General features: G+C 43.9%; 7 protein-coding genes across 13 annotated transcripts; 2 read left to right on the top strand and 5 right to left on the bottom strand.

Moving 5' to 3' along the window:
- Positions 1-231: 231 nt before the first annotated feature.
- On the bottom strand, positions 232-4,511 carry LOC139392070 (zona pellucida sperm-binding protein 3-like). Of its 2 annotated transcripts, none has more exons than XM_071139758.1 (11): positions 4,056-4,511; positions 3,862-3,977; positions 3,669-3,772; positions 2,742-2,919; positions 2,460-2,577; positions 2,230-2,315; positions 1,919-2,115; positions 1,594-1,770; positions 943-1,077; positions 740-868; positions 232-376 (listed from the first exon to the last, which is right to left on the bottom strand). In XM_071139758.1, the coding sequence occupies exons 1-10, from the start codon at positions 4,476-4,478 to the stop codon at positions 744-746; spliced, it is 1,659 nt and encodes a 552-aa protein (XP_070995859.1). In that variant the 5' UTR covers positions 4,479-4,511; the 3' UTR covers positions 232-376; positions 740-743. The 2 variants fall into 2 exon arrangements, with proteins under 2 accessions (XP_070995859.1, XP_070995860.1); XM_071139759.1 differs by having other exon boundaries at positions 371-393.
- Positions 4,512-9,298: 4,787 nt separating this feature from the next.
- LOC139392075 (zona pellucida sperm-binding protein 3-like) lies at positions 9,299-13,513 on the bottom strand. Of its 2 annotated transcripts, XM_071139767.1 has the most exons (11): positions 13,058-13,513; positions 12,864-12,979; positions 12,671-12,774; positions 11,744-11,921; positions 11,462-11,579; positions 11,232-11,317; positions 10,921-11,117; positions 10,596-10,772; positions 9,903-10,037; positions 9,700-9,828; positions 9,299-9,336 (listed from the first exon to the last, which is right to left on the bottom strand). In XM_071139767.1, the coding sequence occupies exons 1-10, from the start codon at positions 13,478-13,480 to the stop codon at positions 9,704-9,706; spliced, it is 1,659 nt and encodes a 552-aa protein (XP_070995868.1). In that variant the 5' UTR covers positions 13,481-13,513; the 3' UTR covers positions 9,299-9,336; positions 9,700-9,703. The 2 variants fall into 2 exon arrangements, with proteins under 2 accessions (XP_070995868.1, XP_070995867.1); XM_071139766.1 differs by lacking the exon at positions 9,299-9,336 and having other exon boundaries at positions 9,493-9,828.
- Positions 13,514-18,387: 4,874 nt separating this feature from the next.
- Positions 18,388-22,600, bottom strand: LOC139392074 (zona pellucida sperm-binding protein 3-like). Of its 2 annotated transcripts, XM_071139764.1 has the most exons (11): positions 22,145-22,600; positions 21,951-22,066; positions 21,758-21,861; positions 20,831-21,008; positions 20,549-20,666; positions 20,319-20,404; positions 20,008-20,204; positions 19,683-19,859; positions 18,992-19,126; positions 18,789-18,917; positions 18,388-18,425 (listed from the first exon to the last, which is right to left on the bottom strand). In XM_071139764.1, exons 1-10 carry the CDS (start codon positions 22,565-22,567, stop codon positions 18,793-18,795), a joined length of 1,659 nt encoding a protein of 552 aa, XP_070995865.1. In that variant the 5' UTR covers positions 22,568-22,600; the 3' UTR covers positions 18,388-18,425; positions 18,789-18,792. The 2 variants fall into 2 exon arrangements, with proteins under 2 accessions (XP_070995865.1, XP_070995864.1); XM_071139763.1 differs by lacking the exon at positions 18,388-18,425 and having other exon boundaries at positions 18,582-18,917.
- A 4,875-nt stretch (positions 22,601-27,475) lies between these two features.
- LOC139392072 (zona pellucida sperm-binding protein 3-like) lies at positions 27,476-31,690 on the bottom strand. Of its 2 annotated transcripts, XM_071139762.1 has the most exons (11): positions 31,235-31,690; positions 31,041-31,156; positions 30,848-30,951; positions 29,921-30,098; positions 29,639-29,756; positions 29,409-29,494; positions 29,098-29,294; positions 28,773-28,949; positions 28,080-28,214; positions 27,877-28,005; positions 27,476-27,513 (listed from the first exon to the last, which is right to left on the bottom strand). In XM_071139762.1, exons 1-10 carry the CDS (start codon positions 31,655-31,657, stop codon positions 27,881-27,883), a joined length of 1,659 nt encoding a protein of 552 aa, XP_070995863.1. In that variant the 5' UTR covers positions 31,658-31,690; the 3' UTR covers positions 27,476-27,513; positions 27,877-27,880. The 2 variants fall into 2 exon arrangements, with proteins under 2 accessions (XP_070995863.1, XP_070995862.1); XM_071139761.1 differs by lacking the exon at positions 27,476-27,513 and having other exon boundaries at positions 27,670-28,005.
- Positions 31,691-36,478: 4,788 nt separating this feature from the next.
- Positions 36,479-40,691, bottom strand: LOC139392037 (zona pellucida sperm-binding protein 3-like). 2 transcript variants are annotated; one of them, XM_071139687.1, is made up of 11 exons: positions 40,236-40,691; positions 40,042-40,157; positions 39,849-39,952; positions 38,924-39,101; positions 38,642-38,759; positions 38,412-38,497; positions 38,101-38,297; positions 37,776-37,952; positions 37,083-37,217; positions 36,880-37,008; positions 36,479-36,516 (listed from the first exon to the last, which is right to left on the bottom strand). In XM_071139687.1, exons 1-10 carry the CDS (start codon positions 40,656-40,658, stop codon positions 36,884-36,886), a joined length of 1,659 nt encoding a protein of 552 aa, XP_070995788.1. In that variant the 5' UTR covers positions 40,659-40,691; the 3' UTR covers positions 36,479-36,516; positions 36,880-36,883. The 2 variants fall into 2 exon arrangements, with proteins under 2 accessions (XP_070995788.1, XP_070995787.1); XM_071139686.1 differs by lacking the exon at positions 36,479-36,516 and having other exon boundaries at positions 36,673-37,008.
- Positions 40,692-45,360: 4,669 nt separating this feature from the next.
- LOC139392079 (cAMP-dependent protein kinase inhibitor alpha-like) lies at positions 45,361-65,510 on the top strand. 2 transcript variants are annotated; one of them, XM_071139773.1, is made up of 3 exons: positions 45,361-45,539; positions 64,279-64,450; positions 64,660-65,510. In XM_071139773.1, the coding sequence occupies exons 2-3, from the start codon at positions 64,306-64,308 to the stop codon at positions 64,740-64,742; spliced, it is 228 nt and encodes a 75-aa protein (XP_070995874.1). In that variant the 5' UTR covers positions 45,361-45,539; positions 64,279-64,305; the 3' UTR covers positions 64,743-65,510. The 2 variants fall into 2 exon arrangements, with proteins under 2 accessions (XP_070995874.1, XP_070995873.1); XM_071139772.1 differs by having other exon boundaries at positions 64,275-64,450.
- Positions 65,511-84,847: 19,337 nt separating this feature from the next.
- On the top strand, positions 84,848-92,446 carry LOC139391768 (stathmin-like). The gene is made up of 5 exons (XM_071139305.1): positions 84,848-84,943; positions 86,855-86,901; positions 87,457-87,629; positions 90,928-91,119; positions 91,448-92,446. The coding sequence occupies exons 2-5, from the start codon at positions 86,883-86,885 to the stop codon at positions 91,508-91,510; spliced, it is 447 nt and encodes a 148-aa protein (XP_070995406.1). The 5' UTR covers positions 84,848-84,943; positions 86,855-86,882; the 3' UTR covers positions 91,511-92,446.
- Positions 92,447-107,313: the final 14,867 nt, after the last annotated feature.

Genomic DNA, 107,313 nt, shown 5'->3' with positions numbered 1-107,313 from the left:
CTAAGCTAGGAAATGTCAGTTGGCAGCAACAGGCCCTCACTTTTTTAACAAATGAAGGCAATATTGCAGATTACTCTAGCATGTAGTGCATAATGGTGAAGACAGAAAGTCAGTCGAAGTAGCATTAAATCATTTATTTTTTCAGAGAGATTAACAGGCATTGTCTCAGTGTTGTGGTAGTCCCGTCCCTGGTTGACGTCGCCAGGAGCAGATGTGGTGCTTATGTCACTTTGTTGTAGGGTCATCCTCCTTGTGTGCTGGGACATCAGGACCGGCACCAACCTCAGTGAGTTGGAGTCTGCTGCTGCTTGGAGCAAGTCTATTATGGGCCACCCACAACAACAGCGCCTTCCAATTCTAGAAATTGGATAGTGGACTGGGAACATATCCCTTCTTTATGAAACCACATCAAAAGCAGATATTTAAGTGATACTGGCAATTGCCATGTGCAGGTTGACATTTATTGAGACAGTTCTGCCTCCAGGACAATACCGAGCAATTTCCACTAGATGTGCCAGATGGAAAGTCAAAATTGGCTACATTGTAACAATGTATGCTTTTAATGTAATGTTAGGCATTAGGGTTGGCAGTGAGGTTAATGTTTAAAAATCATATTTTATTACTTTGTGGCTGTGCCAGCTAGTGAACATTCTGCGGAGCCATCCCAATAAGTGCTAACCTGCTTGCCATGTGCAGGTTATTTCCCTCTAAAATAGCAGTACCATCATCCCATACATACCCTTTCAATAGGTTCCAATCTCATACTGATCCTCCTCTTCACCCAGACCCTCTTTCTCTGTGGTAACCTCAAGGTCTCCAATGGGCTCAGGTGCAGGAATCAACTCAGGGTCTGGAGTGGCCTCCAGCTCTGAGAACAGACGATTTAGCACAGAGCCTACATGCAATTATCATACATTCAAAACAGTAACGTACTGTCATTACCTCGTTGGGCGATTAGTTCTTTCTGCCTGATGAAGCCATCATATGTTGCAGAGCTAACGAGACCGTGCTTGTTGTTGGGTCCGACCCTTGGGCCCAAGGGACTAACCTCATTTTGGGATTGGGCGAAATAAGGTCCTGGAATTAAATGTAACAGATTAACACAGCCAGTGTTGGCAGAATTGCTAGCCTATAGGGATAGGAAAAGACAGGTGTCTGGTGCATCATGGTCTGGGCAATAGTCTAGACATCCTGGTTGCCTCCCACACATTTTAAAAACTGGCTTTACACTTCTGTATGTACTGAATGCGAGTTTGGCATAGATGCCTAAGTCACTACCTTAACCGCTTGAATACATACAAAATAGTAGCTAGCAAGATGGAGATCAGTTATTTTTAATGAGTGCATTATGCAAGTGGCTAGTTTGCCTCAACTACCTTCACTAAAACCACTGCAAAGGTATTCCCTGCAAAATTTGGTTTCAAATCATGACGTTCTGCCTCGTGATTTGTTGGGAGAAGTTGCCAAACGAGTCAGTCATTGAAACCAGACCCTAGTCACTGCTGTTGCCTAGGGTTGGGTTCTCAAGACTACCTGTTCAAAGGTAGTCCACTACATAAGGAATAAGATTATGCCATGTCAGAGTCAAATTACCTCTCTTGAAGTCCATGCCACGCCAAAGACTGCCAGGTGATACGGGCTTCCTGTCCCCTGTTGAGGCAGGGAAGCCAGGTATATCGATACCTCCACTCGTCCGTGGAGATAGAGGTGTACTCTTCTGTTTACTTGGGAGGACAATCATGGGGCCCAAAGTAGTATCCTGGTCCCATACTAAAAGGACAACACATTAAACACATACATTTGCAGTCAAGACACTCAATTAGTCTTCCCTCAATTTCCATATTGGAGAAGGTCCCGCCCCTGCAATGTGTTTTGAGAAGGTGGTGATGGAATAGAGGGATTAAGATGTCAAATACACCTTTCTTGGCCTTCATCCCAATACTCCAATTGTCGCCAGAGGCTGGGGGTTTGTTGCGGTAGACACGAGGTTCAAGTTGGCTACCACCTAGTCTTGGACTGAGGGGACGTTGTGCTGGAGCTTGATCAACCCCCTTCTGTCTACTCAGGCTTGGACAAGGCCCACATAGCAAATCATTCTCATCAGCAGACCTCCATCTGAAATGTATGAAAGATCTACTCATGGACCAAGAGCACACTTTTTTAAAACGCTATGGTTATTCCAGTGAATAGGTCACAGCCCAGTAGCTAAGGAAATGTGACTTATCCCACCTGCCATCAATGAAGGAGCATGCCTTGTTGCTCGGCTCTGCATGGTCCATGACAGGGACTGCCATAAGGTGGCAGGTGATGTACAGCTGTGAAAAACAGGATAAGCAAAACAAAGATGCAGAATCACAGTAGCCTACATAATGTCTGTAAATTATGTTACTGTAGAATAATTTAACTACAGTACCCATAATGGCCTCTACAACATTGTTTTTATTAAATACCGCCCTCACCTCTGCCCTGTCCTCCTGGTAGAACCTAAAGGCATCAATGTGGAACCCGAGCTTGTTGTCCTGGGTTCTACGCATGAAACCAGAGCGGGAACCAGGCAGCTGGGAATCCGTCAAGCATCTGGAGGGAGATAATATTAAAATACATATTGGGGCATCTTCCTTAGTAACCAATTAAGACGTCTCAAAGAAACCATAAAAATGGTGGAAGCCCTCAAATGGCATCTTCTATCGTTCTCTACGGGCCAGCCGGATAATAGTCTAAGTCATCCCCCCCCTGCTTACCCATCACTCTCAATGAAGACATATCTGGGGACAGAGTTGCTGTCAGGGTCCAGTGTGGCCACGCAGCTGCTAACAAAGACCCTGAGCCTGGTGTGGTGAGCATCCCTGACAGACGCCTCAATGTTGATGGGATCACCCAGGAAGTAGACTCCAGAACCCCGCTCATAGAGCCAGTCACCTGGAAAGGAAATGGCAGTAAAGAAAGACCGTACTGCAAGCGATGCGTTTCAAAGTTACGAACACGAGTCGCTATTAAAACTACCACGGCCAGAACATATTGTCAAGAGGCGCTCAACTAGTGAGCATCTAATAATGGATTAAAATGAGGGCCATGTTTAGGAGGCAAACTGTATAACGTTGCAGATAGAAGTGTCCCCAATAACAGTTGTCTGATGTGATTCTGTATTTTGCATGTCAGAGGGGCATTTGTGCTACATAGTACATTTATATCTGCCTGCGGCTATGGAACCCTGACCTGTTCACCGGACGTGCTACCTGTCCCAGACCGGCTGTTTTCAACTCGAGACAGCAGGAGCGGTAGAGATACTCTCAATGATCGGCTATGAAAAGCCAACTGACATTTACTCCTGAGGTGCTGACCTGTTGCACCATCGACAACAACTGTGATTATTATTTGACCATGCATGAACATTTGAACATCTCCACCCGGCACAGCCAGAAGAGGACTAGCCACCCCTCAGAGCCTTTCTAGGGAGTTTCCTAGCCACCGTGCTTCTACACCTACATTGCTTGCTGATGTAAGAAGGGCTTATGTATTTATATAGCCCTTACATTTGATATCTGAACATTCAATTCACGGGTTTTACCAAGCTTCTGGGAGAGCACCATTGTATCCTTTTGATTTATTATCTGAATGGTCAACAAAATTGTACCCTGCGAAATGCAGCCCAGGATTTATATACCCACTTGTCATAAACTTCAATGAGAACTGCAGGGTGTCTTCAGCAGACACTGTGGCGGTGAAAGGGATCCAGGTCGGCTGGAGAGAAGAGCTGTCCAAACTGTACTTCCTGAAACAGAAAGTACAGACCGGTAAATACACCAATAGGTCAGCGCAGGATTCCTATGACCGTCATACAACAGTATAGCCTAAACTCACCTTTCATAATGACACTCAATTGGGATTACAGCACCAGCCATTCGAATAACGCCATCTGGTGTGGTTCTGGGTGTATATCTGAGGAGGTTTGCGTAGATCAATGAGTCTTCGTTCAGCTGTGGAGTCACAAAGCAGCATTTAAGAGAAGGTTGTTTCAAGAAGTCAACTACTGAATTTAAAAAAATATATATTACCATGTACTTGGTTCCACAGTCCGAAAGTGCTGCAAATATTCTGTACTCATCTCCGGCTGCTGAAGCTGTAGCCCTACACGGCTCTTGGTCTTGGTACTGTTCAACTCCAAGTCGCAGGTCATCCACGTCGATTAGATTACCGAGTTTAAACAGATCAGCCTTCACGACTATCTCCATGTAGTCTGAATGGCACGTCACAGCGACAGTTTCTACTCGAACTGGCCTTGAAACTGTTTGTTGGAGTGGAGGCTGTTTAAAGCGTGGACGATTGTCAAATTGCGGTGTTCGCCTTGGAAGTTGTTGCCATGTGTCAGCGCTATAAGTATATGACAAAGCAGGAGAGATTAAGAAGTTTTCCACAAGTAAAAACCAAACCAGTTGCTTGAACAATAACCTGAGCGTGTTTGCCATCATGAGTCCCATGCCACCAACTAATGTGACTCTGTAGGTTAGAGGACAGCGTGCCTCTGCTATGCTACAATTGATAAAAACTGAGGTAGCTTTTAACAACCAACCAGGCTGCACACCTGGGCTGGATTACGCCCTAATTTGGCCTTGCATCTGATTAGTCAAGATATTTAATTGGCATGCATGTTCAAATCAAATCACATTTTATTTGTCACATACACATGGTTAGCAGATGTTAATGCGAGTGTAGCGAAATGCTTGTGCTTCTGGTTCCGACAGTGCAGTAATATCTAACAAGTAATCTAACAGTTCCCCAACAACCTCAACTAATACACACAAATCTAAAAGGGGTGAATGAGAAAATGTACATATAAATATAAGGATGAACAACGGCCAAGCGGCATAGGCAAGGTGCAATAGATGGTATAAAATACAGTACATAAATATGATATGAGTATTGTAAGATATGTAAACATCATTAAGTGGCATCGTTTAAAGTGACTAGTGATCCATTTGTTAAAGTGGCCAGTGATTGGGTCTCCATGTAGGCAGCAGCCTCTCTGAGTTAGTGACTGCTGTTTAGCAGTCTGATGGCCTTGAGATAGAAGCTGTTCTTCAGTCTCTCTGTCTCAGCTTCGATGCACCTGTACTGACCTCACCTTCTGGATGGTAGCGGTGTAAACAGGCAGTGGCTCGGGTGGCTGTTGTCTTTGATGATCTTTTTTTTGCCTACCTGTGACATCGGGTGATATAGATGTCATGGTGGGCAGGTAGTTTGCCCCCGGTGATGCGTTGTGCAGACCGCACCACCCTCTGGAGAGCCTTGCGGTTGAGGGCAAGCAGTTGCCGTACCAGGCTGTGATACATCCTGACAGGATACTCTCGAATGTGGATCTGTAAAAGTTAGTCAGGGTTTTGGGTGACAAGCCACTTTTCTTCAGCCTCCTGAGGTTGAAGAGGCGCTGTTGCGCCTTCTTCACCACACTGTCTGTGTGGGTGGACCATTTCAGTTTGTCATTGATGTGTATGCCGAGGAACTTTCCACTTTCTCAACTGGTGTCCCTTCAATGTAGGTGTTGGGGTGGGGGGGCTCCTTCAGCTGGTTCCTGAAGTCCACAATCATCTTGACGTTGACGTTGAGTGAGAAGTGAGAAGTTGTTTTCCTGACACCACATTCTGTGCCCTCACCTCCTCCCTGTAGGCTGTCTCGTCGTTGTTGGTAATCAAGCCCACTACTGTTGTGTCGTCTGCAAACTTGATGGTTGAGTTGGAGGCGTGCTATGGCCACACAGTCGTGGGTGAACAGGGAGTACACATGGGGGCTGTGCACGCACCCGTGTGGGGCCCCAGTGTTCAGGGTCAGCGAGGTAGGGGTGTTGTTTCTTACGTTCACCACCTGGAGGAAAGTCCAGTACTCAATTGCACAGGGCGGGGTTGAGGCCCAGGGCCCCCAGCTTGACGATGAGCTTGGAGGGTACTATGGTGTTGAATGCTGAGCTGTAGTCAATGAACAGCATTCTTAAATTCGTATCCCTCTTGTCCAGATGGGATAGGGCAGTGTGCAGTGTGATGGCGATTGCATCGTCTGTGGACCTGTTTGGGCGGTATGCAAACTGAAGTGGGTCTATGGTTGCCGGAAGGTGGAAATGATATGATCCTTGACTAGTCTCTTAAGTTAAAGCACTTCAGGATGACAGAAGTGAGTGCTACGGGGCGGTAGTCATTTAGTTCAGTTATCTTTGCCTTCCTGGGTACAGGAACCATGGAGGCCATCTTGAAGCATGTGGGGACAGCAGACTGGGATAGGGAATGATTGAAAGTGTCTGTAAACACACCAGCCAGCTGGTTTGCGCATGCATAAACTTATCCTCTGCAGCAAAGGTAACTCTGGGTCTTCCTTTCCTGTGACGGTACTCATGAGAGCCAGTTTCATCATAGCGCTTTATGGTTTTTGCGACCTGCACTTGAAGAAATGTTCAAAGTTCTTGAAATCTTCTAGATTGACTGACCTTCATGTCTTAAAGTAGTGATGGACTGTCCTTTCTCTTTGCTTATTTGAGCTGTTCTTGCCATAATATGGACTTGGTCTTTCACCAATTTGGGCTATCTTCTGTATACCACCCCTACCATGTCAAAACACAACTGATTGGCTCAAAGGCATTAAGAAGGAAAGAAATTCCACAAACAATGTTTCAACAAGGCAGCAAGTAGCCTAGTGGTTAGAGCGTTGGACTTGTAACCGAAAGGTTGCAAGATCGAATCCCCGAGCTGATAAGGTAAAAATCTGTCGTTCTGCCCCTGAACAAGGCAGTCAACCCAGTGTTCTTAGGCCGTCATTGAAAGTAAGATTTTGTTCTTAACTGACTTGCCTAGTTGAAAAAGGCGCAGCTGTTAATTCAAATGCATTCCAGATGACTACCTCATGAAGTTAAGTGAGAGAATGCCAGGAGTGTGCAACGCTGTCATCAAGGCAAAGGGTGGCTACTTTGAATAAATATAAATTGGATTTGTTTAACACCTTTTTGGTTACTACATGATTCCATATGTTATTTCATAGTTTGATGTCTTCACTATTATTGTACAATGTAGAAAATAGTAAAAAATTCAGAAAAACCCTTGAATCAAATCAAATCAAATTTTATTTGTCACATACACATGGTTAGCAGAGTAGGTGTGTCTGAACTTTTGGCTTGTACTGTATATGTGTATAAACCTTTTTGGGTCGGGGGCCCCCTAGTGTCCGGGGACCCTAAGCGACCGCTTTTGTCTGGTGCTGGACCTGACCTTCCAAGGTGGTTTGAAATCAGATACAAATTAGATTCCTGGCCATGCGACTTGTGTCTAACGGTCAAATTTGAATGTCTAACAGTCAAATTATTGAATGTGCTAGAAAGCTACCTAGCTAGCTAGTTGACTGCTGTGGCGAGCCAGACAATTGTTTCATTGTCCTTTGAGGGTTTAAGTGTTCTAACACGATAATTTTTAACATTCAAAGTAACTGGGAACATCCATGGTAGGTGTTTGTCACCTTAGCTTGGAGAGTCAGCATTCCAAAACAACAAAGCAGCACCCACCCGTAGCACGCGCTCCAGCAGGTATATTTCACTGGTCACCCCCAAAGCCAATTCCTCCTTTGGTCACCTTTCCTTCCAGTTCTGATGCCAATGACTGGAACATATTGCAAAAATCACTGAAGCTGGAGACTCATATCTCCCTCACTAACTTTAAGCACCAGCTGTCAGAGCAGCCCACAGATCACAGAACATAGCTCAGCTGTAAATACCTCATCCCCATACTGTTATATATTTTTTGCTCCCCAGTAGCTCTACTTGCACATTCATCTTCTGCACATCACTCCAGTGTTTAATTGCTAAATTGTAATTATTTTGCCACTATGGCCAATTTATTGCCTTACCTCATTTGCACACTGTATATACACTTTGTGTTGACTGTGTTTGATTATTCCATGTGTAACCCTGTTTGTGTCGCACTGCTTTGCTTTCTTGGCCAGGTCGCAGTTGTAAATGAGAACTTGTCAACTAGCCTACCTGGTTAAAAAGGTGAAATACATACTTTTTTTAAAAGACAGATGTGAGCATTAGGCCTTGCAGTGTGAACAAGGCTCTAGTGCACTGATCTAAAAGGCAAAACCGATCCATTGGTAAGCTGTTCTATAGTCCGAGATGCTTTGGGAATATGGGCCTAGAACCCTAAGGCCGTTGGCTGCGTTTAGACAGGCAGCCCAATTCTGCTCATTTTTTCACTAATTGGCCTCTTGACCAATCCGATTTGAAAAATCTGTTGCGATTGGTCTAAACCAATTAGTGGAGAAAGAGCAGAATTGTGCTGCCTGTCTAAAAGCAGCCATATAATTTGTGTGAATTGGCACCTGATAATTTCTCATCTCTGGCTTTTGGAAATCAGAACAGGTGCTGTGGCAATCCCGTAGCGCCTGCCCAACTAGATGCTTAAGCGTTGCAACCAGTGGTTGTGTGCCACGTCATCAAGTGCTGTATGTGGTTAGCTGATTTGTTATATACATAACCAGGCATTTTAAGATCTGGCAGGCATCTGCAATGTAGTCAGGGAGGAACTTTCCATTGATTTTGAGGCTAGGCCTACACCACACTAAACCCAAACACTTGGGTTTTAGCACTAAATTATCCTTCTGGACAATAGTCGAAGTCTCTCAAAAGAGGGGCGGATTATGGAAAAGGACCAGTTAGAAATGCCAGTGCCGATTTCTGGTTCCAGTCCGCCAGTGGAGGTTGAGGGAAGACTGGAAACCATGGGTTTGATACCATTCCACTGCAATTACAAGCCCGGTCTTCCCAATTAAGGGGCCACCAACCTCCTGTGCAGTCCACCCATTCCTCAGACCCTTCATAGCAAGCCCAATGTCTCAGAATGCCCTGTAGCTTACATGCTCAATCAGGAACCTTGGGACAGAGTCACATTAATCCAGGATGTGATGTCTGGCAAACACCAATAGACCAAAGACCAAGCTAGGAAATGTCAGTTGGCAGCAACAGGCCCTCACTTTTTTAACAAATGAAGGCAATATTGCAGATTACTCTAGCATGTAGTGCATAATGGTGAAGACAGAAAGTCAGTCGAAGTAGCATTAAATCATTTATTTTTCAGAGAGATTAACAGGCATCGTCTCAGTGTTGTGGTAGTCCCGTCCCTGGTTGACGTCGCCAGGAGCAGATGTGGTGCTTATGTCACTTTGTTGTAGGGTCATCCTCCTTGTGTGCTGGGACATCAGGACCGGCACCAACCTCAGTGAGTTGGAGTCTGCTGCTGCTTGGAGCAAGTCTTATGGGCCACCCACAACAACAGCGCCTTCCAATTCTAGAAATTGGATAGTGGACTGGGAACATATCCCTTCTTTATGAAACCACATCAAAAGCAGATATTTAAGTGATACTGGCAATTGCCATGTGCAGGTTGACATTTATTGAGACAGTTCTGCCTCCAGGACAATACCGAGCAATTTCCACTAGATGTGCCAGATGGAAAGTCAAAATTGGCTACATTGTAACAATGTATGCTTTTAATGTAATGTTAGGCATTAGGGTTGGCAGTGAGGTTAATGTTTAAAAATCATATTTTATTACTTTGTGGCTGTGCCAGCTAGTGAACATTCTGCGGAGCCATCCCAATAAGTGCTAACCTGCTTGCCATGTGCAGGTTATTTCCCTCTAAAATAGCAGTACCATCATCCCATACATACCCTTTCAATAGGTTCCAATCTCATACTGATCCTCCTCTTCACCCAGACCCTCTTTCTCTGTGGTAACCTCAAGGTCTCCAATGGGCTCAGGTGCAGGAATCAACTCAGGGTCTGGAGTGGCCTCCAGCTCTGAGAACAGACGATTTAGCACAGAGCCTACATGCAATTATCATACATTCAAAACAGTAACGTACTGTCATTACCTCGTTGGGCGATTAGTTCTTTCTGCCTGATGAAGCCATCATATGTTGCAGAGCTAACGAGACCGTGCTTGTTGTTGGGTCCGACCCTTGGGCCCAAGGGACTAACCTCATTTTGGGATTGGGCGAAATAAGGTCCTGGAATTAAATGTAACAGATTAACACAGCCAGTGTTGGCAGAATTGCTAGCCTATAGGGATAGGAAAAGACAGGTGTCTGAAGTGGCACCCGATGACCTATAGAGTGCACTACTTTTGACCAGTGCATCATGGTCTGGGCAATAGTCTAGACATCCTGGTTGCCTCCCACACATTTTAAAAACTGGCTTTACACTTCTGTATGTACTGAATGCGAGTTTGGCATAGATGCCTAAGTCACTACCTTAACCGCTTGAATACATACAAAATAGTAGCTAGCAAGATGGAGATCAGTTATTTTTAATGAGTGCATTATGCAAGTGGCTAGTTTGCCTCAACTACCTTCACTAAAACCACTGCAAAGGTATTCCCTGCAAAATTTGGTTTCAAATCATGACGTTCTGCCTCGTGATTTGTTGGGAGAAGTTGCCAAACGAGTCAGTCATTGAAACCAGACCCTAGTCACTGCTGTTGCCTAGGGTTGGGTTCTCAAGACTACCTGTTCAAAGGTAGTCCACTACATAAGGAATAAGATTATGCCATGTCAGAGTCAAATTACCTCTCTTGAAGTCCATGCCACGCCAAAGACTGCCAGGTGATACGGGCTTCCTGTCCCCTGTTGAGGCAGGGAAGCCAGGTATATCGATACCTCCACTCGTCCGTGGAGATAGAGGTGTACTCTTCTGTTTACTTGGGAGGACAATCATGGGGCCCAAAGTAGTATCCTGGTCCCATACTAAAAGGACAACACATTAAACACATACATTTGCAGTCAAGACACTCAATTAGTCTTCCCTCAATTTCCATATTGGAGAAGGTCCCGCCCCTGCAATGTGTTTTGAGAAGGTGGTGATGGAATAGAGGGATTAAGATGTCAAATACACCTTTCTTGGCCTTCATCCCAATACTCCAATTGTCGCCAGAGGCTGGGGGTTTGTTGCGGTAGACACGAGGTTCAAGTTGGCTACCACCTAGTCTTGGACTGAGGGGACGTTGTGCTGGAGCTTGATCAACCCCCTTCTGTCTACTCAGGCTTGGACAAGGCCCACATAGCAAATCATTCTCATCAGCAGACCTCCATCTGAAATGTATGAAAGATCTACTCATGGACCAAGAGCACACTTTTTTAAAACGCTATGGTTATTCCAGTGAATAGGTCACAGCCCAGTAGCTAAGGAAATGTGACTTATCCCACCTGCCATCAATGAAGGAGCATGCCTTGTTGCTCGGCTCTGCATGGTCCATGACAGGGACTGCCATAAGGTGGCAGGTGATGTACAGCTGTGAAAAACAGGATAAGCAAAACAAAGATGCAGAATCACAGTAGCCTACATAATGTCTGTAAATTATGTTACTGTAGAATAATTTAACTACAGTACCCATAATGGCCTCTACAACATTGTTTTTATTAAATACCGCCCTCACCTCTGCCCTGTCCTCCTGGTAGAACCTAAAGGCATCAATGTGGAACCCGAGCTTGTTGTCCTGGGTTCTACGCATGAAACCAGAGCGGGAACCAGGCAGCTGGGAATCCGTCAAGCATCTGGAGGGAGATAATATTAAAATACATATTGGGGCATCTTCCTTAGTAACCAATTAAGACGTCTCAAAGAAACCATAAAAATGGTGGAAGCCCTCAAATGGCATCTTCTATCGTTCTCTACGGGCCAGCCGGATAATAGTCTAAGTCATCCCCCCCCTGCTTACCCATCACTCTCAATGAAGACATATCTGGGGACAGAGTTGCTGTCAGGGTCCAGTGTGGCCACGCAGCTGCTAACAAAGACCCTGAGCCTGGTGTGGTGAGCATCCCTGACAGACGCCTCAATGTTGATGGGATCACCCAGGAAGTAGACTCCAGAACCCCGCTCATAGAGCCAGTCACCTGGAAAGGAAATGGCAGTAAAGAAAGACCGTACTGCAAGCGATGCGTTTCAAAGTTACGAACACGAGTCGCTATTAAAACTACCACGGCCAGAACATATTGTCAAGAGGCGCTCAACTAGTGAGCATCTAATAATGGATTAAAATGAGGGCCATGTTTAGGAGGCAAACTGTATAACGTTGCAGATAGAAGTGTCCCCAATAACAGTTGTCTGATGTGATTCTGTATTTTGCATGTCAGAGGGGCATTTGTGCTACATAGTACATTTATATCTGCCTGCGGCTATGGAACCCTGACCTGTTCACCGGACGTGCTACCTGTCCCAGACCGGCTGTTTTCAACTCGAGACAGCAGGAGCGGTAGAGATACTCTCAATGATCGGCTATGAAAAGCCAACTGACATTTACTCCTGAGGTGCTGACCTGTTGCACCATCGACAACAACTGTGATTATTATTTGACCATGCATGAACATTTGAACATCTCCACCCGGCACAGCCAGAAGAGGACTAGCCACCCCTCAGAGCCTTTCTAGGGAGTTTCCTAGCCACCGTGCTTCTACACCTACATTGCTTGCTGATGTAAGAAGGGCTTATGTATTTATATAGCCCTTACATTTGATATCTGAACATTCAATTCACGGGTTTTACCAAGCTTCTGGGAGAGCACCATTGTATCCTTTTGATTTATTATCTGAATGGTCAACAAAATTGTACCCTGCGAAATGCAGCCCAGGATTTATATACCCACTTGTCATAAACTTCAATGAGAACTGCAGGGTGTCTTCAGCAGACACTGTGGCGGTGAAAGGGATCCAGGTCGGCTGGAGAGAAGAGCTGTCCAAACTGTACTTCCTGAAACAGAAAGTACAGACCGGTAAATACACCAATAGGTCAGCGCAGGATTCCTATGACCGTCATACAACAGTATAGCCTAAACTCACCTTTCATAATGACACTCAATTGGGATTACAGCACCAGCCATTCGAATAACGCCATCTGGTGTGGTTCTGGGTGTATATCTGAGGAGGTTTGCGTAGATCAATGAGTCTTCGTTCAGCTGTGGAGTCACAAAGCAGCATTTAAGAGAAGGTTGTTTCAAGAAGTCAACTACTGAATTTAAAAAAATATATATTACCATGTACTTGGTTCCACAGTCCGAAAGTGCTGCAAATATTCTGTACTCATCTCCGGCTGCTGAAGCTGTAGCCCTACACGGCTCTTGGTCTTGGTACTGTTCAACTCCAAGTCGCAGGTCATCCACGTCGATTAGATTACCGAGTTTAAACAGATCAGCCTTCACGACTATCTCCATGTAGTCTGAATGGCACGTCACAGCGACAGTTTCTACTCGAACTGGCCTTGAAACTGTTTGTTGGAGTGGAGGCTGTTTAAAGCGTGGACGATTGTCAAATTGCGGTGTTCGCCTTGGAAGTTGTTGCCATGTGTCAGCGCTATAAGTATATGACAAAGCAGGAGAGATTAAGAAGTTTTCCACAAGTAAAAACCAAACCAGTTGCTTGAACAATAACCTGAGCGTGTTTGCCATCATGAGTCCCATGCCACCAACTAATGTGACTCTGTAGGTTAGAGGACAGCGTGCCTCTGCTATGCTACAATTGATAAAACTGAGGTAGCTTTTAACAACCAACCAGGCTGCACACCTGGGCTGGATTACGCCCTAATTTGGCCTTGCATCTGATTAGTCAAGATCTTTAATTGGCATGCATGTTCAAATCAAATCACATTTTATTTGTCACATACACATGGTTAGCAGATGTTAATGCGAGTGTAGCGAAATGCTTGTGCTTCTGGTTCCGACAGTGCAGTAATATCTAACAAGTAATCTAACAGTTCCCCAACAACCTCAACTAATACACACAAATCTAAAAGGGGTGAATGAGAAAATGTACATATAAATATAAGGATGAACAACGGCCAAGCGGCATAGGCAAGGTGCAATAGATGGTATAAAATACAGTACATAAATATGATATGAGTATTGTAAGATATGTAAACATCATTAAGTGGCATCGTTTAAAGTGACTAGTGATCCATTTGTTAAAGTGGCCAGTGATTGGGTCTCCATGTAGGCAGCAGCCTCTCTGAGTTAGTGACTGCTGTTTAGCAGTCTGATGGCCTTGAGATAGAAGCTGTTCTTCAGTCTCTCTGTCTCAGCTTCGATGCACCTGTACTGACCTCACCTTCTGGATGGTAGCGGTGTAAACAGGCAGTGGCTCGGGTGGCTGTTGTCTTTGATGATCTTTTTTTTGCCTACCTGTGACATCGGGTGATATAGATGTCATGGTGGGCAGGTAGTTTGCCCCCGGTGATGCGTTGTGCAGACCGCACCACCCTCTGGAGAGCCTTGCGGTTGAGGGCAAGCAGTTGCCGTACCAGGCTGTGATACATCCTGACAGGATACTCTCGAATGTGGATCTGTAAAAGTTAGTCAGGGTTTTGGGTGACAAGCCACTTTTCTTCAGCCTCCTGAGGTTGAAGAGGCGCTGTTGCGCCTTCTTCACCACACTGTCTGTGTGGGTGGACCATTTCAGTTTGTCATTGATGTGTATGCCGAGGAACTTTCCACTTTCTCAACTGGTGTCCCTTCAATGTAGGTGTTGGGGTGGGGGGGCTCCTTCAGCTGGTTCCTGAAGTCCACAATCATCTTGACGTTGACGTTGAGTGAGAAGTGAGAAGTTGTTTTCCTGACACCACATTCTGTGCCCTCACCTCCTCCCTGTAGGCTGTCTCGTCGTTGTTGGTAATCAAGCCCACTACTGTTGTGTCGTCTGCAAACTTGATGGTTGAGTTGGAGGCGTGCTATGGCCACACAGTCGTGGGTGAACAGGGAGTACACATGGGGGCTGTGCACGCACCCGTGTGGGGCCCCAGTGTTCAGGGTCAGCGAGGTAGGGGTGTTGTTTCTTACGTTCACCACCTGGGGGAGGCCCGTCAGGAAAGTCCAGTACTCAATTGCACAGGGCGGGGTTGAGGCCCAGGGCCCCCAGCTTGACGATGAGCTTGGAGGGTACTATGGTGTTGAATGCTGAGCTGTAGTCAATGAACAGCATTCTTAAATACGTATCCCTCTTGTCCAGATGGGATAGGGCAGTGTGCAGTGTGATGGCGATTGCATCGTCTGTGGACCTGTTTGGGCGGTATGCAAACTGAAGTGGGTCTATGGTTGCCTGAAGGTGGAAATGATATGATCCTTGACTAGTCTCTTAAGTTAAAGCACTTCAGGATGACAGAAGTGAGTGCTACGGGGCGGTAGTCATTTAGTTCAGTTATCTTTGCCTTCCTGGGTACAGGAACCATGGAGGCCATCTTGAAGCATGTGGGGACAGCAGACTGGGATAGGGAATGATTGAAAGTGTCTGTAAACACACCAGCCAGCTGGTTTGCGCATGCATAAACTTATCCTCTGCAGCAAAGGTAACTCTGGGTCTTCCTTTCCTGTGACGGTACTCATGAGAGCCAGTTTCATCATAGCGCTTTATGGTTTTTGCGACCTGCACTTGAAGAAATGTTCAAAGTTCTTGAAATCTTCTAGATTGACTGACCTTCATGTCTTAAAGTAGTGATGGACTGTCCTTTCTCTTTGCTTATTTGAGCTGTTCTTGCCATAATATGGACTTGGTCTTTCACCAATTTGGGCTATCTTCTGTATACCACCCCTACCATGTCAAAACACAACTGATTGGCTCAAAGGCATTAAGAAGGAAAGAAATTCCACGAACAATGTTTCAACAAGGCAGCAGGTAGCCTAGTGGTTAGAGCGTTGGACTTGTAACCGAAAGGTTGCAAGATCGAATCCCCGAGCTGATAAGGTAAAAATCTGTCGTTCTGCCCCTGAACAAGGCAGTCAACCCAGTGTTCCTAGGCCGTCGTTGAAAGTAATATTTTGTTCTTAACTGACTTGCCTAGTTGAAAAAGGCACAGCTGTTAATTCAAATGCATTCCAGATGACTACCTCATGAAGTTAAGTGAGAGAATGCCAAGAGTGTGCAACGCTGTCATCAAGGCAAAGGGTGGCTACTTTGAATAAATATAAATTGGATTTGTTCAACACCTTTTTGGTTACTACATGATTCCATGTGTTATTTCATAGTTTGATGTCTTCACTATTATTGTACAATGTAGAAAATAGTAAAAAATTAAGAAAAACCCTTGAATCAAATCAAATCAAATTTTATTTGTCACATACACATGGTTAGCAGAGTAGGTGTGTCTGAACTTTTGGCTTGTACTGTATATGTGTATAAACCTTTTTGGGTCGGGGGTCCCCTAGTGTCCGGGGACCCTAAGCGACCGCTTTTGTCTGGTGCTGGACCTGACCTTCCAAGGTGGTTTGAAATCAGATACAAATTTGATTCCTGGCCATGCGACTTGTGTCTAACGGTCAAATTTGATCTATTATCCCTCGTGGTTTTTAGACTGCTATTTTACATATCTTGTTGCTTGCTAGTTAGTCGGTTGACAAGAACATGTATTGCTTAGACAAATTATTGAATGTGCTAGAAAGCTACCTAGCTAGCTTGTTGACTGCTGTGGCGAGCCAGACAATTGTTTCATTGTCCTTTGAGGGTTTAAGTGTTCTAACACAATCATTTTTTACATTCAAAGTAACTGGGAACATCCATGGTAGGCTTTGTCACCTTAGCTTGGAGAGTCAGCATTCCAAAACAACAAAGCAGCACCCACCCGTAGCACGCGCTCCAGCAGGTATATTTCACTGGTCACCCCCAAAGCCAATTCCTCCTTTGGTCACCTTTCCTTCCAGTTCTGATGCCAATGACTGGAACATATTGCAAAAATCACTGAAGCTGGAGACTCATATCTCCCTCACTAACTTTAAGCACCAGCTGTCAGAGCAGCCCACAGATCACAGAACATAGCTCAGCTGTAAATACCTCATCCCCATACTGTTATATATTTTTTGCTCCCCAGTAGCTCTACTTGCACATTCATCTTCTGCACATCACTCCAGTGTTTAATTGCTAAATTGTAATTATTTTGCCACTATGGCCAATTTATTGCCTTACCTCATTTGCACACTGTATATACACTTTGTGTTGACTGTGTTTGATTATTCCATGTGTAACCCTGTTTGTGTCGCACTGCTTTGCTTTCTTGGCCAGGTCGCAGTTGTAAATGAGAACTTGTCAACTAGCCTACCTGGTTAAAAAGGTGAAATACATACTTTTTTTAAAAGACAGATGTGAGCATTAGGCCTTGCAGTGTGAACAAGGCTCTAGTGCACTGATCTAAAAGGCAAAACCGATCCATTGGTAAGCTGTTCTATAGTCCGAGATGCTTTGGGAATATGGGCCTAGAACCCTAAGGCCGTTGGCTGCGTTTAGACAGGCAGCCCAATTCTGCTCATTTTTTCACTAATTGGCCTCTTGACCAATCCGATTTGAAAAATCTGTTGCGATTGGTCTAAACCAATTAGTGGAGAAAGAGCAGAATTGTGCTGCCTGTCTAAAAGCAGCCATATAATTTGTGTGAATTGGCACCTGATAATTTCTCATCTCTGGCTTTTGGAAATCAGAACAGGTGCTGTGGCAATCCCGTAGCGCCTGCCCAACTAGATGCTTAAGCGTTGCAACCAGTGGTTGTGTGCCACGTCATCAAGTGCTGTATGTGGTTAGCTGATTTGTTATATACATAACCAGGCATTTTAAGATCTGGCAGGCATCTGCAATGTAGTCAGGGAGGAACTTTCCATTGATTTTGAGGCTAGGCCTACACCACACTAAACCCAAACACTTGGGTTTTAGCACTAAATTATCCTTCTGGACAATAGTCGAAGTCTCTCAAAAGAGGGGCGGATTATGGAAAAGGACCAGTTAGAAATGCCAGTGCCGATTTCTGGTTCCAGTCCGCCAGTGGAGGTTGAGGGAAGACTGGAAACCATGGGTTTGATACCATTCCACTGCAATTACAAGCCCGGTCTTCCCAATTAAGGGGCCACCAACCTCCTGTGCAGTCCACCCATTCCTCAGACCCTTCATAGCAAGCCCAATGTCTCAGAATGCCCTGTAGCTTACATGCTCAATCAGGAACCTTGGGACAGAGTCACATTAATCCAGGATGTGATGTCTGGCAAACACCAATAGACCAAAGACCAAGCTAGGAAATGTCAGTTGGCAGCAACAGGCCCTCACTTTTTTAACAAATGAAGGCAATATTGCAGATTACTCTAGCATGTAGTGCATAATGGTGAAGACAGAAAGTCAGTCGAAGTAGCATTAAATCATTTATTTTTCAGAGAGATTAACAGGCATCGTCTCAGTGTTGTGGTAGTCCCGTCCCTGGTTGACGTCGCCAGGAGCAGATGTGGTGCTTATGTCACTTTGTTGTAGGGTCATCCTCCTTGTGTGCTGGGACATCAGGACCGGCACCAACCTCAGTGAGTTGGAGTCTGCTGCTGCTTGGAGCAAGTCTTATGGGCCACCCACAACAACAGCGCCTTCCAATTCTAGAAATTGGATAGTGGACTGGGAACATATCCCTTCTTTATGAAACCACATCAAAAGCAGATATTTAAGTGATACTGGCAATTGCCATGTGCAGGTTGACATTTATTGAGACAGTTCTGCCTCCAGGACAATACCGAGCAATTTCCACTAGATGTGCCAGATGGAAAGTCAAAATTGGCTACATTGTAACAATGTATGCTTTTAATGTAATGTTAGGCATTAGGGTTGGCAGTGAGGTTAATGTTTAAAAATCATATTTTATTACTTTGTGGCTGTGCCAGCTAGTGAACATTCTGCGGAGCCATCCCAATAAGTGCTAACCTGCTTGCCATGTGCAGGTTATTTCCCTCTAAAATAGCAGTACCATCATCCCATACATACCCTTTCAATAGGTTCCAATCTCATACTGATCCTCCTCTTCACCCAGACCCTCTTTCTCTGTGGTAACCTCAAGGTCTCCAATGGGCTCAGGTGCAGGAATCAACTCAGGGTCTGGAGTGGCCTCCAGCTCTGAGAACAGACGATTTAGCACAGAGCCTACATGCAATTATCATACATTCAAAACAGTAACGTACTGTCATTACCTCGTTGGGCGATTAGTTCTTTCTGCCTGATGAAGCCATCATATGTTGCAGAGCTAACGAGACCGTGCTTGTTGTTGGGTCCGACCCTTGGGCCCAAGGGACTAACCTCATTTTGGGATTGGGCGAAATAAGGTCCTGGAATTAAATGTAACAGATTAACACAGCCAGTGTTGGCAGAATTGCTAGCCTATAGGGATAGGAAAAGACAGGTGTCTGAAGTGGCACCCGATGACCTATAGAGTGCACTACTTTTGACCAGTGCATCATGGTCTGGGCAATAGTCTAGACATCCTGGTTGCCTCCCACACATTTTAAAAACTGGCTTTACACTTCTGTATGTACTGAATGCGAGTTTGGCATAGATGCCTAAGTCACTACCTTAACCGCTTGAATATACAAAATAGTAGCTAGCAAGATGGAGATCAGTTATTTTTAATGAGTGCATTATGCAAGTGGCTAGTTTGCCTCAACTACCTTCACTAAAACCACTGCAAAGGTATTCCCTGCAAAATTTGGTTTCAAATCATGACGTTCTGCCTCGTGATTTGTTGGGAGAAGTTGCCAAACGAGTCAGTCATTGAAACCAGACCCTAGTCACTGCTGTTGCCTAGGGTTGGGTTCTCAAGACTACCTGTTCAAAGGTAGTCCACTACATAAGGAATAAGATTATGCCATGTCAGAGTCAAATTACCTCTCTTGAAGTCCATGCCACGCCAAAGACTGCCAGGTGATACGGGCTTCCTGTCCCCTGTTGAGGCAGGGAAGCCAGGTATATCGATACCTCCACTCGTCCGTGGAGATAGAGGTGTACTCTTCTGTTTACTTGGGAGGACAATCATGGGGCCCAAAGTAGTATCCTGGTCCCATACTAAAAGGACAACACATTAAACACATACATTTGCAGTCAAGACACTCAATTAGTCTTCCCTCAATTTCCATATTGGAGAAGGTCCCGCCCCTGCAATGTGTTTTGAGAAGGTGGTGATGGAATAGAGGGATTAAGATGTCAAATACACCTTTCTTGGCCTTCATCCCAATACTCCAATTGTCGCCAGAGGCTGGGGGTTTGTTGCGGTAGACACGAGGTTCAAGTTGGCTACCACCTAGTCTTGGACTGAGGGGACGTTGTGCTGGAGCTTGATCAACCCCCTTCTGTCTACTCAGGCTTGGACAAGGCCCACATAGCAAATCATTCTCATCAGCAGACCTCCATCTGAAATGTATGAAAGATCTACTCATGGACCAAGAGCACACTTTTTTAAAACGCTATGGTTATTCCAGTGAATAGGTCACAGCCCAGTAGCTAAGGAAATGTGACTTATCCCACCTGCCATCAATGAAGGAGCATGCCTTGTTGCTCGGCTCTGCATGGTCCATGACAGGGACTGCCATAAGGTGGCAGGTGATGTACAGCTGTGAAAAACAGGATAAGCAAAACAAAGATGCAGAATCACAGTAGCCTACATAATGTCTGTAAATTATGTTACTGTAGAATAATTTAACTACAGTACCCATAATGGCCTCTACAACATTGTTTTTATTAAATACCGCCCTCACCTCTGCCCTGTCCTCCTGGTAGAACCTAAAGGCATCAATGTGGAACCCGAGCTTGTTGTCCTGGGTTCTACGCATGAAACCAGAGCGGGAACCAGGCAGCTGGGAATCCGTCAAGCATCTGGAGGGAGATAATATTAAAATACATATTGGGGCATCTTCCTTAGTAACCAATTAAGACGTCTCAAAGAAACCATAAAAATGGTGGAAGCCCTCAAATGGCATCTTCTATCGTTCTCTACGGGCCAGCCGGATAATAGTCTAAGTCATCCCCCCCCTGCTTACCCATCACTCTCAATGAAGACATATCTGGGGACAGAGTTGCTGTCAGGGTCCAGTGTGGCCACGCAGCTGCTAACAAAGACCCTGAGCCTGGTGTGGTGAGCATCCCTGACAGACGCCTCAATGTTGATGGGATCACCCAGGAAGTAGACTCCAGAACCCCGCTCATAGAGCCAGTCACCTGGAAAGGAAATGGCAGTAAAGAAAGACCGTACTGCAAGCGATGCGTTTCAAAGTTACGAACACGAGTCGCTATTAAAACTACCACGGCCAGAACATATTGTCAAGAGGCGCTCAACTAGTGAGCATCTAATAATGGATTAAAATGAGGGCCATGTTTAGGAGGCAAACTGTATAACGTTGCAGATAGAAGTGTCCCCAATAACAGTTGTCTGATGTGATTCTGTATTTTGCATGTCAGAGGGGCATTTGTGCTACATAGTACATTTATATCTGCCTGCGGCTATGGAACCCTGACCTGTTCACCGGACGTGCTACCTGTCCCAGACCGGCTGTTTTCAACTCGAGACAGCAGGAGCGGTAGAGATACTCTCAATGATCGGCTATGAAAAGCCAACTGACATTTACTCCTGAGGTGCTGACCTGTTGCACCATCGACAACAACTGTGATTATTATTTGACCATGCATGAACATTTGAACATCTCCACCCGGCACAGCCAGAAGAGGACTAGCCACCCCTCAGAGCCTTTCTAGGGAGTTTCCTAGCCACCGTGCTTCTACACCTACATTGCTTGCTGATGTAAGAAGGGCTTATGTATTTATATAGCCCTTACATTTGATATCTGAACATTCAATTCACGGGTTTTACCAAGCTTCTGGGAGAGCACCATTGTATCCTTTTGATTTATTATCTGAATGGTCAACAAAATTGTACCCTGCGAAATGCAGCCCAGGATTTATATACCCACTTGTCATAAACTTCAATGAGAACTGCAGGGTGTCTTCAGCAGACACTGTGGCGGTGAAAGGGATCCAGGTCGGCTGGAGAGAAGAGCTGTCCAAACTGTACTTCCTGAAACAGAAAGTACAGACCGGTAAATACACCAATAGGTCAGCGCAGGATTCCTATGACCGTCATACAACAGTATAGCCTAAACTCACCTTTCATAATGACACTCAATTGGGATTACAGCACCAGCCATTCGAATAACGCCATCTGGTGTGGTTCTGGGTGTATATCTGAGGAGGTTTGCGTAGATCAATGAGTCTTCGTTCAGCTGTGGAGTCACAAAGCAGCATTTAAGAGAAGGTTGTTTCAAGAAGTCAACTACTGAATTTAAAAAAATATATATTACCATGTACTTGGTTCCACAGTCCGAAAGTGCTGCAAATATTCTGTACTCATCTCCGGCTGCTGAAGCTGTAGCCCTACACGGCTCTTGGTCTTGGTACTGTTCAACTCCAAGTCGCAGGTCATCCACGTCGATTAGATTACCGAGTTTAAACAGATCAGCCTTCACGACTATCTCCATGTAGTCTGAATGGCACGTCACAGCGACAGTTTCTACTCGAACTGGCCTTGAAACTGTTTGTTGGAGTGGAGGCTGTTTAAAGCGTGGACGATTGTCAAATTGCGGTGTTCGCCTTGGAAGTTGTTGCCATGTGTCAGCGCTATAAGTATATGACAAAGCAGGAGAGATTAAGAAGTTTTCCACAAGTAAAAACCAAACCAGTTGCTTGAACAATAACCTGAGCGTGTTTGCCATCATGAGTCCCATGCCACCAACTAATGTGACTCTGTAGGTTAGAGGACAGCGTGCCTCTGCTATGCTACAATTGATAAAAACTGAGGTAGCTTTTAACAACCAACCAGGCTGCACACCTGGGCTGGATTACGCCCTAATTTGGCCTTGCATCTGATTAGTCAAGATATTTAATTGGCATGCATGTTCAAATCAAATCACATTTTATTTGTCACATACACATGGTTAGCAGATGTTAATGCGAGTGTAGCGAAATGCTTGTGCTTCTGGTTCCGACAGTGCAGTAATATCTAACAAGTAATCTAACAGTTCCCCAACAACCTCAACTAATACACACAAATCTAAAAGGGGTGAATGAGAAAATGTACATATAAATATAAGGATGAACAACGGCCAAGCGGCATAGGCAAGGTGCAATAGATGGTATAAAATACAGTACATAAATATGATATGAGTATTGTAAGATATGTAAACATCATTAAGTGGCATCGTTTAAAGTGACTAGTGATCCATTTGTTAAAGTGGCCAGTGATTGGGTCTCCATGTAGGCAGCAGCCTCTCTGAGTTAGTGACTGCTGTTTAGCAGTCTGATGGCCTTGAGATAGAAGCTGTTCTTCAGTCTCTCTGTCTCAGCTTCGATGCACCTGTACTGACCTCACCTTCTGGATGGTAGCGGTGTAAACAGGCAGTGGCTCGGGTGGCTGTTGTCTTTGATGATCTTTTTTTTGCCTACCTGTGACATCGGGTGATATAGATGTCATGGTGGGCAGGTAGTTTGCCCCCGGTGATGCGTTGTGCAGACCGCACCACCCTCTGGAGAGCCTTGCGGTTGAGGGCAAGCAGTTGCCGTACCAGGCTGTGATACATCCTGACAGGATACTCTCGAATGTGGATCTGTAAAAGTTAGTCAGGGTTTTGGGTGACAAGCCACTTTTCTTCAGCCTCCTGAGGTTGAAGAGGCGCTGTTGCGCCTTCTTCACCACACTGTCTGTGTGGGTGGACCATTTCAGTTTGTCATTGATGTGTATGCCGAGGAACTTTCCACTTTCTCAACTGGTGTCCCTTCAATGTAGGTGTTGGGGTGGGGGGGCTCCTTCAGCTGGTTCCTGAAGTCCACAATCATCTTGACGTTGACGTTGAGTGAGAAGTGAGAAGTTGTTTTCCTGACACCACATTCTGTGCCCTCACCTCCTCCCTGTAGGCTGTCTCGTCGTTGTTGGTAATCAAGCCCACTACTGTTGTGTCGTCTGCAAACTTGATGGTTGAGTTGGAGGCGTGCTATGGCCACACAGTCGTGGGTGAACAGGGAGTACACATGGGGGCTGTGCACGCACCCGTGTGGGGCCCCAGTGTTCAGGGTCAGCGAGGTAGGGGTGTTGTTTCTTACGTTCACCACCTGGGGGAGGCCCGTCAGGAAAGTCCAGTACTCAATTGCACAGGGCGGGGTTGAGGCCCAGGGCCCCCAGCTTGACGATGAGCTTGGAGGGTACTATGGTGTTGAATGCTGAGCTGTAGTCAATGAACAGCATTCTTAAATACGTATCCCTCTTGTCCAGATGGGATAGGGCAGTGTGCAGTGTGATGGCGATTGCATCGTCTGTGGACCTGTTTGGGCGGTATGCAAACTGAAGTGGGTCTATGGTTGCCTGAAGGTGGAAATGATATGATCCTTGACTAGTCTCTTAAGTTAAAGCACTTCAGGATGACAGAAGTGAGTGCTACGGGGCGGTAGTCATTTAGTTCAGTTATCTTTGCCTTCCTGGGTACAGGAACCATGGAGGCCATCTTGAAGCATGTGGGGACAGCAGACTGGGATAGGGAATGATTGAAAGTGTCTGTAAACACACCAGCCAGCTGGTTTGCGCATGCATAAACTTATCCTCTGCAGCAAAGGTAACTCTGGGTCTTCCTTTCCTGTGACGGTACTCATGAGAGCCAGTTTCATCATAGCGCTTTATGGTTTTTGCGACCTGCACTTGAAGAAATGTTCAAAGTTCTTGAAATCTTCTAGATTGACTGACCTTCATGTCTTAAAGTAGTGATGGACTGTCCTTTCTCTTTGCTTATTTGAGCTGTTCTTGCCATAATATGGACTTGGTCTTTCACCAATTTGGGCTATCTTCTGTATACCACCCCTACCATGTCAAAACACAACTGATTGGCTCAAAGGCATTAAGAAGGAAAGAAATTCCACAAACAATGTTTCAACAAGGCAGCAAGTAGCCTAGTGGTTAGAGCGTTGGACTTGTAACCGAAAGGTTGCAAGATCGAATCCCCGAGCTGATAAGGTAAAAATCTGTCGTTCTGCCCCTGAACAAGGCAGTCAACCCAGTGTTCCTAGGCCGTCGTTGAAAGTAATATTTTGTTCTTAACTGACTTGCCTAGTTGAAAAAGGCACAGCTGTTAATTCAAATGCATTCCAGATGACTACCTCATGAAGTTAAGTGAGAGAATGCCAAGAGTGTGCAACGCTGTCATCAAGGCAAAGGGTGGCTACTTTGAATAAATATAAATTGGATTTGTTTAACACCTTTTTGGTTACTACATGATTCCATGTGTTATTTCATAGTTTGATGTCTTCACTATTATTGTACAATGTAGAAAATAGTAAAAAATTAAGAAAAACCCTTGAATCAAATCAAATCAAATTTTATTTGTCACATACACATGGTTAGCAGAGTAGGTGTGTCTGAACTTTTGGCTTGTACTGTATATGTGTATAAACCTTTTTGGGTCGGGGGTCCCCTAGTGTCCGGGGACCCTAAGCGACCGCTTTTGTCTGGTGCTGGACCTGACCTTCCAAGGTGGTTTGAAATCAGATACAAATTTGATTCCTGGCCATGCGACTTGTGTCTAACGGTCAAATTTGATCTATTATCCCTCGTGGTTTTTAGACTGCTATTTTACATATCTTGTTGCTTGCTAGTTAGTCGGTTGACAAGAACATGTATTGCTTAGACAAATTATTGAATGTGCTAGAAAGCTACCTAGCTAGCTTGTTGACTGCTGTGGCGAGCCAGACAATTGTTTCATTGTCCTTTGAGGGTTTAAGTGTTCTAACACAATCATTTTTTACATTCAAAGTAACTGGGAACATCCATGGTAGGCTTTGTCACCTTAGCTTGGAGAGTCAGCATTCCAAAACAACAAAGCAGCACCCACCCGTAGCACGCGCTCCAGCAGGTATATTTCACTGGTCACCCCCAAAGCCAATTCCTCCTTTGGTCACCTTTCCTTCCAGTTCTGATGCCAATGACTGGAACATATTGCAAAAATCACTGAAGCTGGAGACTCATATCTCCCTCACTAACTTTAAGCACCAGCTGTCAGAGCAGCCCACAGATCACAGAACATAGCTCAGCTGTAAATACCTCATCCCCATACTGTTATATATTTTTTGCTCCCCAGTAGCTCTACTTGCACATTCATCTTCTGCACATCACTCCAGTGTTTAATTGCTAAATTGTAATTATTTTGCCACTATGGCCAATTTATTGCCTTACCTCATTTGCACACTGTATATACACTTTGTGTTGACTGTGTTTGATTATTCCATGTGTAACCCTGTTTGTGTCGCACTGCTTTGCTTTCTTGGCCAGGTCGCAGTTGTAAATGAGAACTTGTCAACTAGCCTACCTGGTTAAAAAGGTGAAATACATACTTTTTTTAAAAGACAGATGTGAGCATTAGGCCTTGCAGTGTGAACAAGGCTCTAGTGCACTGATCTAAAAGGCAAAACCGATCCATTGGTAAGCTGTTCTATAGTCCGAGATGCTTTGGGAATATGGGCCTAGAACCCTAAGGCCGTTGGCTGCGTTTAGACAGGCAGCCCAATTCTGCTCATTTTTTCACTAATTGGCCTCTTGACCAATCCGATTTGAAAAATCTGTTGCGATTGGTCTAAACCAATTAGTGGAGAAAGAGCAGAATTGTGCTGCCTGTCTAAAAGCAGCCATATAATTTGTGTGAATTGGCACCTGATAATTTCTCATCTCTGGCTTTTGGAAATCAGAACAGGTGCTGTGGCAATCCCGTAGCGCCTGCCCAACTAGATGCTTAAGCGTTGCAACCAGTGGTTGTGTGCCACGTCATCAAGTGCTGTATGTGGTTAGCTGATTTGTTATATACATAACCAGGCATTTTAAGATCTGGCAGGCATCTGCAATGTAGTCAGGGAGGAACTTTCCATTGATTTTGAGGCTAGGCCTACACCACACTAAACCCAAACACTTGGGTTTTAGCACTAAATTATCCTTCTGGACAATAGTCAAAGTCTCTCAAAAGAGGGGCGGATTATGGAAAAGGACCAGTTAGAAATGCCAGTGCCGATTTCTGGTTCCAGTCCGCCAGTGGAGGTTGAGGGAAGACTGGAAACCATGGGTTTGATACCATTCCACTGCAATTACAAGCCCGGTCTTCCCAATTAAGGGGCCACCAACCTCCTGTGCAGTCCACCCATTCCTCAGACCCTTCATAGCAAGCCCAATGTCTCAGAATGCCCTGTAGCTTACATGCTCAATCAGGAACCTTGGGACAGAGTCACATTAATCCAGGATGTGATGTCTGGCAAACACCAATAGACCAAAGACCAAGCTAGGAAATGTCAGTTGGCAGCAACAGGCCCTCACTTTTTTAACAAATGAAGGCAATATTGCAGATTACTCTAGCATGTAGTGCATAATGGTGAAGACAGAAAGTCAGTCGAAGTAGCATTAAATCATTTATTTTTCAGAGAGATTAACAGGCATCGTCTCAGTGTTGTGGTAGTCCCGTCCCTGGTTGACGTCGCCAGGAGCAGATGTGGTGCTTATGTCACTTTGTTGTAGGGTCATCCTCCTTGTGTGCTGGGACATCAGGACCGGCACCAACCTCAGTGAGTTGGAGTCTGCTGCTGCTTGGAGCAAGTCTTATGGGCCACCCACAACAACAGCGCCTTCCAATTCTAGAAATTGGATAGTGGACTGGGAACATATCCCTTCTTTATGAAACCACATCAAAAGCAGATATTTAAGTGATACTGGCAATTGCCATGTGCAGGTTGACATTTATTGAGACAGTTCTGCCTCCAGGACAATACCGAGCAATTTCCACTAGATGTGCCAGATGGAAAGTCAAAATTGGCTACATTGTAACAATGTATGCTTTTAATGTAATGTTAGGCATTAGGGTTGGCAGTGAGGTTAATGTTTAAAAATCATATTTTATTACTTTGTGGCTGTGCCAGCTAGTGAACATTCTGCGGAGCCATCCCAATAAGTGCTAACCTGCTTGCCATGTGCAGGTTATTTCCCTCTAAAATAGCAGTACCATCATCCCATACATACCCTTTCAATAGGTTCCAATCTCATACTGATCCTCCTCTTCACCCAGACCCTCTTTCTCTGTGGTAACCTCAAGGTCTCCAATGGGCTCAGGTGCAGGAATCAACTCAGGGTCTGGAGTGGCCTCCAGCTCTGAGAACAGACGATTTAGCACAGAGCCTACATGCAATTATCATACATTCAAAACAGTAACGTACTGTCATTACCTCGTTGGGCGATTAGTTCTTTCTGCCTGATGAAGCCATCATATGTTGCAGAGCTAACGAGACCGTGCTTGTTGTTGGGTCCGACCCTTGGGCCCAAGGGACTAACCTCATTTTGGGATTGGGCGAAATAAGGTCCTGGAATTAAATGTAACAGATTAACACAGCCAGTGTTGGCAGAATTGCTAGCCTATAGGGATAGGAAAAGACAGGTGTCTGAAGTGGCACCCGATGACCTATAGAGTGCACTACTTTTGACCAGTGCATCATGGTCTGGGCAATAGTCTAGACATCCTGGTTGCCTCCCACACATTTTAAAAACTGGCTTTACACTTCTGTATGTACTGAATGCGAGTTTGGCATAGATGCCTAAGTCACTACCTTAACCGCTTGAATACATACAAAATAGTAGCTAGCAAGATGGAGATCAGTTATTTTTAATGAGTGCATTATGCAAGTGGCTAGTTTGCCTCAACTACCTTCACTAAAACCACTGCAAAGGTATTCCCTGCAAAATTTGGTTTCAAATCATGACGTTCTGCCTCGTGATTTGTTGGGAGAAGTTGCCAAACGAGTCAGTCATTGAAACCAGACCCTAGTCACTGCTGTTGCCTAGGGTTGGGTTCTCAAGACTACCTGTTCAAAGGTAGTCCACTACATAAGGAATAAGATTATGCCATGTCAGAGTCAAATTACCTCTCTTGAAGTCCATGCCACGCCAAAGACTGCCAGGTGATACGGGCTTCCTGTCCCCTGTTGAGGCAGGGAAGCCAGGTATATCGATACCTCCACTCGTCCGTGGAGATAGAGGTGTACTCTTCTGTTTACTTGGGAGGACAATCATGGGGCCCAAAGTAGTATCCTGGTCCCATACTAAAAGGACAACACATTAAACACATACATTTGCAGTCAAGACACTCAATTAGTCTTCCCTCAATTTCCATATTGGAGAAGGTCCCGCCCCTGCAATGTGTTTTGAGAAGGTGGTGATGGAATAGAGGGATTAAGATGTCAAATACACCTTTCTTGGCCTTCATCCCAATACTCCAATTGTCGCCAGAGGCTGGGGGTTTGTTGCGGTAGACACGAGGTTCAAGTTGGCTACCACCTAGTCTTGGACTGAGGGGACGTTGTGCTGGAGCTTGATCAACCCCCTTCTGTCTACTCAGGCTTGGACAAGGCCCACATAGCAAATCATTCTCATCAGCAGACCTCCATCTGAAATGTATGAAAGATCTACTCATGGACCAAGAGCACACTTTTTTAAAAAGCTATGGTTATTCCAGTGAATAGGTCACAGCCCAGTAGCTAAGGAAATGTGACTTATCCCACCTGCCATCAATGAAGGAGCATGCCTTGTTGCTCGGCTCTGCATGGTCCATGACAGGGACTGCCATAAGGTGGCAGGTGATGTACAGCTGTGAAAAACAGGATAAGCAAAACAAAGATGCAGAATCACAGTAGCCTACATAATGTCTGTAAATTATGTTACTGTAGAATAATTTAACTACAGTACCCATAATGGCCTCTACAACATTGTTTGTATTAAATACCGCCCTCACCTCTGCCCTGTCCTCCTGGTAGAACCTAAAGGCATCAATGTGGAACCCGAGCTTGTTGTCCTGGGTTCTACGCATGAAACCAGAGCGGGAACCAGGCAGCTGGGAATCCGTCAAGCATCTGGAGGGAGATAATATTAAAATACATATTGGGGCATCTTCCTTAGTAACCAATTAAGACGTCTCAAAGAAACCATAAAAATGGTGGAAGCCCTCAAATGGCATCTTCTATCGTTCTCTACGGGCCAGCCGGATAATAGTCTAAGTCATCCCCCCCCTGCTTACCCATCACTCTCAATGAAGACATATCTGGGGACAGAGTTGCTGTCAGGGTCCAGTGTGGCCACGCAGCTGCTAACAAAGACCCTGAGCCTGGTGTGGTGAGCATCCCTGACAGACGCCTCAATGTTGATGGGATCACCCAGGAAGTAGACTCCAGAACCCCGCTCATAGAGCCAGTCACCTGGAAAGGAAATGGCAGTAAAGAAAGACCGTACTGCAAGCGATGCGTTTCAAAGTTACGAACACGAGTCGCTATTAAAACTACCACGGCCAGAACATATTGTCAAGAGGCGCTCAACTAGTGAGCATCTAATAATGGATTAAAATGAGGGCCATGTTTAGGAGGCAAACTGTATAACGTTGCAGATAGAAGTGTCCCCAATAACAGTTGTCTGATGTGATTCTGTATTTTGCATGTCAGAGGGGCATTTGTGCTACATAGTACATTTATATCTGCCTGCGGCTATGGAACCCTGACCTGTTCACCGGACGTGCTACCTGTCCCAGACCGGCTGTTTTCAACTCGAGACAGCAGGAGCGGTAGAGATACTCTCAATGATCGGCTATGAAAAGCCAACTGACATTTACTCCTGAGGTGCTGACCTGTTGCACCATCGACAACAACTGTGATTATTATTTGACCATGCATGAACATTTGAACATCTCCACCCGGCACAGCCAGAAGAGGACTAGCCACCCCTCAGAGCCTTTCTAGGGAGTTTCCTAGCCACCGTGCTTCTACACCTACATTGCTTGCTGATGTAAGAAGGGCTTATGTATTTATATAGCCCTTACATTTGATATCTGAACATTCAATTCACGGGTTTTACCAAGCTTCTGGGAGAGCACCATTGTATCCTTTTGATTTATTATCTGAATGGTCAACAAAATTGTACCCTGCGAAATGCAGCCCAGGATTTATATACCCACTTGTCATAAACTTCAATGAGAACTGCAGGGTGTCTTCAGCAGACACTGTGGCGGTGAAAGGGATCCAGGTCGGCTGGAGAGAAGAGCTGTCCAAACTGTACTTCCTGAAACAGAAAGTACAGACCGGTAAATACACCAATAGGTCAGCGCAGGATTCCTATGACCGTCATACAACAGTATAGCCTAAACTCACCTTTCATAATGACACTCAATTGGGATTACAGCACCAGCCATTCGAATAACGCCATCTGGTGTGGTTCTGGGTGTATATCTGAGGAGGTTTGCGTAGATCAATGAGTCTTCGTTCAGCTGTGGAGTCACAAAGCAGCATTTAAGAGAAGGTTGTTTCAAGAAGTCAACTACTGAATTTAAAAAAATATATATTACCATGTACTTGGTTCCACAGTCCGAAAGTGCTGCAAATATTCTGTACTCATCTCCGGCTGCTGAAGCTGTAGCCCTACACGGCTCTTGGTCTTGGTACTGTTCAACTCCAAGTCGCAGGTCATCCACGTCGATTAGATTACCGAGTTTAAACAGATCAGCCTTCACGACTATCTCCATGTAGTCTGAATGGCACGTCACAGCGACAGTTTCTACTCGAACTGGCCTTGAAACTGTTTGTTGGAGTGGAGGCTGTTTAAAGCGTGGACGATTGTCAAATTGCGGTGTTCGCCTTGGAAGTTGTTGCCATGTGTCAGCGCTATAAGTATATGACAAAGCAGGAGAGATTAAGAAGTTTTCCACAAGTAAAAACCAAACCAGTTGCTTGAACAATAACCTGAGCGTGTTTGCCATCATGAGTCCCATGCCACCAACTAATGTGACTCTGTAGGTTAGAGGACAGCGTGCCTCTGCTATGCTACAATTGATAAAAACTGAGGTAGCTTTTAACAACCAACCAGGCTGCACACCTGGGCTGGATTACGCCCTAATTTGGCCTTGCATCTGATTAGTCAAGATATTTAATTGGCATGCATGTTCAAATCAAATCACATTTTATTTGTCACATACACATGGTTAGCAGATGTTAATGCGAGTGTAGCGAAATGCTTGTGCTTCTGGTTCCGACAGTGCAGTAATATCTAACAAGTAATCTAACAGTTCCCCAACAACCTCAACTAATACACACAAATCTAAAAGGGGTGAATGAGAAAATGTACATATAAATATAAGGATGAACAACGGCCAAGCGGCATAGGCAAGGTGCAATAGATGGTATAAAATACAGTACATAAATATGATATGAGTATTGTAAGATATGTAAACATCATTAAGTGGCATCGTTTAAAGTGACTAGTGATCCATTTGTTAAAGTGGCCAGTGATTGGGTCTCCATGTAGGCAGCAGCCTCTCTGAGTTAGTGACTGCTGTTTAGCAGTCTGATGGCCTTGAGATAGAAGCTGTTCTTCAGTCTCTCTGTCTCAGCTTCGATGCACCTGTACTGACCTCACCTTCTGGATGGTAGCGGTGTAAACAGGCAGTGGCTCGGGTGGCTGTTGTCTTTGATGATCTTTTTTTTGCCTACCTGTGACATCGGGTGATATAGATGTCATGGTGGGCAGGTAGTTTGCCCCCGGTGATGCGTTGTGCAGACCGCACCACCCTCTGGAGAGCCTTGCGGTTGAGGGCAAGCAGTTGCCGTACCAGGCTGTGATACATCCTGACAGGATACTCTCGAATGTGGATCTGTAAAAGTTAGTCAGGGTTTTGGGTGACAAGCCACTTTTCTTCAGCCTCCTGAGGTTGAAGAGGCGCTGTTGCGCCTTCTTCACCACACTGTCTGTGTGGGTGGACCATTTCAGTTTGTCATTGATGTGTATGCCGAGGAACTTTCCACTTTCTCAACTGGTGTCCCTTCAATGTAGGTGTTGGGGTGGGGGGGCTCCTTCAGCTGGTTCCTGAAGTCCACAATCATCTTGACGTTGACGTTGAGTGAGAAGTGAGAAGTTGTTTTCCTGACACCACATTCTGTGCCCTCACCTCCTCCCTGTAGGCTGTCTCGTCGTTGTTGGTAATCAAGCCCACTACTGTTGTGTCGTCTGCAAACTTGATGGTTGAGTTGGAGGCGTGCTATGGCCACACAGTCGTGGGTGAACAGGGAGTACACATGGGGGCTGTGCACGCACCCGTGTGGGGCCCCAGTGTTCAGGGTCAGCGAGGTAGGGGTGTTGTTTCTTACGTTCACCACCTGGAGGAAAGTCCAGTACTCAATTGCACAGGGCGGGGTTGAGGCCCAGGGCCCCCAGCTTGACGATGAGCTTGGAGGGTACTATGGTGTTGAATGCTGAGCTGTAGTCAATGAACAGCATTCTTAAATTCGTATCCCTCTTGTCCAGATGGGATAGGGCAGTGTGCAGTGTGATGGCGATTGCATCGTCTGTGGACCTGTTTGGGCGGTATGCAAACTGAAGTGGGTCTATGGTTGCCGGAAGGTGGAAATGATATGATCCTTGACTAGTCTCTTAAGTTAAAGCACTTCAGGATGACAGAAGTGAGTGCTACGGGGCGGTAGTCATTTAGTTCAGTTATCTTTGCCTTCCTGGGTACAGGAACCATGGAGGCCATCTTGAAGCATGTGGGGACAGCAGACTGGGATAGGGAATGATTGAAAGTGTCTGTAAACACACCAGCCAGCTGGTTTGCGCATGCATAAACTTATCCTCTGCAGCAAAGGTAACTCTGGGTCTTCCTTTCCTGTGACGGTACTCATGAGAGCCAGTTTCATCATAGCGCTTTATGGTTTTTGCGACCTGCACTTGAAGAAATGTTCAAAGTTCTTGAAATCTTCTAGATTGACTGACCTTCATGTCTTAAAGTAGTGATGGACTGTCCTTTCTCTTTGCTTATTTGAGCTGTTCTTGCCATAATATGGACTTGGTCTTTCACCAATTTGGGCTATCTTCTGTATACCACCCCTACCATGTCAAAACACAACTGATTGGCTCAAAGGCATTAAGAAGGAAAGAAATTCCACAAACAATGTTTCAACAAGGCAGCAAGTAGCCTAGTGGTTAGAGCGTTGGACTTGTAACCGAAAGGTTGCAAGATCGAATCCCCGAGCTGATAAGGTAAAAATCTGTCGTTCTGCCCCTGAACAAGGCAGTCAACCCAGTGTTCTTAGGCCGTCATTGAAAGTAAGATTTTGTTCTTAACTGACTTGCCTAGTTGAAAAAGGCGCAGCTGTTAATTCAAATGCATTCCAGATGACTACCTCATGAAGTTAAGTGAGAGAATGCCAGGAGTGTGCAACGCTGTCATCAAGGCAAAGGGTGGCTACTTTGAATAAATATAAATTGGATTTGTTTAACACCTTTTTGGTTACTACATGATTCCATGTGTTATTTCATAGTTTGATGTCTTCACTATTATTGTACAATGTAGAAAATAGTAAAAAATTAAGAAAAACCCTTGAATCAAATCAAATCAAATTTTATTTGTCACATACACATGGTTAGCAGAGTAGGTGTGTCTGAACTTTTGGCTTGTACTGTATATGTGTATAAACCTTTTTGGGTCGGGGGCCCCCTAGTGTCCGGGGACCCTAAGCGACCGCTTTTGTCTGGTGCTGGACCTGACCTTCCAAGGTGGTTTGAAATCAGATACAAATTTGATTCCTGGCCATGCGACTTGTGTCTAACGGTCAAATTTGAATGTCTAACAGTCAAATTATTGAATGTGCTAGAAAGCTACCTAGCTAGCTAGTTGACTGCTGTGGCGAGCCAGACAATTGTTTCATTGTCCTTTGAGGGTTTAAGTGTTCTAACACGATAATTTTTAACATTCAAAGTAACTGGGAACATCCATGGTAGGTGTTTGTCACCTTAGCTTGGAGAGTCAGCATTCCAAAACAACAAAGCAGCACCCACCCGTAGCACGCGCTCCAGCAGGTATGTTTCACTGGTCACCCCCAAAGCCAATTCCTCCTTTGGTCACCTTTCCTTCCAGTTCTGATGCCAATGACTGGAACATATTGCAAAAATCACTGAAGCTGGAGACTCATATCTCCCTCACTAACTTTAAGCACCAGCTGTCAGAGCAGCCCACAGATCACAGAACATAGCTCAGCTGTAAATACCTCATCCCCATACTGTTATATATTTTTTGCTCCCCAGTAGCTCTACTTGCACATTCATCTTCTGCACATCACTCCAGTGTTTAATTGCTAAATTGTAATTATTTTGCCACTATGGCCAATTTATTGCCTTACCTCATTTGCACACTGTATATACACTTTGTGTTGACTGTGTTTGATTATTCCATGTGTAACCCTGTTTGTGTCGCACTGCTTTGCTTTCTTGGCCAGGTCGCAGTTGTAAATGAGAACTTGTCAACTAGCCTACCTGGTTAAAAAGGTGAAATACATACTTTTTTTAAAAGACAGATGTGAGCATTAGGCCTTGCAGTGTGAACAAGGCTCTAGTGCACTGATCTAAAAGGCAAAACCGATCCATTGGTAAGCTGTTCTATAGTCCGAGATGCTTTGGGAATATGGGCCTAGAACCCTAAGGCCGTTGGCTGCGTTTAGACAGGCAGCCCAATTCTGCTCATTTTTTCACTAATTGGCCTCTTGACCAATCCGATTTGAAAAATCTGTTGCGATTGGTCTAAACCAATTAGTGGAGAAAGAGCAGAATTGTGCTGCCTGTCTAAAAGCAGCCATATAATTTGTGTGAATTGGCACCTGATAATTTCTCATCTCTGGCTTTTGGAAATCAGAACAGGTGCTGTGGCAATCCCGTAGCGCCTGCCCAACTAGATGCTTAAGCGTTGCAACCAGTGGCTGTGTGCCACGTCATCAAGTGCTGTATGTGGTTAGCTGATTTGTTATATACATAACCAGGCATTTTAAGATCTGGCAGGCATCTGCAATGTAGTCAGGGAGGAACTTTCCATTGATTTTGAGGCTAGGCCTACACCACACTAAACCCAAACACTTGGGTTTTAGCACTAAATTATCCTTCTGGACAATAGTCAAAGTCTCTCAAAAGAGGGGCGGATTATGGAAAAGGACCAGTTAGAAATGCCAGTGCCGATTTCTGGTTCCAGTCCGCCAGTGGAGGTTGAGGGAAGACTGGAAACCATGGGTTTGATACCATTCCACTGCAGTTACAAGCCCGGTCTTCCCAATTAAGGGGCCACCAACCTCCTGTGCAGTCCACCCATTCCTCAGACCCTTCATAGCAAGCCCAATGTCTCAGAATGCCCTGTAGCTTACATGCTCAATCAGGAACCTTGGGACAGAGTCACATTAATCCAGGATGTGATGTCTGGCAAACACCAATAGACCAAAGACTAAGCTAGGAAATGTCAGTTGGCAGCAACAGGCCCTCACTTTTTTAACAAATGAAGGCAATATTGCAGATTACTCTAGCATGTAGTGCATAATGGTGAAGACAGAAAGTCAGTCGAAGTAGCATTAAATCATTTATTTTTTCAGAGAGATTAACAGGCATTGTCTCAGTGTTGTGGTAGTCCCGTCCCTGGTTGACGTCGCCAGGAGCAGATGTGGTGCTTATGTCACTTTGTTGTAGGGTCATCCTCCTTGTGTGCTGGGACATCAGGACCGGCACCAACCTCAGTGAGTTGGAGTCTGCTGCTGCTTGGAGCAAGTCTTATGGGCCACCCACAACAACAGCGCCTTCCAATTCTAGAAATTGGATAGTGGACTGGGAACATATCCCTTCTTTATGAAACCACATCAAAAGCAGATATTTAAGTGATACTGGCAATTGCCATGTGCAGGTTGACATTTATTGAGACAGTTCTGCCTCCAGGACAATACCGAGCAATTTCCACTAGATGTGCCAGATGGAAAGTCAAAATTGGCTACATTGTAACAATGTATGCTTTTAATGTAATGTTAGGCATTAGGGTTGGCAGTGAGGTTAATGTTTAAAAATCATATTTTATTACTTTGTGGCTGTGCCAGCTAGTGAACATTCTGCGGAGCCATCCCAATAAGTGCTAACCTGCTTGCCATGTGCAGGTTATTTCCCTCTAAAATAGCAGTACCATCATCCCATACATACCCTTTCAATAGGTTCCAATCTCATACTGATCCTCCTCTTCACCCAGACCCTCTTTCTCTGTGGTAACCTCAAGGTCTCCAATGGGCTCAGGTGCAGGAATCAACTCAGGGTCTGGAGTGGCCTCCAGCTCTGAGAACAGACGATTTAGCACAGAGCCTACATGCAATTATCATACATTCAAAACAGTAACGTACTGTCATTACCTCGTTGGGCGATTAGTTCTTTCTGCCTGATGAAGCCATCATATGTTGCAGAGCTAACGAGACCGTGCTTGTTGTTGGGTCCGACCCTTGGGCCCAAGGGACTAACCTCATTTTGGGATTGGGCGAAATAAGGTCCTGGAATTAAATGTAACAGATTAACACAGCCAGTGTTGGCAGAATTGCTAGCCTATAGGGATAGGAAAAGACAGGTGTCTGAAGTGGCACCCGATGACCTATAGAGTGCACTACTTTTGACCAGTGCATCATGGTCTGGGCAATAGTCTAGACATCCTGGTTGCCTCCCACACATTTTAAAAACTGGCTTTACACTTCTGTATGTACTGAATGGGAGTTTGGCATAGATGCCCAAGTCACTACCTTAACCGCTTGAATACATACAAAATAGTAGCTAGCAAGATGGAGATCAGTTATTTTTAATGAGTGCATTATGCAAGTGGCTAGTTTGCCTCAACTACCTTCACTAAAACCACTGCAAAGGTATTCCCTGCAAAATTTGGTTTCAAATCATGACGTTCTGCCTCGTGATTTGTTGGGAGAAGTTGCCAAACGAGTCAGTCATTGAAACCAGACCCTAGTCACTGCTGTTGCCTAGGGTTGGGTTCTCAAGACTACCTGTTCAAAGGTAGTCCACTACATAAGGAATAAGATTATGCCATGTCAGAGTCAAATTACCTCTCTTGAAGTCCATGCCACGCCAAAGACTGCCAGGTGATACGGGCTTCCTGTCCCCTGTTGAGGCAGGGAAGCCAGGTATATCGATACCTCCACTCGTCCGTGGAGATAGAGGTGTACTCTTCTGTTTACTTGGGAGGACAATCATGGGGCCCAAAGTAGTATCCTGGTCCCATACTAAAAGGACAACACATTAAACACATACATTTGCAGTCAAGACACTCAATTAGTCTTCCCTCAATTTCCATATTGGAGAAGGTCCCGCCCCTGCAATGTGTTTTGAGAAGGTGGTGATGGAATAGAGGGATTAAGATGTCAAATACACCTTTCTTGGCCTTCATCCCAATACTCCAATTGTCGCCAGAGGCTGGGGGTTTGTTGCGGTAGACACGAGGTTCAAGTTGGCTACCACCTAGTCTTGGACTGAGGGGACGTTGTGCTGGAGCTTGATCAACCCCCTTCTGTCTACTCAGGCTTGGACAAGGCCCACATAGCAAATCATTCTCATCAGCAGACCTCCATCTGAAATGTATGAAAGATCTACTCATGGACCAAGAGCACACTTTTTTAAAAAGCTATGGTTATTCCAGTGAATAGGTCACAGCCCAGTAGCTAAGGAAATGTGACTTATCCCACCTGCCATCAATGAAGGAGCATGCCTTGTTGCTCGGCTCTGCATGGTCCATGACAGGGACTGCCATAAGGTGGCAGGTGATGTACAGCTGTGAAAAACAGGATAAGCAAAACAAAGATGCAGAATCACAGTAGCCTACATAATGTCTGTAAATTATGTTACTGTAGAATAATTTAACTACAGTACCCATAATGGCCTCTACAACATTGTTTGTATTAAATACCGCCCTCACCTCTGCCCTGTCCTCCTGGTAGAACCTAAAGGCATCAATGTGGAACCCGAGCTTGTTGTCCTGGGTTCTACGCATGAAACCAGAGCGGGAACCAGGCAGCTGGGAATCCGTCAAGCATCTGGAGGGAGATAATATTAAAATACATATTGGGGCATCTTCCTTAGTAACCAATTAAGACGTCTCAAAGAAACCATAAAAATGGTGGAAGCCCTCAAATGGCATCTTCTATCGTTCTCTACGGGCCAGCCGGATAATAGTCTAAGTCATCCCCCCCCTGCTTACCCATCACTCTCAATGAAGACATATCTGGGGACAGAGTTGCTGTCAGGGTCCAGTGTGGCCACGCAGCTGCTAACAAAGACCCTGAGCCTGGTGTGGTGAGCATCCCTGACAGACGCCTCAATGTTGATGGGATCACCCAGGAAGTAGACTCCAGAACCCCGCTCATAGAGCCAGTCACCTGGAAAGGAAATGGCAGTAAAGAAAGACCGTACTGCAAGCGATGCGTTTCAAAGTTACGAACACGAGTCGCTATTAAAACTACCACGGCCAGAACATATTGTCAAGAGGCGCTCAACTAGTGAGCATCTAATAATGGATTAAAATGAGGGCCATGTTTAGGAGGCAAACTGTATAACGTTGCAGATAGAAGTGTCCCCAATAACAGTTGTCTGATGTGATTCTGTATTTTGCATGTCAGAGGGGCATTTGTGCTACATAGTACATTTATATCTGCCTGCGGCTATGGAACCCTGACCTGTTCACCGGACGTGCTACCTGTCCCAGACCGGCTGTTTTCAACTCGAGACAGCAGGAGCGGTAGAGATACTCTCAATGATCGGCTATGAAAAGCCAACTGACATTTACTCCTGAGGTGCTGACCTGTTGCACCATCGACAACAACTGATTATTATTTGACCATGCATGAACATTTGAACATCTCCACCCGGCACAGCCAGAAGAGGACTAGCCACCCCTCAGAGCCTTTCTAGGGAGTTTCCTAGCCACCGTGCTTCTACACCTACATTGCTTGCTGATGTAAGAAGGGCTTATGTATTTATATAGCCCTTACATTTGATATCTGAACATTCAATTCACGGGTTTTACCAAGCTTCTGGGAGAGCACCATTGTATCCTTTTGATTTATTATCTGAATGGTCAACAAAATTGTACCCTGCGAAATGCAGCCCAGGATTTATATACCCACTTGTCATAAACTTCAATGAGAACTGCAGGGTGTCTTCAGCAGACACTGTGGCGGTGAAAGGGATCCAGGTCGGCTGGAGAGAAGAGCTGTCCAAACTGTACTTCCTGAAACAGAAAGTACAGACCGGTAAATACACCAATAGGTCAGCGCAGGATTCCTATGACCGTCATACAACAGTATAGCCTAAACTCACCTTTCATAATGACACTCAATTGGGATTACAGCACCAGCCATTCGAATAACGCCATCTGGTGTGGTTCTGGGTGTATATCTGAGGAGGTTTGCGTAGATCAATGAGTCTTCGTTCAGCTGTGGAGTCACAAAGCAGCATTTAAGAGAAGGTTGTTTCAAGAAGTCAACTACTGAATTTAAAAAAATATATATTACCATGTACTTGGTTCCACAGTCCGAAAGTGCTGCAAATATTCTGTACTCATCTCCGGCTGCTGAAGCTGTAGCCCTACACGGCTCTTGGTCTTGGTACTGTTCAACTCCAAGTCGCAGGTCATCCACGTCGATTAGATTACCGAGTTTAAACAGATCAGCCTTCACGACTATCTCCATGTAGTCTGAATGGCACGTCACAGCGACAGTTTCTACTCGAACTGGCCTTGAAACTGTTTGTTGGAGTGGAGGCTGTTTAAAGCGTGGACGATTGTCAAATTGCGGTGTTCGCCTTGGAAGTTGTTGCCATGTGTCAGCGCTATAAGTATATGACAAAGCAGGAGAGATTAAGAAGTTTTCCACAAGTAAAAACCAAACCAGTTGCTTGAACAATAACCTGAGCGTGTTTGCCATCATGAGTCCCATGCCACCAACTAATGTGACTCTGTAGGTTAGAGGACAGCGTGCCTCTGCTATGCTACAATTGATAAAACTGAGGTAGCTTTTAACAACCAACCAGGCTGCACACCTGGGCTGGATTACGCCCTAATTTGGCCTTGCATCTGATTAGTCAAGATCTTTAATTGGCATGCATGTTCAAATCAAATCACATTTTATTTGTCACATACACATGGTTAGCAGATGTTAATGCGAGTGTAGCGAAATGCTTGTGCTTCTGGTTCCGACAGTGCAGTAATATCTAACAAGTAATCTAACAGTTCCCCAACAACCTCAACTAATACACACAAATCTAAAAGGGGTGAATGAGAAAATGTACATATAAATATAAGAATGAACAACGGCCAAGCGGCATAGGCAAGGTGCAATAGATGGTATAAAATAGAGTACATAAATATGATATGAGTATTGTAAGATATGTAAACATTATTAAGTGGCATCGTTTAAAGTGACTAGTGATCCATTTGTTAAAGTGGCCAGTGATTGGGTCTCCATGTAGGCAGCAGCCTGATGGCCTTGAGATAGATGCTGTTCTTCAGTCTCTCTGTCTCAGCTTCGATGCACCTGTACTGACCTCACCTTCTGGATGATAGCGGGGTGAACAGGCAGTGGCTCAGGTGGCTGTTGTCTTTGATATTTTTTTTGCCTACCTGTGACATCGGGTGATATAGATGTCATGGTGGGCAGGTAGTTTGCCCCCGGTGATGCGTTGTGCAGACCGCACCACCCTCTGGAGAGCCTTGCGGTTGAGATCAAGCAGTTGCCGTACCAGTCTGTGATACATCCTGACAGGATGCTCTCGATTGTGGATCTGTAAAAGTTAGTCAGGTTTTGGGTGACAAGACACATTTCTTCAGCCTCCTGAGGTTGAAGAGGCGCTGTTGCGCCTTCTTCACCACACTGTCTGTGTGGGTGGACCATTTCAGTTTGGCGTTGATGTGTATGCCGAGGAACTTTCCACTTTCTCCACTGGTGTCCCTTCAATGTAGGTGTTGGGGTCGGGGGGTTCCTTCAGCTGTTTCCTGAAGTCCACGATCATCTCTTTTTTTGTTGACGCTGAGTGAGACGTTATTTGATTTGATTTGATTTGATATTTTCCTGACACCACACTCTGTGCCCTCACATCCTCCCCGTAGGCTGTCTCTTCGTTGTTGGTAATCAAGCCCACTACTGTTGTGTCGTCTGCAAACTTGATGGTTGAGTTGGAGGCGTGCTATGGCCACGCAGTCGTGGGTGAACAGGGAGTACAGGTGGGGGCTGTGCACGCTTCCATGTGGGGCCCCTGTGTTCAGGGTCAGCGAGGTAGAGATGTTGTTTCTTACGTTCACCACCTGGGGGCGGCCCGTCAGAAAAGTCCAGTACTCAATTGCACAGGGCGGGGTTGAGGCCCAGGGCCTCTAGTTTGACGATGAGCTTGGAGGGTACTATGGTGTTGAATGCTGAGCTGTAGTCAATGAACAGCATTCTTAAATAGGTATTCCTCTTGTCCAGATGGGATAGGGCAGTGTGCAGTGTGATGGTGATTGCATCGTCTGTGGACCTGTTTGGGCGGTATGCAAACTGAAGTGGGTCTAGGGTTGCCGGAAGGTGGAAATTATATGATCCTTGACTAGTCTCTTAAAGCACTTCAGGATGACAGAAGTGAGTGCTACAGGGCTGTAGTCATTTAGTTCAGTTATCTTTGCCTTCCTGGGTACAGGAACCATGGAGGCCATATTGAAGCATGTGGGGACAGCAGACTGGGATAGGGAATGATTGAATATGTCTGTAAACACACCAGCCAGCTGGTCTTTCATGCTCTGAGGACGCCGCTAGGTATTCCATCTGGGCCAACAGCCCTGCGAGGGTGAACACGTTTAAATGTTTTACTCACGTCGGCCACGGAGAAGAAGAGGGGCGCCTCAGTTCTTGTTAGCGGCTCTCGGCGGTGGCACTATATTTTCCTCAAAGCGGGCAAAGAAGGTTTTTAGTTTGTCTGGAAGCATGACGTCGTTGTCCGTGACGTGGCTGGTTTTCTTTTTGTAGTTCGTGATTTCCTGTAGACCCTGCCACATACGTGTCATGTCTGAGCCGTTGAATTGGGCCTCCACTTTGTCCCTGTACCGGCATTTCGCTTGTTTGATTGCCTTGCGGAGGGAATAACTACACTGTTTATATTCAGCAAATTCCCAGACCTTTTTCCATGGATAAATGCGATAGTTTGTGCTTTCAGTTTTGCGCGAATGCCCCCATCCATCCACGGTTTCTGTTTAGGGTAGGTTTTAATAGTCACAGTGGGTCCAACATCTCCAATGCACTTCCTTATAAATTCACTCACCGAGTCAACGTATAGGTCGATGTTATTCTCTGAGGCTGACCGGAACATATCCCAGTCCGCGTGATCAAAACCATCTTGAAGCGTGGATTTCAATTGGTCAGACCAGCGTTGAATAGTTCTCGTCACTGGTGCATCCTGTTTGAGTTTCTGCCTATATGATGGTAGGAGCATGATGGCATCGTGGTTGGATTTGCCTGAAGGGAGGGCTTTGTATGCATCGTGGAAGTTAGAGTAGCAGTGGTCGAGTGTATTACCCCCACGCAAAGCGCAATCAATATTCTGATAGAATTTAGGTAGCCTTGTTCTCAAATTTGCTTTGTTGAAATCCACAGCTACAATAAATCTAGCCTCAGGATATATGGTTTCCAGTTTACATAGTCCAGTGAAGTTCCTTTAGGGACATCTTGGTGTCTGCTTGAGGGGGAATGTACACAGCTGTGAAGATAACTGACGAGAAGTCTCTTGAAAGGTAATATGGCTGGCATTTGATTGTGAGGAATTCTATGTTGGGTGAGCAGAAGGACTTGAGTTGCTGTATGTTGTTATGATTATACCATGAGTCGTTAATTATGAAGCATACACCCCCACCCTTCCTCTTCCCAGAGAGGTGTTTAATCTCTGTTGGCGCGATTCATGGAGAGGCCCTTTGGCTGAACCGATTCCGACAACATATCCCGAGAGAGCCATGTTTCCGTGAAACAGAGAATGTTACAATCTCTGATCTCTCTCTGGAAGGCAACCCTTGCTCGAATTTCATCTACATTGTTGTCAAGACACTGGACATTGGAGAGTAGTATACTCGGGAGCGGTGGGCGATGTGCACGTTTACGTAGCCTGACCAGGAGGCCACTCCGTCTGCCCCTTTTGCGGCGCCGTTGTCTTGGATCAGCTTCTGGGATAAGATCCGTTGTTCTGGATGGTGGTCCAAACAGAGAATACGCTTCGGGAAAGTCGTATTCCTGGTCGTAATGTTGGTAAGTTGGTGTCGCTCTTATATCCAATAGTTCTTCCTGGCTGTATGTAATAAGACTTAAGATTTCCTGGGGTAAGAAATAATACATTAAAAAAAACTAAATACTGCATAGTTTCACAAGGACTCGAAGCGAGGCAACCATTTCTGTCGTCACCATCAGAGGAACAAGGCCATCATGTTGGTCGCGTTCCTCTGCCCAGGCGTCACTGATACATTTCAGATCTTAAAATGCCTGGATAGGTATTTTACATATCTGCTAACACAGCATATGTTATAGCAATCTCTATTGAAGGGAAACCAAATATTTTTGTATGCTTCTGCGCTTTCACCAATTTGGGCCGAAAACGGTTAATTACTAGGAGCGCCAAGTCTAGGTCCAAGAGGCTTCTAAATAGCTTCCACCCTTAAGCCATAAGACTCCTGAACATCTAATCAAAATGGCTACCCAGACTATTTGCATTGCACCCCCCCCCCCCCTTCTCCGCTGCTGCTACTTTCCATTATTATCTATGCATATCTCATTTTCAAATCATTACTGGGTAACAATTACTATAAGTACCCTACTGTGATTGTTTTCAATAAAAATGGTCAAAAGGAAACAAATAGATTCTCAGCAAAGAGCATTTTCTCAATCAATACTTTTGCTAGGACTATCTGGTAGTGGTCTGAGTAGTTAGGGGAAAACTGAAACCGAGCTGTTATTGGCAGAGGTTTATTAACTCATTTACCACAGGCTATTACTCCAACCCACCAAAACAGGCATTTTGAGGCAGTCTTTTCAAATATCTCTTATACTAAAAGGCCATTATCATGATTTTCACAATTTCACCGATGTATTCCAACCTCATAGTTTGAAAATATATATTAAACACATTAAAATATTTTTTTGTCTGCACTGGGCCTCTGAAGAAGGTGCTAATTAGGCCTAATTCATCCTTTAATAGTGATTATGATTATTAGCCCATTCATTACCCCCGTACATGTTGCAGGTCACAAATGCATTTTATCAACAGATCTTGGAGACCTGTGTAAAAGCACACAGCGATTAGGACACCGGATAAATCCCGAAACACAATCCACATTCTCTCAATTCCGCTATTGGACAAAACTGCGCCTGTTCCATTTTGGAGGGCTGGTTGTTATTTGCTCATCATTATGGCTTTTATTGGCCAGGACTTCATATAATCGTAATAAAACATTATTTTCAACTGAATATATTTTATGTAATGCAAAAAAGGTTAAAGATATCACATTTGTTAACGTTTAGAAAAACTGTAGGAATTGTGCGCCCCTTCTTTAAAAAAATATTGGTACGTTCTTTTCAATTGCGCTGCGAGCGTACATTGAGGCACAAGAAGAACGGGAAACCTGATCCGTATAACATGAAGTGGACCAATTTCGGTGGTAATTGATCGGATTATTCTACTTTAAGAAAAGGAAATACCACACTACGGCATAATTTCATTTTTCCCCCCGCGAAGAGGAGGATGGTGGCCGGGTAGTCACAACTTCGGACACGTTGCTGTTCCTTGGCACGCGCACTGATCCAGTTGGTGAGGTGAGTGCTACTAGTAGCCCACTGGAGATGGAGAATGATAGGCTACATTGTTGTTATATTGTTGCACATCATAACCACCTGTATGGGATGTGAGCGGGATAGTTGTAGTCTGCAATGTCACACGTTTTTGGTAAATTTAAATCCAATAAAGGCTATGGAATAGTGCGTCAACAGCAAGCTTTATGCTTTTTACCTAGGAATCTGACGTAGGCCATTTCAGAGCTACAATATATTCAAAATGTATTCTTTAGTTCATTGTCAAATATATGCGCAATAATATGACCGTTGTACACCTATAAGCAAGCCAGCTATGGTATCTAACGTGGGCTTTATATGGCAATTACAAACATTTAGAATGGAATGAATGTGAAGGTAGGGTTAGGCCTTTCTTTAATGCTTCTTTATTACTTGACGACAGTGGCCTACTGATCTGTCACTTCTAGATGAGCACGCCTAGTGTTGCCTTTAGGGCTGATGAAGCAAAGCTTTCAGCTCTGTTCCAATGTGTAATTGCCCCAACACGTGGGCGGCCAAAGGGTACTACGGTACTGTGGCTAACTGATCATCATAATGCTCTATAATAACGGCAATTGTTGATATTCTCCAACAGAATTAGACATATTTAGACCAAGTTGGTAGTTTTCATAAATGCTTGCTCCCCCTCAGCCCTCTAAACTGGTTTTCATCTGCTTCTCCACGGTTCTCTGAAAAAACAGAATGTATAACATTTTGACATCTGTCTCCATGGGGTGATGAGCAGTTATTTGTGCACTGGGGACCCATAATTATTACAATCTAGCCTGCCTCAGACCTGTCTTGTTTGTCTATCGTGTCAACCTTGCAGGCACAAATGTCAAGATAGAAAATGCAGGAAAAGTTAGCCTGGGGCAACATGATGGCTTATTTGAGCAGCTCTGCTGAATCTGACAAGGCAAGCCAGATCAAAACTGTGATCTTATGAGGCCTGTATACAAGCCTGCTCTGTCTGAAGCCATTGTCTTGAAATTAGATCAGATAGCAGTTTATTGAACTCTTCCTCTGCTGTGTGTGTCACAGGAGGCTGCTGAGGGGAGGATGACTTTTAATAATGACTGGAATGGAATGGTCAATACCATTCCATTTATTCCCTTCCAGCCTTTACAAAGAGCCCGTCCTCTCCAATTAAGGTACCACCAGCCGTGTGTGTGCTTCTGTCTATTTACATATCTGGTGTGCTTTCATCATCTCTTTTGTGATGGATAGAAGAAAGAACAGATCTAGGACTAGAAGGGACAATGACCCAGGAGACCAATATCACAGTGCCTGTGTAGTCTGCTGTCAGTTTGGTGTGTGGGTTAGTCGGACAATGACAGAGCTCCCATCTCCCCATGGTGCCACTGCTTTTCAGACACATCTTCTCTCTTGTAGTACAGGAAGTGAAATAACTAACAGTGACACTCCTTTTAGTTTTTTTAGGCGTAGTCCTTTCAACAACCACTATTTCACACCTGGCAAACAGTTTGACTACGTCCAGCTGGTCACCTGGAATAATATACATAGAATGAAAGATATGGACAGTAGGCTACATACTTTGTGAAATGACAGACTGGCTCTGGCTGGTTCTTTATCAGTGAAGTGGCTTATTGACCTCTGACCAGTTACAGCACCACTCACTCCTCTCAGGACTCGCTCCTCTCAGGACTCGCTCCTCTCAGGACTCGCTCCTCTCAGGACTCGCTCCTCTCAGGACTCGCTCCTCTCAGGACTCACTCCTCTCAGGACTCACTCCTCTCAGGACTCGCTCCAGGCTCAAGTGACATTTCAGATGCAAGAAAAAGCATATTCTGTGTATCCCAGGGAATGGAATGGAACAGAGGCTGTTATTGTAATCAGCGAAACCACTTAACCTCATCCTTCCTTTCTCTCTCCCTCTTCTTCCTCCTCCTCCATATCATCAGCCTTCTGCCCATCTGGCCCTCTTAAGACGTTTGGAGGTCCATTAAAGTCCCAATGCAGCCATTTCTGGGTAACAATTTAGTACCTTACTGTAATAGATTTCCATTTAAAATGGGCAAAAATAGCTTTTTGGCAACTTTCCCAAGCAATAATTTTGCTAGGAAGGTCTGGGGGTGGTCTGAATGGGGAGGGGAAAACTGAAATTGGTCTATTAACCAGTTTACCGCATGGTGATGTCACCATGGAAATCCAAAACTCCTGCTAATGCAAACCTCCTGATTTAAAATACAATCAGGAAATAACACTGATCAAATGTTTTGACACTTTTACAGTGTTAGTTTCATCAGCTGTTGTACAATATGACACAAAACAAAGGGGAAAAAGCTGAAATGACTGTACTAGATCTTTAACAGAGAGTGGTGAGTGTCCCTTATAAAAGAGACTGACTATGGGTTACTGCTGCTCCCTCTCACTCTGCCTAGGCCCTGGGTGGGTGGTCCTGTAGCGAGAGATGGAGAGAACCTTAGCTAACACTACCATTCTATACTCCATATTCTAACTGATCTCATTGCGGTGGTGGTCGGCTGGTTTTATAAAAACAAGCTGATGTTTCCATCACTACGTGAACTCCTGTGTAATGTGATGGAGGCCACATACTCAACCACCACTAAGTGAGCTGCTGTGTAATGTGATGGTGGCCAGCCGGGAAGGTGCTTCATTGCCTTTTACTCGTGCATGCGTGCGTGTGTGTGTGTGTGTGTGTGGAACGGGAAGGAGAAAGCTGTAGCTCTCAGTACCATTCCATCAACATGATCCCACTTCCTCATACTCCTCCTGTTGTCTGACATGAGGTGGTTATGAAGACCAATTTGTTTATTTATTTAACCAGGTAGGCCAGTTGACAAGGTCTCATTTACAACTGCGACCTGGCCAAGATAAAGCAAAGCAGTGTGACACAAACAACAACACATAGAGTTACACATAGACAAACGTACAGTGAATAACATAAAATAAATAGAATAATCTATGTACAGTGTGTGCAAATGTGGAAGAGTAGGGAGGTAGGCAATAAATAGGCCCTAGTGGTGAAAATAATTACAATTTAGCATTAATACCGGAGTGATAGATGATGTGCAAGTAGAGATACTGGGGTGCAAGACGGTAAGTAATACTATGGGGATGAGGTAGTCGAGTGTTCTATTTACAGATTGGCTGTGTACAGGTATAGTGATCGGTAAGCTGCTCTGACAGCTGATGCTTAAAGTTAGAGTGGGAGATAAGACTCCAGCTTCAGAGATTTTTGCAATTCGTTCCAGTCATTGGCAGCAGAGTGAATTCACTGCACTGTGGTGAACAGTTGCTGTAAGGAAGATGATCTGTAGGCCTATGAAGGGATGGAGGGGATAGACAGGCTTTGGGGTGTCCTTGTAACAAGATGACATGTTGTTTGTCAGTTGCCACAATGTAGTTCAAAACAGTGCAGTGAATTCACTTCATATTGATGTGAGGCTTCAGCCTTTGGTTTGGTTGCTAGACCACTGTGTGTGTGTGTGTGTGAGCAGCGAAATAATAAATGCTAGTATTTTATTACTCCTCTGTATTGTATTGTGCAGGCCAGTGACCTAAGAATGGCAACCCAGCCAGTGATTGACTGAAGCTGAAGGTTGTTGACCTTTGCTGTGACCTATGGCAGGGTGGCGTTTCAGAAGGGATGTTTTGGTAAACATTGGTAAATGTCAGTCAAGGTTCTCCAGGGGATCTGTGATTTCACTGAGAGTATAACACACACAAATATATATATAACTCACTCGCACGCACAAGCACAGCAGACAAATAATGATCCTCTATTTGATAGGTACACTGTAGAGGACAGAGTGATTATAGTAAGGGAGGAGTCCTCTGCCTCTCTGGAGAGAAGGATGAGTTGGCTGCTTTGCTCTTTGGGTTAGGCTGACCTTCACCCTCCAGTCCGTCCATCAGTCCGTCTGTTCGCTCCCCAGCACAAGCATGAGTGTGTGTGTTTTCATGAGTGTGTGTGGCACTCCCCAACAGCCTCTGATGGGCACAGACAGTGGCTGCACAGACAGTGGCTGCACAGACAGTGGCTGCACAGACAGTGGCTGCACAGACAGTGGCTGCACAGACAGTGGCTGCACAGACAGTGGCTGCACAGACAGTGGCTGCACAGACAGTGGCTGCACAGACAGTGGCTGCACAGACAGTGGCTGCACAGACAGTGGCTGCACAGACAGCGGCTGCACAGACAGCGGCTGCACAGACAGCTGTAACTCAATAGGCTTCCACTGACAGCAGGCAGCACAAACACACACACACACACATTACTCCCTACGTGGAATTTCAAATGAAGGGCCTCCAGTCTGACCTGTCTCTCTGAGGTTGCTCAATGTCAATCCCCCTGCTGCAGCCGTCTCGTGTGTGTGTGTGCGCGTGTTTACAGTGTAGTTATCAAATCAAACTTTATTTGCCACATGCGCCGAATACAGCAAGGGTACACTTTACCGTGAAATGCTTACTTACAAGCCCTTAACCAACAGAGCAGTTCAAGAAGAAGAAAATATTTACCAAGTAGGCTAAAATAAAAAGTAATAATAAAATGTAACACAATAACGAGGCTATATACAGGGGGCACCGGTACCGAGTCAGTGTGCAGCGGTACAGGCTAGTTGAGGTAATCTGAACATGTAGGTGGGGGTGAAGTGACTGCATAGGTAACAAACCACGAGTAGCAGTAGTGTACAAGACGGGCGGGGTCAATGTAAATTGTCCGGTGGCAATTTTTTAAATGTAAGCTGTTGAGGAGCCTTTTGGTCCTAGACTTGGTTCTCTGGTACCACTTGCCGTGTGGTAGCAGAGGAAACAGTCTAGAACTTGGGTGACAGGAGTCTCTGACAATATTATGGGCTATCCTTTGACACCGCCAATTATATAGGCCCTGGATGGCAGGAAGCTTGGCCCCAGTGATGTACTGGGCCGTTCACACTACCCTCTGTAGATCCTTACGGTCAGATGCCGAGCAGTTGCCATACCAGGCAGTGATGCAACCGGTCAGGAACCATTTGAGGATCTGGGGGCCCATGCCAAATCTTTTCAGTCTCCTGAGGGGAAAAAGGTGTTGTCGTGCCCTCTTCACGACTGTCTTGGTATGTTTGGAACCCTTGTTGGTGATGTGGACACCAAGGAACTTGAAACTCTCGACCCGCTCCACTACAGCTCCGTCGGTGTTAATGGGGGTCTGTTTGTTCCATCTTTTCCTGTAGTCCACGATCAGCTCCTTTATCTTGCTCACTTTGAGGGAGAGGTTGTTGTCCTTGCACCACACTGCCAGTTCTCTGACCTCCTTCCTATAGGCTGTCTCATCATTGTTGGTGATCAGGTCTATTGATCAAGCACTTATTGATGAAGCCGATGACTGCGGTTGTGTATTCCTCAATGCCATTGGATGAATCCCGGAACATCTGTGTTAGCAAAACAGTCCTGTAGTGTAGCATTCCTGCTTTAGTTTTTGCTTGTAAGCAGGAATCGGGAGGATATAATTATGGTCAGATTTTCCAAATGGAGGGCGAGGGAGAGCTTTGTACACATCTCTGTGTGTTTGTGGAGTAAAGATGGTCTAGGTTTTTTTTTTTTTTTACCTGGTTGGACATGTGACATGCTGGTAAAAATTTGGTAAAACTGATTTAAATTTGCCTGCATTAAAGTCCCCAGGCCACTAGGAGCGCCGCTTCTGGGTCAGCATTTTCTTCTTTGCTTATGGCCTTATAGAGTTGATTGAGAGCGGTCTTAGTGCCAGCTTCGCTTTGTGGTGGTAAATAGACGGCTATGAAATTCTCTTGGTAGGTAGCGTGGTCGACAGCTTTTCATAAGGTACTCTACCTCAGGCGCGCAATACCTCGAGACTTCTTTAATATTAAACATTGTGCACCAGCTGTTATTGACAAATAGACACACACCCCCACCCCTCGTCTTTCCAGAGGTAGCGTCTCTGTTCTACCGGTGCATGGAAAATCCTGCCAGCTCTATATTGTCTGTTTCTTCGTTCAGCCATGTCTCGGTGAAACATAAGCTGTTTCAGTTTTTAATGTCCCAATGGTAGGATAATCTTAATAGTTGGTCATTTTATTTTATTTTATAATGATTGCATGTTAGCAAGAAGAAGGGAAGGCATTGGGAGTTTACTCGCTCGCCTCCGGGTTACTCGCTCGCCTCCGGGTTACTCGCTCGCCTCCGGGTTACTCGCTCGCCTCCGGGTTACTCGCTCGCCTCTGGGTTACTCGCTCGCCTCCCCGATCTGCATCCCCTTTCCGCCGTCTTTTCTTCACGCAAAAAGTGTGGATCTGGGCCTGTTCCAGTAAAAGCAGGATATCTTTCTCGTCGAACTCATTAAAGGTAAACGTTTCTTCCAGTCCACGGTGAGTTATCGCTTTTCTGATGTCCAGAAGTTATTTTCGGTCATGAGACGGTAGCAGCAGCATTATGTTCCACAATAAGTAAGTAAATAAGTTACACAACACAAAAGAAAATGAAAATTGCACAATTCTTTGGGAGAATGTAAAACGTCAGCCATGTTCTTCAGCGCCATCTTGATTTCTGTCAGGATGTCTTTTTTTTCAGTAAGTACTAAGCCATCAGCCAAAGATCAATAGGACTAGTCCTTTTATAATTCTGAATCTTCAGACAAGACCATGCATATCAAATGGCACGCTATTCCTAATGTAGTCCACTACTTTTGACTAGGGCCCATATGGCTCTGATCAAAAGTGGTGCACTATATAGGGAGTAATATGCCATTTGGGACCTGGGATAATGTATAATGATGGAGAATCGAGTGTCGATCTCATTAGATCATTTGTAACCAGTTCTCTAACTCTCCTAAACAGTTCGTCCGACAGACATAGTTTATGTTTACTAGGCAGCAATAATATATTCTGAAGAGCTCATTTCATAGATTGCCTAAGGTAGAGTCTGTTAAGTTGGTCTCAGGCACAATGGTGGGTTCAATTTGATTTCAATTGGTACTATTAATTAGGCTTTTATTAATAAGGGCTTGCATTGAGTGACCTGAAGATCCCTCTTGAATCTCTGACAAAAACAGAACAACAATATAGTCAATGTAATAGTCTGTAAGAGGGTGAGTGGGGTGATATTGGTGTGTGTGTGTCTACAGTCTAGTTGTACCGTCAGGATGAGAGAATGTGTGTGTGTCAGTGTAGTTATACCATCAGGATGAGACGAGGTGTGTGTGTTCTGCTCTTTTGTCTCTGTACCACTGTCCCTCTTCCAGCCAAGCGCTGTTGTCAGACACTGCCTGCGGGCCATGTCTCTCTCTGTGCGTGTGTGTGGCCCTGTCCAGCAAGAGAGAGAAGCACGTGCAGGCCAGATAGAGAGAAGAGATGTGACCCACGGCACAGCGCTGTTTACATGTCTGTTTAGACGAGGGACGGGGGAATGTGGCGAGAGGGGACAGCCTTGTCTTGTACACACTCTTGCAAGAGGCTGTGGGCTAAAATATTGATGTGTGATGGTTGGTTGTTGCTATTGGCACAGGCTGTTGTCACATGTTGGGGACTCTGACTCTCCAAGTCTCCTCTTCTCTCTGTCATCTCTTCTCAAGTCTCAGATTCAGCTCGTTGTCGTTGTTGACCCCCTTTTTACTCCATAAAGTTCTCAGGGTGGCATTTTCCTCTCACAATCATACACGCTATGAGTAAATGCACCAGAATGTTTTCAATAAACGGCGAGTTGATACTGCAGCTCGCAATTGCATTAAGTGTAATATGAGTTTTGTCTCTGTCATCTCCACTAACCGTTAGTGCAATAGTTTAACTATCTCATTAGGCTTGAGCCATGTCAACCTTTGCCACATCGTTGATCAAATCGGTCAACGAAACGCAGCTAAAGTATTTGAAAGAAAACAAATAGTATAAGCCCCATGTTATGGAGCGGGGCCAGACTGGCTCTAAATCTCTCTGGAAATATGCTAATGAGTCTGAATGACCATGGATGCAGCGCTGTGATTGACCCTCTGGAAAGGAGCACAATGGATTGCTTGTTTGGTGATCACGAGGGCACTCTGCTCACACACACACACACACACTCTTTCTGCTTCATTTGTCATGTTTTTGGCCGTTTGTTTTTATGGGTTAGAACACACTTTGAACCCCAGAGTTAATCATTGTTAATCATTGTTAACTTCTGACGTCTCTCAGAAGAAAGACTTTATGGTTTCATGATAAGGGCCTCTTGAACCTGATCACCAGTGTTCACAAGGAAGGAAATATAATGCTACATGGGATGATTGACCGATAACAACCAAGATATGGCATCTGGTCTGTTCCAGGTGAAAAAAATACATCTTTATCTGATGTCTTTTCAACCAGGACTAGGTTACAACCTGACAATTAACTAGTTATGACATTTTATTACCAATTTTTCCTACTGGATATTGTGTGATAAAGAACAGGAGTAGCAGATTGATTCTCTCGCTCCAAACAACTTGTTCTTAAAGTGGACACTTCAGTGTAGCACCTTTTACTGAGGGCACACTTGTTAAACTTGTAGCTAGAGGTGGCTCATCTAGGTGGGTGGTAGCCTGAGGCACAACCAGGTAGCTAGACGAACAGTCACATTCAGCCTTTAAGATCTCCTGTGAGAGAGCCACCGAATGCAAGTCTCCTCTGATTAGTCTTCGTCTGAGAACTTAGCTTGTGAAATATGAGGCGAGATGCTGTGTAAACGTTCTGGGGATCAGTGGCGAGCGAGAGGTCTACTGGGACGTGTGAGTCTGGGGGCGTGTGATCGAGCTGTCTCACTGGATCGGTCTACCTCTCTTTTGCCATCTTCTCTTCCTCTACTCTCCTCCTCATGGCTTTCTCTCTTCCTTTCCTCTCTTTCTCTCTGTGAATGCACTGAAAGATGCAATATTGATTGGGCTTCACCCAACCGACTGTAAAAATAATGACCCATGAATCCCCTGAAACAAAGGACAACCAGTCAGTGTAAACAGAATGTAAAGAATATCTCTATCCCTCTCGCTCTCATTATCACTCTTTCATTGTCTCTCCCTCCACTTGCTCGCTCTCACCCCCCCCCCCCTCCCTTTCTGCAGGGTTTCACCTTCCATCCTATGGAGAGGCTGATTGCAATGCTGCTGTTACCATGGCAGCCAGTGGAACACATTAAGCTTTATAATAACACACAGAGTGGAGAAAGGGAAGAAAATAATCAAGAGCATGAGGAGGAAACTATAAATAGAGAGAGCAGTAATCCCTAGCATCATTTATTAAACCGTAACTTCAGATGGCTGTGTTGGCTTTGTAACACATAATTTCCCTTGCAGCTAGTACAGTATACACACTGTCCCTTCCCAGAGTCCCCTATCAAGTCAAGTCAGTTTTGACAACGAGGGCTGATTCCAGTAATGTAGGATAGCTGCTATGGTGTTTGTGACCTCATTCAGCTATCCTGAGCTCCACTCTCATATTTAAGGATGAATAATGACACACGCCCAGTCATCTAGGGACAGTCAGACTGAGATGTGGCCCACGGGTGACTTTGTATTTTTTTTATTGTTTATTACTGGATCAGAAATGTATGAAATCCAAAGCTCTGACAAAGCCGTTCATTTCAGATTCTATTTTGTGTCTCAAAATGACTTATGGCAGGCAGTGTTTCAATGAATGGTGTCAAGCTCAGGAGATCCAATGATAAATCATAAAAGATCGATCTCTGGGATATTAACCAGATATTTTTTTTTAAAGTATACTGAACAAAAATATAAATGGGACATGCAACAATTTAAAAAATGTTATGTGTTACAGTTCATATAAGGAAATCAGTCATTTGAAATAAATTAGGCCCGACTCTATGGATTTCACATGACTGGGCAGGGGTGCAGCCATGGGTGGGTTTTGTTTGTTTATATGTTCCTCCTTCTGTTGCAGTTGTAAAGGAGAACTAGTTCTCAACTGGCCTACCTGGTTAAATAAATAAAGGTGAAATAAAATAAATTGCGTTTTGTTAATTATTTTTGTACTTATTTTGTACATAATGTTGCCGCTACCGTCACTTATGACCGAAAATAACTTCTAGACATCAGGTCTCCGATTACTCACCAAAGACTAGCAGAATCCTTTTTTTCCTTTCACGACTCTGACGAGCCCGACGCGAAGGATATACTACCTCCTCGGAAACAAGCCCCTATCCCCGTGTTCTGCGCAGAGAAAGAGGAGCCGAAGGGCGGGCTGCCTTCTGAGAATAAGTGAGCGAGTGATGGAATAAACAGACTTCCCTCCATTCTGCTAGCAAACGTGCAATCTTTGGAGAATAAAATCGGAGAGTTAAGCGGAAGATTAAACTACCAACAGGCCATTCAAAACTGGAACATCTTATGCTTCACGAAGTCGTGGCTGAACGACGACAATATCAACATACATACAGGTGGCTGGTTATACAATGTACCGGCAGGATAGAACAGCGGCGTCTGGTAAGATAAGGGGCGGCGGACAATGTATTTTTGTAAACAAGAGCTAGTGCACAATATCTCAGGAAGTCTCGAGCTATTACTCATCTGAGGTAGAGTATCATGATAAGCTGTAGACCACACTAGCTGTTTACGTACCACCACAGTCAGTCTGGAATTAAGACAGCATTTGAATGAGCTGTATTCCGCCAAAAGAAAACGCCCACCCAGAGGCGGCGCTCCTAGTAGCTGGGACTTTAATACAGGGAAACTTACATCTGTTTTACTAAATTTCTCTCAGTATATCAAATGTGCAACCAGAGGGAAAACAACTCTGGACCACCTAGACTCCACACACAGAGATGCATACAAAGCTCTCCATCGCCCTCCATTTAGCAAATCTGACCATAATTCCATCCTCATGATTCCTGCTTACAAGCAAAAATTAAAGCAGGAAGCACCAGTGACTAGATCAATAAAGTGGTCAGATGAGGTAGATGATAAGCTGACTGTTTTGCTAGCACAGACTGGAATATGTTCCAGGATTCCTCCGATGGCATTGAGTACACCCCATCAGTCATTGGCTTCATCAATAAATGCACCGATGACGTCGTCCCCACAGTGACGTACATATATACCCCAACCAGAAGCCATGGATTACAGGCAGCATCCGCACTGAGCTAAAGGGTAGAGCTGCCGCTTTCAAGGAGCGGGACTAACCCAGAAGCTTAAGAAATCCTGCTATGCCCTCCGAACCATCAAACAGGCAAAGCGTCAATACAGGACTAAGATCGGATCGTACCTCACCGGCTCTGGCATTCGTCGGATGTGGCAGGGCTTGCAAACTATTACAGACTACAAAGCGAAGCACAGCCAAGAGCTGCCCAGTGACACAAGCCTAACAGACGATCTAAACTACTTCTATGCTCGTTTCTAGGCAAATAACACTGAAAAATGCATGAGAGCACCAGCTGGTCCAAAAGACTGATCATGCTCTCCGCAGCCGATGTGAGTAAGACCTTTTAAACGGGTCAACATTTACAGGGCAAGACGGATTACAAGGACGTGAACTGCAAGCATGCACTGACCAACTGGCAAGTGTCTTCACTGACATTTTCAACCTCTCCCTGTCTGAGTCTGTAATACCAACATGTTTTAAGCAGACCACCGTAGAGCCTGTGCCCAAGAACACTAAGGTAACCTGCCTAAATGACAACTGACACGTAGCACTCACGTCTATAGCCATGAAGTGCTTTGAAAGGCTGGTCATGGCTCACATCAACACCATCATCCCAGACCCACCCTAGACCCACTCCAATTTGCATATTTCACCAACATATCCACAGATGATGCAATCTATATTGCACTCCACACTGCCTTTTTCTACCTGGACAAAAGGGAGAATGCTATTCATTGACTACAGCTCAGCATTCAACAACATAGTGTCCTCAAAGCTCATCAATAAGTTAAGGACCCTGGGACTAAACACCTCCCTCTACTACTGGATCCTGGACTTCCTGACGGGCCACCCCCAGGTGGTAAGGGTAGGTGACAACACTTTTGCCATGCTGATCCTCAACACAGGGGCCCCTCAGGGGTGCGTGCTCAGTCCCCTCCTGTACTCCTTGTTCACTCATGAATGCACGGCCAGGCACAACACCAACACCATCATTACATTTGCCGATGACACAACAGTGGTAGGCCTGATCACCGACAACGACGAGACCGCCTATAGGGAGAAGGTCAGAGACCTGGCCGTGTGGTGCCAGGATGACAACCTCTCCCTCAATGTGATCAAGACAAAGGAGATGATTGTAGACTACAGGAAAAAGAGGATGAGCACACCCCCATTCTCATCGATGGGGCTGTAGTGGAGCAGGTTGAGAGCTTCAAGTTCCTTGGTGTCCACATCACCAACAAACTAACATGGTCCAAGCACACCAAGACCGTTGTGAAGCGGGAATGACAAAACCTATTCCCCCTCAGGAGACTGAAAAGATTTGGCATGGGTCCTCTTCCTCAAACGGTTCTACAGCTGCACCATCGGGAGCATCCTGACTGGTTGAATCACTGCCTGGTATGGCAAATGCTCGGCCTCCGACCGCAAGGCACTACAGAAGGTAGTGTGTACGGCCCAGTACATCACTGGGGCCAAGCTTTCTTCCATCCAGGACCTCTATACCAGGCGGTGTCAGAGGAAGCCCTAAAAATGGTCAGACTCAAGCCACCCTAGTCATAGACTGTTCTCTCTGCTACCGCACGACAAGCAGTACCGGAGTGCCAAGTCTAGGTCCAAGAGGCTTCTAAACAGCTTCTACCCCCAAGCTATAAGACTCCTGAACATCTAGTCAAATGGCTACCCAGACTATTTGCATTGCCCCCCTCTCCCCCTATTTACACCACTGCTAGTCTCTATTGTCATATGCATAGTCACTTTAACACTACCTGCATGTACAGTTGAAGTCGGAAGGTTACCTACCCCTTAGCCAACTACATTTAAACTCAGTTTTTAACAATTCCTTACGTTTAATCCTAGTAAAATGCCCTGTTTTAGGTCAGCTAGGATCACCACTTTTTATTTTAAGAATGTGAAATGTCAGAATAATAGTAGTGATTTATTTCAGCTTTTATTTCTTTCATCACATTCCCAGTGGGTCAGAAGTTTGCATACACTCACTTAGTATTTGGTAGCATTGCCTTTAAATTGTTTAACTTGGGTCAAATGTTTTGGGTAGCCTTCCACAAGCTTCCCACAATAAGTTGGGTGAATTTTGGCCCATTCCTCCTGACAGAGCTGGTGTAACTGAGTCAAGTTTGTAGGCCTCCTTGCTCGCACACGCTTTTTCAGTTCTGCCCACAAATTCTCTATGTGATTGAGGTCAGGGCCACTCCAATACCTTGACTTTGTTGTCGTTAAGCCATTTTTCCACAACTTTGGAAGTATGCTTGGGGTCATTGTCCATTTGGAAGACCCATTTGCGACCAAGCTTTAACTTCCTGACTGATGTCTTGATGTTGCTTCAATATATCCACATAATTTTATTTCCTCTTGATGCCATCTATTTTGTGAAGTGCACCAGTCCCTGCAGCAAAGTACCCCCACAGCATTATGCTGTGCTTCAACCGTGCTTCACGGTTGTTATTGTGTTCTTCGGATTGCAAGCCTCTGCCATTTTCCTCCAAACATAACGATGGTCATTATGGCCAAACGGTTCTATTTTTGTTTCATCAGACCAGAAAACATTTCTCCACGAGAGTACTATCTTTGTCCCCATGTGCAGTTGCAAACCGTAGTCTGGTTTTTTTATGTGGTTTTGGAGCAGTGCCTTCTTCCTTGCTGAGCAGCCTTTCAGGTTATGTCGATATAGGACTCGTTTTACTGTGGATATAGATACTTTTGTACCCGTTTCCTCCAGCATCTTCACAAGATCCTTTGCTGCTGTTCTGGGATTGATTTGCACTTTTCGCACCAAAGTACATTCATCTCTAGGAGACGGAACGCATCTCATTCCTGAGCGGTATGACAGCTTTGTGGTCCCATGGTGTTTATACTTGCGTAGTGTTGTTTGTACTGATTAATGTGGTACCTTCAGGCATTTGTAAATTGCTCCCAAGGATGAACCAGACTTGTGGAGGCCTACAATTAGTTTTCTGAGGTCTTGGCTGATTTCTTTTGATTTTCCCATGATGTCAAGCAAAGAGGCACTGAGTTTTTAAGGTAGGCCTTGAAATACATCCACAGGTACACCTCCAATAGGCTAATTGACATCATTTTCTGGAATTTCCCAAGCTGTTTAAAGGCACAGTCAACTTAGTGTATGTAAACTTCTGACCCACTGGAATTGTGATACAGCGAAATAATCTGTCTGGAAACATTTTGTTGGAAAGTTTACTTGTGTCATGCACAAAGTAGATGTCCTAATCGACTTGCCAAAACTATAGTTTGTTAACAAGAAATTTGTGGAGTGGTTGAAAAACGAGGTTTAATGACACCATCCTAAGTGTATGTAAACTTCTGACTTCAACTGTACTTACTACCTCAACTAACCGGTGCCCAGTTAGACATGCAGTTAGTTAAAGGCCCTGTGAGTAATTGGCACCATTTATTATCACTTACTTTTAAATGTAGTGTATCCAGGTTTTTGGATCTACGTTAAGGAAGGGAAGTGAGCCCCACTAACTCCATGTCAGAAGCCTATTGAGCTCTCTATGCTTAGCAGCGTTGTAACAACCCTTGCCCTCTGACGATTTGAATGAAGAGTTATTTTATCAAATCTCATTTTATTGGTCACATACACATTTAGCAGTTGTTATTGCGGGTTTAGCAAAATGCTTGTATATTACCTGGCTTTAGTATTGTCTTCTACACAGTACACACCACAGATATTGTCTGACGAAACAATCCTATTTATTATATAGGTCACCGTTTCTATACAATGATCCCTCCCAAACAAGACCTAGTGGGGTCATTATTCTAAGCCTCCACTGCAGATGCTGTGCATTATTCAGGTTTGGTTCAGAAGTGTTCCATTTGCTAGACAAATGTTTTTATTTTTTATTTTTATTTTTTATACAGCGATGTATAGATCAAAACATAATATATTATTTTTCAACTGTCGTTGATGGCTGTGGATTGTGGTATTACACACATCTGAAGCAGCCAGCACTGGATAACACAAACATCTCCTGGATAACAGTAGACCTGTTTCCTGTCTGTCTCAGCCAGCCAATCCTGGATAACACACGCATATCTGGAGCGCAGTAGACCTGTTTCCTTTCTGTCAGCCAGCCAACCCTGGATAACACATTCTGTACTTTTCTGGAGACCATCAGACTTGTTTGGAGTGCGTCTGTTTGTCAGCCTTCCCCATTGCATGATGGTCCTGCTTGGCCCTGATTAGTCCTGTTGTCTCCTGCCTGCTTGTAATGCGTCTTATGATTTCAGCAGGCAGACCGTGACAGGCCTCTCCTGTAATGTAATGTAATGTAATGTAGCCATGAATGCAGCTGTAGACCTGCCCATGCTAATTGCAGCTTGTCTTCTCTGCTTCTGGAGGCTGGAAGGGCCACACAAAGAGAAGCTCTGACATGTGAAGGCCTGAGAGGGGAAGAGGAAGAAACTGTCCTCCTGCCTTCCTAGACGCCTACACACACACTTAACAGTCTGGAGACAGAGGGCAGAGCTTAGCACACACACAGCCACACATTCATATCCACTCCCTAAGGTCTCTGTAGGGGGTGCCAATTGAAAAGCCTGGGAATGTGATGTGTTATCGTACCCTACTGAAGGGCCTGGGGTGAGATGTCTAGTATCCTATTGAATGTAAAGCAATTTCAGTTGGAGAAAAACGCCAATTTGAAATGTATTATTGTTTTTCTGGCCTATTTTCACTATGAAATAGGCCAGGGTCAAAACAGAGAAATGGAGACTGGATGTAGAGATTCTATATGAGATTGTGGAGAGAGACAAGGACAGGATGAGTGGGAGTGATTTACAAGTGGATGAGCAGAGAGAGAGAAAGGAAAAGCAGTGTGAAGTGAGAGCGATAATAACTGTTGACAAAGGGCCATCGTGTGCATGCACACATCTCCTTACCCATGTCAGAACACTCAACTGCTGTGTTATTATGTTGACATGGTATGAGGACTTACCAATCCTCCCACCTTATGCCAGTGTTTACCCGACACCAGTCAACATGTGACCGGCGAGGAGTTGTGTTTGTGTGTGTGATTGCATGAAAGGGTTGTGTGACACCAGGACACAGTAATTATGATGACGTCATATTGAAACTAGGCCACAACAAACCAGTGATGGATAGGAGGAGGAACCATTAGGCTCACGCTAGTGCTCAGTGCTAACAGATGGCCAACCTGTGGCCCCTGTCCTTTAATGTGTGTGTGTGGCACCTCAATATGGTTGTGGAGACAGGGATTGTACTGAAGAAGACTGGGTTATTTCAAGAGAACTGAATACTGGGAAAGAGAAGAGGGAATGGTTCATTTGCTTGCCAGAGGTGGTTTTTCACCAGTTGCCATAGAAACAGCAGCTCAATGTGTGTGAGTGTATTTGTGTATAAATGCATGTGCACATTGTGCAGTTTTCTTTCTTCCTATCGCTGTGTGTGTCAGGGTTGGGCTCAATTCAGAATTTAATTCTTGACTTTTTTCTAATTTCATTTTGAAGTAGTAAACAGGATACAGAATTGCAATTCTAATTTAAAGGAAATTGAATTCAGTGAAATTCAATGAAAATTATTTATATATTAGGTGTTGTCTATACAAACAGTTTATTAGGTACACCCATCTAGTATCAGGTCTGAACCCCCCCCCCCCTTTGCCTCCAGAGCAGCTTGAATTCTTCGGAGTATGGAAAGATTGCTCAATTGGTATCAAGGGACCTAATGTGTTCCAGGAAAACATCGCCACACCATTACGCCACCAACCTGTACTATTGACACCATTTAGAATTAGGCTATGGACTCATGATGCTTACGCCAAGTTCTGACTCTGCCATCAGCATGACGCAACAGGAACTGGAATTCATCGGACCAGGATGTCTTTCCACTCCTCAATTGTCCAGTGTTGGTGATTGCATGCCCACTGGGAGCCGCTTCTTCTTGTTTTTAGCTGAATGGAACCAGGTGTGGTCGTCTGCTGCAATAGCCTATCCGTGTCAAGGACCGACGAGTTGTGCGTTCCGAGAGGCCGTTCTGCACACCAATGTTGTACTGCGTCGTTGTTTGCCTGTTAGCTTGCATGATTTTTGCCATTCTCCTTCGACCTCTCATCAACGAGCTGTTTTCGCCCACAGGACTGAGGCTGACTGGATGTTTTGTTTGTCGCACCATTCTTAGTAACCCCTAGACACTGTCATGCATAAAAGGCCCAGGACGTTTCGGACATACTGGAACCGGCGCGCCTGGCACAGATGATCATACCATCCTCAAATTCGCTTAGGTCTCTTGTATTGCCCATTCTAACGTTCAATAGAACAGCAACTGAATGCCTGCTTTATATAGCAAGCCAAGTCCAGGTGACTCATGTGCCTGTAGGAGCTAACCATTTTTGTGAACGGGTGGTGTACCTAATAAAAAGTGTACATCTTGAACATAAATTTAAAAAAATATATAACTAGGAAAGTCAGTTAAGAACAAACTCTTATTTTCAATCACAGCCTAGTTCAGGGGCAGAACAACAGATTTTTTACCTTGCAGCTCAGGGATTCGATCTTGCAACCTTATGGTTACTAGTCCAACACTCTAACCACTAGGCTACCTGCCGACCCGTATATATTGTGTGTATATAAACGGGGCGTGTATATATTACATGTACATGCATAAGCAATAGATTTTCAGGACAAACTCTCTTAAAATGTAATGATCATGGAAAACAAAACCTGTATGCAAATATTCAAAGTTACTATATTTCATGAATTACCTAGATTTTGTTCAATGGGGGGAATACTACATTTCCCAGAATGCATTAGTTTAACTCAAGTTGACCCTGAGGCCTTCAGAAATAGGCTAAACAAATGAAAATATAATGGTATATTCTAAGCACTAAAGTTAAAAGAGTATATTAACATAGTTTCCAGAGAAAAGGGATATATTCTTTCGTATCTGGAAGTGTGACCTGTCAGATTCAATTAAAATTATGTTCTATGACTGAGTGTAACTTATTTGAATTGCACGGAATTAAATTCTTCCTGACACTTGAATTCAAATTCTACGTCCTGTGGTGTGGCCAATTTAGAATTTCAACTCATGAGTTGAGTGGAAGTCAATTCTGAATTGAGCCCAACCCTGGTGTTTAGCTGTGTGCACCCCCGCAATAGCGTGAGACCGGGGATGTAATTCTGCCTGTCACTTATGTAGCTTAGAGAATGCAAAACAGACTCCCCAACTACAGCGGTCACCATGAGAGCAGGCAGGCAGCCAGCCAGCCAGTATGTACAAAGAGGAGAAAGCTATTGTTTCCAGCCATGTCCCAGATGAAACTGACAAACGGATGACGTCCATCTGAGCTGCATGTCTGATGAAAACAGCCCTGTGCTAGCTGAGGTGGAACATTAGAAGATAAGTGTCCTATTAGATGTGTTACCTGTTTTTTTTGGGGGGGGGGGACAAAAATTGAAATGCTTTAGCGGTGCAAAAAAACAAGTGAGAAATCTGAGGTCTCTGCAATATATTTCAAGGACTCCCTCCTGTGGACAAAAACGGCACTAGAAAATAGTTCATCCTGAAGAGTAGATCTTTTTGGTGTGACTATTTCTTTACCCTCTTTATGTCTCTCTCTCTCTCCCTTCATTCCCCGTCTCCCAGGCAGCAGTAGCAGGGTTCTGATCCTGGGGAGATGACGGAGGTGGTAGAGCCCAAGCTGGACTTTGCATCCTCGGGTCGCTCGGGGAGAAGGAATGCCCTACCTGACATCCTGGGTTCACCGGCTGGGGTCAACCCCACTGACCTGCAACTCAAATTGTCCGAGCTCCACCTCACAGGTGGGTTAGCTTAACCTGTTTTTTTGTGTTCTGTGTCTCTCTCGGTCTCTGTGTCTAATTTAGTAGATGTAGGCCTAAAACAAAATTATTTGCCCAGGGTTCCAGGTTCTGTTCACAAAATAGGTTTTTAACCCCATGGGTCTTTCCTGGTGAAATTAGGTGGAAAATGCTAACTAACTGCAGTCCTGTTGGTTTGTCTCTCTGTCTAGATGGTCTGGGAGAAGCCCAGTCTCCCACGGCAGAGGAGGCCCCACTCCCTACAGAGAGCTCTGAGAGGAATGAGGGATCATAAGGTTGCCTGGGGGGAGGCCCCTAACTAGCCCCGATGTTTACCTCCGGTGAAGCTGATGAACTGGAGAAGAGGGATGGCTGGGTAGAACGATACAGAAGGACCGATGAAGGAGAATGATGGGCCTGTTTTGAACAGCAGCTGAGCTGCAGAGAGAAGGATGATGATAGGATGGACAGGGAATGGTCTCTATCACCCAATCTGAAAAGACTCTTAAGAAAAGCGTTGGTGTGTGTGGGTGGAAAGATCACCTCTACTCCAACACACTGCCATGAGAAACAATGGATGTATGCTGATTATATACTGTTGTACACTACACATTTTTATGATTCAATCAAGACTCAAAACATTCAGCAACGGAGAAGTCACAAGTGAAAAAATAAAAAATGTACAATATCCTACTGGTGTCTATTAATTGGTCACTGATTCAACACAGCCAATCATGTGGGACGATGGGCGGATCCTAGTGGCCAATAGTGGTTCAGAGCTTTTTGATTGGTCTGGAAGAGAAAGTAATGATGTATTATAATGTACTGGATGTGTATGAAGAATCAGGTGAGAGTGAGTTAACTGTATAACAAGAGGCAGCTGGCTTCCTCTTTCGGTGTCACACGGACATTGATGTAATCATGAATTCACATCTGAGACTATAATACAGAGGGCAGTGTGGTATGTACTGCATGTATGGGTTTTTAAACGTTGTTCAAATGGTTTTAATGACAACCAATGGGGCTAATGCTAAAGCTAATGGATCGAGATGATTGCTGTGATTGTGACCAGAAGTGTTGAACATTATGAGTAGCCTGACAATCCAGTCCCTATCTTTTAAAACATTCCTGAAATGAACCTAAAATGGTTTCTCACTGCCAACCATGTACTGTTGAAGCAGTCTGACGCTGTTGGTGCATTTCCATACAGGATTTACCTCAATGTAGGCTCAGACTTTTCTGTTTCCATCTACGCGGGCACCCGTGTCTCACTGGGCCCTGGTTCTGGCGGACTTGTGGCCAACCCAGGCCGCTGGTACTTTTCAGCTGGCAATTACATAACAAACTGAACTTTTAACACATCACAAAGCAACTGTTTTGATTATGCAGAGGCTGTTGATTCTGCTCTTCACTGTCAGCCCTAGCTATGGAAACCATTTCCCCTACTATAACATAAGGGTGTGTACACTAGTGTAAAGCTGGTGTAACAGTTTCACAACGGCATGTGAAAACTGCTGTTGTGTTCCTCTCAGCTCAAGGCTGTCTTTCATTAAAAGGATTTATATTTTTCCAGACTTCTCAGAAAATGTGCCTGGTAGCAGTTGACACAAGAAACCTGCTTTGTTGTGTTCTATGGGTGCGTTCGTAAATTCACTCTGGTTATCTACTCCGATTTCAGAGCACTTTCGTCTGAGGGTGCCAGAGCACAGAATAACTCATTTATGAACGCTCAACATCTGTTGAATATGGCCGGTGTCAGTAAACGTCGGCAAAAAAAGCATTGCCAGCAGCACAGTTACAGTCACCAACACTCTGGATGACATGAAAACAGCCTAACCAGCTCTGACTATTTTACTCACCCTAGCAGAGTGAGGTGTTCTCTCATTTTAGTCTGGAAGTAGATAGTCAACGTTAGCCAATTAGCTTGGGTGCTTGACTCTCATTGTAAGGTCAGAATGCTCTGATCAATCCTACTCCTTTGAATTTAGGAACGGACAATCTGACAACACTGAATTTAGGGATGCCCAGAGCACACTCTAGATTGAATTTACCAACACCCCCTCACCCTATTTCTCTGAAGTATTTTTAACACGGTATTTGGGCTATTTGTCCCGTCAAGACATGTCTACCAGGTCTTTGATGATAAACTGTATAGAAAAATGTCACATTTATCACAACAGTACATATGTTAATGATGTACCGGCTCAAAGAGGAATACCACCCACACTCACAGCAAGGCCTTGGAGATGGAAGGCTTGTGCACTTGCAGTGTGGTCAGCATATGCCTGTTGTCTGGGCATGGGAGCAAGCACCAAGCAACACCACCACCAAAGTGTTGCATCATGTATGGAGATGGCAGCATGCCTTCTGCCTCCTGCTGCTCCACTCAGCCACAGACGGACAGCCCGGGCATTCACACAGGCCCATTTTTTTACCCCCCCTGGAGGCCAGCACACCGGCCCACTTTTTTTCTTGAAGCCCCTAGTATTATCTAAGTAATGGTAATTACAAAAACAAAAATTTAGACTGACCCATCTTGCATTTGCCCGAACTGCCCTGTGGCCAGTCCGTGCACCTAGCAGCCTGTCTGAGAGAACTTGTATCTGTTCTATTTCACTCATCAACACATTAATAGAGCTGTGAGAAGGGAGATATGCATGATCACGATATAGACTAATGATATGAACACTCAGGACCAGATGCACGGTGAACAGAAGGACAGCCATATACAGTACTTAGTAATTAATGCCAATATATACTGTTTAACATTACAGGATGCCAGTTATTACACTGTTGTATATATTGTGATATTACATGAGGAAGAGTCTATTCACTATATATACATGTGTTCATATAGTGAATATACATTCACGATACAATACAAGAGAATGAACATGCTGTATTATCAATCGTCTTTTTATGAAATGTTTGGGCTGTGTGTATCTTTGTATGGTTTTGTCTGAAGTGCAGGCAACTGATGCTCTTATTTGTGATGTACTTATTACTGGAGTCGTTCATGTAATAACTCAAGGTAAATGTTCATTCTATGGGGAGGAAAAATCAGAGGTGTGTCTCGTAGTGTACCCTGTTCTCAGTTGTGGTATGTGCAGTATATTGTATTTAGCATAATTCCACATGTCGATTCTTTCAGGTGGGTAGGCAACATGCTATAATAAAACCACAAAGATTCACATAGATAATTGGTGTTTGCTGTTTTTCTTCTAAGCCAGAGGTGGTTCTTCAACTTCCGTCTTGGAATACCTCAGTCCTGCTGCGAACCCAGGAGTAACATTATGTTTTGCATATTGTAAAGTACACTACATGACCAAAGGTATGTGGACACCTGCTCTTCGAAAAACGAATTCCAAAATCATGGGCATTAATATGGAGTTGGTCCCCTAGTATGATGTAGGGTTAAGATTTCCCTTCACTGGAACTAAGAAGCCTAGCCCGAACCATGAAAAGAGCACCAGAACATTATTCTTCCTCCTCCAAACCCAGATTCGTCCATTGGACTGCCAGATGGTGAAGCGTGATCCATAACTCCAGAGAACGCGTTTCCACTGTTCGGGAGTCCAATGGCAGTGAGATTTACACATCTTTGGCTTGTGTGCGGCTGCTTGGCCATGGAAACCCATTCCACGAAGCTCCAGATGAACAGTTCTTGTGCTGACGTTGCTTCCAGAGGCAATTTGGAACTCTGTAGTGAGTGTTGCAACCGAGGTCAGACGATTTTTACATGCTATGTGCTTCAGTACATGGCGCTCCTGAGTGCGGCTGAGCCGTTGTTGCTCCTAGACGATTCCACTTCACAATAACAGCACTTACAGTTGACTGGGGAAGCTCTAGCAGGACAGAAATTTGCCGAACTGACTTTTTGGAAAGGTGGCATCCTATGACGGTGCCACATTGAACTCACTGATTTATTAGAGCATGTAAGACCATTCTACTGCCAATGTTTGTCTATGGAGATTGCATGGCTGTGTGCTCGATTTTATTCAATTGTCCGCAACTGGTGTGGCTGAAATAGCCAAATCCACTCATTTGAAGGGGTGTCCACATACTTGTGTGTATATAGTGTATATTGGATCACCTAGGTACCAAGTTGGAGAATGTAATTATTTTTTGTAAAACACCCAGTGGACAAAACTGGTTCCAATGACATTACAAGCAGCTTTGCCCACTGCATGGGCATGGACAAGGGCTAAGGCTAGTAGGACAAGTAGTAGTAGTTTTTTGGGGTATCTTTACTATTTTATATTTTTGACTACTTTTACTTCACTACATTCCTAAAGGAAATAATTGACTTCTTACTCCAATTCACACACTTCTCAAGAGAACATCCCTGGTCATCCCTACTGTCTGTGATGTCTGAGTGTTGGAGTATGAAGAAGAAAATGATTCCGTCTGGTTTGTTGAATGTGAAATGATTTATACTTTTACTTTTGACACTTAAGTATATTTGGGCTCCGAGTGGCTCAGCTGTCTAATGAATTGCATTTCAGTGCTATAGGTGTCACTACAGACACTCTGGTTCGAATCCATAGGGCAACGCACAATTGGCCCAGCGTCGTGCGGGTTTGGCCAGTGTAGTCCGTCATTGTAAATAATAATTTGCTCTTAACTGACTTGCCTAGTTAAATAAAACATAAATATTCAAAACCAATTTGACTTTTACTGAAGTAGTATTTTACTGGGTGACTTACACTTTTACTTGAATCTTTACTTTTACGCAAGTATTTCAATTGGGTACTTTGTCCATCACTGATGGCTAGACATTAGGGATGGACTTGTCAGTGATGCTGCGTGTTAGTGTCTAATGTGGTACTCTATGTCCACCAGGGGGAGCCATTTCCTTACTAACCACCCAGACTTCAGCATGTCGGCTTGTTGTGACAGTCTCTGTTATGTCTGTGGCACAAAGAGACACTGTCTGGAATAAGAGCTGTAACCAGATCGAATAGATAAATGTATCTGTCTTAACTAATTGAATGACAAAGACCTAGAGAATGTTAGACTACTGCACATTCATTGTTCGCCCCCAATCCAACAAATAGAATGTTCATCACAACCAATGAAAGTCATCAGGTGCTGAGTGTTGAGTTGCTGACACACCCTGTGTTGTCCTGATGCTCGCTCTAGTCTAAAAAGTGAATATGTTCTGCTAGGATCTACACCACTATTTTCTGCTTGCCTGTCATACTGTCTGCCTGCCTGTAATCGTTCCTTCCTGTCTGTCTGCTTGACTGTTTGTGTCTATCTGCTTGCCTGTCTGTCTGTCTGTCTGTCTCGATTGCATCAGCCAACACAGACACAGCAATGAACACACATAGACAACCATACAAAATATAGACAACAATAAAAACATCTATCTTCTATAATAACAGCTAGTGCCAAGCTAGGTCCTACTCCTTCCCTCTCTGCCACACTATCGACTGCCCCAGTGTCTTGTATTGAACTGTAATCCTCCCAAGCCAAAGGGACACATTCATATGTGCCTGTGTCTTTCTACAGTAGTGAGTGGAGCAGAGCTTTGTCCCATTTCTAACTTGAGGGATAACAATGTTCTGTGTGCTGGCAAGATAAGCAGCCTGAGATGGAGACTGTATCAGTACCAAGGGAGGGAGGAAAGGAGGGGGCACGATAGACACATTTTGTAGAGAAGAGATGTAATGATAATGGAAGTGTACTACTGGCACTTCTCCAAATAAGAGTTGATCAGATACGTCGTCCAAGATTCTATGACTGCACCAAGGTTAACAGGAAATGCAACTAATACATGTGGTTAAAACCATAAACCAATACAAACAGATTGAGGAAATGTACTATAATAGATTGGCTGAAATGTACTGTGGTTCTATTACGATCAGATTAATGTCATGTAACTAACAGATTTTAGTCAAACTTTCCAATACTTTTCGACATCAACTCAATGGCTTGCCCCTCCCTCCATCCCATCCCTAATGCTCCAGAACTAGGATTGCTGCATCACCCTGCATGACCAGGGCATGTCTGATAAGACTGTATCACAGGATGATCTAGTAACTACACAGACAGACGGAGAGACAGACCGAGGGAGAGACAGAAAGACAGACCAACGGACAGAGAGAGAGACCGACCGATAGAGAGAGAGAGACAGAGAGAGTTGGGGTTCGAGAGATGGAGAAATCGAGGGAGAAACAAAGAAAGCGAGCGATCTAGAGCTGTTGATCAGGCTGGTACTGGTGCCATGGAGATGAGGGTCAGGGAGAGAGTGTGTGTATGCCAGCCTTCTCAGAGCAGAGTGGAGCAGCCTTTGTATCACGTGTAGCTCAACGTGCCATCCATCCCAAGCACAGCCTCGGCAGGAACAGGGAGGAAAGAGAGAGACGAGACATAGGGAGGATAGAGAATGGGTAAAAGGGAAAGCAGTGGGAGACAAAGAGCGAGAACGACAGAAAGACAGAGAGAGCGAGAGTGAAGGAGGTTTCTTTGTGGTAACATTTTGTACATTTGATTTCTACTTTTATATCCAGTAAGACTATTCACAGTGGATACTAGAGATGCAGTCCATTGATCATTTCAGGCACCAGAGCAGTAGTGGATGGGATGTCCTCCCATAGAGTCCACCTTTTAACTGACAGCCATATCTATTGGCCAGTATTGTGTTCAGTGCCCTTTTCAAAACAAATTAGACTGTTGCACAATCCTGTGTTTGGGTAAGTGTGACCAAAACATTATTATGAATGATGGTCAGCCAGCCTAGGCCCTAATCCTCTCATACAAGTGTCTGGAAGATTCCAACTGGGAAGATAACGGGGGTACAAGATAAGTCCAAAACATTACTCTACCACTAAAAACAAGGTTGTTGTTAGGGATGTGTTTTATTTTATCCTGTGAAGCAGGCTCAGCAGGTGAAGGTATTCTTTTCAAAAAGGCATTTATGAAATATCTGCAGGTTTGATGATTTTGGCTCCCCTCCTCATATTCCTTCTTCTCCCTGTTCTGCTCCCTGTCCGCCACCACCCCTTCTCCTCCTCTCCACCAGAGCCATGCTTGGCAGTGACTTCATCCTTTGTCCATAGACAAAACACAAGGCTGTGAACACGGCCCACATCCACATAGACACACACAACTGAGGCGGCAGACAAATCAACGTTTATTTGTCACGTGCACCGAATACAACAGATGTAGACCTTACAGTGAAATGCTTACTTATAGACCCTAACCAACAGTGCAATTTAAGTAAATTACATCATCCCTCCTCGCATGGGGCGGAGGCTGGCAGCGTCAGCTTGGCATCACACTGGGCTGGTGTGTGTGTCGCTCTCATCACATAAACTGTGTCAGACAACCTCAGCTTAGCATCACTCTCATACAGCATTGCAAAATGCAGATTATCTTGCCCTATTCACATCCGACATCTCGGATATCCCCAACCTTGGAGAAACGGAAGCCTATGAAGCATTCAAAGATTGTGGAAGAAAGCCGTCTGGCTCAAGAGACTATTTTCATATGGTATCAAATCATTATCGCTAAAATAACATGCCTTATGTGTAAAATGCCAAAGATCAATGTCTTGCACAAATCTTAGAAAAACATTGGAAATTGTCTCCGACATGATTGAGTTTAAGGGTCTGTCAATAACAACATTTTGATCCAAGTTACATCGATAAATTAAACTATTATCTTAGATTACGGAGTCCTGATAGCAACTGTCAATACCACTTAGCCTGCTCTAGAGGGGACAACACCTGCTGCCATGGTGATTATTCCCATCCATTGTGACTGTCCTGCTGGTCTACATGGTGACCGGTTGTAGCGCTAGAATATTGATTGACTCCATTCACGCTGTGTTCAACAGCAACAGCTGTCCCCCACTGGGAATTGGAATGAATCAAGGTACAATCCCTATGCAAACACAGTTCCTCTCTGCTGCCACCAGACCTTAATTCACTCATGTGAATGAGAAGGGGAGGGGGAGAAGGGGAGTTCCTGACTGTTTTTCAGGTTGAGAGAGACTAAGAGGCTGCTAGGTCCAATAAAGACCACGAGCAAGCCAACCACATGGGACTGGTGGGGTACAAAATGTGTGCCCAAAGCTGTGCAATCACTTTGTTTGTCTCTCCCTTTGGGTTGTAGCAGTTCAGAGACATTCCTTTCGGAGAATGTACCTGTTATTAAATACGCCTGCTATTCCGGGCCGCTAAAGAGATCTGTCATGTTGTGATGGAGCTGAATTTAGTGCTACCCAAAAGCCCTGGTGATGTGGTCAGATTATACTTTGAAATGGCAGACTAGAGTCCCCCATGCCAGGAGTTAACATGGCATCTGGACCTCACCACACCAAGTTCTCAATGGCAGCTGTATCTCTTACTGTAATATTAAAGTCTGTTGGTATAATAATGTTAGGATCAGAGTAATACTTCCAGATTGGATTACAATTTGAACCACTCAGTGTTGGTAGCAAAACAAAATGATATTGATTGTATTTTTAATCTCTACAACCCTGTGTAAAACTGATTAAACTGATACCACCAAACTCTGGCTGCATTGATTCTGGCTTAAAAGGGCTTAGAGTAATATCCAAAGATAAGTGATATCATAGGATAAGAGTGATATCACTCCTAAATTGCTCTCTGCCATATGTCTCCATTCACCCCTAAAGACTTTAGTGGTTGTTAGTTTGTAGCATTACAGCCATCTGTACTTTATATCACCCCTGTACTCTCTTCTGTCAATACCCTTGTGGTTACCACCTCCTCATTTGCTCCTCCCTTTTCATCTTCCTTCTCCTCTCTTCGCTGTCTACCTCCTCCTTCCTCCCAATATCTTTGCCTCCCTTTGCTTTCCTCTTCCCTCCACATCCCCCCATTCTGCCCTGACATCATGGTCCCAGAGGAACGCTGTGATGGTAACGAGCCCTGATTCAGCAACGCGATTCCAAACCCACCCCTCCTGCACACTATCATATAGTCAGCCTCTCTCTCCCTCAAGGTCTCTGTCTTTATCTCCCTCTCTTTCTCTTTATCTCCCCCTCTCTCTGTACCCCTGCCTACCCATCCATTGAGCCAGCCTCTATCTCTCGCTCTCTCTCCATAGGCCTTCACCCTCCCTCCCTCTACCTCTCTTTCACTCTATCTCTCTCTCCCTCCCCCCTCCCCTCCATCTCTCTCTGCTGTGAGCTCCCCTGCCTCCAGCAGGCTCCAGGGCTCAGACAACTCCTAACATGAAGCAATAACCGTTTCCCAAGTGGGTCAGGCTCTCACTTCACTGCTGTATGTTTGGTACCAACACTGCAGGGTTCTTCCCTGTTTCTGGGGCATAGAGGAAGCCAGCCAGGGAAGCACTACAATTAATATGTATCCATGTTATGTGTATCAGTATCACTTTTGGTCAAGGATGTAATTTCAGCACTTTCCACATACTTGGTGTTTTTTTAATAGTTTTGACTATATAAGGTAAATAGGCATTTCTCAAGTTGCATTTTCTACTTTATTGCAAAAGGCCAAACATCATCAAAGAGCAGGATGCACAACATAGCTGAACATCCTGATACGTCTACAATAACAGAGATGTAGGTCAGACTGTAATATGGTTATACTGTGTTTGTAAAACAAGTAGGCCTTATGCATATCTAGAAATGCTGATGGAGAACAGTTTCAGTGTTAATGTCCAATGCAATTATCATTAATGCTTTGCTTAGTGAATTACTCATGAACTCATTTAAGCTATCAACCTCTGATCAATAGCTAGAATGAGGACGTGGACATCATGCAGCAACACAGTGTGGTCTAGAAATAGCCCTGTCAATGGAAAACACTGCAGTGTGTTATCACCATCCCACTCCACACAGAGACAATCAGCTATGCTATGCCTTGAGAGAGAGAGAGAGAGAGAGAGAGAGAGAGAGGAGAGAGAGAGAGAGAGAGAGAGAGAGAGAGAGAGAGAGAGAGAGAGAGAGAGTGGGGGAGAGACAGAGAGAGACTGGGAGAGAGACAGAGAGAGACTGAGAGAGAGAGACAGAGAGAGACTGGGAGAGAGAGACAGAGAGAGAGACTGGGAGAGAGACTGTGAGAGAGAGAGAGTTCGTCCCATCTGTTGGTCCTCATTAGGCAACAGGCCCAAGACGTGACCATTATCTGTGAGCTGCAACGATGGGGGGGGGGGGGGGTCGAGGACATGGCGTATGTGTGTTGTGTGTATGTGTCAGATCAGGGAGAATAATATAGAGCTGATCAGCTAATGGGACAGAGACACCAGGATGATGCCCCTGTCTGACGCCTGCCCTGAGTCATCAAGAGGTCATATCACTAATCTGGGGCTGTGATAGGGCAGCTTTGGCCTCATCCTCAACAACCTGAGGGCATAGGGGGACCTCAGTCACTCCTCCAAATAATGCCACTATATTTAGTGTTCAAGTCTTGACATTGAGGTGTTTGAGCATAACATGAGGTTATAGTATTTACTACAAAGGCAAAGGGTATACAAAAAAGGCCTGAAAAAGTATTGAGCACATTCATTTTTTGTCAACAGTCTTCACAGGTATTCTAGGTATCAGTCTTTAAACATGCAACCTACATTCTACCAAAAAATGCATTAGCTTATTCAGATTTCCTTAGTCTTTTATCCAAATACTTTTAGTAAAGGTGTGATGACCTAATTATTATTCTACATTGTATCAAAAATCAAAAGAAATCTCACAAAGATTTCCCCTCCAGATTTCATTGTAAACCATTTTGGGCTATTCAGTGGAATATTAGAATCACGTAAATAAAACAGCAAAATTGTAGCCCTTGCTATTACATTTGCATATTCAGTCTAATTTAATACCAAGCGGTTTGTGCTCCTCTACTTTGGTCCAATTTGGACAGCACGGGATGTATTTCTGTGTGTTTTCATGTGCCGTGCAGTACAGTGGAGTGCACTGTGGGCACACTGACATAAACACTGAAATACACACACACGGGTGCCTGGAGAGTGAATGGTATAGCTAGGGAGGTGGGAGCTGGGATGCAGCTCGCAGGCTCCCAAGTAGAGAAAGGAGAAGCTGAGAAGGATATTATGTAACACTCCTTACATAAGTTATGGTTGTATCTAAACACCATATAGATGTTCCGTGCCTCTTATATACAATATTTGCAAAAATGATATTGTTATGCTGGGTAAATCCATACAGCATAGCTGCAGTCGCAGAAATCCAAGATGCTGTAACTGAGTTCATAGATGTTTCAAGCTACCTGCACATGTTATAGCCACCTCTCTTCCTCTGAGGACTTAGCCAAACATCACATCAGCCTTGTTTCCTTAAACAGACCTTTACAACATGAGGCCATGTTTGGCCAGACTGGGAACTGGGACTACTTCATCCCCACTTCTTAGAAGCAGTGGGTCATCTCCAGCCACAGCACGTAGAGCCAGACCTTAGTGCTCCTGAAATGGGATTTTTTTTCTCCTTTGTCTCACAGGGATATGCTTCCTGAAGATCAGCTGCTGCTGTTGCTGTGTGTGTGTGTGTGTGTTATTGTCTGTGTAGTGATACTAGAAAAAACTGCTTCACAGTGGTAGCCCTCCAAGAGAACCACAGACCAATAACCAACCACCCATTGTGTTCTCCTTCATGCTATCAGTTGACTTTTGTTTATCATTGTACACTTAGAAAAAAGGGTTCCAAAATGGTTATTTGGTCATCCCCAGAGAAGAACCCTTTTTGGTTCCAGTTAGAAGCATTTTGGGTTCCATGTAGTCGTGGCCAAAAGTTTTGAGAATGACACAAATATAAATTTCCACAAAGTTTGCTGCTTCATTGTCTTTAGATATTTTTGTCAGATGTTACTTTGGAATACTGAAGTATCATTACAAGCGTTTCATAAGTGTCAAAGGCTTTTATTGACAATTACATGAAGTTGATGCAAAGAGTCAATATTTGCAGTGTTGACCCTTCTTTTTCAAGACTTCTGCAATCCGCCCTGGCATGCTGTCAATTAACTTCTGGGCCACATCCTGATTGATTGCAGCCCATTCTTGCGTAATCAATGCTTGGAGTTTGTCAGAATTTGTGGGTTTTTGTTTGTCCACCTGCCTCTTGAGGATTGACCACAAGTTCTCAATGGAATTAAGGTCTGGGGAGTATCCTTGCCATGGACCCAAAATATTGATGTTTTGTTCCCCGAGCCACTTAGTTATCCCTTTTGCCTTATGGCAAGGTGCTCCATCATGCTGGAAAAGGCATTGTTCGTCACCAAACTGTTCCTGGATGGTTTGGAGAAGTTGCGGACAAAGTTTGTCCGTAAGGGGTGTGATGCTGCTGGGGGTGGTAGGGAGTTGGTGGCAGCTCGCTTGTCCTCCAGGGCGGACGCAAGGTTTTAAAGGACTTGGTTGTGACGCCAAGTGTAGCGTCCTTGGGTGAGACTTGTTTTACACCCTGTGAGAATGTGCCTGAGGTTAGCTGGCATGGAACAGAGGGCACAGTCCGGATCTTCACCATACCATTGGTGAATATTAACTGGTGTTGGAAGGACGTCATATGTTGCTCTGATGGAAAAGCTCAACCGCCTCGCTTCCATGGCCCACAGATCCTTCCAGCTGATCTTCCTCTTCTCCACACTGTCCCATCGAGTCCACTGTCCCTGTTTGGAAAGAGAGACTGCCTTGGCCCACCTTGCAGCCTCCTCCTGATGGCGTACTTCCTGCACTACCATCTTCCGCCGCTCTGGTGCAGTGGCCTTACTCCAAGCAGCACGGCTAGTTAGCCCAATGCCTCCTCTCCCTTGCTGAACATGACCCATAATGTCAGCATGTCTGAGGGCTGCTGTTGCCTCCTGGACTGCTTTTCCTGGCCTCCATTTGCGCCCAGTTGCCAAGGTCGGTGCGTTGTTGCTCACCACTGGGTCTCGAGATTCATTCAGTGTCATCTGGAGCCTGGTTTTTGCACACTTGAATTCCTCTGTTAGACTGGTGAGGGGCAGCTTGAGGACACCATCTCCATAGAGGCCTATAGTGGTAAGGCATCGTGGAACTCCGAGCCACTTCTTTAAGTAGCCTGTGACTCCTCTTTCCATCTTCTCCACTGTTGAGATTGGAACCTCATACACTGCTAAGGGCCACAACACCCGGGGTAGGAGACCAAACTGCAGACACCAGGCCTTTAACTTTCCAGGTAGCTGGGTGTTGTCGATGGACTGTAGGCTACTACTGATGTCTTTGCGCAGCTGTTGCACCTGGTCTTTGTCCTTCAGGCTTGCATCATACCACCTTCCAAGGCTTTTTACCGACTGCTCAGACACTGTTGGGATTTGGTCATCTCCGATGAAGAATTTCAGGTCAGAGAGTACTCCCTTCACAATCGAGATGCTGCGTGACTTGGATGGTTTAATCTTCATACGGGCCCAGCTGATGTTCTCCTCGAGTTTTCTGAGCAGTCTCCTGGTGCATGGGACAGTGGTGGTCAATGTTGTAATGTCGTCCATGTAGGCTCTGAGTGGAGGGAGGAGGAAACCAGAGTCGACTCGCTGTCCACCAGCAACCTATTTTGAGGAGCTGATGATAACCTCCATTGCCATTATGAATGCCAACGGAGAAATGGTACATCCCGCCATTATACCTACATTCAGGCACTGCCATGAGGTGGTGAAGCAGAACTGCAGATCCTGGAAGTACGACTTCACCAGGGTTGTGATGGTGTCCGGTATGTGGAAAAATCTGAAGGCAGACCACAGGAGTTCATGGGGCACAGAGCCAAATGCATTGGCAAGGTCGAGGAAGACTACATGGAGGTCCCTTTTCTCCACCTTGGCCATTTGGATCTGGTGCCAGATCATGCTGGAACGTTCCAAGCAACCAGAGAACCCTGATATTCCTGCCTTCTGTACAGATGTATCGTCGTACGCATTCCTTTGCAGGTACTCGGCCATCCTCTGTGTAATGACCCTAAAGAAGATTTTACCCTCGACATTCAGTAAGGAGATTGGGCAAAATTGGCTGATGTTCACTGCATCCTTCTCCTTAGGGATCTGGACCCCGCCTGCCCTACGCCACACTTTGGGTATTATCTTCTTTTGCCAAGCTGTTCTCTTAAGCCTCCAGAGGAACCTCAGGACGTCTGGTGCGTTCTTATACACTTTGTACGGGACTCCATTTGGCCCCGGGGCTGATGCTGTTCTTGCCCGTCGAACTGTGTTTTCCACCTCTTTCCACGTCGGAGGGATGGTCTCAATATGATGTTCCGGGGGTTCAATGGGTGGGATATCTGATGGGATGGCCAGATGTTCATGTCGCTTTGAGTCAAAGTTTGTTGTTCTCAGGTGCTCCTCTAGGTCTTTCTTTGTTGTTTTTAGAGCTCCACTTTTTTTCCTTTGTGAAGCGACTTTTAAGAAACTTGAAGGGATCTTTATAGAATCGAGTTCTAGTTTGTTCTTTCTTCCTTCTGTGTTTCCGTAGGTTCTCTGCTCTACAGAGGGATGCCAACCGGGTTTTGACGTCAGCCTGAAGTGCCTCTATGCCCTCCTTTTCCACTTCCGAGGCCTTCTTCCACTGTTCCTTAAGCTGTCGCCTTTCTTGAACGAGGCGCTTGATTTCTTGTTGCCTCCTGGAAACTGGTGGGGTTGGAACTTTTCTCCCGCCTTTTGCCTCTTCCACTCCAAATCCTACTGTCCCGTACTCATAGATGATGTCCCCCATCCTCTGCAACTTCTTCTCCACTGTGCCTCAAAGTTTCTCGAGGGTCAAGGTAAGGTCAGTGTTCACTGTTTCCCACAACTTCTTGTCACTGGCGCCAGGCCACTTCACATACGGTCTGTGCCCTGGTAGTCTCCTCTCGACTGCAGGTCTGGGAGGCTGGGTGAGTTCCACTCCTGTTGTTGGTTCCACCTCAGTTGTTACTTTGGTGCTTGAGTTTACGTCCTCCATGACAGTGGTACTGATGCACTGCAAACTATGGTTTGTGTCCAGTTGCTGTGCTTCATTCGACTGATTTGATCGCTTTCGCAGAAAGAGTTAGGGGAGTTAGGGGTTAAAGAGTTAGGGGTTAAAGAAAACAGAATTTTGAATGGGATGAATACATGTTTTGGTTCCCACTTGGATAGTAAAACAAATGTGTGTGTGTGTACCAGTTAGCCTCTGTTTCATCTCTAGGCTACAGATCCACCATGCAGTTTGCCCTTCGCACCTCACAACCTGAAGTCAGATAACCTCCATTTAATTGTGTAAATGGGATTTAAATTACCAGAACAAGAGACTAGAGGAATCCTTATGCTGCCGAACAGCAACAAAGACCTGTTGTATACAGAAATTGTTTTGTGAATGACAGACTACATAGTGGACCTAACCTAGTTAAAGAATTCCCATGGTTTGCATACTTTTTTAATAGGATGTGTAAAAGGAAATGGGCAGCTAACATAGATTATGGGGGTTATTTGAAACATGGGTTCATCTGATAGTTTTGGAAGACCCACAAGGATATTTTTGGTGGACCCAAATGTACATTTTTGATGTTTTGGTATGTAGATGAGCAACAACTATAAACTGCTTTAATCTGGTGTAAACACTTGAACCCTCAAATTAACACGAGGCTTTATAGAGAGAGAGAGAGAGAGACATTGCCTCATCTAGTCCCCAAATCCCCTGCCACACACATGTCACATCTGCACATATTGGTCAATGATGTCACTCTGTCTGTCTTTTTCCTGTCGTGGAATAGAGGACCAGACCAATCAGTGGGGGAGACCAGAGCTGGCAGGTTGGGAGGGGGACAGTGGCAGGCTGGCAGGCACCATCTGCTCATTCTGCTCTCCAGGGCACAGATGAGGCACCCCTCCTAAACAATTTGTACAGGAGCAGACAATGCAGCAGATCCTTTTTTAAGTATCCTTTATTAAACCAGGGAACTCGAACACATTGTGATTGAAATCTCTCCTTGATTGAGGTGCAAAAATAAACATATATTTTCTCATACTATGCTTGTTTATTTTACAAGTACACATGGCATGTGATTTGTTTTGATGGCAATGCCAGATCAATCAACAGAATGTGCCTGATTATGTAGGCTCTGGTTTTGTCACAAACAGGGGATGGATGTATCCATGGATAGATATACAGTTCAAATGATGAGGCCATACCAGAAAGGTCAAGGTAACTCAGCGATTATAGCAAGACAATTTAAATGGGTAGCATGCTGAACTACAGCAGTTCAATCAATGAACACTGACTTCACTGGCCTGGAAAGAGAGAGCAGGATCCTCTCTGTACAGTCACACAAACTCTGGAAAGATCTCACACAATGCCATGACAATACAAAAGCTTTGTATTGAAAATGCCTTATGTATGTATATTTTAGTTATTTTTTAGATGATATATGTTTAGTTAGTTTTATATAGACCGAATTACAATCAGTGCATTCAACTAAGGTATGTACAACTGATATAGAATGCAATTGGTTAAATAGTGAGCTAGAACCGAAGTGACACAAACAGCAAAATTGCAATCTAAATATAAACCCAGGGAAGTTTAAAATATTCAGAGAGCTCGACATCACAGCCTGAACAAAATCAATGCCTCTTCTAAATCTGGGTTATTGTTTTTCTTTGCCATCAGGATAGAGAATCGAGCTAAAAATATAATGAAATTAAATAGTTTGTCGTTTCAAATTGATTGAAGTTTAATTCCGCTTCTATCCCAACACTAACATTTACATAACCACCTTTCTTTTTGTGTGTCTAATACAGAGGCCTTGAGTGTATTCAATCACAAAACATACATTAGCCCATGAATCTTATAGCTACTGGTGCATGTAGGAAGAAGATACTGTCCGAAGAAGTATGTGGCTTAGTTGGTAAGAGCATGCATGGTGCTGGCAATGGCAAGGTCATGGATTCAATTTTGTCAGGGATCACACTAAAATCACTACTGACATTATGGGATTACATTGTTCTACCACTTACCACCATTATTCATAATTAGTCACCATCATTCAATCCTAATTATGCATTAGCTGGATGATGGTAGATGGGTGTAGACAATGAGAAAGGGGGATGTAACGCCTGTTAACCATCTTGCCTGAAGGGGACCACCATATGGTGACTTGAAAGGATGGTAAACAAGGTGCCAAACAGATATTAGTCTGATATCTTAAAGAAATGTGATTCTTGTTTCTCTTTGAGGCATCATTGTCCAACAGAAGCATTGTGTTAACTAATACGTCCATTGCCTAAGTGTTATGCCTTAACCTTATGTATGCTCTCACCCCCTTACCCCAATTTTCTAAGATTTGTCATGGAGTGATAGGGATTATCCCATAAACTCAACATATAAAAAACATGTCTGTCTCACTGAACCTAATTCCTTTTTTTCAGATAGATTAAGTGGGGGGTAAAGTTCCTTGCTGTTTATCCCTTTAATGATGTGATCAGTGTTAATACTACAGCTGTTTTTAAGCCTTACACAGTGCACACACGCACGCACAGACACACACTCTCTCGTTCTCTCTCAACACAGCACAGCAGGACTGGGAATGCTGATGGAATACAAAACCATAGTGGGTTACAGCAGTATAAGCTACAGCAGCAGAGAACACTGAAAGTAAACAGTGCTGCTGTCGCAAATGAAATCCTCCAACTACAGTGCCTTCAGAAACTATTCACACCCCTTGACTTTCTTCACATTTTGATGTGTTACAAAGTGGGATTAAAATGGATTGAATTGTCATTTTTGGTCAACGATCGACACAAAATACTATAATGTGAAAGTGGAAGAAAATGTTGAACATTTGTTGAAAAAATTATGGAAAAAGAAACACGAAATATATATCTTGATTAGGAAGTATTCAATCTCCTGGGTCAATACATGTTAGAATCAACTTTGGCAGTGATTATAGCTGTGCGTCTTTCTGGGTAAGTCTCTAAGAGCTTTCAACACCTGGATTGTGCAACATTTGCCCATAATATTTTTCTGAATTCTTCAAGCTCTGTCAAATTTGTCATTGATCATTGCTAGACAACTATTTTGAGATTTCCAAGCAGATTTAACTCTGTAACTTGGCCACTCAGGAACATTCAATGTCTTCTTGGTAAGCAACTCCAGTGTAGATTTGGCCTTGTGTTTTAAGTTATTGTCCTGCTGAAAGGTGAATACATCTCCCAGTGTCTGGTGGAAAGCAGACTGGAACAGGTTTTCCCCTAGGATTTTGCCTGTGCTTAGCCTGAACATTTTCCACCGTACCTTCTCCGCTATGCAATCTGGTTTCAGAGCTGGTCATGGGTGCACCTCAGCCATGCTCAAGGTCCTAAACGATATCATAACATAACCGCCATCTATAAGAGACATTACGGTGCAGCCGTATTCATTGACCTGGCGAAGGCTTTCGACTCTGTCAATCACGACATTCTTATCGGCAGACTCAACAGCCTTGGTTTCTTAAATGATTGCCTCGCCTGGTTCACCAACTACTTCTATGATAGAGTTCAATGTGTCAAATCAGAGGGCCTGTTGTCCGGACCTCTGGCAGTCTCTATCGAGGTGCCACAGGGTTCAATTCTCGGGCCGACTCTCTTCTCTGTATACATCAATGATGTCGCTCTTGCTGCGGATGATTCTCTGATCCACCTCTACGCAGATGACACCATTCTGAATACCTCTGGCCCTTCTTTGGACACTGTGTTAACTAACCTCCAGACGAGCTTCAATGCCATACAACTCTCCTTCCGTGGACTCTGCTCTTAAATGCAAGTAAAACTAAATGCATGCTCTTCAACTGATCGCTGCCCGCACCTGCCGGCCCGTCCAGCATCACTACTCTGGAAGGTTCTGACCTAGAATATGTGGACAACTACAAATACCTACAGTGAGGGAAAAAGCATTTGATCCCCTGCTGATTTCGTATGTTATCCCACTGACAAAGAAATGATCCGTCTATAATTTTAATGGTAGGTTTATTTGAACAGTGAGAGACAGAATAACAACAAAAAAATCCAGAAAACGCATGTCAAAAAATGTTATAAATTGATTTGCATTTTAATGAGGGAAAAAGTATTTGACCCCTCCACAAAACATGACTTAGTACTTGGTGGCAAAACCCTTGTTGGCAATTACAGAGGTCAGATGTTTCTTGTAGTTGGGCACCAGGTTTGCACACATCTCAGGAGGGATTTTGTCACATTCCTCTTTTCAGTTCTTCTCCAAGTCATTAAGGTTTTGAGGCTGATGTTTGGCAAACCTCAAACCTTGAGCTCCCTCCACAGATTTTCTATGAGATTAAGGTCTGGAGACTGGCTAAGCCACTCCAGGACCTTAATGTGCTTCTTCTTGAGCCACTCCTTGGTTGCCTTGGCCATGTGTTTTGGGTCATTGTCATGCTGGAATACCCATCCATGACCCATTTTCAATGCCCTGGCTGAGGAAAGGAGGTTCTCACCAAAGATTTGACGGTACATGTCCCCGTCCATCGTTCCTTTGATGCGGTGAAGTTGTCCTGTCCCCTTAGCAGAAAAACACCCCCAAAGCATAATGTTTCCACCTCCATGTTTGACGGTGGGGATGGTGTCTTGGGGTCATAGGCAGCATTCCTCCTACTCCAAACACGGCGAGTTGAGTTGATGCCAAAGAGCTCCATGTTGGTCTCATCTGACCAAAACACTTTCACCCAGTTGTCCTCTGAATCATTCAGATGTTCATTGGCAAACTTCAGACGGACATGTATATGTGCTTTCTTGAGCAGGGGGACCTTGCGGGCGCTACAGGATTCCAGTCCTTCACGGCGCAGTGTTTTACCAATTGTTTTCTTGGTGACTATGGTCCCAGCTGAAGCTGACTTCTTTCAGGATTGGGGGTGTAGTCCTCGCAAGTCCTCTGACGTCAGAGAAATGGTTGGTAAATGATGTATGACTGCAGCTTTCTGGCTCCGGAGGAAATATGGGTCATTCCATGGATCCTTTGCAGTCATATATCTCTGTGTGATAAAAACAAAGTAGGACACAATGACAGTCATGACTATGGAGGATGCTGCAAAAAAAAAAATAGTGCAGACAACGTGATCAAAACGTAAATAAATCGTATAGCTACCCTACAGTCCTCTAGAGCGCCCGGTCGAGAACCCGCATCTGGTTAGTTGGAGCTAAACAATGAAGACTTATGTAATGGCGCACACCCTGAATCATCACACACTTCATTCAAGGGCTGACTGACTGATGTAGGTCAAAGACACACTATTGACATTTCTTCCCCAAAATACCCATATTTTTTTATCAATTAAATTGAAACAATCCATTTATATGTTAATTTAAAGTTAATTACCAAAGTAACTGAAATTATTGGAGGATTCTCGTCTATCTGTGTTGACATCTAGAAAGCACTAAAACTACAACTACCAGGAGTGCGGAGAGAGTAAGAAACAGCCAATAGAATTGTAGAATTGGCTTTGACGACACACATTTGGGGCTTTTTATGCGCGAACTGGCCATGCTCGAGCATAGAATTCGCGGTCAAAGTCTGGCTGTTAAGGAGAATTTTGTTTCACTGTTTATTAAGGTGGGTGTAATATAGCTAACGTTATCCGTACCAAAAATATGACTTAAATATTGTAATTGTAGGTAATCTTGCCTGATTTATGATGGTACTGGTTTTACCTTAAGCATTTTTTTTTTGTCAAGTGGTGATAGAATGTGTTACCTCAGCTTCAATCTTGGCTAAACGACATCGTTTAAAAAAAATACTTTTGTTTTAACGTTAACTAGCAACCAACCTACAGTAACTAGTCAACGTTAAAGGTTGTTGCTCAGACGTTGGTAACTTCATGTCTTTCATTGATGCATTGGTGAAAATGTATGCAATTGTAAAAAGAACATGGATCTAATGGTGGGTGACTTGTTGTTCCACAATAACGTTAACCATATTTGATCTGTTCAGCTTCAGACGGTGATTAACGTTAGTTGTCGTTGACCAATGAGTGTTTGTCTTGACACTTTTTACTTGCTGGTTAGGGATGCACACTTGATAGTCTGACGCAAATTATTTTAATTAACTACACGACGTTGCTAGTAAAGTCATGAATTTACAGAAATAATATACACGTCACTTTGAATCTTTCAAAGTAGCTCATTTTTCTACTTTGGTCAGCCATCAACTGATGCGTTTCCATTAACTACTTTTTAAACATTTTGTTTGCAAGGGTGCTTTGCAAAATGAACGCTACCATCGGTATTTGAAGCGTCCAGTCGCCATTAACAATTATGAGCTTTATTGACGTTTTAAATTATTTCTCGTTGACTTCTGGCCTATTTTTATTATTTTTTTACTTAACGTTATGCACTTGGTGTGGTGAGGGGCAGCATGCGAATAGCTAAACGGGCGGAGCTGCCTTGAACACGCGCTCCTCTTTGTTTGCAACTCGTCTCATTGACGTTCATTGCAATCAAACAAAATAGCCATTGTTGTGCCATTAATTTATATTTTGGAAGCTATACGACAGTTTTGTGTTGACCCTGAAACGTTACCTATTATTTGTCAACCTCAAGACAACAGCTTTTGATTGCTGCAGGTGTCCCTCCCAATTTATCGCGAACTGTTTACACACCTCAGCATCATTCATTGTCTGTCGTCTTTTAGTAGCACCATTTCAGTCAAATTCCTGTACATGCAAATGTATGCGGCGATTCGCAGTCTTCTTGCAGTTTGGCGTGCTCTCGAATTTGCGGTTGGAACTTTTTATTTTCTTTGTCCCCCTGTGGCTTATAGATGGATCGCTATGTGCACCATTGCAGCTTGTGTTGAATATCTCCTGCTTGAATACTCATAGATTAGATTTGTTGGCTTCGTCTGTAGGTTATAGCTGCCAAATATCTCTACAGCTTCCCAATCGCATTTTCAATACCCTGCAATTTCGGAAAGCTCTAGCCTTTTTGTTCTAACCATGGCCTGTTAGTTCAAAGTATGCATGCAACAGAATGGCACTGAGACGCTGTAGATGGGCATTGAAGGGGCCAATCTACAGTAGTATTTTGATTGCATGTGGCTAATGTAGTTTAATGTGCCATGTAGTTATTTAGCTGTGAATGAATTCCAGACAGCTTTTTAAAATAGGCTACATTAATAGGGTGTTGCTTGGTCGTTGTTGAACATGACCGAAGGATGTCGCCACTGAGTGGACCTTGTTTTGCTTTACCCTGCTGTTTCGTCAGTCTTCCACCTAAACACACAGTAAATTGTGTTTCTATCCCACTAGAGGGTGCTAGTGCTGTTATTCAGGCACCTTGTAAAGATGAGATGGAGTTTTCATCCAGTCCTTGGGAGTGTGGTTCTTCATGTTCAAGGACGGACGTACTAATGCAATAGCAAGTGTTGGCAGGCTTGGTTGTTGGGGTTAAGGCCGGGTTACTGTAAAGGCACTGACAACTGCTAGTGTTAAAAGGGCTGTAAGTAAATGTGACAACTTTCTTCCAGGTACATTGACTTGCTGTCCACTGCTGAAATGGCGGCCTCCTGTGGAGGTAGGTTGTGATTTTGAAAGCTGTGAAATTAGTTGTTTCTCACCCCTCTCCATCTGAAAGAAATGACCAAGTGGAAGCCAGTCTAATGCTGCGCTTCCACTGTATTGTTTTGACCAGTCACGTCTATTCCCAGCAGTCCAGGTGACAGGAGATGCAGTGGTTTTTGGAGGGGGGAACCATAGTTCAATGTCCACACAGTGGCCTTCTCTCTACCCTTTCTCCCTGTGGTGTTCACTTTCTAGTTTCAGTTTTACCAATGAGTGCCCCATTCCCTTATCTCTGTCAGCCTGCATGTATTCCTCATCTGGAGTTCATTTGTGTATTCTGCTTTCTAGTCATGGCTCATTATTTAACTATGGCTGATGTACAGTTTCTAGTCATATGCTGACTATACGCACTTGTATATTTTCTGGACTCTGGCATTGCTGCTTCTGATTTTTGGATTATGTGCATTTTGTTAGTTATTGTACTGTTGCAACACACGCAATTCGTTGCATCTCTGTGGCCCACCAATGAACTTTGATTTAATAACATGCATAATTTGTCCGCTCATAGATATTCAGGTTAAAGAGATTGACAAACGTGCATCTGGCCAGGCGTTTGAGGTGATCCTGGGCACTCCAGCTCCAGACGCCAAGGGAGAGTTCCCTCTGTCTCCCCCCAAGAAGAAGGACCTGTCCCTGGAGGAGATCCAGAGGAAACTGGAGGCTGCAGAGGAAAGGAGGAAGGTAGATTGTGCTCCAGTTAAAGATGCTAGACTGAGGTTTTGCTTATGGGTGTGCTCTTGAGCCAAAAGGGGTCCTCTAAAGGTAAAACTTGTTCAGAAAAAAGGTCACCTACCCTCACCCATGAATAAGGGTGTATATTGTTATCTAAACATATTTGGGGGTTGAAAATCCTAGCCTTGACTGACACAATTTGGGGAATGTATTTACTAGGTGTGGGAATAGGATATTAAACGGGTATGTTTTGATGGTTAAGAATGTTATTTCACCAGCCATGTTGGGTGGTCACACAATTTGGGAAGTTTTTCAATCCCAAGCCCAAATATAGAAGTTGGTCGACTTGACCTGAGAGGCTACTGAAGTGTGACTTTGTCTGTGTTTCTTGGCTAATTGCACCACATGCAGTTTGACCACATGCAGTTTTTCAATATTAGTTTGCTGTTGCTGTCTGCAACTAGCACAGACAAAGATTACCACTAATGGCCTGTCCCTTAAAAGAGCAGCTGAACACTTTCTCTTAATGATGCAAATATTTGAGGGTACAATGTGCTTGAACATGGAACACCAAAAATATTTCAACCAGTAACTTAAATGTGTTCATTTTAAATAAAAATTAATGTGCTCCTATAAAAAATGTCAGCTTTTGAATCCTGAACTAATAATACAGCTAATTTATCGCTAAGCATTTTGTGATTCTTTATGTTTAGTTGAACTGTTTTACTAGATAAAATAAATCACTTAAATACTATTGTAACATATATTGGCTAATAGACTTGTCACAAATTGAATTGAGCAGTATAATACTTTTCTAATTAGGAACGTTACTTAAGAACAAATGCTTATTTTACAATGACGGCCGAACCCTCTAACCCGGATGACGCTGGGCCGATTGTACACTGCCCTATGGGACTCCTGATCACGGCTGGTTGTGATGGTGCCCAGTATCAAATCAGGGTCTGTAGTGATGTCTCTATAGAGGTTGACAGATTATGATTTTTAACGCAGACACCGGTTATTGGAGGACCAAAAAAAGCTGCTACATGTTGTACTGGTTGTTTCAATATTCTAGACATATTGCTCACCATATGTCTGCTGCAGATGGACAAGACTGAGCCACAACGAGTTCATCAATAAAGTGCTGTCTCCCTGTTAAAAAAAAAAAAAAAAAAAAAGCAAACAAGCTAATGAACAAAAAAATACTGTACTTTTGGTACCACCAACTAGTGTACAAATAGTTATATCAATACCATATATTGCTTAATTATATCCTGTTTGGATCCCAATATATTACTATATCCTGAAATATAACTACCTTTTAAATAAAAATATATATATACACTACTCAAAAAAATAAAGGGAACACTAAAATAACACTAGATCTGAATGAAATATTCTTATACTTATTTCTTTACATAGTTGAATGTGCTGACAAAATCACACAAATTATCAATGGAAATCAAATTTATCAACCCATGGAGGTCTGGATTTGGAGTCACACTCAAAATTAGTGGAAAACCACACCACAGGCTGATCCAACTTTGCTGTAATGTCCTTTAAAACAAGTCAAAATGAGGCTCAGGTGTGTGTGTGTGGCCTCCACGTGCCTGTATGACCTCCCTACAACGCCTGGGCATGCTCCTGATGTGGCGGATGGTCTCCTGAGGGATCTCCTCCCAGACCTGGACTAAAGCACCCGCCAACTCCTGGACACTGTGGTGCAACGTGGCGTTGGTGGATGGAGCGAGACATGATGTCCCAGATGTGCTCATTTGGATTCAGGTCTTGGGAACGGGCTGGCCAGTCCATAGCATCAATGCCTTCCTCTTGCAGGAACTGCTGACACACTCCAGCCACATGAGGTCTAGCATTGTCTTGCATGAGGAGGAACCCAGGGCCAACCGCACCAGCATATGGTCTCACAAGGGGTCTGAGGATCTCATCTCGGTACCTAATGGCAGTCAGGCTACCTCTGGCGAGCACATGGAGGGCTGTGCGGCCCCCCCAAAGAAATGCCATGCCACCCCACACCATGACTGACCCACCGCCAAACCGGTCATGCTGGAGGATGTTGCAGGCAGCAGAACTTTCTCCACGGCGTCTCCAGACTGTCACGTCTGTCACATGTGCTCAGTGTGAACCTGCTTTCATCTGTGACGAGCACAGGGCGACTGGCGAATTTGCCAATCTTGGTGTTCTCTGGCAAATGCCAAACGTCCTGCACGGTGTTGGGCTGTAAGCAAAACCCCACCTGTGGACGTCGGGCCCTCATACCACCCTCATGGAGTCTGTTTCTGACCGTTTGAGCAGACACATGCACATTTGTGGCCTGCTGGAGGTAATTTTGCAGTGCTCTGGCAGTGCTCCTCCTTGCAAAAAGGCAGAGGTAGCGGTCCTGCTGCTGGGTTGTTGCCCTCCTACGGCCTCCTCCACGTCTCCTGATGTACTGGCCTGTCTCCTGGTAGCGCCTCCATGCCCTGGGCACTACGCTGACAGACACAGCAAACCTTCTTGCCACAGCTCGCATTGATGAGCTGCACTACCTGAGCCACTTGTGTGGTTGTAGACTCCGTCTCATGCTACCACTAGAGTGAAAGCACCGCCAGCTTTCAAGTCACAAACATCAGCCAGGAAGCATAGGAACTGAAAAGTGGTCTGTGGTCACCACCTGCAGAACCACTCCTTTATTGGGGGTGTCTTGCTAATTGCCTATAATTTCCACCTATTGTCTATTCCATTTGCACAACAGCATGTGAAATTGATTGTCAATCAGTGTTGCTTCCTAAGTGGACAGTTTGATTTCACAGAAGTGTGATTGACTTGGAGTTACATTGTGGCGTTTAAGTGTTCCCTTTATTTTTTTGAGCAGTATAGATAGAGCTAGTGTGTGGATACACGTTAACCTTTTGCCATGATGCATTACATGCCTCTATGCCTGAGATTAACTAGATTCAGCTGACGGTTGTTTTGAGTGGCTAGTCGAGGCCCAGAACATAATTACACAATTTGTAGACTGCGAATTGACCGACAAGCCCAAACTGATATTTGACTAAACCTAATCCTTGCTTATATTTGTATAGGATTACTTTTTAGAGGGGTAATACTTTAGAACAAATGTACCAAATTAAAATCACTTGGTGCTGGTTTTTAGTCATGTCCAGCCTCAACATTATTTACTCTGAACTTGGGGGCTGTATTTGGCCCGGTTTCTGCCTTTTGGGGAGCCCTGCTCTACAGTATTGCAGTAGTCAAATGTTTTGTTGGGTGTCAATCAAACTCCTCTCCCCCTTGCGCCATCCTCCAGTCCCATGAAGCAGAGGTTCTGAAGCACCTAGCTGAGAAGAGGGAGCATGAGAAGGAGGTGCAAAGGAAAGCCATGGAGGAGAACAACAACTTCAGCAAGATAGCTGAGGAGAAGCTTAACCAGAAGATGGAAGCCAACAAAGAGAACAAGGAGGCCCTTCAGGCAGCCATGAGTGAGAAGTTCAAGGAGAAGGTATGTTGGCCTCTTGCTATCGTTTACATGCAAACCAGTCTTGCAGTGACAGTCTGACCCTGCTACCAGTTGTAGCGGGGGGGGGGGGGTGTTGTCTCAAGGACTTGATCACTTATCTCTGCAAGTGAGTTCAGAGTTGGGAGACCTCGGTGAGAAATCAAAATGTTGATAACTTAAGTTAACACCAATGTCACTGGTCAACCATGACAGATTGTTGATGGAAAATATGAATATACGTTGTTGTCACTGACACAAGCCACGCTTTGTACGGTCTGTTTAAATGTTTTGAAGGATAATGTCACTGTTTTGAACGTATATTTCTTCTCAGGACAAGAAACTGGAAGAGGTGCGGGCCAAGAAGGAAACCAAAGAGGGCGGTGCCGAGAACTGAATATCTGTCTATTGGGGATTGTATACTAGAGGGTTTTTTACATATCCAAAGATTGATTTATATTTAGTTAATGGCCAGTATTTTTGTCTTCACTGCCACCTACCTTTTTGAAGAAAATAATAAAGTTCTCCCTGTTTGTGAATTCAATTACTCTCCTGCTATAAGTGTACTTGCAATAGCCTTACATGTGGCTATTTTTGTTCCCTTGTTGCTTCTATTCCATGGCTGTCTAAGTTACTAGCTGTCAATTCCTCTCAAAATGCATGGAGAGGAGCTAAAGTCCTTTGAGAGAAATTGAGGAGGCAAGGGTTTGACCGCTAGTGACCATTTCATACAGACCATTTCTTTGGCTATTTAGCTTTTGTCATTGCATCTTCGGACCTAATGAAAATTGGCAGTATATGTACTTCAAGGAAGCATGTCTCTATGCATAGGTCCTTGACATGATCTCTTCCATAGTGCCGTTTTGGAATCTTGTCTCTGTTACACCTGGCTAATAATAGTTATTGATCAATGGTTGTTCATCTGTGTTGGTAACATGTTGATCGATTTCACCTTTTTCACAGCAGGTGTTGTATGGCATCTTTTACTATTCAGAGAACTGCTAGTCTCTCTTTTAAAGGTCTGTGGCACCCTGATCCTATTCCCTAATGCACTACCCAAAGTAGTGCACTGAATAGGGTGCCATTCAACTCACCCCAAGTCTAATCTTTGTGCCACTGCAGGTTTTTTTTGCTTATGTGAAGTGGGGTTTGGTCTCAAAGCACATGGCTTTGCTGTTGTAGGTCCATGAATTAACTTTTTTTTCCCCCCCAGGCTTGTGTATCTATGATGTTACTGGAAGACTGGGCCTACACATGGAATGCAATTTGGCATCTCAATAGATGTTACTAGTTGACTTAACGGTTGTACTAAACAATAAATACAATTGTCAAACCCCCTTCCATGTGTGCTTTATTGATACCTGTGCTGCTTCAGATTTCTGCAGTTTGAAGCCCTTCCTTTAATGCATAGCTAGAACAGATTATTGCATTCTGTGGATCTAGATGTCCTGGAATCCATACTTCTGTTTAGATTCCAGGCTAAGGTTTATTTTTGACTAGGCAAAAACAAGAAACTTATTTACAATGAGTGCCAAACCCAGATGATGCTTGGCCAATTGTGCCCTGCCCTATGCGCTTCTGCTTGGATTTGAACCGGGGACTGTAGTGAAGCCTCTTGCACTGAGATGTAGTGCCTTGGACCTTTGCCGTTTTAACATGACCCAAAGGTCAAGGAAGGATGTTGTGTTTAATCTTTGGTCCGTGTGTGTATTTACATTGTCAATGGGCCTAGCTTTATGGTTCTCTTGACGCTTCTGATGTCTTGTCAATTAGTGTGGTTTTCTACTCCATGCGCCATCTAGTGGGGTTTGGGAGGGGAGAAAGCGCTGGACAGTATTCACTTTTTTTTTTTTAGTGTGGTTCAGAAAAAGGAACAAACTGGAAGGATTTACTTTCTCTAAGCTGAGCAGGGGTGTAATGTAAACGTTTTGGTGTAGCTGTACTTTATATTTGACAACTTACTCCACTACATTCCTAAAGAGGTACTTTTTACTCCATTTTCCCTGACACCCAAAAGTACTCATTACATTTTGAATGCTTAACAGGACAGAAATGGTCCAGTTCACACACTTATCAAGAGAACATCCCTGTTCATCCCTACTGCCTTTGATTTGGCAGACTCACTAAAAATGTTTAATTTGTAAATGTGTTTTGGCTATCTGTAAATTAAAACAATCATGCAGTCTGGTTTGCCTAGTATAAGGAATTACATTATTTTTTTACTCTTGATACTGACATTTACAACCAAATACTTCCAGGCTTACTGAAGTATTTTACTGGGTGACTTTCACGAGTCATTTTCAATTAAGGGATCTTTTACTCAAGTATGACGACTGGGTACTTTTCCCACCATAGAATGAGAATCGATTTTTGCAGTTGCTGGGAACAAATGCATTCTGCCCTAGCTTCATTTGACTCTCGGCTCCAAAGCGTTTCGATTTGGTTGCATAAAATGTCACTAGCGTTATAGTAATGTTCTCTGCATGGAATGCAAACAAAGGAACCATAAATATCAGTTTGAGCAATGTGACTTCTCTCCCTGGTGGGAGTTGATAGGTTCACAGCTAGGGATGCATTGATACTTTTGTTTAGGGTATGTGGACACCCCTTCAAATGAGTGGATTTCGCTATTTACCACCACATCTGTTGCTGACAGGCATATAAAACTGAGTGCACAGGCATGAAATCTCCATAATCAACTAAGTGCTGTTATGGTGAAGTGGAAATGTCTAGGCTCAGCCGTGAAGTGCTAGGCCACACAAGCTCAGAACGGGAGGGCTGAAGCACGTAGCGGGTAATAATTGTCTCCTCGGTTGCAACACTCACTACAGAGTTCCAAACTGCCTCTGGAAGCAATGTCGGCACAATTTTTCATTGAAATGGGTTTCCATGGCCGAACAGCCGCACACAAGCCTAAGATCACTATGCGCAATGCCAAGCGTCTGCTGTAGTGGTGTAAAGCTCTCCGCCATTGGACTCTGGAGCAGTGGAAACACATTCTCTGGAGTGATGAATCACGCTTCCCAATCTGGCAGTTCAAAGGACTAATCTGCGTTTGGCGGATACCAGGAGAATGCTACCTGCTCCAATGCATAGTGCCAATTGTAAAGTTTGGTTCCAGTGAAGGGAAATCTTAACGCTACAGCATACAATGACATTCTATAAGATTCTGTGCTTCCAACTTTGTGGCAACAGTTTGGGAAGGCCCTTTCCTGTTTCAGCATTACAATGCCCCCCGTATACAAAGCGAAGTCCATACAGAAATGGTTTGTCGATCGGTTTGGAAGAACTTGACTGACCTCAACCACATCGAACACCTTTGGGATGAATTGGAACGCTGACTGCGAGCCAGGCCTAATTGCCCAACATCAGTGCCCAACCTCACTAATGCTCTTCTGGCTGAATGCAAGCAAGTCCCCGCAGCAATGTTCCAACATGTAGTGGAAAGCCTTCCCAGAAGAGTGGGGGCTGTTATAGCAGCAAAGGGGGAACCAACTCCATATTAATAACCATGATTTTGGAATAAGATGTTCGATGAGCAGGTGGCCACATATATCTCAAGGGATCCAGAAGAAAAAGTACTTATTTTCTGTCATATCTAGGAACACATAATCTAATATTGCGTGTCGCTAGCTGTCAATCATCCACTCAGGTTGACTCCAAACAATGGTAAGTCATTCTGGAAGATTTTGGGGAGCAGTGGTTCCGCTGACAGACAATCTTCACATTTCTTCTGCAAAGGACCTAGGATGGTAGACAGATATGCAGCGTTTTAGCATGCATCTCAAGCCACACAGAAGTAATGTCCGGAGGCCATCATGAAGAGTGCAGACTGCAAAATACAAACAGCACATAGGAATATTGAACATGGAAGTAGCATAGTAAGACCACTAGGTGGCAATGTTTCACTTAATTCAAGAAACAGCACTATCTAGTTTCTCATATCTCCACTCTTTTCAGGATATCTAAAATATTCACCTTCTCCTTTCATTATATCAATCTCAAATTTTCCCTTTGAGACATCCATCTCTCACCTTATCAACAAACAACCATTTTGTCAAAGGCTATATTAACAAGTCTGGAAGATAGGAGAAAAATGTATCCACCATTTATGAGCACTTTCATTTGAGGAAATGGAAAAATATAATTAATCCCTGGATGGCTGCCAAGATTCTAGCTAAAATCTAATATCAATAATATGACTTGATGAGGTGTTTCTATAGAAATGAATCAAACCCATGGTTTTACCTTTCGACCACGTGGTAAACTGGAAGATTCAAGGTAATAATCTAATGTCTATGTGAACGTAATGGCCCTATGTGTCAGTGTTTACAAGAAGTTTGTTCAACTATGGTGTCATGTTCCGTTTGACCCCTGCAGTCGTTAACTGAAGCGAAGGTCACTTGGTCCAGAGGTTAGTTGGCCGTATGCAGCAGGTGTACACCCAGGTGGATAGTTCATGTATTTGCAGCTATACAGAAACGTCACTCAGATCATGAGGAAGACGTTGCAATATTGATGCTCTCCATAGGTCAGGTAGAAGCCGATGCTAGGCTGATGAGACAGTGGATTGCGCAGTCAGATGGAACAGAGTAAATAGGCATTTTAACATCATAGATTTTGCCAGTGGTAACTTGTCGAATAGACACTGGCTGGAATGCGGTTTTAACCAATCAGCATTCAGGATTAGACCCACCCGTTGTATAATTAAGCAATAAGGCCCGAGGCGGTTTGGTATATGGCCATACAGTATATCACAAACCCCTGGGGTGCCTTATTGCTATTATAACCTGGTTACCAACGAGCAGTAAAAATAAATGTTTTGTCATACCCACGGTATACGGTCTGATATACCACGACTTTCAGCCAATCAGCATTCAGGGCTTGAACCACCCAAATTATAAATTCAGATAACACGCTCTGGGTGGAGGAAAAATAAGGTACAACAAAAAAGGGTTGGGAGAGGTATGTAGATACAATATAGTTAGAATACCATGAAGTAGAATTGGAGGTGCTGTTTGGTAAGGTACTCATAGGATTTACAGTGCCTCCAGAAGGTATTCACACCTCTTGACTTTTTCCACATTTTGTTCTTACAAAGTGGGATACAATTGAATTAATTGTCATTTTTTGTCATCAATCTACACAAAAATACTCTAACGTTAAAGTGGAAGGAAAAATCTAACATTTGTAAAACATTCATGAAAAATAAAACACTATCTTGATTAGATAAGTATTCAACCCCTGAGTCAATACATGGTAGAATGAACATTGGCAGCTATTACAGCCATGATTCTTTCTGGGTAAGTCTCTAAGCGCATTCCACACCTGGATTGTGCAACATTTGCGCCTATTATTTTCACATTTCTTCAAGCTGTCAAATTGATTGTTGATCATTGCTAGACAACCATATGCAGTTCTTGCTATAGATTTTTAAGCAAATTTAATAAGGATCCACCCCTTTTTTTCAATTTTTGCCTAAAATAACATACCCAACTCTAACTGCCTGTAGCTCAGGCCCTGAAGCAAGGATATGCACATTCTTGGTACCATTTGAAAAGAAACACTTTGATGTTTGTGGAAATGTGAAAGGAATGTAGGAGAATATAACACAATAGATCTGGTAAAAGATAATACAAAGAAAAGATGAATCATTCTTTGAAATGCAAGAGAATAATGTAATCTTCCAGTTCAGGTGCAATTTAGATTTTGGCCACTAGCTGGCAGCAGTGTATGTGCAAAGTTTTAGACTGATCCAATGAACCCTTGCATTTCTGTTCAAAATGTTGTATCAAGACTGCCCAAATGTGCCTAATTTGTAACTTTTCATGTTCAAAATTGTGCACTCTTCTCAAACAATAGCATGGTATTCTTTCACCGTAATAACTACTGTAAATTGGACAGTGCAGTTAGATTAACAAAAAGTTAAGCTTTCTGCCAATATCAGATAGGTCTGTTTCTTTGGAAAATGTATTGTTACTTACAACCTAAATAACAGACATGAAACAAAACATGGACAGCGTCTGGACAAGGGAATCATAACGACATTAATGCTGAAATGGGGATCAAACTGAGGAATAGACATACATAGAGGAGGCAATCAATAAAGTGATGGAGTCCAGGTGAGTCCAATGAAGCGCTGATGTGCGTAATGATGGTGACAGGTGTGCGTAATGATGGTCTGCCTGGTGCCCTCAGAGCGCCAGAGAGGGGGAGTGGGAGCAAGCATGACATTAACCTGATGCAGCCACCACTATCCTTGAAAATATGGAGAGAGGTACTCAGTAATGTTTTGTATTGGATTTGCCCCAAACATAACCTTTTGTCCTGAACACAAAGTGTTAATTGCTTTCCACATTTTTTTGACTTGTTGCAAACAGGATGCATGTTTTGGAATATTTTTATTCTGTACAGGCTTCCTTCTTTTCACTCTGTGAAAAGAATGAAGTATTGTGGAGTATTGTGGAGTAACTACAATGTTGTTGATCCATACTCAGTTTTCTTCTATCACAACCATTCAACGCTGTAACTGTTTTAAAGTCACCATTGGCCTCAGGGTGAATTCCCTGAGGGGTTCCCTTCCTCTCCGACAACTGAGCTAGGAAGGACGCCTGTATCTTTGTAGTGACTGGGTGAATTGATACAGCATCCAATGTGTAATTAATAACTTCACCATGCTCAAAGGGATATTGCTTCTCCTTTTTGACCCATCTACCAATAGGTGCCCTTCTCTGCGAGGCATTGGAAAACCTCCCTGGTCTTTGTGGTTGAATCTGTGTTTCAAATTCACTGCTAAACTGTAGTGACCTTACAGATAATTGTATGTGTGGGGTACAGAGATGAGGTAGTCATTCAAAAATCATAATAAACACTATTATTGCACACAGAGTGAGTCCATGCAAATATGTGTATATATATAATATGTGACTTGTTAAGCACATGTTTACTCCTGAACCTATTTAGGATTGCCAGAACAAAGTGGTTGAATACTTATTGACTATTTCAGATTTTTATTTTTTATTAATTTGTCAAATTTTCAAAAACATAATTCCACTTTGACGTTATGGGGTATTGTGTGTGGGCCAGTGACAAACCATCGACATTTAATCCATTTTAAATTCAGGCTGTAACAACAAAATGTGGAAGAGGTCAAGGTGTGAATACTTTCTGAAGGCTCTGTATAATGCATTTATCGTTATGGTGTTTTCAGAGGAACAACTTAAAAACTCTGACGCATTTCTGCATCTCCCTTTGTCAGGGGGTAGTTACACTGTGGGTGTATGAGAAAAGGAACTGTAGTGTAGGAGATGTGAGGTTAGGATTTGAGCTTTTATGTTCCCTCTTCATTAAGTCATAGCTACATGACAGTGCTCTGAAAGTGCTTTTACAAAAATATATTTGTCAGCACTGTCATTTTACATTTTCTTTTGGACAAATGAGGGAGAGAATAGACAGGACTTGAACAATGGAGAACATAATAAGTGAAATGTTTTGGCTGGTTCAGTTTGATGTTTTCTGTTCTACTCCTCCCAGCCTAGATGCCTGTTAACGTCAGACACGGATGATTCCCTCCAGGGGGATGAAATGGGAGTGTGTGTGTGTGTGCGAGGGCATCCATGTTACATTTTTTACAATTTAGTAATTTAGCAGATGTTCTTATCCAGAGAGACTTACATTTAGTGCATTCATCTTAAGATAGCTAGGTGGGACAACCACATATCACAGGCATAGTATGTACACTGCAGGGTGGAGGGTCAAGTGCAAGTGTTGGTTCAGGAGTATACATATATATATATTATTTTTTAACCAATGACTCATGTAACTTCTGAATATCACAAATATAGTCTGTACCTGTTGATTTCTTCGAAGTAAATTAATGTGGTTTTCTCTAAAGTATTATGGCTACCTGCACTGGTTGTTCAGTTGTTCACAAAAACACTTAACAATTCAAAGTAATTTAGTACTTTCTTTAAATGGAGCTACATTATTCTGACTTGAACAAGGAAAATATTTCTAACGCACCTGTACCTGTTGATTTCTTCGGAGCTGCTTTGTGGAATCATGGAAAATGTAATTGCAGAGAACCCCTACTGTGCTGTATAATAGACCAGCTGAAAAAGTAATTGTCGTAATCAAATTCATTCTGTCTCAGCCGGAGTCGTATCAATTGCTTTGTTTTGTTATATTGACTCTGGAGACAGAACAAAGAACATAGAGCTTTTAACAGTAATTAACTATGCTTGCTGTCATTGGATCACAGATCCTTGTACCGAACCTTTACTTCACCGTATGTCATCATGTAAAATAGCTTGGCTGTCTGTGGGAAGTGCTCCAAATCAAATCAAATCTCATTTTATTGGTCACATACACATATTTAACAGATGTGTTCAGTAGGGTCAAATGGAATGGCAATATCCTTGTTATAACTCACTGGTGGGCTTCGTTTATACAAAGGTAATGACTTCACGACAAACCTGATGCAACTTTGAAACTAAACAAAGTGATTTAGTACCTTGTATCTTCACCGTCTCTCTCATCAGAGCCAACTAAATCTATGTTTGAGAAATAAAGACGAAAGACACGCCTGTCATTTGACAGAACAAAACAAATCACCACACTCCGCCGGATACCCTCCCTATCTACCCCATCCTCCTTTTATATCTTTATCACACTAAAAGATGGTAAAACAGGGAAAATTTGACACAGAAAGACAACCAGCCCAGTGTCTCCTCTAGTAAACAGAAATGCAGGATGAAGTTGAGTTTATCCTGACACTATCTTAATGGAAGTGTCTGAGGAGGGAACACAACAGATAGGGCAAGGCTGAGGCTCGGGTTGAGACTGGGGCTTGGGCTGAAACTGGGGTTAAGGCCATACACTCACTGGGGACAGGGTGATGTATTCTTAGCACCCAAAACCAAATCTCCTGCTACTCTCACAAGAGACAAATGTGAGGTAAGGGGGGATGACGGGAGTGCTGCTGAGAGGCGTCAGTTAAAATATACTTTCATGGATATAAGGAGGTTGAGGGTGTATTGTTGACCAGGAATATCGGTTGAACAGACGACGTGTGTGGAGATAAGAGGGTGACGTTGACAATGTTCTGAATGAATAGTAAGTATAAGAGGCAGTGAACACCGAGGGATTGAGGGAGTGCTATGGGCGATTGGTAGATGCTGTGGTCGATTTAGTGGAATGACGTTTAGAGGAGGATACGGATCAAAAATAGAGATTCTCTGTTTGTCGAACGAACTCCACTACCAATCCAATATAGCACCACCATTCTAAACACCTCCTCACTCTCAACCCCCTTCAGTTTCGCCTCTTCAACCCTCAAACCCTCTGTGTAGTTCCAGAATAATCTAACCTCTGCCTACACCACATCACTTCACCGAGTACAGTTACATGCACACAATAATACTATTTTTGTGAATAGTCAGTCGGGTTGTAATAGTTTGTTTAAAAAGTTGACAGGCTTTGCAAGAACAAAGATTTCCCTAATACTCCTGTTCACATGGACACATCTGAAATCAGCCTTCCCAATGGGACTTAAATAAATGCCGAAAATCATCAATCAAAAAAACATTCTACCACAGCGACCATGTTATTTTGGCGAGGCATATTTGATTCCTAGTTCGTACATATGAAGTTTGTATGTAAAAACAATTTCTAAGATGCATTACTTTCAGTTTTTCCGAAATCCTTTCAGTCACTCACTTAAGGAGGCTTGTGCTACCGGTGCTGATCAAGTACACTGCTGGAACGCTGATTAAACCGTGTCAATTTCCTAATAATTAGAAAGATTGCTCAGAAAATCAGGTGTTTTATTCGGCGTATGCTTACTTCGATTTGGACCTTACGCCGATTAAGATAAGCGGAGTAGTGTTTACATGACTATTGCCATACTCGGCCTACTGCCATAATCAGTTTAATATCGAAGTATTAGTGTGCATGTAAATGAACTCACTAAGGCCCATCAACACTGTTGTATGGTTTACACTTCTCACTACATTAACAAAAACATCTATGCGTAGGTGGGTTCTACATGCTTCATTGCACTTAAACAGTGGATCACAGTGTGTGGTTCTGTGGAGCTGAAGAGTCTAACAGTACAACAGCAGGTGTAGGAGTGTAATGATGAAGTTTAGATTCAGAGTTCTAAACCAAGTTGGTAGGTTGCCTACAATAGCCTCCAGGTTTATGTGTGGCCTCAGTCATACCAGAACTGTGATGTCTTCCCACTGGCTTCCTCCTACTAATGTTTTTATTGTGTGGTGAGATACATTTTTGCAGTGAGTTTGAGACCTTGTTGGTCTAGAATAGAACTTAGAGCTTTAGAACATATCTTTCTTAGTTTCTTAGTCAATCAGAAATGTGTTGTTTGTTCTGCTCCCACAACATGGAGCACAAATTGAAATATGACTTGACTGCCATATGTTTACTCTAATCATTTTCAAAAGTTTACACTAAATGTAGATTTGATATAATCTGTGCTGGTACTTAACTTCTAGCTGGACTTCTTCATCTCAACTCAAACTAGTTACATTTTTTAAATATATATTTTAAGGGGTGGATCAGCTTTAATATTGCGAATTGATTGTGGATTCTATCAATGTAATTGTCTGCATCATTTCCAATCCCACATATATTTATTTAAAAAAAAGATATATATATATATATTATTTTAAATATATATTTTTGAAATATATTTTCCTTTATTATTTTCTCCTAACCTTACCACCCCTCCCCTTATTGGAGTAAACTAATGGACAACAACAATTAGTCTTCTACTTCCAGTTTATTCATACCATATACATTTTACGGACACATTATATCTTACATTAGTTATCTTTTGTTTGTTTTTAGTCCCATCCTTCAGCTGCCCTCAACCCCTCCCATCTACTATATCTCTGAAGACCATCCAGTTTTTATTTGCCATGTATTATTTTACTCAAACTAGTTTATGCAAAGCTACTCTGAAATAATCGCTAGTGCAGTGTTTTAAATTTGTTAGTGTGTGTGTGTGTGTGTGTGTGTGTGTGTGTGTGTGTGTGTGTGTGTGTGTGTGTGTGTGTTTCTATGACAACAAGTTGAAGCATATTAAATGGAGCTCCAGTAAAGGGTTGACACTGTGATAAGATGAAGTGTCGCTTTGTTAGATAAAATTGAGTCAAATCACGTTCATATGTATTCCTAGAGTGTAACAAGACTTCACTATATCATTAGGGGTGTAGTATATCCTATAGGACACCATATTTGGTCAGAGAGCGACGCCTTCATGGCGTAGCTGGTCATCACTTAAACGACTCTATCTATGTCAAATAAGCACCAATCGGGGACAAACAAAGCTAGCTAGATAGCCAATGAGCTGGGCTTTACGGGAGTATCCAGAAACCATGTATATGTCATAAAATGTAGCTACTAACCTTGTACGACAGCATGCTTTTTCATTTTGGACAAAAATTATAAGAATATTCAGAGTTATGAAGTTATGCAAACTGTTTTTTTGCAAATGTTGAACTTATAATATGGCTACTAATACTTGGAAAGCTAAATAAAAGTCCAAGTATACAGATTTGACAATATTCTTGCATAAAAATGAAATATGAATGCGAATGTCCCAAATGTACCTGGTGGCTTCACACTAAAAGTCTTGTAGTTCACTCATAGTTCAAGTTATCTGTCTGAAACCCTGCACACTGCTGCCATCTTGTGGACACTATCGGAATTACAAGCAGAGTGATGGCTAGAACTGGGACCTTTCTCTTGCATTTCAAAGATTGTGGTATTTTCTTCTACCAGATCTTTTGTGTTATATTCTCCTACATTCAATTCACATTTCCACAAACCTCTAAGTGTTTCCTTTCAAATGGTACCAAGAATATATATATATATCCTTGCTTCAGGGCCTGAGCTACAGGTAGTTAGATTTGGGTAATTTAGCCGAAAATTGAAAAAAAGGGGGCTATCCCTAAAACGGTTGAAGACTATAGTATCAACCCATATTTTTCCCGTTAAATGCATTGGGATTCATGCAAATATTGTTGTAGTGTGAAAAGTATAAGTAGTATCAAAAGGTTTGATAGTGCCAGTCTGCACATTTTAAAGTTGTTTTGGTAACTTTTACGGTTTTGGCGCTGGAGGTTACAATGGAATAATAACAAGTATAAACAGTTTCTAAAGCTGTGCTTTGCTTTCAGTAAGCACCTAACTAGGCGATAAGCAGTGCGTTGTGTATGTGTGCTGACATGTACATGTTTGTGGTATAGCAGAGCATCAGGCTCCCAACAATGTCTCTAGAATTTCTCCGAATTTCTCCAGAATGTTGGCATTGTTGAACATCAGCATCTCTTTTCTTTCTGGGTTTCTATTTGCTAAGGTAATGACAGAGATGTAGTAAATCTTTATACTTTATTTCTCTAAAAACAATTAAACCGCTCCAATTACAACGTCTGTTATTTGGACATCGTAAACGGGAATTAAAACAGCCCAGAATCTGTGCCGGCTGCATGATGAAATTATGTTCTTGGTTGATGTTGTTATACAATGGGTGCAGTGAAGACTGGGAGGGTGTTCTATACACTTTCTAATGGACTGCTTTGTGTCTTAGTAACTCAGACACGCACTAACAGCCCGGAGTAGCGTTTTAGGTTTCATATTACACCATAACACAGGGGATGAGTTAGGAGCAATAATGCTAAATACTACTTACCAGAGTGAATGCATACATGTTTAGTATATATACAATATGTGATCCCTGCGGGAGTTGAACCCATAACCTCAGCATTGCTAGTGCAATACTATTACCAACTGAGCCACATAGGTATGGTGCACAGTTATCCTTGACAGCTGCCTTATGACATTTCCCTATCTACACTACCGTTCAAAAGTTTGGGGTCACTTAGAAATGTCCTTGTTTTTAAAGAAAAGCAAATGTTTTCTCCATTATCTGGAGCATCAGCATTTGTGGGTTAAATTACAGGCTCAAAATGTCAAGAAACAAATAACTTTCTTCTGAAACTCGTCAGTCTATTCTTGTTCGGAGAAATGAAGGCTATTCCATGCGAGAAATTGCCAAGAAACTGAAGATCTTGTACAATGCTGTGTACTACTCCCTTCACAGAACAGAGCAAACTGGCTCTAACCAGAATAGAAAGAGGAGTGAGAGGCCCCGGTGCACAACTGAGCAAGAGGACAAGTACATTTGCGTGTCTAGTTTGAGAAACAGATGCCTCACAAGTCCTGACTACGCTGTATTTCTGATCAATTTGATGTTATTTTAATTGACAAAAAAAATTGCTTTTCTTTCACTAACAAGGAAATTTCTAAGTGACCCCAAATTTCTGAACGGTAGTGTATGGTGCACTACTTTGGGGCTGGTCAAAAAGGCGTGTACTCTATAACGTTAGGGAATAGGGTGCCATTTGGCATACAGGCTTTATCTTCTCTCTACTCAACTAAAATATGACTAAATTAGCAAGTGCACATTCAGATTGGAGCTGATCAGTCCTCATTCACATGCTCTCATAGTTTAACACATCCATCTATGTTGGCTTACTTATTGCATAACAAGGAACATCATGCACACATCAGAGCAGCTGACTGGTCGAGGTGGTGATTATTGTTCAGCTCTATAACCTCTGTCTCGCTGTGCACCATCCTCCCACTGTGTATGTGTGTGTCCCTAAACTGCTACTGCAGGGAATAAAACACATTTATCCATTTATCTCTGCAGGAATTAATATAAACACTGATAATAGCAGAAATCCATCAGAACGGAGCGGCCGAGACCGCACGCTTTTAATCCCTCAACCCTTGAATACCCAACACTGTCCTCTTCAGAGAGGGAGAGGGTGATATGGGTATTACCATTCTCTGTGGTGTGCTGGCTAGGTCCCTCTCATCCCTAGTCATTTTACCCCCTGCTGTTATAGACTCAGAAGTACCAGTAAAACCCATGCAAGCTTATCAAGCACCTTGGACCAAGGTCTATTACATGAGGGTTATATGGGAGTGGTGGCCTTAGCCGCCATACGCTGCTGGGAAATGGTTCAGTACAGGTGGACATTCACTTACTTTCTGTCCTCTCAAGGATATGTTCTCCAGCAGTGAGACATTTTGAACCAGCAGGTATAGGCAGGAAGGGATAGAGGAGAGAATAAAGCAGAGGAGACTATTTGTGCTGTACCAGACTGAGGGCATCAAATGAACAGTGCTTGTGATGTATATGTACTGTTTGTGACGGGTCAGATCATATTGTCCAGACAGTCACAGTGGGAGCCTTCAAACTGTTGGCGATTTAGGCTACGTTTGAGCATTCTTACTTTTACCTTGGTAAAAGTTTGTTGTAAAGGTTGAACATGTTCTCTGTTTGTGTAAAGAAAATAATAAAATAACTGTAAAATGAAAGTTTAAGAGACGAGGACAGACGGGACTATTATCTGTCGGACAAAGAGGAGATTCAAGCGAAAGGAATGAGAGGTCGAAGAGTCAGTTCATTTTTCTCTTTTCATTTGATATAAAACATGCCAGCCAACTGCTTGCTGAGGCCAGCACAGCAAAGTTTCCTCCCTCTGGTAGAAAGTGTCTCTCTCTCTCTCTGAGAATGAACTCAGTCAGTGTGGTAGTATCTGATGAAACAGGGGGTAAGGCAGAGTGGCAAAGCTGATAAATCTCAGAAATTACCAGAGCACAGGGTGCCGGGGTCTGAGGAGATGGAGGACTAGCCAACCCTAGAGAAATGGTCATGTGACCAGTGCCTCTCTCTGTCCTGGAGGTGCATGCATGTACACACATATATCTTTATTTCAACAGTGAGAGACAGAATAACAACAAAACAATCCAGAAAAATGCATGTCAAAAATGTTATAAATTGATTTGCATTTTAATGAGGGAAATAAGTATTTGACCCAATCAGAAATCAGAAATATTTCTGGCTCCCAGGTGTCTTTTATACAGGTAACGAGCTGAGATTATGAGCACACACTTAAAGGGAGTGCTCCTAATCTCAAGATTGTAGAACTACACAAGGCTGGAATGGGCTACAAGACCATCGCCAAGCAGCTTGGTGAGAAGGTGACAACAGTTGGTGCGATTATTTGCAAATGGAAGAAACACAAAAGAACTGTCAATCTCCCTCGGCCTGGGGTTCCATTTAAGATCTCACCTCGTGGAGTTGCAATGATCATGAGAACGGTGAGGAATCAGTCCAGAACTACATGGGAGGATCTTGTCAATGATCTCAAGGCAGCTGGGACCATAGTCACCAAGAAAACAATTGGTAACACACTATGCCGTGAAGGACTGAAATCCTGCAGCGCCCGCAAGGTCCCCTTGCGCAAGAAAACACATATACATGTCCGTCTGAAGTTTGCCAATGAACATCTGAATGATTCAGAGGACAACTGGGGGAAAGAGTTGTGGTCAGATGAGACCAAAATGGAGCTCTTTCGTATCAACTCAACTCGCCGTGTTTGGAGGAGGAGGAATGCTGCCTATGACCCCAAGAACACCATCCCCACCGTCAAACATGGAGGTGGAAACATTATGCTTTGGGGGTGTTTTTCTGCTAAGTGGACAGGACAACTTCACCGCATCAAAGTTACGATGGATGGGGCCATATAACGTCAAATCTTTGATGAGAACCTTCTTCCCTCAGCCAGGGCATTGAAAATGGGTCATGGATGGGTATTCCAGCATGACAATGACCCAAAACACACGGCCAAGGCAACAAAGGAGTGGCTCAAGAAGAAGCACATTAAGGTCCTGGAGTGGCCTAGCCAAACGTCAGCTTCGAAACCTTAATGACTTGGAGAAGATCTGCAAAGAGGAGTGGGACAAAATCCCTCCTGAGATGTGTGCAAACCTGGTGGCCAACTACAAGAATCGTCTGACCTCTGTGATTGCCAACAAGGGTTTTGCCACCAAGTACTAAGTCATGTTTTGCGGAGGGGTCAAATACTTATTTCCCTCATTAAAATGCAAATCAATTTATAACATTTTTGCGTTTTTCTGGATTGTCTCTCACTGTTCAAATAAACCTACCATTAAATTTATAGACGGATCATTTCTTTGTCAGTGGGCAAACGTACAAATTCAGCAGGGGTTTAAATACTTTTTTCCCTCGCTGTATATTGCCTATACCACACACACAGCTCATATCTTTAGCATAGCCATAGAATGACTTCTGAAGTAAAACCA

Source organism: Oncorhynchus clarkii, chromosome 32, assembly GCF_045791955.1.
Source record: "Oncorhynchus clarkii lewisi isolate Uvic-CL-2024 chromosome 32, UVic_Ocla_1.0, whole genome shotgun sequence".
Classification (NCBI taxonomy): Eukaryota; Metazoa; Chordata; class Actinopteri; order Salmoniformes; family Salmonidae; genus Oncorhynchus; species Oncorhynchus clarkii.
This window is presented reverse-complemented; position numbering and strand designations above follow the sequence as displayed.

Bases quoted from the DNA above. Each gene is read 5' to 3' on its own strand.
- LOC139392075 (XM_071139767.1), bottom strand. From the start codon at position 13,480: ATGGGACTCATGATGGCAAACACGCTCAGGTTATTGTTCAAGCAACTG. The intron at 11,580-11,743 runs GTAAGCAGGGGG...ATCTCCCTCCAG, and splicing joins GTCTTCATTGAGAGTGATGG to ATGCTTGACGGATTCCCAGC. The intron at 11,318-11,461 runs GTGAGGGCGGTA...TGTTTTTCACAG, and splicing joins ACCAGGAGGACAGGGCAGAG to CTGTACATCACCTGCCACCT.
- LOC139392037 (XM_071139687.1), bottom strand. From the start codon at position 40,658: ATGGGACTCATGATGGCAAACACGCTCAGGTTATTGTTCAAGCAACTG. The intron at 39,953-40,041 runs GTGAGTTTAGGC...TTTCTGTTTCAG, and splicing joins ATTGAGTGTCATTATGAAAG to GAAGTACAGTTTGGACAGCT. The intron at 37,953-38,100 runs GTGTATTTGACA...TTGTCCTTTTAG, and splicing joins TGGGATGAAGGCCAAGAAAG to TATGGGACCAGGATACTACT.
- LOC139392079 (XM_071139773.1), top strand. From the start codon at position 64,306: ATGACGGAGGTGGTAGAGCCCAAGCTGGACTTTGCATCCTCGGGTCGC. The intron at 64,451-64,659 runs GTGGGTTAGCTT...CTCTCTGTCTAG, and splicing joins GTCCGAGCTCCACCTCACAG to ATGGTCTGGGAGAAGCCCAG.
- LOC139392074 (XM_071139764.1), bottom strand. From the start codon at position 22,567: ATGGGACTCATGATGGCAAACACGCTCAGGTTATTGTTCAAGCAACTG. The intron at 22,067-22,144 runs GTAATATATATT...GTGACTCCACAG, and splicing joins ACTGTGGAACCAAGTACATG to CTGAACGAAGACTCATTGAT. The intron at 20,667-20,830 runs GTAAGCAGGGGG...ATCTCCCTCCAG, and splicing joins GTCTTCATTGAGAGTGATGG to ATGCTTGACGGATTCCCAGC.
- LOC139392072 (XM_071139762.1), bottom strand. From the start codon at position 31,657: ATGGGACTCATGATGGCAAACACGCTCAGGTTATTGTTCAAGCAACTG. The intron at 31,157-31,234 runs GTAATATATATT...GTGACTCCACAG, and splicing joins ACTGTGGAACCAAGTACATG to CTGAACGAAGACTCATTGAT. The intron at 29,495-29,638 runs GTGAGGGCGGTA...TGTTTTTCACAG, and splicing joins ACCAGGAGGACAGGGCAGAG to CTGTACATCACCTGCCACCT.
- LOC139391768 (XM_071139305.1), top strand. The intron at 87,630-90,927 runs GTAGATTGTGCT...GCCATCCTCCAG, and splicing joins CTGCAGAGGAAAGGAGGAAG to TCCCATGAAGCAGAGGTTCT. The intron at 91,120-91,447 runs GTATGTTGGCCT...ATTTCTTCTCAG, and splicing joins GTGAGAAGTTCAAGGAGAAG to GACAAGAAACTGGAAGAGGT.
- LOC139392070 (XM_071139758.1), bottom strand. From the start codon at position 4,478: ATGGGACTCATGATGGCAAACACGCTCAGGTTATTGTTCAAGCAACTG. The intron at 3,978-4,055 runs GTAATATATATT...GTGACTCCACAG, and splicing joins ACTGTGGAACCAAGTACATG to CTGAACGAAGACTCATTGAT. The intron at 2,578-2,741 runs GTAAGCAGGGGG...ATCTCCCTCCAG, and splicing joins GTCTTCATTGAGAGTGATGG to ATGCTTGACGGATTCCCAGC.